Genomic DNA, 102,309 nt, shown 5'->3' with positions numbered 1-102,309 from the left:
AGAAAGAAATGGTGGACCTAGGGAAGGAAGGGAGGCAGGCAAGGGGAGAGATGGGATGGGGGCAGTTGGGAAAAGAAAGGGAGAGAAGTTGGATCTGGGGATGGGAGGGAGGGAGAAATAGGCCTGTGGATGGAAGGAAGAGAGATGCAGCATCTCTTTTTTTTTCTCTCCATTTCATTGTTCAGCATCAAAGGGGGAGAGAAGAAGAAAAACAGAAAAGAGAGGGAGCAAAATGTTGGACCATGGAGATAAAGGAGGAGAGATGGAACCATGGAAGGGCAGGAGGGAAGAGAGCTGGGATAAGATGATGCTAGGGCAGGGGTGGGGAACTCCGGTCCTTGAGGGCCGTAATCCAGTCGGATTTTCAGGATTTCCCCAATGAATATGCATGAGATCTATTTGCATACACTGCTTTCAATGCATATTCACTGGGAGAAATCCTGAAAACCTGACTGGATTACGGCCCTCGAGGACCGGAGTTTCCTACTCCTGTGCTAGGGGATGGAAAGAAAGGGACAGGGAATTATAGCCTGACCAGTGGAAAGAGGGAGGGGGATTCTGAAAGTGGTGAGCCATGTGGATGAGGTCAAAAGGGAGATGACGAGTGAGAGAGTAGTGAGTACAGTGGTAGAAATGTGGTAATGGGGAGTAGATAAAAGGGAATAGGAGGCTGGGAAAGGAGTGAGATTGGAAATGGGAGAGCTAGGGACTGAGAGAAGATGGAGAACTGAGAGGTAGCTGAACATTTAAAAAGAAGAAGGGTGAGAAAGGAAGGTAAGATTTGAGTGGGAAAGGAGTGAGATGGGAAATGGGAGAGCTAGGGACTGAGAGAAGATGGAGAATTGAGAGGTAGCTGAACATTTAAAAAGAAGAAGGGTGAGAAAGGAAGGTAAGATTTGAGTGGGAAAGGAGTGAGATTGGAAATGGGAGAGCTAGGGACTGAGAGAAGATGGGGAATTGAGAGGTAGCTGAACATTTAACAAGAAGAAGGGTGAGAAAGAAGGCAAGATTTGAGCTGTTATAGAAGTGAATGGGAGAACCAGGAAAAGCATCCTTGCTCATCAGAATGGGGATGCGGAAGCCTGTGGCTGCTCCCGCTGTCAGCGGTGCACGTGGAGGATCACTCAGTCAGGGTAAGCATTATGCTTTTTTGGGTTCCTCTCCACAGTGTCTCTTTAATGAAGGTTTATTATTAGATATATACATCTTCTATATTAGTGATTACAGATTTGGGACCTGCTCAACCTTTTATTTGCTATTTTGCTAGTGTTAGTGTTTGTGCGGCCCCAGAAAAAGTTTTTTCAGCCAATGCGGCACAAGGAAGCCAAAAGATTGGACACCCCTGCTCTAGTCACTTCCAAATTAGACTATTGCAATATTGTTTATGTTGGATTGCCATCAGTTTCGATTAAGAAACTGCAAACTATCCAAAATACTGCCATCAGAGTCCTTGTTAATGCTCAAAGATATGATCACATGTCTCCTTTTTTAAAGGAATATCACTGGCTACCCGTTAAATTTCGCCTTATGAGTATAAAGCAACCGGACTATTTAGGAAAAATATTAATTCCCTATAAGCCTTCTCGTAGTCACCAAGCTGTTCATTTGGTACGTCTAGCATCAACGCAGAAGTCTGCCTTTTTTGCAGCAGTTCCTCGACTTCCTCGAATTCCCTCCTAGTCATAATTCGTTCTGAGTTATCCTGTGTAAAATTCAGATCAACGGTTAAAGATGCATCTTTTTGGTTTAACATTTTTATGAGATGATTGGTGACTTAGGATCCTGTTTCTTTTTGGCAACTATTTAAACAAGATTTAAACCAAAACCAAAATTTTTATTTTTTTGCTTTCTTTTCTTTGCTTTCCTATTTTAAATAGCGTTCTTTACGTTTTTTTGTTTTTTTATATTATGTACACCAGTGGCTCCCAAACCTGTCCTGGGGGACCCCCAGCCAGTCAGGTTTTCAAGATATCCCTAATGAAATATGCATGAGAGAGATTTGCATACCTGTCACTTCTATTATATGCAAATCTCTCTCATGCATATTCATTAGGGATATCTTGAAAACCTGACTGGCTGGGGGTCCCCTAGGACAGGTTTGGGAACCACTGATGTACACCGTGCAGTTGAAAAATCGAAGTGTGGCTAAAACTTTTTAATAAACATAAGCATAATAAACCACAGTGTCAGACTCATGGCACAACTTGGAATAGCATGCCCGAGCCATGAAGAAGAGGCTGATGCCGTCTGAACATCAGCAGCCATCAAATCAAACAGACGCTTAAGGACAAAATCCACACTGGGGAGAGAAATGCGCTTGGTGACCTGCATCATCAAGGAATCCACCTTCAGTGAATAAAGCCATGCCACGACACAAGCACAGCACAAGGGACCCTCAGGAGTCTCTTCATTGTCCATAAGAATCCAAACGAGGTCAGGATGATCAGGAAAAGAGGCGGATTGTGGCCGCCAGTCACTCATAAGGGAACATTCTACAGCCACAGCAGCTCAGACTGCAGCTTAAATGCATGTAGAGATTCAGAGATCAAATCCACAATAAGTGCGTGCTTGAAAAATTTGCGCACAGAAGGATCCTCCCCCAAATCATGGGCTCCGCAGTGATTGGGATCCTGGAGAACCGCCAGATCAGCCATAGCGGCTGCCACGGTGCCCTCCTGCAAAACGAATGGAAAACGAATCTGGCATAACCGCAGCCACTACCTGCATACCTGCCAGCACCCGCAGGAGAGGCAAGGGAAAAGACCCTTGGCCTCAGTCACATGGAGGCCAGCAGAAGGGAGACAGGCCTGATAAAGCATATTAACATAATCTGGAGAAAACCCATCCTCCGTAGTTGGGAACTGTTTGGAATATTTACCAGGTTTATCTGCCAAGAAGTGCTTGTGTTTCAAAGTGGCATCTTCTGCACTCTCCCCAGGGCTTCCCAATGCCATTTTTGAGGAAGTTGGGACAGAAGGTGCTAAAAGACCCTCCATGGAGGTCGAAGGCACCAAATCCGGGCAAGCCTCTCATCCCTCGCGGGCCACAGTGCATGTGTAATATGGCTGCACATCCAACAGCCATCTACCACAAATGAGGCGAGGAGGTTATCCTCCCGCTGTATAGGGCGATAGTGCGACCGCGTTCAATACTGGTCGCCGTACCTTAAGAAGGATATGGCAATAATGGAGAGGGTCCAGAGAAGAGCAACAAAAATGAAAAAGGGCATGGAGAACCTTTCGTATGCTGAGAGACTGGACAGGCTGGGGCTCTTTTCCCTGAAGAAGCGAAGGCTTAGAGGGGATATGATAGAAACTTACAAGATCATGAAGGGTATAGAGAACGTAGAGAGGGACAGATTCTTCAGACTGGCAGGGGCAACAAAAACTAGAGGGCATTTGGAAAAATTGAAGGGCGACAGAACAAATGCCAGGAAGTTCTTCTTCACTCAGAGGGTGGTGGACACCTGGAATGCACTTCCGGAGGAGGTAGTAAAGCACAGTACGATTTTGGGTTTCAAAATGGGACTGGACAAATTCCTGAAGGAAAAGGGGATTGAAGGGTATAATTAAAGGGGTACTATACAGAACAATGGTTTAGAGTAATAGATCACTTACAGGTCATTGACCTGGGGGAGCGGACTGCTGGGCATGATGGACCTACGGTCTGACTCAGTAGAGGCGATTCTTATGTTCTTATGAGTCCATGACATCCTGCCCTGGGGAGGTAATCTAGGTGGTTTTCTCTCAAAAATAGGCTGGCAAATAAAAAAAATAACTTTAAGATCAAATCTGGAAAAATCCAAGATGGCCACTGAGGTAGGGTTACCAGATGCCCAGGGCTCCAGACGGCTTTTCAAAACCCGGCACTTTGTCCAGGTTTTGAAAAGCTTCCTCTTGAAATCGCATCAGGAAGGGGCATCTGCGCACACACCGTGGTGACATCACATGCATGCGTGCGTGTGTGCATGTGATGTCATTGAGTCACATCTGCACATGCGCATATGCCTTCCTACCCAACGAGAACAGATGGTGGGGCCAGGGATGGGTGGAACTGGGCGGGTCTGGTAACCCTACACTGAGGGCCTGTTTTGACTACAAATAGCCCGGGAAAACTACAGAGGGTTGGGGGTAAGGCATGCAGGAAACCCACCTATAACCTCCTTTTTAAAGACCTCACAAAATCTCTGACAGGAAAACACTGCCGATAGAGCTGAAACAGCTCACTGCAAGATCCTCTGCCTCAATTTGCTGGAAAGCTGAACTTTGAATCTTCTGACTTCCCCACCAGCTTGACGTCCACAGACAGTCACCTCCACCACCCTCGGACATACTGCGCAGTAGAGAATGACACAAGGACAAATGTTTCCCATCCTGTCTCTGTGAGTTCCTGCAAGCTCCGTCCTCATCTGCAGAAGCCTCAAACACTTTAAAATCATAACTATTCAAGGCTTGTGCGGTTATGACAGAGTTTACAGGAATTGGGCAGGGATAGTGACAAAACTCACGGGGACAGGATTGGGAAATTGAGTTCCTGCAGGGAAGGGGACAATTTGGCAATGGGTCATTATCTACTGCACCGTTTGACTCAGATCTTGGGCACATTTCCATGGAACCAAGCAGCCTGTGCTCGACCCACTAGCAGACGAACCTGGGGTGAGCTAGCTCCCAAGGGAACATAAGAACTGCCATCTCCGGATCAGACCTTCGGTCCATCAAATCCGGCGATCTGTACACCTGGCGTAATTTTAGTCACCCATATCCCTCTATGCCTCTCGTAAGGAGATGTGCATCTAGAATGGTGGATTCCGCAATAACCTCCTCTGGGAGAGCATTCCAGGTGTCCACCATTCGCTGCGTGAAGCAGAACTTCCTGATATTTGTCCTGGACTTGTTCCCCCTTAGCTTCAGTCCATGTCCTCTTGTCCGTGTCACAATCTCAGCTCTGAAATGTTGCTACTCTTTGAGATTCTGCCTGGAATCTTGATACTGTTTGGGGTTCTAGAATCTTTTGTTACTCTTTGGGATTCTGGAATGTTGCTACTCCATTGGAACATCACTGATGAGGTTGGCTCTGAGGCACTGTGGAATGAGGCATTATAAGAACATAAGAACTGCCATCTCCGGATCAGACCTTCGATCCATTGAGTCCGGCGATCCACACACGCGGAAGCCCAGCCAGGTGTACACCTGGTGTAATTTTAGTCACCCATATCCCTCTATGCCTCTCGTAAGGAGATGTGCATCTAGTTTGCTTTTAAATCCTAGAACGGTGGATTCCGCAATAACCTCCTCTGGGAGAGCATTCCAGGTGTCCACCACTCGCTGCGTGAAGCAGAACTTCCTGAAATTTGTCCTGGACTTGTTCCCCTTTAGCTTCAGTCCATGTCCTCTTGTCCGTGTCACAATCTCAGCTCTGAAATGTTGCTACTCTTTGAGATTCTGCCTGGAATCTTGATACTGTTTGGGGTTCTAGAATCTTTTGTTACTCTTTGGGATTCTGGAATGTTGCTACTCCATTGGAACATCACTGATGAGGTTGGCTCTGAGGCACTGTGGAATGAGGCATTATAAGAACATAAGAACCGCCATCTCCGGATCAGACCTTTGGTCCATCAAATCCGGCGATCTGTACACCTGGCGTAATTTTAGTCACCCATAACCCTCTATGCCTCTCGTAAGGAGATGTGCATCTAGTTTGCTTTTAAATCCTAGAACGGTGGATTCCGCAATAACCTCCTCTGGGAGAGCATTCCAGGTGTCCACCACTCGCTGCGTGAAGCAGAACTTCCTGAAATTTGTCCTGGACTTGTTCCTCCTTAGCTTCAGTCCATGTCCTCTTGTCCGTGTCACAATCTCAGCTCTGAAATGTTGCTACTCTTTGAGATTCTGCCTGGAATCTTGATACTGTTTGGGGTTCTAGAATCTTTTGTTACTCTTTGGGATTCTGGAATGTTGCTACTCCATTGGAACATCACTGATGAGGTTGGCTCTGAGGCACTGTGGAATGAGGCATTATAAGAACATAAGAACCGCCATCTCCGGATCAGATCTTCGGTCCATCAAGTCCGGCGATCCGCACACGCGGAGGCCCAGCCAGGTGTACACATGGCGTCATTTTAGTCACCCATATCCCTCTATGCCTCTCGTAAGGAGATGTGCATCTAGAATGGTGGATTCCGCAATAACCTCCTCTGGAAGAGCATTCCAGGTGTCCACCACTCATTGCGTGAAGCAGAACTTCCTGATATTTGTCCTGGACTTGTTCCCCCTTAGCTTCAGTCCATGTCCTCTTGTCCGTGTCACAATCTCAGCTCTGAAATGTTGCTACTCTTTGAGATTCTGCCTGGAATCTTGATACTGTTTGGGGTTCTAGAATCTTTTGTTACTCTTTGGGATTCTGGAATGTTGCTACTCCATTGGAACATCACTGATGAGGTTGGCTCTGAGGCACTGTGGAATGAGGCATTATAAGAACATAAGAACCGCCATCTCCGGATCAGATCTTCGGTCCATCAAGTCCGGCGATCCGCACACGCGGAGGCCCAGCCAGGTGTACACATGGCGTCATTTTAGTCACCCATATCCCTCTATGCCTCTCGTAAGGAGATGTGCATCTAGAATGGTGGATTCCGCAATAACCTCCTCTGGGAGAGCATTCCAGGTGTCCACCACTCGCTGCGTGAAGCAGAACTTCCTGATATTTGTCCTGGACTTGTTCCCCCTTAGCTTCAGTCCATGTCCTCTTGTCCATGTCACAATCTCAGCTCTGAAATGTTGCTACTCTTTGAGATTCTGCCTGGAATCTTGATACTGTTTGGGGTTCTAGAATCTTTTGTTACTCTTTGGGATTCTGGAATGTTGCTACTCCATTGGAACATCACTGATGAGGTTGGCTCTGAGGCACTGTGGAATGAGGCATTATAAGAACATAAGAACTGCCATCTCCGGATCAGACCTTCGATCCATTGAGTCCGGCGATCCACACACGCGGAAGCCCAGCCAGGTGTACACCTGGTGTAATTTTAGTCACCCATATCCCTCTATGCCTCTAGTAAGGAGATGTGCATCTAGTTTGCTTTTAAATCCTAGAACGGTGATTTCCGCAATAACCTCCTCTGGGAGAGCATTCCAAGTGTCCACCACTCGTTGCGTGAAGAACTTCCTGATATTTGTCCTGAACTTGTCCCCCCTTAGCTTCAGTCCTTGTCCTCTTGTCCGTGTCACATTAGACATTGTAAATAATTTTTTTTCCTGCTCTATTTTGTCAATTCCTTTCAGTATTTTGAAAGTCTCGATCATATCCCCTCACAGTCTCCTTTTCTCAAGGGAGAACAATCCCAGTTTCTTAAGTCATTCCTCGTATTCCAAGTTCTCCATACCTTTTATTAGCTTCGTTGCTCATCTATGCATCCTCTCCAGCAGTTTTATATCCTTCTTTAGGTTGGGAGACCAATGTATTCCAAATGTGGTCTGACCATTGCCCTATAAAGTGGCATTATAACTTTCTCCGATCTACTTGTGATTCCTTTCTTTATCATGCCTAACATTCTATTTGCTTTCTTTGTCACTGCCGGACATTGTGCCCCAATCTGATGTTCAGGCTGTCCAGAGGGCTTACTGACAAACAGGGAACCCTCCAGAAGCAGACTTTTCCCAAAGGTCTATAATCTCCCTCAGTTGGAATTGTCCCCACAGGGAGCCTCTGCAGCACGAGGGTGAAAACCGCGAACGCAAAGACTGAAATTACATGAAATAAAACACGAGAAGAAAAGACTGGCTTGTAGGAAGAAAAACTGAGGAACTGAGGCACTGGTATAGTGATGAGGCATGAGGAGAAGGGGTTTAAGTCTCTAAAGTTTGAGGCTTCCTACACAGTCCTGGTGGTTGCACGGGAATAACACACTGGTCCCAGAATAAAGTGGGATTGTACAAGAACACTTTTAAAATAATTCCTAGCATCTTGTTTGCTTTTTTGTCCGCCATCACACATTGGGTGGAAGGTTTCAGGATTTTGTCTACAACAGTGGTACCCAACCCTGTCCTGGAGAAGTGCAAGACAGGTTTTCTGGATAGCTCTAATGAATATGCATGGGGCAGATTTGCATGTCTGTCACATCCATGATAAGCAAATTTCTCTCATGCATATTCAATAGGGCTATCCTGAAAACCTGACTAGCTGGTGGTCTTCCAGGACCGGGTTGGGATCCATAGGGCTACAATGACACCCAGATCTTTTTCTTGGGCGCTGATCCCCAAGATGAACCCTAGCATCCGGTAATGGTGATTTGGGTTATTCTCCCCAATGTGCATCAGTTTGCATTTGTCCACATTAAATTTCATCTGCCACTTGGACGCCCAGTCTTCCAATTTCCTAAGGTCTGCCTGCAATTTTAACAACTTTGAACAGTTTAGTGTCATCTGCAAATTTAATCACCTCACTTGTCGTTCCAATTTCCAGATCATTTATAAATAAGTCAAATAGCACCGGTCCCAGTACAGACCCCTGTGGCACTCCACTGTTTACTCTCCTCCATTGAGAAAAATGACCATTTAATTCTACCCTCTGTTTTCTATCCGATAACCAATTCCTAATCCACAACTGAACTTTGCCACCTATCCCATGACTCTTTAATTTTCTCAGGAGCTTCTCATGAGGAACTTTGTCAAAAGCTTTCTGAAAATCTAGATATACTATATCAACCAGCTCACCTTTATCCACATGTTTATTCACACCACTGCCACAACTGCTTTCACCTGAGTATATGGCAAAAGCACGCCAACAAAAATACCCCCATTACAATGTGAACACCTCTCTATTGGCTGACCTTATCTAACTGAATACCTCCAGGTCTTGTAATTATCAATCTATAACTTGTTCCAATCCAAACCTAAAGCCCAAGACTAGAGAGAATGTACCTTTGTAACCACATTCCTCCTCCCAATACACCCTGATGCTTTGCTCCAAGTTATTTTGACTGTTCCACCATCCCTTACCAAACTTCAGTGTACCCTTATACTGTACCTTCAAACACTGTGTATGTTTCGCTGTAACCCGTTCTGGGCTCCTGGGTAAGACGGGATATAAAACATCAAAGAAGTCAAGCAAATTGGTTTTTATTTATTTGGCTTGTTTTCTATCCCGTCTGCCCCAATTAGCTTAGAACAGGATACAAGGTTGACATACATGATGCAAAGACAAATGGGTTATGAATTTGCACGTGTACAGTGTAGTTTGATCGCCATAGGTTAATGTATACAGAGAGTCAAGTTTAGCGTACAATTTGGTCATCTTACATTAATATAAGTTTTATCATCCTAAGTTAACATACATAGAGTAGATCTAATTCAACGTACATTTAGTATACATCTAATTGGATAGAAGTGACTGTGCATAGTTGTTTAGACTGAAGAAGGTGGGATGAAGGATGTGATGATCCATTGGGTTCATCATAATGATGAGGACTAAAAAGGTGCTGGGGTTTAGGTATTATTCTTGGGTGTTCTATAAGGATATGAACAAAGCAAGGGATTTATGGAAAGAGGTAAGTTTTTATTGCTCTCCTAAAGTTCAGAAGCCCATTGAGGGATCTGATATGAGGAGGCAGCTAATTCCTGTAGCTTTGTAGGAAAAAAGGAATAGGTGTTGGAGGTCATGACCTGGGGTATATGCAGATGTGCTTCCTCCTGGGAGTGGGGTGGTCTGTTTGGGACGTATGGACGAAACTTGGTTGATATGTAGCTGGGCACCAAGTTGTGTAAGGACTTGTTTGCTATTACTAAGCCCTTAAATATACAACATTTGGCAATGGGTAGCCAGTGGGCTGATGACAGTGCAAGTGAGATGGAGTCATGGAGTCTAATTGCAATGCTATGTACACGTTGAAGGTGCTGGAGATTTTTGCTGTCAGTCCGTTGAATAGTGCATTACAGTAGTCCATGCAGGACAGGATGAAGGTATTGAGAAATTGGGTGAAGCTGGGTTCAGAGAAGTAGTTCCTTATTTTCCGGAGCTACCAGAGATAGTAGAATGAGGAGGAGACAATCTGAGAGATATGACCAGAGAGTGAAAGGTTTGTGTTGAGAAGTATCCCTAAGTTACGTGCTTGGTCTTTTGCAGTTATGGTAGTGGTGAGGCAAGACCTCCCTTGGCTGAACCCATGCGGACTCTGTCTCATTAAATCATGTTTGTTTACATGTTCCACAGTTTTATTATCTACAATTGTTTCTACTATTTTGCCTGGCACTGAAGTCAGGCTTACCGGTCTGTAATTTCCCGGATCTCCCCTGGAGCCCTGTTTAAAAATCAGCGTATTAAGCCAGGCAAAATGGTAGAAATGATTAAAAAAAATAAAATTGTGGAACACATAGACAAACATGATTTAAAGTGAAGGAGTCAGCAAGGGTTCAGCCGAGGCAGATCTTGCCTCAAAAATTTGCTTGATTTTGTTGAAGATGTGAATAAACATGTGGATGAAGGTGAGCCAATTGATTGATTGATTTTTATTTATTTAGTCATTTATTTAGCCCATCCTCCCAAAGGAGCCCAGAGAACAGGTTACAGGAGTACATTCATAGTATGGGTAGGACAAACTTTAGCGAGACATAGACTCTTCAGCATTTACAGCATGGACAAAAGGTGTTTAAATTACAGCAATTACAGTATAGACTTAATGGACATAAGGTGGTTTAAATTGCAGTATTTCCAGTATAGATATACAGTGGTGCCTCACACAATGAACTTAATTCGTTCCAGGAGCAAGTTTGTTATGCGAAAAGTTCATTATGTGAAACGCGTTAAGCGCAGTGACTAACGACTGCCTGCAGTGCCTGCGCGGAAGGATGCAATACATTGGCAGCGATCGTGGAAGCTCGGGCAACTTCGTTGTGTGAAACGAAGTTCGTTGTATGAATCATGACATGAAGTTCGTTGTGTGCAGCGTTCGCTGTGCTAGGCGTTCTTTATGCGAGGCACCACTGTACTAGGAAGTGAAATAGCTTTCTTTGCAGGTGGGTGCATCTTTGTTGTCAGAGAAAAGTGGTCGCAATTTGCGGTGGCATACGAGTTTTAGCGAGGTTCCGTTTGATATAGTATATCTAGATTTTCAGAAAGCTTTTGATAAAGTTCCTCACGAATGGCTCCTGAGAAAATTAAAGTGTCATGGGATAGGTGGCAAAGTTCAGCTGTGGATTAGGAATTGGTTATCAGATAGAAAACAGAGGGTAGGGTTAAATGGTCATTTTTCTCAATGAAGGAGAGTAAACAGTGGAGTGCCGCAAGGGTCGGTACTGGGACTGTATTTTGAATTAGTTGTATTTTGGGTTATTCCATGATAGAGAGAGTTACAGTAATCCATATTTGAAATGATCAGAGAGTGGATAAGGGTTTGAATAGAGGGGGTTCTAAAACTGAGATTATGGATCGAATTAGGCGGAGTTTATAAAAACAATTTTTGGTCATGGAGCTAATTTGATCATGATAAGTGAGATATTTATCATAAGAACATAAGAACATAAGAAGCGCCATCTCCGGATCAGACCTTCGGTCCATCTAGTCCGGTGATCCGCACACGCGGAGGCCCTGCCAGGTATACACCTGGCTTACCCTATAGCCAACCATATCTCTATATGCCTCTCTCAAGGAGATATGCATCTAGTTTGCCCTTGAAGCCTAGGGCTGTCGATTCTGCAATAATCTCCCCTGGGAGAGTATTCCAGATGTCAACCACTCAAAGGTGATTCTTAGGAGTTTGAGTTTGGACTCGATTTGTAAGGGAACAGAATGGATAGATATTTGTCCAACTAGGGAATCATTGTTTTTAATTGGAAATAAAATCCCTCTAGATTTACCTACATTTAATGAGAGTCTATTATTTCTAAGCCATGTGCTTATTTTATCCAATTTGAGATTAATTTCTAGAATGTTGTTGGGATTTGAAGGATTGATAGGGTAAAGAAGCTGAATATCTTGAATGGTTCGATCATGTCCCTTCTCAGTCTCCTCTCACTGTACGGTAGCTCCTCCAGCCACTTAACCATTTTAGTCGCTCTTCTCTGGACCCTTTTGAGTAATAGAAACATAGAAAGATGACGGCAGATAAGGGCTATAGCCCATCAAGTCTGCCCACACTATTTACCCACCCTCTTAAGTCTACTGACCCCCTAAAGTATAATTGTAATTATACTGTCACTCTACTGACCCGCTCATTCAAGTCCTAGTGACCCTATCCCTTAGCATGACCTCGTAGGGATCCCACATAGGTATCCCATTTGTTCTTGAAGTCTAGGATGCTGCGTGCCTCGACCACCTGCACTGGAAGCTTGTTCCAATGCTCAATCACTCTCTCCGTGAAGAAGTACTTCCTGGCGTCTCCACGAAATACTGTGTCCTTCATGTACGGCGACTAGTGTTGGACACAGTATTCCAGGTGGGGACGTACCATGGCCCAGTACAGTGGCATAATAACCTTCTCCGATTTGTTCGTGATCCCTTTCTTAATCACTCCTAGCATTCTGGGTATCACACTAGACACGCACTTGACCATGGCTGACCACACAAACTTAACAGTGAAGAAATGCTTTTATACACTATTAAAAAATACTTTGACACAACATCCTTCAGTGGTGCAATCACTGATCCTATCCACCTTGGACTACTGCAACATCGTCTACCTGGGTATCCCACAAAAAACAATAAAGAAGCTGAGATTAGTACAAAACACTGCAGTTCGCTTAATCTTTGGACTGAGAAAACAAGATCACATTAGCCCATATTACAAAAAACTGCACTGGCTACCAATGGAAGCGCGAATACAGTTCAAATTTGCATGCATCTGCTTCAAACAAATCTGGAGCCTAGCACCTTCCTACCTGCAAACACACTTCACTCTGCACAAGCCCACACGAACAACCAGAAACAAAAACATCTTTGCCTATCCTAAAATCACTGGCTGCAAATACAAATCCTTCCTTGAGAGAACCTTCATGTTCCAAGCTAACAGACAACAATCCTGGCTGGGAAACCACATAAATAAAACCAGACAGACCTAAAACGCATTCCGAAAATCTATCAAAACCACTCTGTTTGACAAATTCATCACCTAAACAGATCGATCTACGCTCACTATGCTTTTTCCCCCTACAATCTCTCATGCAATTCCCACCCCTCTCACTTTACCTCCCCTTACAACCCTTTTTCTTCTGTAACATTCCCCTCATGCATTTGTAATTTGCTGAATGTCCAGCCTTCTTCGATGTGAACCGCCTAGAAGTCGTCTGACTATGGCGGTATAGAAAAATAAACTTATTATTATTATTATTATTAAAACTACAAAAAGTCCCAATCTCTTTGCCTTTCCCTTTCCCTTATTCCAGGATAAGCAGCATAAAATCTGTTTTACTATTTGGGATCTAGCTAGTTACTTTGGACCTGGGTTGGCCACTGTGGGGAACAGGATACTAGGCTTGATGAACCTTCAGTCTGTCCTAATATGGCAACTCTTATGTTCATATATGAGCCATGTATAGGACAATGAAGACAAACTACTCACCCACTCCCCAAACACTTAACACTACATTATCCTGTGCATATATGAACATCAGATCAATAAGCACAAAAGCAGACCTTATTAAGGACTGGATAATTAAAAAACAACTAAGCTGCTTATTCCTATCCGAAACCTGGTTAACCTCAGAATCCGATCCCTCCATCACAGAACTCTGCCCAATGGGTTATAAAATTGAATTAATCTGCAGAAAAAAAAAAACGTGGTGGAGACCTAGCCATTATACTCAAAAACAACATCAATATAAAGACCCTAGACAAACACTCCACTCCCCATCTAGATCTCCTAGCCTGTCAACTATCCGATGATTCTCTCATAGAAACTCTAACATGCATCCTCTGTTACTCAACACCAAGAAAATGGAATGACAACAAACAAGTGCTTGAAGAATTTATTTACCAGAACTCCCTAACATCACCTCATAACTTTCTCCTAGGAGACATAAACCTCCATCTAGAAGATCACACCTCAAAACAAGTAATAAATTTACTCTCATACCTCAATGCACTAAACTACCAGATCCTCAATCCCCAATCCACACACGAAAAAGGACACCAATTAGATCTTGCTGCTTATATGACCCAACATCCTCACAAACCCAAAATCAATATCTCTAATGGGGCATGGCACCCCTCCCTTTGGTCAGATCACTATAAATACACCTTTGACATCAAATGGCCTCAAAGCATTAACAAACAACCTCCAATAAAAACCTCCTTCAAAACACGCCAAAAAATCGAACCCTCCATATTCTGGGATAAAGCAGACCACGCCACCACCAACATAGCTCCCAACGAATTTATATCCCAATGGACATCCATAAGTGAAACCATTCTAAATGAGCTAGCCCCAGAAAAACTAAAATTCAAAATATGCAGACCTTCTGATAAATGGTTCGACGCCGAACTTCTCCAATCTAAAAAGCTCTGCAGACAACTAGAAAGAGTCTGGAAAAAAAACAAGAGTTTAGAACACACTAAAACTGCATGGAGATACCAAATTAATCAATACAAAACCAAACTCAAGGAAAAACGAAAAGCCTACTACTCCAAAATGATAGGCAAAAAAACCCCAGACACAAAAAAGCTATTTAATCTAGTAAAGAACCTCACAGATACCAAACCTTACCTCTCCACCCAAGGTATCCACCCACCAACAGCCATCCACCTAGCAGACCATTTCAAAAACAAGATCACCAATATCAGATCTACATTCATCAACACACACCCCCATCTAGAAAAGATAACAACAAACCCATCAACTAGCGAAGCCATCGTAGCAGACAGAAGCTGGTCCGATTTCCCAATTCTAGTCTGGTCGGATATGAACCGACTCTACAATAAATACAGCCATGCTTCCAGTGACCTAAATAATTGCCCCACCTACATATTATCAAACGCCTCCACCACATTCAAAACCAACTTCATGCTATGGATTCAAACCACATTGACAGAAGGCCAATTCCCACAGGACCTAGGAGAGATCTTAATCACTCCAATCATAAAGGATCACAAAGGCCCAATAGATAGCCCCTCCAACTACAGACCTATCGCTTCAATACCATTGTACGTTAAAATAATAGAAGGCCTAGTGGCACAATACCTCACCGAATATCTGGAAAAACATAACCTACTCCACCCCTCACAATCAGGATTCCGAACTAACCATAGTACAGAAACACTACTTGTCACATTACTAGATACAGCCCGACAACACATCAGTAAAGGAAAAAAAATGATATTAATACAATTAGACCTCTCCGCAGCATTTGACCTAGTTGACCACACCTTATTACTACAAATTCTCGACACCATAGGAATCTCAGGTAAGGTCTACAAATGGTTTCAGGGGTTCCTCAAATCTAGAACCTACAGGGTAAAATACAATGATATCAAATCAGAACCATGGACAAATCCCTGCGGAGTTCCACAAGGATCACCTCTCTCACCTACGCTCTTCAACCTCTTTATCTCCTCCCTAGGAGCCACTTTAGATACCCTAGATGTCACATCTTTCAGCTATGCTGATGACATCACCATAATCCTCCCCTTCGACCCATCAGAGACCACCACCACAACAAAGCTAGAAACAACCTTAGACACAGTAGAAAAATGGATGATGGATCACAAACTAAAACTAAATTCTGAAAAAACAAAATTCCTTTTGCTCGAAAAAGCCCAAACTCCTACCATCACTGAACTGAAAATCAAAAATACCAAATACCCAATACAACCCGAACTAAAACTACTAGGAGTTACGATAGACAGATGTTGCACAATGCAGCCCCAGATCAACAAAACAACCCAGAAAGCTTTTCTAACCATGAGAAATCTCCGTAAAATCAGAAAATTCTTTGACCAAGCACAATTTAGACTAATCGTCCAATCCCTAGTCTTAGGTCTGCTGGATTATTGCAACTCCCTATATCTTCCTTGTCCAGCCACTATGATAAAACAACTCCAGACCATACAAAACACTGCCCTCAGATTGATCTACTCACTCAAAAAATATGATCACATAACAACTGCCTTCTTAGACTCTCACTGGTTACCCATACAAGCACGAATCCAATTCAAATTCCACTGCCTGATATTCAAAGCATTACACGGCTTTTCCCCCTCCTATCTAAACAACCGCTTAAACCAAATCTCCACCTCAAGACACAGAAGAACCTCGAACCCTTTCGCCTTCCCCCCACTCAAAGGCACACAACGTAAGAAAATGTTTGACAACCTTCTGGCAACACAAGCAGCAAAAATCAACCATTCCATCTCCAATCTTATGACAATATCAGACAACTTCAAAACATTCAGAAAAGAAATCAAAACCCTGCTTTTCAAAAAATTCATCCAAATATCTTAACCCCTCCTCTTTTACCTCCAGAAGATTCACCTACCTTCAGATAACCTTCCCCCAAATTACCCACCTTAACACCTTCCAATTAAACAAATACCATAAATAGATTGTAACCTACCCTCTCTAACTGCATTCCATATGTATTTTTCATACAGTTCTTCACTGTCAGTTTAATTTCCATCCTATAAGTTCACATAGAATTTTTCTTTTTTCAACCATCTTTATTTTCTCTTCTTTATTAATTTCCAGGTACTTTAGTTAGATTGTGAGCCTTCGGGACAGTAAGGGAATTTTTTAAGTACCTTCTTACTTCTCATTTATAATCTTAATGTATATTTTCTTCAAACCGCTTAGAACCTAACGGATGTAGCGGTATATAAGAAATAAATTACATTACATTGTGACATCACTGATGAGATTGGCTCTTAGGCATTGGCGGAATAAGGCATTATGACATCACAATCTCAGCTCTGGAATGTTGCTACTCTTTGGGTTTCTGTTAGTTACTCGGGATCTGGGTTGGCCACTGTTGGAACCAGAATACTGGACTTGATGGACCTTCGATCTATCCCAGTATGACAGTTCTTATGTTCTAATGTGAGCCAAGTGTAGGAGAATTGAGCCATTGTGACATCACTGATGAGGTTGGCTCTTAGGCATTGGCGGAATGAGGCATTATGACATCACAATCTCAGCTCTGGAATGTTGCTACTCTTTGGGTTTCTGTTAGTTACTCGGGATCTGGGTTGGCCACTGTTGGAACCAGAATACTGGACTTGATGGACCTTCGATCTATCCCAGTATGACAGTTCTTATGTTCTAATGTGAGCCAAGTGTAGGAGAATTGAGCCATTGTGACATCACTGATGAGGTTGGCTCTTAGGCATTGGCGGAATAAGGCATTATGACATCACAATATGAGCTCTGGAATGTTGCTACTCTTTGGGTTTCTGGCAGGTACTCGGGATCTGGGTTGGCCACTGTTGGAAACAGAATACTGGACTTGATGGATCTTCGGTTTGTCCCAGTATGGTAATTCTTATGTTCTTATCTCTTTGTGGCCTAGCAATCTTTCTGATGATTCTACCAGCTGATGGGGATTTTTGGCACATGTACTTTGCAGGTACCGCAATTTTACACGTGGCACTGGCAGATATGGGGTTTAGCAGTCTAGCATTTGGGGGATCCCAGTACGTGGAATCTCTGAGAGAGAGAAAGAGATAATGCTTACTGTGGACAGGCAGACTAGATAGGCCATTTGGTCTTTATCTGCCACCATGTTTCTATGAAATGCATTGATTGATTATGAGCAGACATCGTGGACTTATATTTTTTCTTTTCTTTTGGAGACTGCAAGTGATTTCAACAACAGCACTGGGTACTTTTGGGTGTTTGTGCAGTTATTTTGCCCTTTACCTTTTACTCTATTCTGTTTTGGGGGGAGGCGTCAGAGCCCAAGGAGGAAGTGATGCACTTTTCAGGTTTCAGGTTTATTAAAAATTTGGCTGTGGATGTGGGATTGGGTTGTTAGGAGGGGTGGGAGAGTTTGGGTTGGGGGGGGCGTTTGTGGTGGATTGGAGGGGTGGAATGGGATGAGAAGTGAGAGAAGAGCCAACAGGATGCTTGGCATCATAAAGAAGGGCATAACAACCAGAACACGGGAAGTCATCATGCCATTGTATCGAGCGATGGTGCGTCCACATCTGGAATACTGCGTTCAGTATTGGTCGCCGCACCTCAAGAAGGACATGGCGGTACTTGAGAGAGTCCAAAGGAGAGCAACGAAAATGGTAAAAGGGCTGGAACACTGCCCATACGCCGAGAGGTTGGATAGGCTGGGGCTCTTCTCTCTGGAAAAAAGGAGGCTCAGGGGAGATATGATAGAGACCTTCAAGATCATGAGGGGCATAGAGAGGGTGGATAGGGACAGATTCTTAAGACTGAAGGGGACAACAAGTACGAGGGGGCATTCGGAGAAACTGAAGGGAGATAGGTTCAAAACAAACGCAAGGAAGTTTTTTTTCATCCAAAGGGTCGTGGACACTTGGAATGCACTACCGGAGGAAGTGATCAGGCAGAGTACGGTACAGGGATTCAAACAGGGATTGGACGGATTCCTGAAGGATAAAGGGATCATGGGATACTGAGGGAGGAGCTGGGATGTAACACAAGTATAGAAAGCTAACCAGGTAATGAGTATAGAAACCAAACCAGGTCGTGCATGTGCAAGACCGGAGGGTTAGGACTTCGATGGGAAGATAGGACTTCAATGAGAAACCAAGGTGGCAAGGGAGCCCCTTCTGGTGATACAGACAGGTCGTGACCTGTTTGGGCCGCCGCGGGAGCGGACTGCTGGGCGGGATGGACCTGTGGTCTGACCCGGCGGAGGCACTGCTTATGTTCTTATGTTCTTAAGAGGACAGCATGAGTAGCGTGGATGAATGTATAAGCAGGTAGATTGATTATATAATATAGGCGGATATAAGAAAGAGGAATGATTATGAGAACCATAACATAACATAGAATCAGATTTCTAGACCAATAACCTTAAAGCTCAATGCGGTTTAGAAAAAATTATATTAATTAACATAATAAGAAAAATAAGGTAAATGGAGATCTAGTTACCTATAAATCTGAAGAAGAGGAAAGTTTTTAGTTGTGTTCTAAAGTTTAAATAGGAATAAGAAGTAAATACCAAGTGTCAAAGCTCCTTGGCCTAAAGAGCTGCCTGGAAGGAAAAGGTGCAATCGTGATTTTTTTTTAAATTTGCAATCCTTGGCAGATGGAAACACAAGAGCATGGTGGGTTTATTTTATAGCCTCTTCACCCTCTTTGCTCTCTCCTACCCACACTGGTCCTGTGGTGTAAACAAAATAAACAAACAAAAAAGACTTTTCCTCTGTTAAATCCTAGCTCACGTTTGCGGTCCAACACCAGCTCTGGAAGGATACACATTTCAAATCTGACATATAATCACAAAACAGAAAATAAAATTATTTTTCCTACCTTTTGTTGTCTGGTCATTTTTCAAATCTTGTTGGTCCCAGGCTCTGGTTGTCTTCTGATCAGGCTCTCCTTCTTTCTTCGTGCTAACCAAACATTCTGTTTCCCTTTCCTCCCCTGGAGGTCTGGCATCTTTCCTTTTTTTCATTTCCATTCCCCCGCAGCTGCAGCGATGGACCCCACCATCCACAGATCCACTATCTCTCCTTTTTTCATCTACCCTTTCATCCAGCATCTCTCTTCTGTGTCCCTATTCTCCTCTCCAGCTTCTTTTTTCTCTCTTCCTTACCTCCTGTATCCCCTTTCCCAGGTACAGGCTTTCTCCTACTATCTCTCCTGCCATCCTGCCCACCTACTTTGGAGCAGTATCTGTTCCTCTTGTACCCTTCCCCTTATGGTCTTTCATTTCTCTCTCCCTCCCCCTCTCTCCATTAGTCCAGCACCTCTCCTCTGCTTTCCTCCCCCTCTTTTTGGTTTGGTCTCTCTCTTCCCTTCACTTCACCCCAGGTCTGGCATCTCCCCTCCCCTCTCTTACTCCTTCCTCCTCCTCCCTCTGCCCAGGCCTGCCTCCCCACCGCAAAAGGAACTCTTCCTCCTCCTCCTCCCCCCTCTGCACAGGCCTGCCTACCTGCCCTGAAGGCCTGCTTCTCCCTGCCGCGAACGAATGCCTGCTTCCCCCGCAAGCCTGCACCTTCCCCGCTCTTACCTCCTTAACGCTAATAGGGCAGCTTGCAGGCTCGCTGGTGTTATAGCAATCCCTGCAGCTGCCCGTGGTCCTCAGCGGCATGTTCTCTCTGCTGCAATCCTGCCCCTGAAGTCAGAGCAGGGGCAGGACGTAGCAGGAAGAACGTGCCGCTGAGGACCACGAGCAGCTGCAGGGATCGCTATAACACCAGCAAGCCTGCAAGCTGCCCTATTAGCGTTAAGGAGGTAAGAGCGGGGAAGCTGGGGGAGGCAAGAGCGGGCAAACTGGGGGAGGCCTTACTGACCAACCCTTCCCCCTCAAGCAGGAGCAGCAGAGGACGGCCATCAAGAGGTAGCGCTGCAGCTCCTGCTTTAGGAAGGCATGGGGGAAGGGTCGGCCACTGAATAGGGAGGCTGATTTTTTTTTTTTAATTGAATTGATTTGAATCGATTCACCTGATTCGAATCGGTGAATGGATTCAAATCGTGAATCAGGCAGCACTAGTCTGTAGAGACTTCAACTAATACAGAATACTGCGGCTAAGAGTAAATTTGATCACGTATCTCAGAATTCAATTCAAGTGCATTGAAGATCTTATTCGGCATTTTCATCATTTTGATTCTTTTAGACTGGAATGTGCCAGAATTTCTCAAAAATTAAAACTTACATTTCCCTCTCTTCAGGAGATTTTGTCATTCTTTTGCTTTTAAATTAACCGAATTCTGAAATGCTTTACTGCTTACACGAAGACGTTTAGGTCCCTTTGCTCTGACAACCTTCTTGTTTACTAAACATTTTGGAAACTAACTACTCCAGTCTACTTTTCCTTGTTCAGTTTATGGATTTTACATTACATTAGAAAAGATTTCTGGAGAGAACTCTCTCTTTTCAAGCTGCCAAATTGAATGATTGGTTCGGTAAAATTATGCTAGGATCCTTTTCTTATCTTGATTTTAGAAAACTATTGAAGACCCAATGGTTTGAAAAATTTGTATCGTTTAATAATTCTACGCTTCCGTCATGCCATGTCTCTTCTTTTAAATTGTATTTTTACTGTATGGTCGGTTCTTATTTGTTGTAATCTACTTAGAACCATTCTTTTAAATTGCATTTTTCTTTTAAATCATATTTTCTACTGTAGGACCAATTCTTATTTATTATATTTTGTTTTGAATTGTTTTTTCCTTTTACAATTACTCTCCACTGTATTACTTGTGCTTATTTGTTGTAAACCGCCTGGAACCATTTTTTGGTTAGGCATTCTATTATTACTGTTAACCGAGTCGAGCTCCTTTTTGGTCTATAAAATTAAGTTTTAGTTTAGTTAGTTTATACAACCTATGAGAAGCTAGAAAACACTAACTCTGTATTGTTACACCTTTACAAAAGAACAAGAATTGATTAGAATATAATAATGTCCAGGAAATGCAAACACCATGACATCATATAAACTGCTCTGAATTGACTCCCCCAGTCATCAGCAGCAGAATAGAAGCTTTCAGGAAACAATGTTCTCTCTGCCCTGTTTTGCTGATATCTTTTATAGACATCTTGTCCTGAACCATGCTCTTTTGAGCGACTGTTGTCCTTCCCCCAGTTTGTAGTTTAAAAGCTGCTGTGTCTCCTTTTTAAATGTTGGCGCCAGCAGCCTAGTTCCATCCTGGTTAAGGTGGAATCCATCTTTATGGAATAGGCTCATAAGAACATAAGAATAGCCTTACTGGGTCTAATGATCCATCAAGACCAGTAGCCCGTTCTCACAGTGGCCAATCCAGCTCTAAAATATTCCATGCTACTAATCCAGGGCAAGTAGTGGCTTCCCCTGTGTCTTTCTCAATAACCGACTATGGACTTTTCCTCCAGGAATTTGTCCAAACTTTCTTAAAACCAGCTACACTATCCGCTCTTACCACAACCTCTGGCAACGCGTTCCAGAGCTTAACTATTCTCTGAGTGAAAAAAAAATTCCTCCTATTGGTTTTAAAAGTATTTCCCTGTAACTCCCCCTTCCCCAGAATGCCCAGTCCCTAACAAATCTAAAACTTTCCTATCTGCACCAGCATCTTATCCGTGCATTGAGGCTTGAGCTCTGCCTATCTCTCAAGTCCTGTGCGTGGAACTTGCAAAAATGCTATTCTGGAGGTTCTAGATTCCAGTTTCTACCTAAGAGCCTAAATTTGGCTTTGAGAAGCTCCCTTCTACATTTTCCTATGTCACTGGTTCCCACATGTACCAAGACAGCCAGCTCCTCCCTAGCACTGTCTAAAATTTTAATCTAGATGATGCTTGAGGTCTGTCACTTTCACACCAGGCAAACAAACAACCAAGTCCAGCAGTCCCTCAACTGTCTACATGCCTAATGCCTGAATCTCCAAGTACAACAGCCATCCTAACCCTTCCCTACTACGTCCTCGGTGCAAGAGGATATTGCAGGTCCTTGCTTCTCCACAGTGGTGGTCGCCCTTCAGGAGATCTTGCTCCTCTGTGACTGGAAGTGGGAGTTCTTGACTATGTCCCCGCAGGCCTCCTCTATAAAACTCTGCCTCAGCAACTCCGAGGATGCTGTTGTAGCCTCCAGAGATCCGACTCATTCCCTAAGTGCCAGGAGCTCTTTGCCCGGAGTTTTGAAAGTTGCAGAAGATACACTACTCACTGCTCTTAGTAATCGGGTCCTTTCTCTGACCCTAGTGGGCTCACAGTCTAAGTCTGGGACAATGGAGGGTTAAGTGACTTGCCCAAGGTCACAAGGAGCTGCTCATTCCTTCTCTCTTCTGGAAGCCATGGCAAATACCTGCACTTTTTCTAAATTGTGCCAATCCAGCTCTGTGGCTTATTTTCGATCAGGAATTCCTAGTATAAACCTCTTCCGTTCCTTCATTCTCCACCTTGGCTTGAGCAGTCTTGACCCATTTCCTTGAGAATTCAAGGCTTTGACGTGCTCTTGTCTTGTTCCACAGCATCATTTCTCCTCCCATCAGCCCTCTTGAAAAGGGTTTAACTTTCAGTTTGTGTGGATATCGATTTTAGATTTCACTAATCCAATGTAAAGTCCCACCGGGAAGCAATTTACATTCAGGTAAGGCACATAGCTATGATCTGTATATCTCGTTAATAGGATTAATACAACTCCATTGCTTTCAAACTCATTGTTACAAGTGAGTAAATGAACATGAGCATGGCTTGACTTGCCCACAGCTAGGAAGAGTGGTGGGATTTGAACCCAGGCTTTCCTGAGTCTCAGCTTGCTCTTCTGACCAGGACTCTGCTCCTCCACTTAAAATGTATAAATATGTCTTGACGTATGTAGTATTGGAGGTTGCAGAGCCTGAAGGAGGGAGAGCTCAGCAGACTGAGCCCAGGGAAGCAAGAGATCAAATTCTACCACTGCTCCATGTGATCTTGGGCAAGTCACTTAACCTTCCTCTGCCTCGGGTACAAACTTACCCCTCCCCCCTTTTACAAAACCACAAAAGCGTTTTTTAGCATGGGCCGGCGCTGTTTCTAACCCAGGCAGAAACCCAAAGAACAGCAACATTCCAGAGCTGAGATTGTGATGTCATAAAGCCTCATTCCACCAATGCCTAAGAGCCAACCTCAGCAGTGATGTCACAATGGCTTCATTGTCCTAGAGTTGGCTCACATAAGAACATAAGAATAGCCCTACTGGGTCCATCTAGCCCAGGATCCTGTTTCCAACAGTGGCCAACCCAGGTCCCAAGTACCAGACAGAAACCCAAAGAGTAGCAACATTCCATTGTAATGATCCCAGGGTAAGCAGTGGCTTCCCCCATGTCTCTCTCAACAGCAGACTATAGACTTTTCCTTCAGAAACTTGTCCAAACATTTTTTTTAACCCAGCTGGCTAACTGCTGTTACCACATCCTCCAGAAATGAGTTCCAGAGCTTAACTTTTCATTGGGTGGAAAAATGTGTTTCAAAGGTGTGGAAAAGGAGGTTTCCTATCTTCCTTTGTATGGTCTGTATTTTCATCCAGAGTGCGGTGCAGTCTCTGCTGAGAAGGAGGGAGTTTCTCTGGTTTACTTTGGTTTCTGTTTTCATCTGGGCTGCGGTGCAGTTTCAGGCTGAGTTCCAACGGGGGAAGGGGGATCCCCATCTTCCTTTGTGTGGTCTGTGTTTTCATCCGGGTTGCAGTGCAGTCTCAGGCTGAGAGTGCTGCCTGGGGGAGGGGGTTCCCTATCTTCCTTTGTGTGGTCTGTGCTTTCATCTGGGTTGCAGTGCAGTCTCAGGCTGAGAGTGCTGCCTGGGGGAAGGGGTTCCCTATCTTCCTTTGTGTGGTCTGTGTTTTCATCCGGGTTGCAGTGCAGTCTCAGGCTGAGAGTGCTGCCTGGGGGAGGGGGTTCCCTATCTTCCTTTGTGTGGTCTGTGCTTTCATCTGGGTTGCAGTGCAGTCTCAGGCTGAGAGTGCTGCCTGGGGGAAGGGGTTCCCTATCTTCCTTTGTGTGGTCTGTGTTTTCATCCGGGTTGCAGTGCAGTCTCAGGCTGAGAGTGCTGCCTGGGGGAGGGGGTTCCCTGTCTTCCTTTGTGTGGTCTGTGTTTCATCCGGGTTGCAGTGCAGTCTCAGGCTGAGAGTGCTGCCTGGGGGAGGGGGTTCCCTATCTTCCTTTGTGTGGTCTGTGTTTTCATCCGGGTTGCAGTGCAGTCTCAGGCTGAGAGTGCTGCCTGGGGGAGGGGGTTCCCTGTCTTCCTTTGTGTGGTCTGTATTTTCATCCGGGTTGCAGTGCAGTCTCAGGCTGAGAGTGCTGCCTGGGGGAGGGGGGTTCCCTATCTTCCTTTGTGTGGTTTGTGTTTTCATCCAGAATGCAGTGCAGTCTCAGGCTGAGAGTGCTGCCTGGGGGAGGGGGTTCCCTATCTTCCTTTGTGTGGTCTGTGCTTTCATCCAGTTTCAGTGCAGTCTCAGGCTGAGAGTGCTGCCGGGAAAAAGGGGTTCCCTATCTTCCTTTGTGTGGTCTGTGTTTTCATCTGGGTTGCCGTGCAATCTCAGGCTGAGAGTGCTGCCTGGGGGAGGGGGTTCCCTGTCTTCCTTTGTGTGGTCTGTGTTTTCATTCGGGTTGCAGTGCAGTCTCAGGCTGAGAGTGCTGCCTGGGGGAGGGGGTTCCCTATCTTCCTTTGTGTGGTCTGTGTTTTCATCCGGGTTGCAGTGCAGTCTCAGGCTGAGAGTGCTGCCTGGGGGAGGGGGTTCCCTGTCTTCCTTTGTGTGGTCTGTGTTTCATCCGGGTTGCAGTGCAGTCTCAGGCTGAGAGTGCTGCCTGGGGGAGGGGGTTCCCTATCTTCCTTTGTGTGGTCTGTGTTTTCATCCGGGTTGCAGTGCAGTCTCAGGCTGAGAGTGCTGCCTGGGGGAGGGGGTTCCCTGTCTTCCTTTGTGTGGTCTGTATTTTCATCCGGGTTGCAGTGCAGTCTCAGGCTGAGAGTGCTGCCTGGGGGAGGGGGGTTCCCTATCTTCCTTTGTGTGGTTTGTGTTTTCATCCAGAATGCAGTGCAGTCTCAGGCTGAGAGTGCTGCCTGGGGGAGGGGGTTCCCTATCTTCCTCTATGTGGTCTGAGTTTTCATCCGGGTTGCAGTGCAGTCTCGGGCTGAGAGTGCTGCCTGGGGGAGGGGGTTCCCTATCTTCCTTTGTGTGGTCTGTGCTTTCATCCAGTTTCAGTGCAGTCTCAGGCTGAGAGTGCTGCCGGGAAAAAGGGGTTCCCTATCTTCCTTTGTGTGGTCTGTGTTTTCATCTGGGTTGCCGTGCAATCTCAGGCTGAGAGTGCTGCCTGGGGGAGGGGGTTCCCTGTCTTCCTTTGTGTGGTCTGTGTTTTCATCCGGGTTGCAGTGCAGTCTCAGGCTGAGAGTGCTGCCTGGGGGAGGGGGTTCCCTGTCTTCCTTTGTGTGGTCTGTGCTTTCATCCGGGTTGCAGTGCATTCTCAGGCTGAGAGTGCTGCCTGGGGGAGGGGGTTCCCTGTCTACCTTTGTGTGGTCTGTGTTTTCATCCGGTTTGCAGTGCAGTCTCAGGCTGAGAGTGCTGCCGGGGGGAAGGGGTTCCCTATCTTCCTTTGTATGGTCTGTGTTTTCATCCGGGTTGCAGTGCATTCTCAGGCTGAGAGTGCTGCCGGGGGGAAGGGGTTCCCTATCTTCCTTTGTGTGGTCTGTGTTTTCATCCGGGTTGCAGTGCAGTCTCAGGCTGAGAGTGCTGCCTGGGGGAGGGGGTTCCCTATCTTCCTCTATGTGGTCTGTGTTTTCATCCGGGTTGCAGTGCAGTCTCAGGCTGAGAGTGCTGCCTGGGGGAGCGGTTTTTCTATCTTCCTTTGTGTGGTCTGTGTTTTCATCCGGGTTGCAGTGCATTCTCAGGCTGAGAGTGCTGCCGGGGGGAAGGGGTTCCCTATCTTCCTTTGTGTGGTCTGTGTTTTCATCCGGGTTGCAGTGCAGTCTCAGGCTGAGAGTGCTGCCTGGGGGAGGGGGTTCCCTATCTTCCTCTATGTGGTCTGTGTTTTCATCCGGGTTGCAGTGCAGTCTCAGGCTGAGAGTGCTGCCTGGGGGAGCGGTTTTTCTATCTTCCTTTGTGTGGTCTGTGCTTTCATCCGGGTTGCAGTGCAGTCTCAGGCTGAGAGTGCTGCCTGGGGGAGGGGGTTCCCTGTCTTCCTTTGTGTGGTCTGTGCTTTCATCCGGGTTGCAGTGCAGTCTCAGGCTGAGAGTGCTGCCTGGGGGAGGGGGTTCCCTGTCTTCCTTTGTGTGGTCTGTGCTTTCATCCAGTTTCAGTGCAGTCTCAGGCTGAGAGTGCTGCCGGGAAAAAGGGGTTCCCTATCTTCCTTTGTGTGGTCTGTGTTTTCATCTGGGTTGCCGTGCAATCTCAGGCTGAGAGTGCTGCCTGGGGGAGGGGGTTCCCTGTCTTCCTTTGTGTGGTCTGTGTTTTCATCCGGGTTGCAGTGCAGTCTCAGGCTGAGAGTGCTGCCTGGGGGCGGGGGTTCCCTGTCTTCCTTTGTGTGGTCTGTGCTTTCATCCGGGTTGCAGTGCAGTCTCAGGCTGAGAGTGCTGCCTGGGGGAGGGGGTTCCCTGTCTTCCTTTGTGTGGTCTGTGCTTTCATCCGGGTTGCAGTGCAGTCTCAGGCTGAGAGTGCTGCCTGGGGGAGGGGGTTCCCTATCTTCCTCTATGTGGTCTGTGTTTTCATCCGGGTTGCTGTGCAGTCTCAGGCTGAGAGTGCTGCCTGGGGGAGGGGGTTCCCTGTCTACCTTTGTGTGGTCTGTGTTTTCATCCGGATTGCAGTGCAGTCTCAGGCTGAGAGTGCTGCCGGGGGGAAGGGGTTCCCTATCTTCCTTTGTGTGGTCTGTGTTTTCATCCGGGTTGCAGTGCATTCTCAGGCTGAGAGTGCTGCCGGGGGGAAGGGGTTCCCTATCTTCCTTTGTGTGGTCTGTGTTTTCATCCGGGTTGCAGTGCAGTCTCAGGCTGAGAGTGCTGCCTGGGGGAGGGGGTTCCCTATCTTCCTCTATGTGGTCTGTGTTTTCATCCGGGTTGCAGTGCAGTCTCAGGCTGAGAGTGCTGCCTGGGGGAGCGGTTTTTTCTATCTTCCTTTGTGTGGTCTGTGCTTTCATCCGGGTTGCAGTGCAGTCTCAGGCTCAGAGTGCTGCCTGGGGGAGGGGGTTCCCTGTCTTCCTTTGTGTGGTCTGTGTTTTCATCCAGGTTGCAGTGCAGTCTCAGGCTGAGAGTGCTGCCTGGAGGAGAGGGTTCCCTGTCTTCCTTTGTATGGTCTGTGTTTTCATCCGGGTTGCAGTGCAGTCTCAGGCTGAGAGTGCTGCCTGGGGGAGGGGGTTCCCTATCTTCCTCTATGTGGTCTGTGTTTTCATCCGGGTTGCAGTGCAGTCTCAGGATGAGAGTGCTGCCTGGGGGAGCAGTTTTCCTATCTTCCTTTGTGTGGTCTGTGCTTTCATCCAGGTTGCATTGCAGTCTCAGGCTCAGAGTGCTGCCTGGGGGAGGGGGTTCCCTGTCTTCCTTTGTATGGTCTGTGTTTTCATCCGGGTTGCAGTGCAGTCTCAGGCTAAGAGTGCTGCCTGGGGGAGGGGGTTCCCTATCTTCCTTTGTGTGGTCTGTGTTTTCATCCCGGTTGCAGTGCAGTCTCAGGCTTAGAGTGCTGCCTGGGGGAGGGGGTTCCCTATCTTCCTTTGTGTGGTTTGTGTTTTCATCCGGGTTGCAGTGCAGTCTCAGGCTGAGAGTGCTGCCTGGGGGAGGGGATTCCCTAGCTTCCTCTATGTGGTCTGTGTTTTCATCCGGGTTGCAGTGCAGTCTCAGGCTGAGAGTGCTGCCTGGGGGAGCGGTTTTCCTATCTTCCTTTGTGTGGTCTGTGCTTTCATCCGGGTTGCAGTGCAGTCTCAGGCTCAGAGTGCTGCCTGGGGGAGGGGGTTCCCTGTCTTCCTTTGTATAGTCTGTGTTTTCATCCGGGTTGCAGTGCAGTCTCAGGCTAAGAGTGCTGCCTGGGGGAGGGGGTTCCCTGTCTTCCTTTGTGTGGTCTGTGTTTTCATCCGGGTTGCAGTGCAGTCTCAGGCTGAGAGTGCTGCCTGGGGGAGAGGGTTCCCTGTCTTCCTTTGTATGGTCTGTGTTTTCATCCGGGTTGCAGTGCAGTCTCAGGCTAAGAGTGCTGCCTGGGGGAGGGGGTTCCCTATCTTCCTTTGTATGGTCTGTGTTTTCATCCGGGTTGCAGTGCAGTCTCAGGCTTAGAGTGCTGCCTGGGGGAGGGGGTTCTCTATCTTCCTTTGTGTGGTTTGTGTTTTCATCCTGGTTGCAGTGCAGTCTCAGGCTGAGAGTGCTGCCTGGGGGAGGGGGTTCCCTATCTTCCTCTATGTGGTCTGTGTTTTCATCCGGGTTGCAGTGCAGTCTCAGGCTGAGAGTGCTGCCTGGGGGAGGGGGGTTCCCTATCTTCCTCTATGTGGTCTGTGTTTTCATCCGGGTTGCTGTGCAGTCTCAGGCTGAGAGTGCTGCCTGGGGGAGGGGGTTCCCTGTCTACCTTTGTGTGGTCTGTGTTTTCATCCGGTTTGCAGTGCATTCTCAGGCTGAGAGTGCTGCCGGGGGGGAAGGGGTTCCCTATCTTCCTTTGTGTGGTCTGTGTTTTCATCCGGGTTGCAGTGCAGTCTCAGGCTGAGAGTGCTGCCTGGGGGAGGGGGTTCCCTATCTTCCTCTATGTGGTCTGTGTTTTCATCCGGGTTGCAGTGCAGTCTCAGGCTGAGAGTGCTGCCTGGGGGAGCGGTTTTTCTATCTTCCTTTGTGTGGTCTGTGCTTTCATCCGGGTTGCAGTGCATTCTCAGGCTGAGAGTGCTGCCGGGGGGAAGGGGTTCCCTATCTTCCTTTGTGTGGTCTGTGTTTTCATCCGGGTTGCAGTGCAGTCTCAGGCTGAGAGTGCTGCCTGGGGGAGGGGGTTCCCTATCTTCCTCTGTGTGGTCTGTGTTTTCATCCGGGTTGCAGTGCAGTCTCAGGCTGAGAGTGCTGCCTGGGGGAGCGGTTTTTCTATCTTCCTTTGTGTGGTCTGTGCTTTCATCCGGGTTGCAGTGCAGTCTCAGGCTCAGATTGCTGCCTGGGGGAGGGGGTTCCCTGTCTTCCTTTGTGTGGTCTGTGTTTTCATCCAGGTTGCAGTGCAGTCTCAGGCTGAGAGTGCTGCCTGGAGGAGAGGGTTCCCTGTCTTCCTTTGTATGGTCTGTGTTTTCATCCGGGTTGCAGTGCAGTCTCAGGCTGAGAGTGCTGCCTGGGGGAGGGGGTTCCCTATCTTCCTCTATGTGGTCTGTGTTTTCATCCGGGTTGCAGTGCAGTCTCAGGCTGAGAGTGCTGCCTGGGGGAGCAGTTTTCCTATCTTCCTTTGTGTGGTCTGTGCTTTCATCCGGGTTGCAGTGCAGTCTCAGGCTCAGAGTGCTGCCTGGGGGAGGGGGTTCCCTGTCTTCCTTTGTATGGTCTGTGTTTTCATCCGGGTTGCAGTGCAGTCTCAGGCTAAGAGTGCTGCCTGGGGGAGGGGGTTCCCTATCTTCCTTTGTGTGGTCTGTGTTTTCATCCCGGTTGCAGTGCAGTCTCAGGCTTAGAGTGCTGCCTGGGGGAGGGGGTTCCCTATCTTCCTTTGTGTGGTTTGTGTTTTCATCCGGGTTGCAGTGCAGTCTCAGGCTAAGAGTGCTGCCTGGGGGAGGGGGTTCCCTATCTTCCTCTATGTGGTCTGTGTTTTCATCCGGGTTGCAGTGCAGTCTTAGGTTGAGAGTGCTGCCTGGGGGAGGGGGTTCCCTATCTTCCTTTGTGTAGTCTGTGCTTTCATCCGGGTTGCAGTGCAGTCTCAGGCTCAGAGTGCTGCCTGGGGGAGGGGGTTCCCTGTCTTCCTTTGTGTGGTCTGTGCTTTCATCCGGGTTGCAGTGCATTCTCAGGCTGAGAGTGCTGCCTGGGGGAGGGGGTTCCCTGTCTACCTTTGTGTGGTCTGTGTTTTCATCCGGTTTGCAGTGCAGTCTCAGGCTGAGAGTGCTGCCGGGGGGAAGGGGTTCCCTATCTTCCTTTGTATGGTCTGTGTTTTCATCCGGGTTGCAGTGCATTCTCAGGCTGAGAGTGCTGCCGGGGGGAAGGGGTTCCCTATCTTCCTTTGTGTGGTCTGTGTTTTCATCCGGGTTGCAGTGCAGTCTCAGGCTGAGAGTGCTGCCTGGGGGAGGGGGTTCCCTATCTTCCTCTATGTGGTCTGTGTTTTCATCCGGGTTGCAGTGCAGTCTCAGGCTGAGAGTGCTGCCTGGGGGAGCGGTTTTTCTATCTTCCTTTGTGTGGTCTGTGTTTTCATCCGGGTTGCAGTGCATTCTCAGGCTGAGAGTGCTGCCGGGGGGAAGGGGTTCCCTATCTTCCTTTGTGTGGTCTGTGTTTTCATCCGGGTTGCAGTGCAGTCTCAGGCTGAGAGTGCTGCCTGGGGGAGGGGGTTCCCTATCTTCCTCTATGTGGTCTGTGTTTTCATCCGGGTTGCAGTGCAGTCTCAGGCTGAGAGTGCTGCCTGGGGGAGCGGTTTTTCTATCTTCCTTTGTGTGGTCTGTGCTTTCATCCGGGTTGCAGTGCAGTCTCAGGCTGAGAGTGCTGCCTGGGGGAGGGGGTTCCCTGTCTTCCTTTGTGTGGTCTGTGCTTTCATCCGGGTTGCAGTGCAGTCTCAGGCTGAGAGTGCTGCCTGGGGGAGGGGGTTCCCTGTCTTCCTTTGTGTGGTCTGTGCTTTCATCCAGTTTCAGTGCAGTCTCAGGCTGAGAGTGCTGCCGGGAAAAAGGGGTTCCCTATCTTCCTTTGTGTGGTCTGTGTTTTCATCTGGGTTGCCGTGCAATCTCAGGCTGAGAGTGCTGCCTGGGGGAGGGGGTTCCCTGTCTTCCTTTGTGTGGTCTGTGTTTTCATCCGGGTTGCAGTGCAGTCTCAGGCTGAGAGTGCTGCCTGGGGGAGGGGGTTCCCTGTCTTCCTTTGTGTGGTCTGTGCTTTCATCCGGGTTGCAGTGCAGTCTCAGGCTGAGAGTGCTGCCTGGGGGAGGGGGTTCCCTGTCTTCCTTTGTGTGGTCTGTGCTTTCATCCGGGTTGCAGTGCAGTCTCAGGCTGAGAGTGCTGCCTGGGGGAGGGGGTTCCCTATCTTCCTCTATGTGGTCTGTGTTTTCATCCGGGTTGCTGTGCAGTCTCAGGCTGAGAGTGCTGCCTGGGGGAGGGGGTTCCCTGTCTACCTTTGTGTGGTCTGTGTTTTCATCCGGATTGCAGTGCAGTCTCAGGCTGAGAGTGCTGCCGGGGGGAAGGGGTTCCCTATCTTCCTTTGTATGGTCTGTGTTTTCATCCGGGTTGCAGTGCATTCTCAGGCTGAGAGTGCTGCCGGGGGGAGGGGGTTCCCTATCTTCCTTTGTGTGGTCTGTGTTTTCATCCGGGTTGCAGTGCAGTCTCAGGCTGAGAGTGCTGCCTGGGGGAGGGGGTTCCCTATCTTCCTCTATGTGGTCTGTGTTTTCATCCGGGTTGCAGTGCAGTCTCAGGCTGAGAGTGCTGCCTGGGGGAGCGGTTTTTCTATCTTCCTTTGTGTGGTCTGTGCTTTCATCCGGGTTGCAGTGCAGTCTCAGGCTCAGAGTGCTGCCTGGGGGAGGGGGTTCCCTGTCTTCCTTTGTGTGGTCTGTGTTTTCATCCAGGTTGCAGTGCAGTCTCAGGCTGAGAGTGCTGCCTGGAGGAGAGGGTTCCCTGTCTTCCTTTGTATGGTCTGTGTTTTCATCCGGGTTGCAGTGCAGTCTCAGGCTGAGAGTGCTGCCTGGGGGAGGGGGTTCCCTATCTTCCTCTATGTGGTCTGTGTTTTCATCCGGGTTGCAGTGCAGTCTCAGGATGAGAGTGCTGCCTGGGGGAGCAGTTTTCCTATCTTCCTTTGTGTGGTCTGTGCTTTCATCCAGGTTGCATTGCAGTCTCAGGCTCAGAGTGCTGCCTGGGGGAGGGGGTTCCCTGTCTTCCTTTGTATGGTCTGTGTTTTCATCCGGGTTGCAGTGCAGTCTCAGGCTAAGAGTGCTGCCTGGGGGAGGGGGTTCCCTATCTTCCTTTGTGTGGTCTGTGTTTTCATCCCGGTTGCAGTGCAGTCTCAGGCTTAGAGTGCTGCCTGGGGGAGGGGGTTCCCTATCTTCCTTTGTGTGGTTTGTGTTTTCATCCGGGTTGCAGTGCAGTCTCAGGCTGAGAGTGCTGCCTGGGGGAGGGGATTCCCTAGCTTCCTCTATGTGGTCTGTGTTTTCATCCGGGTTGCAGTGCAGTCTCAGGCTGAGAGTGCTGCCTGGGGGAGCAGTTTTCCTATCTTCCTTTGTGTGGTCTGTGCTTTCATCCGGGTTGCAGTGCAGTCTCAGGCTCAGAGTGCTGCCTGGGGGAGGGGGTTCCCTGTCTTCCTTTGTATAGTCTGTGTTTTCATCCGGGTTGCAGTGCAGTCTCAGGCTAAGAGTGCTGCCTGGGGGAGGGGGTTCCCTGTCTTCCTTTGTGTGGTCTGTGTTTTCATCCAGGTTGCAGTGCAGTCTCAGGCTGAGAGTGCTGCCTGGAGGAGAGGGTTCCCTGTCTTCCTTTGTATGGTCTGTGTTTTCATCCGGGTTGCAGTGCAGTCTCAGGCTAAGAGTGCTGCCTGGGGGAGGGGGTTCCCTATCTTCCTTTGTATGGTCTGTGTTTTCATCCGGGTTGCAGTGCAGTCTCAGGCTTAGAGTGCTGCCTGGGGGAGGGGGTTCTCTATCTTCCTTTGTGTGGTTTGTGTTTTCATCCTGGTTGCAGTGCAGTCTCAGGCTGAGAGTGCTGCCTGGGGGAGGGGGTTCCCTATGTTCCTCTATGTGGTCTGTGTTTTCATCCGGGTTGCAGTGCAGTCTCAGGCTGAGAGTGCTGCCTGGGGGAGGGGGGTTCCCTATCTTCCTCTATGTGGTCTGTGTTTTCATCCGGGTTGCTGTGCAGTCTCAGGCTGAGAGTGCTGCCTGGGGGAGGGGGTTCCCTGTCTACCTTTGTGTGGTCTGTGTTTTCATCCGGTTTGCAGTGCATTCTCAGGCTGAGAGTGCTGCCGGGGGGAGGGGGTTCCCTATCTTCCTTTGTGTGGTCTGTGTTTTCATCCGGGTTGCAGTGCAGTCTCAGGCTGAGAGTGCTGCCTGGGGGAGGGGGTTCCCTATCTTCCTCTATGTGGTCTGTGTTTTCATCCGGGTTGCAGTGCAGTCTCAGGCTGAGAGTGCTGCCTGGGGGAGAGGTTTTTCTATCTTCCTTTGTGTGGTCTGTGCTTTCATCCGGGTTGCAGTGCATTCTCAGGCTGAGAGTGCTGCCGGGGGGAAGGGGTTCCCTATCTTCCTTTGTGTGGTCTGTGTTTTCATCCGGGTTGCAGTGCAGTCTCAGGCTGAGAGTGCTGCCTGGGGGAGGGGGTTCCCTATCTTCCTCTATGTGGTCTGTGTTTTCATCCGGGTTGCAGTGCAGTCTCAGGCTGAGAGTGCTGCCTGGGGGAGCGGTTTTTTCTATCTTCCTTTGTGTGGTCTGTGCTTTCATCCGGGTTGCAGTGCAGTCTCAGGCTCAGATTGCTGCCTGGGGGAGGGGGTTCCCTGTCTTCCTTTGTGTGGTCTGTGTTTTCATCCGGGTTGCAGTGCAGTCTCAGGCTGAGAGTGCTGCCTGGAGGAGAGGGTTCCCTGTCTTCCTTTGTATGGTCTGTGTTTTCATCCGGGTTGCAGTGCAGTCTCAGGCTGAGAGTGCTGCCTGGGGGAGGGGGTTCCCTATCTTCCTCTATGTGGTCTGTGTTTTCATCCGGGTTGCAGTGCAGTCTCAGGCTGAGAGTGCTGCCTGGGGGAGCAGTTTTCCTATCTTCCTTTGTGTGGTCTGTGCTTTCATCCGGGTTGCAGTGCAGTCTCAGGCTCAGAGTGCTGCCTGGGGGAGGGGGTTCCCTGTCTTCCTTTGTATGGTCTGTGTTTTCATCCGGGTTGCAGTGCAGTCTCAGGCTAAGAGTGCTGCCTGGGGGAGGGGGTTCCCTATCTTCCTTTGTGTGGTCTGTGTTTTCATCCGGGTTGCAGTGCAGTCTCAGGCTTAGAGTGCTGCCTGGGGGAGGGGGTTCCCTATCTTCCTTTGTGTGGTTTGTGTTTTCATCCGGGTTGCAGTGCAGTCTCAGGCTAAGAGTGCTGCCTGGGGGAGGGGGTTCCCTATCTTCCTCTATGTGGTCTGTGTTTTCATCCGGGTTGCAGTGCAGTCTTAGGTTGAGAGTGCTGCCTGGGGGAGGGGGTTCCCTATCTTCCTTTGTGTAGTCTGTGCTTTCATCCGGGTTGCAGTGCAGTCTCAGGCTCAGAGTGCTGCCTGGGGGAGGGGGTTCCCTGTCTTCCTTTGTATGGTCTGTGTTTTCATCCGGGTTGCAGTGCAGTCTCAGGCTAAGAGTGCTGCCTGGGGGAGGGGGTTCCCTATCTTCCTTTGTGTGGTCTGTGTTTTCATCCCGGTTGCAGTGCAGTCTCAGGCTTAGAGTGCTGCCTGGGGGAGGGTGTTCCCTATCTTCCTTTGTGTGGTTTGTGTTTTCATCCGGGTTGCAGTGCAGTCTCAGGCTGAGAGTGCTGCCTGGGGGAGGGGATTCCCTAGCTTCCTCTATGTGGTCTGTGTTTTCATCCGGGTTGCAGTGCAGTCTCAGGCTGAGAGTGCTGCCTGGGGGAGCAGTTTTCCTATCTTCCTTTGTGTGGTCTGTGCTTTCATCCGGGTTGCAGTGCAGTCTCAGGCTCAGAGTGCTGCCTGGGGGAGGGGGTTCCCTGTCTTCCTTTGTATAGTCTGTGTTTTCATCCGGGTTGCAGTGCAGTCTCAGGCTAAGAGTGCTGCCTGGGGGAGGGGGTTCCCTGTCTTCCTTTGTGTGGTCTGTGTTTTCATCCAGGTTGCAGTGCAGTCTCAGGCTGAGAGTGCTGCCTGGAGGAGAGGGTTCCCTGTCTTCCTTTGTCAGGCTTAGAGTGCTGCCTGGGGGAGGGGGTTCTCTTTCTTCCTTTGTGTGGTTTGTGTTTTCATCCTGGTTGCAGTGCAGTCTCAGGCTGAGAGTGCTGCCTGGGGGAGGGGGTTCCCTATGTTCCTCTATGTGGTCTGTGTTTTCATCCGGGTTGCAGTGCAGTCTCAGGCTGAGAGTGCTGCCTGGGGGAGGGGGGTTCCCTATCTTCCTCTATGTGGTCTGTGTTTTCATCCGGGTTGCTGTGCAGTCTCAGGCTGAGAGTGCTGCCTGGGGGAGGGGGTTCCCTGTCTACCTTTGTGTGGTCTGTGTTTTCATCCGGTTTGCAGTGCATTCTCAGGCTGAGAGTGCTGCCGGGGGGAAGGGGTTCCCTATCTTCCTTTGTGTGGTCTGTGTTTTCATCCGGGTTGCAGTGCAGTCTCAGGCTGAGAGTGCTGCCTGGGGGAGGGGGTTCCCTATCTTCCTCTATGTGGTCTGTGTTTTCATCCGGGTTGCAGTGCAGTCTCAGGCTGAGAGTGCTGCCTGGGGGAGCGGTTTTTCTATCTTCCTTTGTGTGGTCTGTGCTTTCATCCGGGTTGCAGTGCATTCTCAGGCTGAGAGTGCTGCCGGGGGGAGGGGGTTCCCTATCTTCCTTTGTGTGGTCTGTGTTTTCATCCGGGTTGCAGTGCAGTCTCAGGCTGAGAGTGCTGCCTGGGGGAGGGGGTTCCCTATCTTCCTCTATGTGGTCTGTGTTTTCATCCGGGTTGCAGTGCAGTCTCAGGCTGAGAGTGCTGCCTGGGGGAGCGGTTTTTCTATCTTCCTTTGTGTGGTCTGTGCTTTCATCCGGGTTGCAGTGCAGTCTCAGGCTCAGATTGCTGCCTGGGGGAGGGGGTTCCCTGTCTTCCTTTGTGTGGTCTGTGTTTTCATCCAGGTTGCAGTGCAGTCTCAGGCTGAGAGTGCTGCCTGGAGGAGAGGGTTCCCTGTCTTCCTTTGTATGGTCTGTGTTTTCATCCGGGTTGCAGTGCAGTCTCAGGCTGAGAGTGCTGCCTGGGGGAGGGGGTTCCCTATCTTCCTCTATGTGGTCTGTGTTTTCATCCGGGTTGCAGTGCAGTCTCAGGCTGAGAGTGCTGCCTGGGGGAGCAGTTTTCCTATCTTCCTTTGTGTGGTCTGTGCTTTCATCCGGGTTGCAGTGCAGTCTCAGGCTCAGAGTGCTGCCTGGGGGAGGGGGTTCCCTGTCTTCCTTTGTATGGTCTGTGTTTTCATCCGGGTTGCAGTGCAGTCTCAGGCTAAAAGTGCTGCCTGGGGGAGGGGGTTCCCTATCTTCCTTTGTGTGGTCTGTGTTTTCATCCCGGTTGCAGTGCAGTCTCAGGCTTAGAGTGCTGCCTGGGGGAGGGGGTTCCCTATCTTCCTTTGTGTGGTTTGTGTTTTCATCCGGGTTGCAGTGCAGTCTCAGGCTAAGAGTGCTGCCTGGGGGAGGGGGTTCCCTATCTTCCTCTATGTGGTCTGTGTTTTCATCCGGGTTGCAGTGCAGTCTTAGGTTGAGAGTGCTGCCTGGGGGAGGGGGTTCCCTATCTTCCTTTGTGTAGTCTGTGCTTTCATCCGGGTTGCAGTGCAGTCTCAGGCTCAGAGTGCTGCCTGGGTGAGGGGGTTCCCTATCTTCCTTTGTGTGGTCTGTGTTTTCATCCAGGTTGCAGTACATTCTCAGGCTAAGAGTGCTGCCTGGGGGAGGGGGTTCTCTATCTTCCTTTGTGTGGTCTGTGTTTTCATCCCGGTTGCAGTGCAGTCTCAGGCTTAGAGTGCTGCCTGGGGGAGGGGGTTCCCTATCTTCCTTTGTGTGGTTTGTGTTTTCATCCGGGTTGCAGTGCAGTCTCAGGCTAAGAGTGCTGCCTGGGGGAGGGGGTTCCCTATCTTCCTCTATGTGGTCTGTGTTTTCATCCGGGTTGCAGTGCAGTCTTAGGCTGAGAGTGCTGCCTGGGGGAGGGGGTTCCCTATCTTCCTTTGTGTAGTCTGTGCTTTCATCCGGGTTGCAGTGCAGTCTCAGGCTAAGAGTGCTGCCTGGGGGAGGGGGTTCCCTATCTTCCTTTGTGTGGTCTGTGTTTTCATCCCGGTTGCAGTGCAGTCTCAGGCTTAGAGTGCTGCCTGGGGGAGGGGGTTCCCTATCTTCCTTTGTGTGGTTTGTGTTTTCATCCGGGTTGCAGTGCAGTCTTAGGCTGAGAGTGCTGCCTGGGGGAGGGGGTTCCCTATCTTCCTTTGTGTGGTTTGTGTTTTCATCCGGGTTGCAGTGCAGTCTTAGGCTGAGAGTGCTGCCTGGGGGAGGGGGTTCCCTATCTTCCTCTATGTGGTCTGTGTTTTCATCCGGGTTGCAGTGCAGTCTTAGGCTGAGAGTGCTGACTGGGGGAGGGGGTTCCCTATCTTCCTTTGTGTGGTCTGTGTTTTCATCCGGGTTGCAGTGCAGTCTCAGGCTGAGAGCTCTGTATGGATGAGGTGGTTTGTGCTTTCTTCTGGGCTGCAGTGCAGCGAGAGTCTCCTCTTGCAGAGGGAGTTTCTTTAGTTTACTTTTCTTTGTGCTTTCATCCGGGCTGAGGTGCAGTCTCAGGCTAGGAGTCCCATCTGGGGGAGTTTCTCTGGTTTGTGCTTTCATCCGGGCTGAGGGTGCTGTGAGGGGGGAGTTGTCCCTGCCTTCCTTTCTTTGTGTGGTCTGTGCTTTCATCCGGGCTGCAGTGCAGTCAAGCAGTTAAGGTGATTGGAGCTGTCCCTCCTCCTCCTCCTCCAGCCCGGCTGCGATCCTTTCCCTACAAGGTGCAGTCAGAGGGTGGGGGAGGGACCGAGCCGGGCTCCGGACCCTCCCTGCTTTATAGGGTGCTGCCAGGGTCTCCGGGGCAGTGGCACAGCCTCTGATCGGTCTCTCCTGTCCTCTCCTGTCCCTCCGGTGCCCGGGCACAGCCGCAGCCATGGAAGCCATCAAGAAGAAGATGCAGATGCTGAAGCTGGACAAGGAAAATGCCATCGACCGAGCTGAGCAAGCAGAGGGGGACAAGAAGCAGGCGGAGGACCGCTGCAAGCAGGTAACCCCATAATGCGGACATAGGGAGAGCTCCTTCCCCCCCCCCACCTCCACCCCCTGATCCTGCATTACAAGAGCCCTGAAATCAGTACTGAACCGGGAACACCCCCACTCCCACCCCTCAAAACAGCACTGATTCCTTCTCTCAATCACTACAGACAGGGAAACACTCCCTCCCCCCCCCTTAGAGCCAAGATGGTCATGGATCAATTTAGCACTCCCCTCCCCCCATACGAAATCACTGGAACTCTCTCTCCCCATACAGGGCACTCCCTCCCCTGCGACCAATTCAGCAGCAGCTCCACCTCCCGTACCCCAATCCAGCAGTAAAAGTATCCAGGACCACCCACCAACCACACAAGCAGTGACTGCCCCCTCCCTTCACCAGGCCACAAGCCTTGAGATCATCCCAAGCCCCCTCCCCTCCCTTCAAAGCAACCCAGCACCGGGATAGTCAAACACTATGACTGCCCCTTCCTTATCCAACATAGCAATTGCCATCCTGGGACAGACCGACTGTTTCCAACAGTGGCCCACCCAGGTCCCAAGTACCTGGCAAGATCCCAAGTAGCGAAATGGATTTTATGTTGCTTATCCTAGGAATAAGCGGTGGATTTCCCAATGTTCATCTCAATAAGGGCCTGTGGACTTCTCTTTTAGGAAATTATCCAAGCCTTTTTAAAACCCTGTTAAGCTAACTGATTTCACCACATTCTCTAGCAACAAATTCCAGAGTTGAATTCCACGTTGTGTGAAGAAATACCTGGTTTGTTTGAAATCTACTCCTTAGTAGCTTCATCGCGTGTCCCCTAGTCCTAGTATTTTTGGAAAGAGTGAACAAGCGATTCACCTCTACCCTTTCCACGCCACCTCTATCATATCACCCCTGAGCTGTCTCTTCTCCAAGCTGAAGAGCCCCAGCTGCTTTAGTCTCTCCTCTTTTTTGAGATATGGCGACCAGAACTGGTGCGGCTGTACCATAGAGTGATACAAGGGCATTATAACAATTTCATCTTTGCTTTCTTAGCTGCCGCTGCACATTGAGCTGAGGGTTTCAACGTAGCTTCAACAATGACACCTAGATCCTTTTCCTGGGCATTGACTCCGAACACAGAACCCAGCATCTCATAGGTATAGTTCAAGTTTCTCTTTCCCACGTGCATCACTTTGCACTTGCTCACATCAAACGTCATCTGCCATTTTGAAGCCCAGAATCCCAGTCTCACAAGGTCCTCTTGCAATTTAACAATTTTGAACAACTTTTGTGTCATCAGAAAATTTAATTATCTCACTAATTAATCCCATCTCTAGGTCATATGTTAACAAGCGTTGGTCCCAGCACAGACCCCGGGGAACCCCACTATTTACCCTTCTCCATTGAGAATATTGACCATTTAAACCTACTCTCTGTTTTCTGTCTTTCAACCAGTTCTTAATCCATTATAGGACATTCCCTCATATCCCTTGAATCTCTAATTGCCTCGGAAGTCTTCCATGAGGTACTTTGTCAAATGCCTTTTGGAAATCCAAATATACAATATCAACTGCCTCACCTTTATCCGCAAAAATTATCCTTGATCTCTTTAACAATGTTCCTCCATCCTGGACCTGGGACTGAAAACCCAGGATCAGCTCACCTGTGCTGCCTAGGCTTTCTGCCCCAGACGCCCCCCCCTCCCCCCACCCCTGGCCTGGGCACCCCAAATTATTTTCCTTTAGGATCCGCTGACTTATGTTTCCCAAGATCTCAGCCCCAGGACCTTTTCACTTGTGCTTCCTAGGCTCAAAGGCCTCTGAACCCTGAACCTGTGCTTTTTGACCCCCAATCCAAGTCCCAGGATCTTGCTATATAACTACAGGGGCATGAATGGTTTAGGGATAATAGTTTATTGTTTCCATAGTGCTACTAGATAAAGATGTGACACTAAACACAGAGACGGAATAAAGAAATCCCTACTGCACAGAGCTTACGATTTGTTCAAGACAGACAAAGAAAGAAGATAATTTAAATGATTCTTCCCTGGAGTCCAAGCTCAAATTCTTAATTTGTAAACACAAAGCCAGCGCCTAGGCACTTCAGCCAGTTAGATGAAATATAATTACTGCAACCTGAATTGCTAAGGTGAAAAAGCAATGGTTTCTGGCACTCCACCCCAGCCCATTCGGTCTGGGGAAACAGGGCTCAGGAGAGGCCTGAGCTATCAAAGTTTTTCTTGGGGTAACCTCTCCCAGTGCACCTCACTCCTGGGCCAGAGGTGATCTGGTGGCTCAGGATCACTACTAATGCGTGTCTCTTGGGCCAGAGCGCCTTCTTTCAGAGTTTGTAACGTGCAGATTCTTTTTCTCCACCTTTTCTCAGTCTCTGATGGCTTTTTTGGTACTTGCGGATCTTTTCTTCCCCCACACTGCGACAGACACGACACTTGGATTAATGATACCTGGGCTTCATCTTTCTCCTTTACTGAGCTTTTTAGATTTGTGGGAAGAGGAGTGTCTCAGGTAAGCGCAGCTTCTCCACTCCTGGTGGATTTCTCACTCAGCAGTGTTCATCTCTCTCCAGCAGATGAGTTTTTCTTTTGTGTAACACAGTTCTTTTGCCATGAGCACCTCGCATCCAGCGACAACTGCAGAACAGGACAGTACAAAATGCTTCACAGCCAGTCGCTGTGATTACCTGGGACACTCCTGCTCAATGCAAGAAAATCAGATCAAGTTAAAGGAGAAAACCCTTAAACAATATTGGTGATGTGTGAAGAAGAACTTACTGTACCTAAATTCAAAGTAAATAGAAAACAAATCTGTCACCCTTAGGTTTAAAGTCAGCCCTGTACTAGTTTAAAACATCTTCCATTGTAACTATACTGTAATCTCATAAACCACTAAATACATTGGTCCTAGCGGTCTATCAAGTCCAGTCCAATCCATAACGGTTCTGTATCGGGTTTTGATGCACTGCTCAGCCCGGTCCTTTCTTCCCTTCATGTCCCGGTGGATTCTCATCCATCCCAGATTTGCACCTTTACTATCAATAGGAATGCCTCTATATAATCTGTTTCTATAAGGGGTATGTTAGCTTCAGCTGTGCAGTTTAGAAACTTCTGGAATGCAGGGGACAGGGCAGAGGGGTCACCACGTCAGGAAAATGGATTCTGCCAACAGTCCAGCCTTCTTTTACTGAGACGTGGTCCCTAGTTTTCAAGCCCTGCCCCCCAGCACTGGAGATACAGGGCCCCTCACTCAGGCTTTATTTACAGACATGAAATCAGTCAGTAAAAAGAGCGCTGTAATGTCACCCGAAAGTAATGCAGACTCCAGCAGTAAATGCGCCAAACAGCTGTGAGGAAGAAGAAAATGTCAGCAACAAAGAACAGTCCCTCCTGTGAGGTGACAGTGTCCTGGAGAAGCAGTCTCTTCATGTAAGGTTGCAGCACCTCAGTGAAGCAGCCCCTTCCCGGGATGTAAGAATGCCCCAGAAATATAGAGAAGCAGTCTCTTCCTATCACACAAGACCTCCCCAGAGATCCAATCTCTTTCTGTGAGGCAAAAGGCCCTAGAGATGCAGTCTCTTCCTGAGAGATGAGAGTGTCTCTGTGAGGCAAAAGGCCCTAGTGATGCAGTCTTTTCCTGTCATGCAAGAATGCCCCAGAGATGCAGTCTCTTTCTATAACATGAGACCTCTCCAGAGATCCAACAATGCAGTCTTTTTCTTTGAGGTGAAAGGTCCTAAAGGTGCAGTCTCTTCCTGTGAGATGAGAGTGCCCCAAAGGTCTAGATATGCAGTCTCTTCCTGAAAGATGAGTGCCCCAGAGATGCAGTTTCTGTGAGGTGAAAGGCCCTAGAGATACAGTCTCTTCCTGTGAGATTTGAGTGCCCGAGATATGCAGTCTTTGTGAGGTGAAAGACCTTAGATATGTAGTCTCTTCCTCTGAAATGAGAGTGCTCCAGAGATGCAGTCTCTGAGATGAGAGTGCCCCAGAGGTCTAGATATGCAGTCTCTTCCTGATGTGAGAATGTCCCAGAGATGCTGAGAAGCAGTCTCATCCTATAATATGAGACCTCTCCAGAGATCCAAAGATGCAATCTCTTTCTATGAGACAAAAGACCCCAGAGATGCAGTCTCTTTCCATAACATGAGACCTCTCCAGAGATCCAACAATGCAGTCTCTTTCTGTGAGGAAAAAGGCCCTAGGGATGCAGTATCTTTCTGTGAGATGAGAGTGCCCAGTGATGAAGTCTCTGTGAGGTGAAAGGCCCTAGAGATGCAATCTCTTCCTGTGAGATGAGAGTACTCCAGAGATCTAGAGATGCAGTCTTTTCCTGTGATGTGAGAATGCCCCAGAGATGCAGAGAAGCAGTCGCTTCCTATTACACAAGACCTCTCCAGAGAGCCAAAGTTGCAATCTCTATGATGCAAAAGGCCCTAGAGACACAATCTCTTCCTGTGAGATGAGAGTGCCCCAGAGATGAAGTCTCTGTGAAGTGAAAGGCCCTAGAGATGGAGTCTCTTCCTGTAAGATGAGAGTGCTCCAGAGATCTAGAAAAGCAGTCTCTTCTTGTGATGTGAGAATGTCCCAGAGATGCAGAGAAGCAGTCACTTCCTATTACATAGGACCTCTCCAGAGATCCAAAGTTGCAGTCTCTTTCTATGAGGTGAAAGGCCTTAGATATGTAGTCTCTTCCTGTGATATGCAAGTGCCCTAGAGATGCATTCTTTGTGAAGTGAAAGACCTTAGGAATGCAGTCTCTTCCTGTGATGTGAGACATGAGACCTCCCTAGAGATCCAGAGTTGCAGTTTCTTTCTGTGAGGCAAAAAGGCCAAGAGATGCAGTCTTTGTGAGAAGAAAGGCTTTAGAGATGCAGTCTCTTCATGTGAGATGAGAGTGCTCCAGAGATCAAGAGATGCAATCTCTCTCTGTGATGTGAGACATGAGTCCTCCCCAGAAATCCAGAGATTCAATCTCTTTCTGATTCAATCTCTCTCTATGAGGCAAAAGGCTCTAGAGATGCAGTCTCTTCCTGTGAGATGAGAGTGCCCCAGAGATGCAGTCTATATAAGTTGAAAGGCTTCAGAGGTGCAGTCTCTTTATGTGGTGTGAGAGTGCTCCTGAGATTCAGAGAAAGTCTCTTCCTGTGATATGAGACAGTCCCAGTGATTCATAGAGGCAGTCTCTTTCTACAACATGAGTGCCCTAGAGGTTAACAAAAAGTCTCTTCCTGTAACATCAGACCTCCCCATTGATCTCAAGAGGCAGTCTCTTCCTATGACATGAGAGTACCCAGAGATTCAGAGAAACAGATCGTCCTATCATACGAGACCTCCCTTGAGATCCACAATTGCAATCTCTTTCAGTGAGGTGAAAGTCTCAGAGATGGTCTCTTTCTGTGATGTGAGTGCCCTGGAGATGCAAAGAATCAGTCACTTCCTATCACAAGAGACCTCTCCAGAGAGACAGAGATGCAGTCTCTTTCCGTGAAGTTCGAGCTTTGAAGAGATTCACTTTCTTTGTGTGAGAGGCCTCAGAGAAGCAGTCTCTTCCTATGTAGTGAGAGTGCCCCAGAGATTCAGCAAAACAATTTGTTCTTGTGTCATGAAACCTCTGCAGTGATTCAGAGGCTGTCTCTTCCTATGACATGACAGTGCCCCAGAGATCTTTCTGTGACATGAGACCTCCTAGACATTGAGAGAGGCAGTCTCTTTCTGTGATATGAAACCTCTCCAAGTGATGTGAGGGGCTCCAGAGATACAATCTCTGACTCTCCGCAGAGGTCTCATATCACAGAAAGTCTCTGCTGTGCTGAGCAGAGACAGTTCTGTCTCCCCTCAGCCCTCCTGGAATAGGGTCACCCTCCTAAACTCTGCTATATATGGGCCTTCATTCTCATCTTGCAGCTTGCTGGCTCCTTGCCAAACCTGGCTATTAAAATAAAGGCCACCCTGAAATTTCCAGCCCTCTCCAGGAAACATTTATGGTAAAAGAACTCAAAATGTGGGGGTAGGACTGATCAGGGAGGGGGAATGTGGCTGAGCTGCTTCTGTGCCCACCATAGACAGGAATTCTTGTCTCGTTTCCAAACAGCTGAAGGGATTTGAGCTGCTGAGTAACTAATCCACTAGTAACCTCTTACAGGAGACAGAGAGAGGAGGGAAGGTGGTCAGAGACACCCTGACAAGGTCACTGACCTCTGACTATGAAAGTCAAAGACCCCTGGCCACAGCTGAAAAGAGGCAGGTTAGGGATCCGAGAACCCAAACTCTCCAACTTGAAGCAATGAGAGAAAGGTAAAGCCCGCCATAGGAAGACACAGAGAAGTCCAAGATCCCAGCACACAGCAAGAGAGAGACAGAGGGAAGGGATTTAGCTCACACCTTTGGTCAGGAACAGAAGGGAGTTCCCTGCCCCAGAGGACTCACAATCTACGTTTGTAATTGAGACAATGGAGGCTTAAGTGACTTACCCAAAATCACAGGGGGGGATTTGAACCCTGGTTTCCATGGTTTTCACCCTGCTTAGTAGGCGACTCCTCTACTCTCCACTGGTCTGAAAATGCATTTAACTTCTTTGCCCCTGTCTATCTACTGGAGGAGCATAATTTTTTTTTTTTTGGGGGGGGAGGAGGGAAGTGAGGGAAGGAACCTGTATCTATCTGTATAGCAAAGGGCAAGGCTGAGTGGCTTATCTAGTCTGTCCATCCATGACATCGACTATCCCTTCCTCTCCCTGAGAGATTCAATATGCTTGTCCCAAGCTTTTTTGAGTTCAGCTACAGTTTTCTTCTCCACCTCCGGGAGACTATTTTATGAATTCACCATTCTCTGAGGAAGTATTTCCTCAGGTTACTTCCGAATCTGTCCCCTTTAAACTTCATGCTGTGCCCTCTCATTCCAGAACTGCTTTTCAATTGAAAGACACTCGCTTCCTGTGCATTTAAGCCACTTAGTTATTTAGAGTCAAATTCTATAAACGACCTCCCGATTGTAGGCAGCCAACTGCTACCTAACCAGCCAACAAACCCTCCCGAGGCAGGCCGCCTACATTGGAGGCACCTCCAGGAGCCTAGGGAGGCACGCAAGCCTGCCTAAGGCTAGGCATGGGCGTGGCTTGGCCTGGAAGTAGTCTTAGGCGGACCTAGACAGCTGTACGCGCCTCCTTAGGCCCGCAGTAGACACGTACAATGTTAGCCAGCAAAATGCAAAGGATCTCCCTACCGAGATAATAATAATAATAATAACTTTATTCTTGTATACCACCATACCACATAGTTCTAGGTGGTTCACATCAAAGAGGACTGTACAATCGGTGAAAATACAAATATCATGGAAATTCAACAATTGAAAAGGATTATCAGGTTACAAATTTATCAAACAGGTAATTTTTTAGCAACTTTCTGAAAGAATAATAAGACTGAGCTTGAGGAATAATAGAACTCAACCAGGTATTCATTTTACCTGCCTGGAATGCAAATGTTTTTTCTAAAAATCTCTTAAAACGACAAGATTTTAGTGTCGGATAAGCAAACAGATAATTTTTTGAGTAAAATTCAAAATGAGAGAAAAGGTAAACTGGGTCCAAACCGAATAATGCTTTAAAGCAAATGCAACCAAACTTAAACAGCAACCAATGTAGCTGTTGATAATAAGGGCTAACATGGTTATAAGAACATAAGAATTGCCGCTGCTGGATCAGACCAGTGGTCCATCGTGCCCAGCTCCCACGGCGGCCCTTAGGTCAAAGATCAGTGCCCTAACTGAGTCTAACCTTACCTGTGTACGTTCCAGTTTAGCAGGAACTTGTCCAGCTTAGTCTTGAAACCCTGGAGGGTGTTTTCCCCTACAACAGACTCCGGAAGCTCTCCACCACTCTCTGGGTGAAGAAGAACTTCCTTACGTTCGACCGAAGATCAGACGGACCGATGTGTTTTGTATTATTCTTAATCTTTTGGATATATTTTTATGGGATCCCAAGTTACAGTAGCCAAGGGCAGCCCATCCCCCCATACATCACCGACAGGAGGGATGCCCAGTCCCTCCTGCAGGAACATAAGAATAGCCTTAAAGGGTCAGACTAATGGTCCATCAAACCCAGTATCCCGTTCTTATGTTCACGACAGAAGAGCGGGACTTGGGTGTGATTGTAGGTGATGATCTTAAGGTTGAAAAGGTGACAGCAAAAGCTAGAAGGATGCTGGGTTGCATAGGGAGAGGTATGGCCAGTAGGAAAAAGGAGGTATTAATGTCCCTGTATAAGGCTTTGATGAGACCTCATTTAGAATATTGTGTACAATTCTGGAGGCCGCTCCTTCAAAAAGATATAAAAAGGATGGAGTTGGTCCAGAGGAAGGCTACTAAAATGGTGTGTGGTCTTCGTGGTAAGGCGTATGGGAACAGACTTAAAGATCTCAATCTGTATACTTTGAAGGAAAGGTGGGAGAGGGGAGATATGATAGAGACGTTTAAATACCTACATGATGTAATGCACATGATTCGAGTCACTTTCAGTTGGAAGGAAACTGCAATGAGAGGACATAGGATGAAGTTAAGCTCCAGAGTAATCTAAGGAAATACTATTTTACAGAAAGGGTGGTAGATGCATGGAACAGTCTCCGAGAAGAAGTGGTGGAGACAGAGACTGTGTCTGAATTCAAAAGAGCCTGGGATAGGCACGTAGGATCTCTTGGAGAGAGAAGAAATAATGGTTACTGCGGATGGGCCATTTGGATGACAATCCAGATCACTGGTTCCTGGCAAAAACCCAAGGAGTAGCAATATTCCATGCTACTGATCCAGGGCAAACAGTAGCTTCCCCCATGTCTTTCTCAATAACAGACTATGGACTTTTCCTCCAGGAAACTTTCTTAAAACCAGCCCCGCTATCTGCTCTTACCACAGCCTCTGGCAACGCGTTCTCTGGCAACTATCTGCTCTTACCACAACCACAAGTTCTCTGGTAACTATTCTCTGAGTGAAAAAAATTTCCTCTTATTGGTTTTAAAAGTATTTCCTTATAACTTCATCAAGTGTCCCCTAGTCTTTGTAATTTTTGATGGAGTGAAAAATCGATCCACTTGTACCAGTTCTACTCCACTCAGGATTTTGTAGACTTCAATCATATCTCCCCTCAGCCGTCTCTTTTCCAAGCTGAAGAGCCCTAACCTTTTTAATATTTCCTCATACGAGAGGAGTTCCATCCTCTTTAACATCTTGGTTGCTCTTCTTTGAATCTTTTCTAGCGCTGCTATATCTTTCTTGAGATAAGGAGACCAGAATTAAACGCAATACTCCACATGAGGTCACACCATTGAGCGATACAGGGGCATTATAACATTCTTAGTCTTGGTAACCATCCCTTTTTTAATAATTCCTAGTATCCTGTTTGCATTTTTGGCCACCTCCGCACATTGGGCAGAAGGTTTCATTGTATTGTCTATGATGACACCCATAAGAACATAAGCAATGCCTCTGCTGGGTCAGACCTGAGGTCCATCATGCCCAGCAGTCTGCTCTCGTGGTGGCTCAACAGGTCCAGAACCTGTGCAGTAATCCTCTATCTATACCCCTCTATCCCCTTTTCCAGTAGGTAATTGTCCAATCCTTTCTTAAACCCTATTACCGTACTCTGCCCTATTATGTCCTCTGGAAGCGCATTCCAGGTGTCCACCACACGTTGGGTAAAGAAGAACTTCCTAGCATTCATTTTGAATCTGTTCCCTTTCAACTTTTCCGAGTGCCCTCTTGTTCTTTTATTTTTTGAAAGTTTGAAGAATCTGTCCCTCTCCACTCTCTCTATGCCCTTCATGATCTTGTAAGTCTCTATCATATCCCCTCTAAGTCTCCTCTTCTCCAGGGAAAAGAGTCCCAGTTTCTCCAATCTCTCAGCATATGAAAGGTTTTCCATACCTTTTATCAGACATGTCGCTCTCCTCTGAACCCTTTCGAGTAACGCCATATCCCTCTTAAGGTACGGCGACCAAAATTGGACGCAGTACTCCAGATGCGGACGCACCATCGCCCGATACAACGGCAGGATAACTTCTTTCGTTCTGGTCGCAATACCCTTCTTGATTATACCAAGCATTCTATTCGCTCTCTTAGCGGCCGCTGCGCACTGTGCCATCGGCTTCATTGTCATGTCCACTATTACCCCCAAGTCCCTTTCCTGTGTACTCTCATTCAATAATATCCCTCCCATCGTATAGTTGTACCTCAAGTTTCTGCTTCCCATATGTAATACTTTACATTTCTCAACGTTGAACTTCATCTGCCACCTCGTCGCCCATTCCCCTAGCTTGTTCAAGTCCCTTTGCAATTCTTCGCAGTCCTCTATAGTCCGAGCACCACTAAATAGTTTGGTGTCGTCTGCAAATTTTATTATCTCACACTTTGTCCCTGTTTCTAGATCATTTATGAATATATTAAATATCAGCGGCCCGAGCACCGAGCCTTGCGGTACACCACTCGTGACCCTCCTCCAGTCCGAGTAGTGGCCTTTCACTCCTACCCTCTGCTTCCTAGCTTCCAACCAGTTTCTGATCCATCTATGTACATCTCCTTCCAGCCCATGGTTCTTCAGTTTCCGGAGTAGACGTTCATGGGGTACCTTGTCAAAGGCTTTTTGGAAATCTAGATATATGATGTCTATGGGGTCTCCTCTGTCCATTTGTTTGTTAACTCCCTCGAAGAAGTGCAATAAGTTCGTTAGGCACGATTTCCCCTTGCAGAAACCATGTTGGCTGGTTATCAGAAGTTCGTTCCTTTCGAAATGTTCATCGATGTTTTCTTTTATCAGAGCTTCCGCCATTTTTCCCGGAACCGAGGTCAGACTCACCGGTCTGTAGTTTCCAGGGTCACCTCTTGATCCCTTTTTAAAGATGGGCGTAACGTTGGCTATCTTCCAATCCTCCGGGATCACGCCTGTTTTCAGGGATAGGTTGCAAATTTGCTGTAGTAGTTCCGCTATCTCCTCCTTTAATTCCTTCAGAACCCTTGGATGTATTCCGTCCGAACCCGGGGATTTGTCAGTTTTTAGTTTTTCTATCTGCCTGCGTACGTCTTCAAGGTTCACTTTTATGGATGTTAATTTTTCTGCTTGACTTCCATGAAAGAATTGCTCAGGTTCCGGTATGTTTGATGTGTCCTCATTTGTAAATACAGACGAAAAGAACATGTTAAGCCTTTCTGCCACTTCTTTCTCCTCCTTCACCACTCCCTTCCTGTCTCCGTCGTCCAGTGGTCCTACCTCCTCCCTAGCTGGCTCCTTCCCTTTAACATATTTAAAGAACGGTTTGAAGTTTCATGCTTCCCTGGCTAGCCTCTCTTCGTACTCTCTTTTGGCTTTTCGAACCACACGGTGACATTCTTTTTGATTTTTCCTGTGCTCTTTCCAGTTCCCCTCAGTTTTGTCCTTTTTCCACTTCCTGAATGAATTTTTCTTATTGCCTATTGCTTCCTTCACTATTTTGGTTATCCACGCTGGGTCTTTTGTTCGACTCTTTTTGCACCCCTTTCTGAACCTGGGGATATATATATTTTGTGCCTCGCTCACCATGCCCTTGAAAAAGGACCAGGCATGTTGTACAGTTTGCCATTTGGACAGTGTAGTGCCATCTCTAAATTTGACGTTCAAATTTCCAGATCATTTATAATTAAGTTGAATAGCACTCGTTGTTCCAGTTTCCAGATCGTTTATAAATAAGTCAAATAACACCGGTCCCAGTACAGACCCCTGTGGCACTCCACTGTTTACTCTCCTCCATTGAGAAAATGACCATTTAACCCTACCCTCTGTTTTCTATTTGATAACCAATTCCTAATCCACAACTGAACTTTGCCACCTATCCCATGACTCTTTAATTTTCTCCAAAGAGCTTACAATCTAGTCAGGACAAACTGGACAAGAAGGGGCATCAATACAAAGTGCTCAGGTAGGGGAACTACAGAGGGAATGATAAGACAGCTATTGGTGCTGGAGTTTGGAATTGATGCAGTTTCAAAGAAGTGGGCTTTGTGTCTGGATTTGAAGACTGCTAGAGATGGAGCTTAACGTACCGAGTCAGACAGTTTGTTCCAGGCATGCGGTGCAGCAGGGTTGAAGGGACGGAGTCTGGAGATAGCTATAGAGGAGAAGGGTACAGATAAGAGAGACTTATCTGATGAGTGGTGTGCTCAAGGGGGAGTGTGGGGAGAGGGGAGAGATGTGAAAGGAAAGAGACTGACGAGCTCTGGAGCGAATACTCATGTAGGACAGTTAGAGGCGAATGTGGAAAAGGATAGGGAGTCAATGAAGTGTAGTGTGGTGGAATATGAGGCATGCAGCAGATTGAAGGAGAGAGAGATGGTTTAGTGGAAGGCCAGTGAAAAACAGATTGCAGTAGTCTAGGCGAGAGGTGATGAGGCTATGGATGAGGGTCTTGGCAGTGAGCTCAGAAAGGAAGGGGCTGATTATAGCGATTATTGTAGAGAAATAAACAACAGGTTTTGGCAGATGTGAAGAGAAGGAGATGAATCATAGATTACCCCAAGGTTGCGAGCCGACGAGACTGGCAGGATGAGGGCGTTGTTCACACAAATAGAGACAGGGGGAAGAGGAAAGACGGCTTTAGGTGGAAAGATAAGGAGCTTGGTCTCAGCCATGGTGGCAAGACATCACACCCTCCAGTCCTAATATAACACATATCACACCTCCAGCCCTAGAAACATGACGGCAGATAAAGTCCAAATGGCCCATCCAGTCTGCCCATCCGCAGTAACCATGATCTCTTTCTCTCTCCGAGAGATCCCAGGCCCTCTTGAATTCAGACACAGTCTCTGTTTCCACCACCTCTTCCAGGAGATTGTTCTATGCATCTACCACCCTTTCCTCAGATTACTCTGGAGCCTACCAACTCTTAACTTCATCTTATGCCCTATCATTGTAGAGTTTCCTTTCAAATGAAAGAGACTCGACTAGTAGCACATTCTGTTGCTGATTTCATGTTCCTTATCTTAGGGCTAGATTCACTAACAATAGTGACTCAATCTCTGTTGGCCAATTTTCCAACAGCGATTGATTCACTATTAAGTTTGCCCGCAAATCCCCCGACTCAGTCGCTCAGTGAGCTATTGAGACATGCGCAGAGCCTTACCAGTAGTGACAGGGAAAGCAGCTTTTTTTAAATGGAACAGATGTTGGAACGTCAAAATACATTCACATTACACCTTATCTCCAACATTCAGAATTCAGTATAAAGTAGTGATGATTTGTCACCAATTCTTGTACAGTACGATACCTGAATTATTTAAGAGCAAGATGACTGACTATCTACCAAATCGATCCCTACGCTCTGAGAATTCAGCCTTATTAAAGGCAAATGTTAACCCTAAATATGCTGAGACCAGCGCAATGACTTTCAGTTGTGCCGGGGTTAAACTGTGGAACTCACTCGTGAGTCAAATTCGGATATGTGGTGAAAAAGGCAAATAGTAAATGCCTCATAATTGCTGGCTTTTGAGAACCTCTTTAACACTTGTCTGTACAGGCCTTTTGGGCTTTGATTTTTTTATTGCTGATTTCCCTAGAATTCGCTTATTTATGTTTACCCATTTTATTTTATTTTTTTACAGTAATATATATGTAACACTATGTAAACCGTTTAGGCCTTAAACAGTATAGAAATTCTTAAAATAAAATAAATAAGACTTAAACACACACCATCTATCTCATTAACATAGTAACATAGTAGATGACGGCAGATAACGACCTGAATGGTCCATCCAGTCTGCCCAACCTGATTCAATTTAAATTTTTAAATTTTTTCTTCTTAGCTATTTCTGGGCAAGAATCCAAAGCTTTACCCTGTACTGTGCTTGGGTTCCAACTGCCGAAATCTCTGTTAAGACTTACTCCAGCCCATCTACACCCTCCCAGCCATTGAAGCCCTCCCCAGCCCATCCTCCACCAAACGGCCATACACAGACACAGACTGTGCAAGTCTGCCCAGTACCGGCCCCCCTCTGAGCTAGCACCCTCGAGCTACTGTCCCATCTCCCAAACCCCCAAAAAATGGCAGGAAGGATGCGCTCTCCCTCCTGCCTGGAAAGACCTCCCCCAAAGAAAAAGGCAGGAGGGATGCTCACTCTCCTTCCACAAAGGTGCCCGGATCGATTGCTAAACCTGTTATTTAGTGAATCTAGGGCTTAGTTTTTCTTTCTTTCTTACCATTGTGCCTGTAGAAAGGAATGTCCTCCTTTAGTCAAGAAAAAGGTTCCTATTTTTATACTGTATCTTTGGTAAAACCCCTTTGATTCGGATCCCTCCAGCAGGAGATTATGGCAGCTCCCCTTCGCTTGCTGAGAGATCTCAGTTTTGAGGCAGGACACAGAATGAGGTTCTTGCAAGATTTCTCTTGAATTTCAGTCTCATTTTGTTTCTCTTTTCCTTCTTCAGCTCGAAGAGGAGGTCATGGATTTGCAGAAGAAAATGAAGGGAACAGAAGATGAGGTGGAGAAGTATTCAGAGGCTGTCAAGGATGCCCAAGAGAAGCTGGAGCAGGCGGAGAAAAAGGCAACTGACGTGAGTAACTCTTATGTTGCCCTAGCACTTACCGTTGAGTGTGAGGCCTACTTGGTATCAGCTCAGGAGCCTGAGACTCCAGCCCCACTTTGGCAATAAAGCCATCCATCAGTGTTGCCACTTTCAAAGATTTCCTCAGCTTGCCATCTCTGATTTAGATTTTCACGCTGAAGTAGGGATAGTTCCAACTAGCAAAACTTAGGTCCAAAATTGACCCTGTTGGGCAAATGAAGTGACATTGATTCCTCATGCCAGTGTGGGTTGATTTTTCTACCACAGGCCTCTCCCTCCAATTGAAGATTTCCTGTACATCTTTGCAGATTCGGAGATTTAACTGAGTTTTCAGAGTTTCAGGTTTGTTGAGGCTTAGTACTGACTGTCATGAGAAAATGCCATTTCTTCACAGAAGAGGCTGGAGAAGGTTTATTAAAACCACAGGAACCTTTACTGTTTACCCATCCTAAACCCATGAAATGAGGCCCCTGGGACAGTATAATAAATGATGGCAGATAAAGACCTGTATGGTTCATCCAGTCTGCCATAGCTTTAGAACTTAAGAACAGCCCTACTGGGTCAGATCAATGGTCCATCTTAGCCCAGTATCCTGTTTTCGACAGTGGACAATCCAAGTCGCAGGTACCTAGCAGAAACCCAAAGAGCAGCAACATTGCATGCCTCTGATGCCAGAGCAAGCAGTGGCTTCTCCCATGGGGAGAGTGTGGTGCAGTGCTTAAAACTACAGCCTCAGCACCCTGAGGTGGTGGGTTCAAACCCACGCTGCTCCTTGTGACCCTGGGCAAGTCACTTAATCCCTCCATTGTCCCAGATACATTAAATTGATTGTGAGCCCACCGGGACAGACAGGGAAAAATGCTTGAGTACCTGAATACATTTATGTAAACCATTCTGAGCTCCTCTGGGAGAATGAATAAATGTCTGTTTCAGTAGCAGACTATGGACTTTTCCTCCAGGAACTTGTCCAATCCATTTTTAAAACCAGCTACGTTAACTGCTCTTACCACATCCTCTGGCAACATGTTCCAAAGCTTAATTATTTTCTGAGTGAAAAAAGATGAGTATTTCCTCCTATTTGTTTGAAAAGTATTCGCACGTAATTTCATTGGGTGTCCCCTGGTTTTTGTACTTTGAAAGGATTAAAAATCGATTCACTCTTATCCGTTCTACCCCACTCAGGATTTTGTAGACCTCAATCATACAGTGTTATATGAAGTCAACATGTAAAGCAATGTTTTGTTAAATTAATTCCTGTAATTAACCTCAGGGTCACACAGTAACAATGCCTGAAAGTTGCTAATTTTCAGATTCTTTTGTATGGACTACAGAATTCTCTATACGATGCTGTATTTTGCTTAACCGAGGCTGCCACTGAAGTCTCACAGTTGAACCCACTTTTCCAAGTCTTTGACTGTGCGCACCTCCGTTCTGCCCAAGTCTGGGGCCTACTAGATCGTTTATAAAAGATGTCCATCCAGTCTGCCTCACAGTCACATGCATTATTGATTCATGATTAAATTGTCTTTCTTTGACATTTTTGGGTCGTAGACCGTAAAAGTCTGCCCATCAGTATCCTCACGTTCCAAATGATTGGAGTTTCTGTCAGTGCCAATCCCCAGCCCATCTTAAACTGAATTACCATGTACAGGATGCAAACTGTGCAAGTCTGGCCAGTACTAGCCTTCGTTTGTCAGTTTCTATATTCATTTTCGAATTAGAGAAAATAAGTGGACTGACTATTCCACCAGCGGACTGTGAAAAATTGCAGGCAGACCTTAGGAAATTGGAAGACGGCGGATGAAATTTAATGTGGACAAATGCAAAGTAATGCACTTTGGGAAGAACCCAAATCACAGTTACCAGGGTCCACCTTGGTCAGCGCCCAAGAAAAAGATCTGGTGTCATTGCACACAATATGCTGAAACTTTCCGTCCAATGTGTCGCAGCGGCAAATAAAGCAAACAAGAAGCTAGGTATTATTAAATAAGGGATGGTAAACAAGACTAAGAATGTTATAATCCTCTGTATCGCTCCATGGTACAACCTCACCTTGCTTGCTGTATCTCAAAAAAATTATAGCAGAATTAGAAAAGGTTCAAAGAAGAGCAACCAAGATAAAAGGGGATGGAACTCCTCTCATATGGGGTTGGTAGCATGGAGTGTTGCTACTACCGTATATACTCGAATATAAACCAGGTCAAAATGGGGGTCCCTGTTTATATTCAGGTCAATGCCCTCTTCCAGAATTTTTTTAAGGCCGCCGCGGCCACTGCCCCTCTCCTCCTCCCTGCCCTATCTTCCTACCTCTGCCAACCTGGTGGAGGTGCAGTGGGTCCTCTGCCGATCATTGATGGAGGTGCAGCAGGCAGGAGCAAGCTTTCTGAACTCCTGCCCCGCTGCTAACCGGCTGTGCGGATCCACTTAGTCCATCTCAGCAGCATGAGCAGCAGCGAAATTTGGCACTGCTTCTTGGCGCTGAGCGGCTTCCTTACTGGCTCCCGCAAATTCTCACAGAGAACCTGCTACATCTCCACCAGATCAGCAGAGGTAGGAAGATAGGGCAGGGATGAGGGACAGAGGGAGAGTGCAGAGCCTGACAGGGGAGGGGAGGAAGGAAGGGGGCTGGATGCAGAGCCTGACGTGGCAGGACACTTGAATATTAAGCTGCCCAACTTAAATTCGAGTCAACCATTTTTCCTGCTTTTTGGGGGGGAAAAGGGGGTCTCGACTTATATTTGGATCGACTTATATTCGAGTATATACAGTATTTGGGTTTCTGCCAGGTACTTGAGACCTGGATTGGCCACTGTGGAAACAGGAGACTGGGTTAGACGGACCGTTGGTCTGACCCAGTAAGGCGGTTCTTATGTTTCTTCAACTTTGTTGGATCAACCTCTAGATAAGTGGAATTCACATTCTGTGCCGTCAGAGACCTACCTGCAGATCTGAGCAGCTTTCCCTCTACATGCCTTGTTTAAAGTGTGACGGTCGTTTAATTCTAATTTCATTCCACATGTACAAAATAAGTACCTGCGTATAATAGGTAAACGACTTTGATTGTAAGCACAGAAAGGTGGTCTATCAAGCCCCACCCCAATCCCTTTCTTTTACAGGGATGCTCTGTGATTATTCCACAATGTTTTTGAATTCAGTCACCGTTTCTGTTCCCAGCACCTCCACTAGAGGGTGTTCCAGTTACTCTAGTTGGGAGTTGACTGAAGACTGTGTAAATTAGACCGAGCTGAATAACGAGTTCATTATGGATAATGAAAAAAGCAAGCTGTTATATTCATTTCTTTTATCTTTTTATTTGTCAAGCTTGATTTACCATTTTTGAATGAATAGACTTCAAGTTTAAAAGAGGCAACTGGTGTGTGATCTCTGCAAAAGCTGTCTAGGGGGGGGGGGGGTTCCACCCTACCCCTCACCATGCCACACCCTTCTCTGCTCTTATTGTATCATTTGCTCCTGGAGGCTAATTCATTGCTTGTCTTTACAGTTTTTAGCATTAAATCTTAGCTGCCAAATCTGGACCAAGCTTCACTAGGTCCTTCCTCATGTTATTCACAGCATCAGGGGTGTGTACCCTATCGCAGATTTTGGTATCATCCGCAGAGAGGCAAATATTACCCAACAGCCCTTCAGCAATATCAATTATAAAAATGTTAAAAAGAACAGGCCCAAGAACAGAACCTTGAGGCACACCACTGGTAACATCCCTTTGCTCAGAGCGATCTCCATTGATCAATACCCTCTCTCACCTTCTACTCAACCAGTTCCTGACCCAGCCTGTCACTTTGGGGCCCATCCCGAGGGCACTCAGTTTATTTATTAGTCATTATGTTATATTATATGCTAGCTTCTATCCTGCCAAATCCTCACAGTTGGCGTTCTAGGCAGTTTACAAACAGTGATTTCGCTACATGGAAATAAACAATGTACATTGGAATAGAGTTTTCCAAGGCTATGAATTACGCATCGTGTTGACGTTCCATAGAAGTGGACAATCGATGTATCGGTTTCTGAAACAGCCATGTTTAAGATTTTTGCAAAATAGGGTATATGTTGAAGTAGCATGACTCTCTCTTGGGAGTGAGTTCCAAACTTTTGCTATGTGATTGAATGATTTACATTTGTCTACATGGAACCGTGTCAAAGGCTTTGCTAAAGCTTGAAGTGGCAATAAACAGCGCCAGAGAGAAGAGAAGCACAGTGCAGCCTTCCAGCCCATGGGTTCATGAAGGTCCTGCAGGTGGTGTCATGCATCGGAGGGTGTGCAAGCAACACTGCTTTGCTGGTCCTTGTGAGTGAATGCGCCTGAGGAAGGGGTGGCAACTGGGTGGCTGGGCTCTCTTTATGTTGAGCATGGGTGCAGTTGCTCCTTTTGCTCTGGACAGGGGATGATCTTCAATCTCTATTCTGCCTGCAATTCTCTTAAAGGCACCTGGCTTACTGTTGCCTTTGGTGTCCTTCAAAGATACCTCACTCTGAACCAGGGTCTCTGGAGTGACTGATTCTAGTTTAAAAGCTGCTGTATCTGGAGGAGACTCAATGGCAAAACTCCAATTCCTATCTACTAATATATAAATTATGGACCATCAGAGGTGACCTTTCTTAATGAGCTCAAATCACGACACATTGTCATCAGTCCTTTAATATCGCTTCAAATATAAAAACTCCAATAGTTAACATTTGTATTTGTTTTTCTGCATTAGAAACTTGTCTTTTAGGAGAGCAGCTACTGACATGAATTATGCTTTGCTGGTACTGCAACAGGGAGGTTGGTCAGCTGCAGAACAGAAACTTACCTTCAGCATTCAAAAAGTCTTTCTCTCTCCCCTTTATTAATCCAGCTTGACTGACTGCCTGTGGAGGCCAGAATCATTTTTAAAATATCTTGTTTACTTTAAAGATTGCTTTAGGGATTTCCTCCGGTACGTCAATGAATCAAAGTCTTTTCTGTTTTCTGTCAGTCTCAGGTCTAAGAGTAAAATTCATTCTGTTTTCAGTCTGTTAAAATTTAGAACTCGCTTCCTCCTACTTTCTGGTTAACCCTTTCAGGACCATAAGGATCGTAGGCCAATTTTTGTGGTTTTGACGACATTTTTATGGTAAAAAGGGCTTGCAGATGCCAAAAAATTGATTTTTTTTGTGAAATATCATTATTTTTATTTAAAAAAAATCACACTTCTGGCTTATGGACAGTGTGGCAAGTGAATCTTCTCGTCAATCTAGCAACGACGCTAATGAATGAATGTCGGAACCAGTTTGTTTACATAAAGGCAGTATCATATGGAATCCGTACATATCAAATTTAGAACTGTAGACTATCCCAATCAAAATTTATAGGATTTTAAAGTTATGGGACAAATATGTCCCTTGGTCCTGAAAGGGTTAATAGCTTATTCTTTTTTGGAAGACAATTGAAGACGTCTCTTTTCATAAATATTTAATCTAAAACTTGTAATACTAACTTTCTTTTTATGTAATAGTCCTAGTGCTCCCTTTTATTAAGGCAGTACGAGCTAATTGCCGACCTGCCCATTCTAATCCTATGGGTGGCTCGGCATTTAGCTTGGGGGAGGGGTTTAGATTGGACCTTATTAGGAGAACGTGGGTTATACAACATAACAAAGCCTTCTAAACACTGTTTTTAGACTTCTAAAAATGGTAAAAGTCCTAGGAGATGAGCATTTAATATGGAGAAATACGCTCTTTCAGAGGCTGTTATAGGGGAAAGCACCCTCCAGGGATTCAAGACAAGGTTAGACAAGTTCCTGCTGAACCAGAACGTACGCAGGTACGGCTAGTCTCAGTTAGGGCACTGGTCTTTGACCTAAGGGACTTCTGGGCACGATGTACCACTGGTCTGACCCAGCAACAGCAATTCTTATGTGATGCAGATTGGAAAAATAATCCTAAGTGCAGGTAGAGAATGATCGATTCTGAGTCAGTCGTCACCACCCAAGAAAAAGATCCTGGGGCCACTCTGGATAATACATTGAAAGTTTCATCCCAGTGTGCCATAGTAGGGATTATCTGGCAAAGGATGGAGAACAAAAATTAGCATATCGTCCTTGCTGTGTACTATGTGCAATATAGTGCAATATAGTGCAATATAGTGCAACTAGGAAAGGCTCAGAGAAAGATGTTCAAAAGGATAAAAGGATAAAAGGGATACCCGGAAGGGGGTGGGGGGGGGGGTTAGTGAATGGCTGTTTAACCTTTCAGACAAGACAAAAACAGGAGGAGGCTCCTTGAAACTAAAAGGCCAGGTAGACTTTGCTGAAGCACTGCCCATCCCTGGAGATGAACTCTGGGCTCAATGGATCTTGGTCTGACTTCGCCTGGCTGTACTTACGCTCGTATGCAGATCTGGGCAGGCTTTTGTATTGTGCAATTCAGTGTAATGTCCTGCAGAGGGCAGCCAGGAGCCATCACTGTAGCCTGCTCCTGCCTCTGCCGCTTTCTGCACACCGCAGGCCAGAGAGAAATTTGCATTTAAACAGGAGATGGCTCAGCGTTCAGGGGCTGCCAGTGCTGAGGACCTGAGTCCTGTCCCTACGCAGATCCACTCTTACCCTGTGCTGAGCCTGGGGGGGTCACCTACAGAGAATTGTCCCTCCGCTGTGTTGAGGGGGTGTTGTGGGGAGGTCACAGGCAGAGCCTGACACCGATTTAGACATTAGAACAATTGGCAAACATCAGCCTGGTACCATGGCACTAGGGGCCACTACATCATGGCAGCGATCCATCCAGGCTGCCCTATAATTACATGGATTACAATGTCATGATTCAAGTAAACTGTCTGTCTTCTTTAATATTTCTGGGCCACCTGGAACCGTCCTTAGGTTCCAACTACTAGAGTTGCCGTTGACGCTCACTCAGCCTATCCAAACCATCTCGTCATTTGCAGGATACATGCCGTAAAGTCGTCCTCATGTTCCAAATTACTGGAATTCCCACTGAAACCCTCCCCAGCCCATCCTAAATCAAATTGCCATATACTGACTGTGCAAGTCTACCCAGTTCTTCAATTTATACCATATATTTTCTATTTAGAGATCCTCTGTGTTCATCCCATGCTTTTTTGAATTCTGTCACTATTTTCCTCTCCGTGAAGAAGAATTTCCTAATATTGCTCCTGAGTCTTCTTCCTTGCAACCTCAAATTATGCCCTTTAGTTTTACCATTTTCTCTTGTCTGGTAAAGATTTGGTTCTATATTAATACCTTTCAAGTATTTAAATGTCAGTATCATATCTCCCCTGTCCTTCCTCTCCTCCAGAGTAGACATACTTGGATCTTCCAGTCATCTTTTGGCGCAAGCCTCTTACCATCTTTGTTGCTTTTCTCTGGACCGCTTCAAGTCTTTTGACATCCTTAGCCAGATACAGCCTCCAAAAGTGAACACAATACTCCAGGTGGGGCTTCGCCCCTGGCCTATACAGAGTCATCAACACTAACGTGACCATATGTCCCATTTTTAGACAGCCTGTCCCGTTGTCCCCAAGCATAGCTTCAGGAAGCCGAAATGTCCCGTTTTCAGGGGCCCGCTGAAGAAACAAGTGCTGTACCGTAATGAATACAGCCCACCCTCCCAGCCCACCCTTGGCAGTCCTGTCAGAACTGATGGAAGCCATTCAGTGAGCGGCACAGGACCAGGTAGGTGGGCGAAAAGCTCGCGCCTGCCTTGTGCGCCACTCTGTTGCTGCCGGAAGACATCAGGACAGGTGGCAGCTGCGGGATTTTAAAAAAAGGTACTGGGAGGAAGGGGGGGCTCCTGTCCCGTTTTGAGGGGAAAAAAATAAATGGAAATGTTAATCAACACCTCTTTTCTTCTGCTGCTTATGTCTCTTTCTGGCTACCCCCCATTTCCTTCTTTTCAAACTTTCCTGTTGCAGCTATCTGTTCTTGGCCAATAAGCACCGAAATGTGTTACGGAGCCTCTTGCTGTAACATGTTGCGAGTCGCAGAAAGTGTGCATCAAAGGGGTGGGAGCCAGCAGGAACTCGCATTGCAGCGGAGCAGAGGCCCTGCAGAGCTTTGCTGTGCTTCTGGGATTAGGGGTGGGGGAGGGAGAGGTTGAGGCAAGGAGGCACTCCGTGTTGCGGCGTTTGGAAGGGCAAAGCTCCCCTGAACCAATTCCACGCACTCCCACCTCCATTGGACCCCGGCTGCCATACCTTGACATTTCTGCCCCACTCCTCACATCTTATGGATTCACCAGTCTACTGAAGCGCAAGCTGGCAAGGACCAGAGTTGTCATCGTGAACTTCACTTCGTGCACCTGACCAAGTGACTCTGGTCCTCCAAAGCTCGGGCCTCATGCTATAAGCTGCCACCTGCCTCTGACAGTTTTCTTACTGCAGATTAACCTGGGAGTCCAATTAAATGATTTTACTCCTCCCATGGGTTCCATGTTGAAATGAAGTTTATGTGGCAGCCCCACCCTGTGCAGTGGTTTCCATGGTAACGGGGAGGAGTCTGAAAGGCAGAGGGCACTGCCAGGGGTTTCCAGGACCCTCATGCAAGAGGGAAGGGGGTAGCTCCCAGTTCCCTGCTTGTATTTTCCACTTTTTGTTAATGGGTAGGGGGGGAGATGGGGGGAGGACTTGGAAGTGGCATGGACAAAGTTCATGGACCAAACATCTGGGAGAGGGACAATTTGGGAAGGGAGCAGGAGAGGAGGTTGCAGGGAACTCAGGAAGCTTAAAGTCTTTGGACTGGTGGGAGGGGGGGAGCAGAGATGAAGTATTTCTGGGGTGAGGTGGAAGGGCTTCAAGGGCAAGTAAGCATGGCCCATGGCTTCATGGGGAGGGGGAGCACAAAAGAAACATGGGACCTGTTCACCTTTGCTGTTATTAGTGCTGTGTGCCCCATCCCTGCAGCTCAGCCTCCCACCTTCATTTCTAAGTGGTTTTACTTTCAGGTCCTCAAGCATTTTTCCCACAGGTTGGGATGGGTTTCTTCCTCCTCCCCCTCTTCCCAAACCCCTGTGCCCTGATCGCTGAGAGCTGCTGGCTCTCCCTGGTGCACTGGCTCTTTAAGAGGAGAGGGGAGGGACAGGACAGGGTGGGCCAGGCTCCCTGCCAGCTCCCTGCTTCCAGCCAGCCCTTTATCCCGAGCTTCACAGAGCTGGCAGCCTGCACGTCCAGCCATGTCCGGGGGAACGTCCATCGATGCTGTGAAAAAGAAGATCCAGAGCCTGCAGCAGGTGGCTGATGAGGCGGAGGAGAGGGCTGAGCTCCTGCAGAGGGAGGTGGACGTCGAGAGGCAAGCCAGGGAGAGGGTAAGAGAGCCCGGACCCCCGCCTGTGCCCATCCCTTTGCCACCTCAGTCCTCCTCCATCCCTCCTGCACCCCTTCTCCATGCATTTGGGGCCACTGCTGCACTCTCTTCGGGTATCAGTGCCAGGGTCAGATGGGATGGTCAACGCTGGCTTCACTTCTGCACCTCTTCTCTGCTTTATTCTGCCCATCTCTTTAGACACAAAGGTGCGAAAAGAATCGCATGATGGAGAAGTGAGATAACAGACGGATCTCTGCTTCTGGCCCTGCTCAGCTCACATTTCGGTACAACATATTTTTCCTGCTCTTTCCTGCACATTTTTGGATTTTCTTCCCTCATTTCTGGGAAGGGTGCATCCCTGATCTCTCTCTGTTTGCAAATGCATTTCTCTTTCCCCAGGATTTTACAGAGTTTTTCCTGTTCATTCCTTGATTTCTCTCTCTGCTACAGTATCTTTTCATTTTACACAATACAGAAGGAATTTCATGTCTTCCAGTCTGGCTTCCTGGGGTTTTGTCTGCATTTTTCTCTCTCTCCCTTGTGGTCATTTATTTTCGGTTTGTTGAATCTCTCCTCTTCTCCAGAAGGCGTGGTTGATCGACTCAGTTCTCCCAGGCAGGGCAGGAGGGAGGGAGGACATGGCCTTTGTTCCGCTATTTAAAAGTGTCTGATTAGATTCAGCTGCAGGAACCAAGTCGACCTGGGCTGCCAAAAGAAGACATACAGGGGGTAATATTCAAGGAGTGGGTGTGGTAGGAAAGTGTTGACCAGGACCAGTCCTACCGGTAGGGCAGCAGGGGACGGGGGGAGGTGAGGGGGGGAGGAAGGGGGGTTTGCAGCCCAGTGCCAACACAGACAGCAGCAGGGAAGCCCTTTAAAAGCCACTGGTAGCACTGGGCCTTTGCACACGCTCGGAGCCTGTCACAGACCGCTCCTTTCTTCCGAGCTGGTGCACACACAGGCCCACCCCTCTACCATGCTCAGATCTAAGAGTGACACTGTAGCCTTCACCCTCCACCAGGGTGCCCTTGCCCTGCACCTGAAACAAAGCAAGCGCGGCCGGTGCGTGCTCAAGACCTGCCCTGCCTCCGCCAAAGAAAGTTCAGCCAGCCTTGAAGGTGTTTTGTCTGCTTAAGGGCATGCACCAGCTGTCCTGGTGGAAGGCAGGAGCAGCAGTGAAAGCACTTCTGACCCTCCTGGAAGGGGAAGAGGGAGCAATATAGGACTCTTGGGGAAGAGGGTGGCGATGTGTTAGTGCTGGACTTTGGAGGAATAGAGAAAGGGAGATGTTGATCGCAGTGAGGGCATAAGAGAGGGAAGGGGATATGTTGGACTGTATTGAGCTCAAGGTAAAGTCTTGAGCTGCCTTGAAGGGGTGCACGATTGGGCAGATGTTTCATGGCACATGACACTGCCAGCCTGAAGCCTGTATTTCCTTTGGGTTCCCACCGATTGGTTGGCGGGATTGTCAGCAGTAGTGGCAAGGAGAAGGAAAGGAGGGAGATGCTGGACATCTTGTGGGAGGGGGAAGGAAGGATAGAGATGCTGGAGACTTTGAGTGGGGCGGGAGGGGCATGGGTGATGATTCTCCCAGGGTGTCATATACCCCTGGGCTGGTTCTGGGTTTAGCTAAAAGCACTTAAGGCATTTCACATCTGCATTAGTGTGGCAGCCAAGAACAGTAAAATAACTAAAAACACTAACCCCCCCCCCCCCACCTGCAGCCCAACATGCCCATGGGATAAACATCGTTTGGGAAAAGAGAAGCTGGACTTCAGCACCTCCTTGTTCAGAAACTGTCTAATCTAATGTAATTCTTAGTCTCATATATACCAAATCATCTCCTAAAAATTGGAGCTCGATTCGGTTTACATAGATAGTAACATAGTAACATAGTAACATAGTAGATGACGGCAGATAAAGACCCGAATGGTCCATCCAGTCTGCCCAACCTGATTCAATTTAAAAATTTTTTTTTTTTTTTTCTTCTTAGCTATTTCTGGGCGAGAATCCAAAGCTTTACCCGGTACTGTGCTTGGGTTCCAACTGCCGAAATCTCTGTTAAGACTTACTCCAGCCCATCTACACCCTCCCAGCCATTGAAGCCCTCCCCTGCCCATCCTCCTCCAAACGGCCATGCACAGACACAGACCGTACAAGTCTGCCCAGTAACTGGCCTAGTTCAATCTTTAATATTATTTTCTGATTCTAAATCACAAAGATTTAGAATCACAAAGAAAGATCCATTAACATTCATTGGAGCTATAGCCTAAAAAGCAATGAAGCCTAGTGGTTTTTAAGGTTTTGCGAAAGATCTGAAGAGATAAACACCATCTAATTTGAGGAGGTCGTCCATTCCATATCGCAGCCAGGCAAGAATAAGGAAGCACAATGCAGAAGCCGGACTTTGCCTTCAGTGCAACTCCGAGGGAATAGAAAGCAAATAGCATGCCCTGTGTAAAATGAGAGAAAATCAGAACTTTGTACAAGGAATCTGCTACTACTATTTCTTGTTTCTAAAGCGCTACCAGATGCACACATGCGAGACAGTCCCTGCTCGAAAGAGCTTACACTCTAAGTTATGACAGACACACAGGACATAGGGTGGATCAACATATGGTGTTCACGAAGGGACAAACATGGGACAGGGAAGGAGCTACAGAGGGAATGTAAGAGATAAGACCTAAACGCAGCTTTGAAAAAAGTGGCCTTTGAGCCTGGATTTGAATACAACGAGATCAGAGATGCACATTTCCCAATATTAACAGAGATTGAGCAGGAAAAAGAGAAATGGAGCAGCAGAGTCTGTTGTGTTGACTTGTGAAGGGACTTTGCTGCATTTTTCCTTCCGCTGCTTCTGACACCTCAAGAGTTTCTGGCTTCCATTCTCTCCATTGATCAGAGACGAGCCTTGCCAAAACGATATCATGGCCGAGACCATGGGGGGCTGGATGGAGTTCAGGGTTGGGGGGGGGGGTGTACTTTCTCTTTTGTTTTCCTTTCTGGATCGTATTTCATAGAATGGAGCTGCCTCAGGAGCTTGGTCATTCTGCTTGACCTAGCTCTTGCCTTCAGCACCTTTGATCACTTGACATACTGTCCTCACTTGGTTCTTCTTCGTTCTTTTCCTAGGTGGCTTTTCACCCTCTTTTGGTGGATCCTTTTCTAGCACTATCCGGGTGCCTCAGGGCTCTGTCCGGGGATTTCTTTGCCCTCTATGTCCATTCTCATCCCCCCCCCCCACTTCATTCATCACCATCTTTTTGCTCTTCACGTAGGGTTTTATGAAAGGTTTGGACAATTTCCTGGAGGGGAAAGTCCATGGTCTGTTATTGAGAAAGACATGGGGGAAGCCACTGCTTGATCTGGATCGGTGGCATGGAATATTGCTACACCTTGTTTTTTGGCTAGGTACTAGTGACCTGGATTGGCAACCGTGAGAACGGGCTACTGGGCTTGATGGATCATTGGTCTGACCCAGTAAGGCTAGTCTTAGGTTCTAACTCTTTGCATCAAAATTTTCACCCCAAATGATTTCTGCCTACACCCCACTGGCCTCTTTAAACTTAATCCATCCACTATTCGGTGCTATTTGACCAACCAGGAATGACTCCTGGCCAGTTAAATAGTGTTTGGTCAGCTGAATATTAGCAGTCAGTGGCTAAAATGTTGCAGAATGGCCGCTGATAGAAAGCGCTGACCAGCCATGTTTAAAGGCCAAATTAGGCCATGCAAAAAGCAGGTTTTTCTTTGGCTGCTATAACAGATGGCCAGTGCTTCAAATCAACTTAGCTGGCTAAGTTTGAATCAGCCCAAAATAGACCAGATTTTCAATGCCAGTCACCAGAAACAGCCAGGCACTGACCACAGGAGTTAGTCAGCAGCCTCTCTCCCATGGCCTCAATATCGATCCCAGTGTGGCCAAGAGAGGAGCGTCTTCACTTGCTCACTTCCTCCTTTCTATTTCCTTATCCTATTCCCCTCTGCCAGCATCCTTGAGTTCATCTTTGACTTCTCTCTCTCCACTGACTCCTTAGATGTTCTCTTTTTCCATCTCCCTGCAATGCCTAAAGCTCTTCTGCCTATTGACTACCCACCTGAGTACCCATCCCCTACCTGCTACCATCCCCCGGATTTCCCCTTCACTACCCACTCCCCCTCTCCCATGTTCCCTTTCCTTGCCCTTCATATCGGCACAGTTTGTTGGGCAGCAATCAGCTTCTTATACAAAGACTCGGTGCAGCTGGCATAAAGCCTGGAGTATCCAGGCACACCCAAGGCTTCTGTGTCCTACTTCTGGATATGACAGGCCTTGAGCCAGGCAGGTGATCAAAGACCCACACTGCTCACACACATTAGAGATGCCAACTTCTGTGCTGGTTCCAGCCCCCAGACATCTCATGCAGCTAATGATCAAGCCAGCCCTGCCCAAACCCATCCCTTCCTTCCTGAGTGTGTGACATCTCCACAAATCTTCCACTATTATCATCTATATTCTCTGCAGTCTCTTCAGAATTAAGCAGCTTGATTCATTCCTCTCTAACATCGTTACAACCGTTCAATCTCTCAGGTGCCCACATTGGCTCCTCATGCAGTTCAAGCACCTTGCATCTCCCTCCACACCACTCGTAACATCCAGAAATCTCCTCACGTCCGTGAACATGTCGACAAAGTGTGTTAAAAGGAGTTTGTTTCACTGGCGCACAATAGGCTCTGTGTTAAAGAATCTAACGTAGGCCATAGTGAGTCACACCAAGGCCCGTTGAGCTCAGTATCCTCTCTCTGGTGACCCCGAAAGAGACCCCGTTCCCATTCTTCATTTCCTATTGACCACTTCATCTCTCAACAAATTTCACAGCTCAGCTGTGCATTGAATGAAAAAATATTTTCTACAATTGATTTTCAGTCTCCTGGTTCTTAGTTTCTTAAAGTGTCATCTTGTTTCAGTGTTATTGGAAAGGTTAAACAGTTCAAAATTGAATTAAGTATAAGCTCTGACTGTTATAGCAAAAGCCAAAATAGTTCCATTGCCAAACAGTGCCTTAACCTAACCCCTAATAAGTTAAATCGATGTAGCAGGCTGTCAAGATATGTTTTGCTATGCAGCTGCAGGAAGAATATTCCGGGCCCTGCTTCAGAAAGTGCCAGACAGATCCAAACAGAGCTGCTGCATTGCAGGAAAGCCCAGCAGGAATGAAGTTTTGGAGGGAAATATGAAAGTAAGTTTGGGGAGGAGCCAGAGGTGCTCCAGTAAAGAGGCCTGTAGACCCAAGCCTTGGCTCCCTGCTCTAGGGGTGTAAAGGAAAGGAAAAAGCAGAGGAAGTGGGGAAGATGCTCATTCTCTGAAGGAGAGAGACAGGGTGAAGCTGTTGCTGACGACCTAAGAGGGACTGGACAATGGGGATGGAGCTGCTGAGTTGCTGAGACCCTGAAACAGGCCCAAGCTGTGGGTGTTTTCCGCCTTACCTGATCCAGGGAACGCAGAGCGAGGTGTGATTGAAGCACAGAAGAGCTACATGGAAGTGCAGGGATTAATCCGAGCCCAGGAGAGAAGTGAAAGAGGCTGCTGACTACTCTAGAAGACACAACTAGTGAGATGTAATGGATGAGCAAGAGAGCGCTGCCCAGCATTTAAGTCCTGTGAAACTCTGATACTTTCTGCAACTAGCTTGCTTTGCTCTTTTGGACTTTAGCTTAATTTTTCTCCATCCTTTTTTGGGGATTAAAAAAATGGGAATTGTATTATAATTCCAAACAGCCTCTCTGTGACTCTCCTGTGCCTAACTAGCGCTACCTTTTCTATTAAAGTAACATAGTAACACATCAGATGACGGCAGATAAAGACCTGAATGGTCCATCCAGTCTGCCCAACCTAATTCAATTTAATTTTTTTTTCTTCTTAGCTATTTCTGGGTACTGTGCTTGGGTTCCAACTGCCAAAGCTACCATGAGGGTCCCTAATTTGGGGGGGGGGGGGGGGGAGCATTATAATTGGGCCACAGAGCCTACTGAAATTGTGCACTGACCCCAGGAAATCCCTCAGCCCCACTGCTCTGTTGCATGTACCATGTTAAATTGTGTGACTTCTAAAAATTCATAATTAAAACGGTAAAAAGTGGAGGCTTGCCTCATCATACTAACCGTTGAGTCAAGGAGCAAGAGTTATACAGTCCAGCTGCTTTGCTTTCTTATTCTGAATTACTTTTTGAATACTTCTAGAATTATTCTTTCAGCCCCAACTTCCTGTAGCACTATATAGCTTGGTTTGCCCTCCTGAGCTCATATTCCAGTCCTGTCTAGAATTCCTAAATCCTGGCTTGTTGATTTAAACACAATTCCTTTAATAAAATAATAATAATAATAATAATAACTTTATTTTTCTATACCGCCATAGTCAGGCGACTTCTAGGCGGTTTACATTGTAAGAAGGCTGGACATTCAGCGAATAACAAGTACAGTACAATACTAATACAATACAATAAATCCACATATAATACAGTAGAGTGAGTCTATATACAATACCATACAATAAGTTTAAATACAGTACCGAATAAAGAGTCTAGATGCAGTACAATAGTCTAAATGGTAAACTTACATACTAATTGGAGATCTAAGGGTAATGAGTGTCTGAAAGATTTAGAACCTCCGTGAGGGGTCTTAGTGGGGGAGGGGACCGTTTTAGTCAATGAGTTTAGCGAATAGGGTGGTTTTGATCGATTTGCGGAAAGTATTATAAGTCATATTTGGTTCGTTTATGTGGTTTTTCAGCCAGGTTTGCTGTCTGTTCGCTTGGAACTGAAAGGTTCTGTCCAAGAAGGATTTGTATCTCCAGCCTGTAATCTTTGGGTATGCAAAGATGTTTTTGTTTCTGGTCGTTCTTGTGGGGTTGTGTAGGGTGAAGTGAGTTTGTAGGTATGAAGGTGCTAGTCCCCAGGCTTGTTTGAAACAGGTGCAAGCAAATTTGAATAGAATTCGCGCTTCTATTGGAAGCCAGTGCAGCTTTTTGTAGTAGGGGCTGATGTGGCCGTTTTTTCTTAGTCCGAAAATTAGGCGAACGGCGGTGTTTTGTATTAATCTCAGTTTTTTTATTGTTTTTTGTGGGATGCCTAGGTAGATGATGTTGCAGTAGTCAAGAATGGATAGGATCAGTGCCTGTACCAGCAACCTGAATGATGAAGGGTCAAAGAATTTTTTTATGGTTCTTAGTTTCCATAGCGTGTAAAAGCATTTTTTCACTAGTGAGTTTGTGTGGTCAGTCATAGTTAGGTGAGTGTCAAGAGTGATACCCAGTATTTTTATGTTTTTGGAAATTGGGTATTCGTGGTTGTTTATTTTTATCGATGTTCTCGTAATTTTGTCATTGGGACTAGCCAGAAAGACTTTTGTTTTCTCTGCGTTTAGTTTTAGTTTGAAATTTGTGGTCCATTTATCGATTTCGGTCATTGTGTTTGAGAGATTATCTACAATTTCTTTTGTGATGTCGTTTAAGGGTATAAGGATGGATATGTCGTCCGCATAAATGTAGTATATTAAATTTAGTTTTTGTAGTAGGTGACCTAAGGAGGCGATATAGATATTGAAAAGTGTGGGGGATAGGGGGGAACCTTGAGGTACGCCTGAAGGGTTTTTCCATGGTTTGGAGTAGTTTCCATTGCTGATTACTCGGTAGGATCTGTTTGTTAGGAACTCTTGGAACCATTTCTTTGCCTTTCCCGAGATTCCCATTGCTTCAAGGCACAGTAGCATGATTTCGTGGTCTACCAGGTCGAACGCGCTGCTGAGATCTAATTGTAGGATCAGTGCGCTTTTGCCTATCCAGCCAAAGTCTGGCTTTCAAACGCTGGAAGTCTGAAGCCCCCTCCCCAGACATTTGTGCTTCTGGTGATTTTTCAAGCAAAGTAGTATTTGCCTGACCCTGGTTAAAACCGTCCCAGGGCACGTCCTCACAAGTCAAGGGGCTAACATTTCAGACAACTGATTTGCACAAGTGACTTGCTTTAAAAATTGTTCTGTTTTAGGGAGTCATGTACATAATACCCTGTCTGTGCAGCTTTGGGTGGGAGATGACAGTAGCAAGAACTTAGTTTATATTTCATTCATAGCGCTGTACAATTGCAAATTAAATATAATCAAATATAAAGGAACACCGATGAAAGAAAGGGCAGATATCGCTCACTCTCTTAAGGAAGGAATGAGGAAAGGATGGGACGAGTTAGGGGGTTTGACGTGGAATCTGCAACTGCAAAAGCAAGTTGTGGCAGCTCATAGGGAAGTCCCATAGGCCAGATGAAAAGGTGGGTCTTTAGGAGGGACTTGAATTTAGTAAAAAGAAAGCTCAGATCTAATCATAGGTGCCATGTCAAAAAGGCTGAATTTCTGGTGGACTCATAATGAGCCATTTGGGGAGGGGGTAATATGAGATGGTTAAAGAGGATCGATGAAGCGGGTGCCTGTGAAGTTTGGCTAGTAATTGGGAAGCTCAATTGAGCTTCTGAGCCCTACATACGGTAGTCATTGGGCCACTGAGTATTGCAAGGTCTGAAGTCTTAAGAGTTGGGATTTCAAAATTCCAGAGTAGATGATGCTACAGTTGTCAAGCCTACAGATGAAAAACGCCTGAATTAAGTCTGAGACGCTCCAGATGGAGCAGAGTCTTCGCAGGGAATTTAGAATAAAAAATAATGCCCAGCTACTGAAAAGAGTCCGCTATGGGCAGTGGCATATTAGAGAGGTGGAAGTACTGGTCTTTGCTCCATTTAACATTTGCGTATGGGACACTAACCAGTCGGCAAGGGCATTTAAGTAATTCTACATCAGTGATGCCCAACCCTGTCCTGGAGGACCACCAGGCCAATCAGGTTTTCTGGATAGCCCTAATGAATATGCATGGAGCAGATTTGCATGCCTGTCACTATCATTATATGCAAATCTCTCTCATGCATATTCATTAGGGCTAGCCTGAAAATCCGATTGGCCTGGTGGTCCTCCAGGACAGGGACGGGGACCACTGATCTACATAGGAGACAAATCCTGTAAATGTAGCTTGAACGACCTCCACTGAATGCAAATCTCTCTCATGCATATTCATTCTGGATATCCTGAAAAGCCAACTAGCTAGTTGTGTCCTAAGGACTGGGAGTGGACTGGTAGCATCTCCAGAAGTCGGGAAATCTTGATTTCTCTTCTATATTGTTAATTCATATTTTTCTTGATACCACTCAGAGTATTGACCAATTGTCAAACCAAGAAAGTTTGTCAAATCTGAACCTGAGATGATGGAATAGGACTGTGGAGGATCTTTTGCACTGTATACGATGAGGGCAGTGGGACAATGGGAGGACTGTATTCTGAAGATTAGGGAGAATGCTTTATACTACAGTGAATGGGTGTGGTGAGCTGGGGGGATCCTCTGTGCTGCAGGAGAAGAGGGGGACCTCTATATTGGAGATAGTGGGAGAAGGGCTGAAGGGTATCTAGGGTAATATTCCAGGCAGAAAAGAGAGGAGAGTTGTGGGAGAGGTTGGCTTGACCTTAAGACTTTGTTTGAAAATAGATAATTAAAATTTAAATGGATAAACTTCCCCCCTAGTAGAAAATCCCAGCATTGAAGCTTATGGAAAGGGAAGGGAGGCGTGAGTCCAGATAGCTTGGGAGGGAGGAGATGAGATGAGGCTTAGCCACGGTCTCCCTGGCACTTGTACAGCTACCATGAATTATTCAAACCTCTCTGCTGTCTCGTGCCATAGCGCTGTGTAATCCTCTTCCCCTTCATCCTGCCCTTCTCTTGCTCTCTCCCCCTGCTGCCCTGTTCCTTTTTTCTCTCCTCTTAGATTTCAATGTAAGAAACTTCTTGGCCTGACAATTTATCCACTTGTTACTAAAGTCATGCAAAAGTAGTAAAAAAGACATTTCTGGTGTTGGTTGTATCATTCTGGTCAGGATCCAAAGGTCTTTCAGCTGTAAGGGTCATTTTGCCAATTCTGCATTGTTTTCCTGGCTCTTTCTTTGCTTTTCTCTGCTGTAGGAAACATGCATCTCTGATCTTTTTGCATTTACTGGGTAAATGCATTTCTCTGGCCAGTATTCAGCCGGCGGCCGTCAGTATTTTTATGTTCTGTCTGGATATTGAATGCTGGGTTGCGTCTAGACCCCAGCATTGAATATCTGGTTGTATGTTGGCCACTAAAACATATGTGGTTGAGTGCAATATTCAGACCTTAATCGTGTAAGACAGGGGCGTCCAACCTTGGCCCTCACCAGCTCAGGTTTTCAGGATTTCCCCAATGAATATACATGAGATCTATTTGCATACAATGGAAGCAAATTCATTGGGGAAATCCTGAAAACCCGACTGGATTGTGACCCTCGAGGACCAACGCTGGCAACTCTGGCGTAAGATGAACTGCATAAGATAGGCTCCCCAGCTTACGCGGTTATCTTCTGTGGTTGAGGGCTGATCAAGTGGAGTGCCACTGAACCTCTCTGGGCTGTTTCTATTTCTCCTCTTTCCCCAAGATTCTACAGACTTTCTCCTCCTCCTTTGTTGATTTTCTCTTTGGGAAATGTATATCTCTGATCCCTTTATTCTCCACAGTGCAGCAGGAAATGCATTCTGTTTCTCTTTCCCCTCAGGATTCTATAGAGCGTTTCCTGCTTATTTTTTTTATTTTCTCTCTCAGTTGTGGGAAAAGCGCAGCTCTGATCTCATATGTTGCATAGCACAGGAGAAAATGCATTTTTAAACCTACTCCTTCCCTCTTGCCCTTCATGTTGGCTTCCTTCCCAGATGTGTGCGCACAGCAGCCGAGGAAACGGTCAGGAATTTTTCACAAGGGGGGTGGGGAGGTCTGGGGCCTCCGCAGGGAGACACAGGGTTTTTCCTTCTCAGCAGAAGTGCTCGATCAGATCCAGCAGCAGGGAAACTGGGTCCTCCTGAAGCCCAGAAAGCAGGAAGTGAGCCCTTGCCACAGGGATGTCATCTGGGCTGTTCAGAAATACTAGGGCCTCGTTCTGCATAGCTGAGGTCCAATATCCGTTAGCCTAGAACCAGCACAATGACTGGCAGCGAAAGTTCAGGTGCAGAAGAGCCGAGTCATGCCTTCAAGGTACAGAAATGAAGGAGTCATGTGACCAGCGTGATACAGGAGTGGCCAGTGCTAGAAGTCTGGCAAAGGGAATTCGGATCGGACTTCACCTGGAGAGCTATGTCCAAGACCTCTGAGAGAAATAGAGGCTAGCTGGATATAGTGCTGAAAGAGGCACAACAGAAAAGAGAGGGCAGAGATCTGATCCAAAATCCACATAAATCGGGCATAAGAGAAAAAGTTCCCTTCAGAGGAGACACCGCCAGGAAAAGGATCTAGGTGGCATTGTTAAGGATACGTTGAAACCCTTACCTCAGTCTGCGGTGGCAACTAAGAAAGCAAATAAAATGTTAGGAATTATCAGGAAAAGATTGGAAAACAAAGTATGGGGCAGTGGTTAAAGCTACAGCCTCAGCACCCGGAGGTTGTGGGTTCAAACCCATACTGCTCCTTGTGACCCTAGGCAAGTCACTTAGGCCCGGACTCTGTATAGGACGCCCAGTTTCAGAAGCCACCTAAGCGGCTTTTAAGAATCACAGATGGGCGTCCTATAGAGAACCACGCCTAAGCCCGCCTAATAACCCGATTCTGTAATCGACGTCCATGTCACAGGTGCCGATTAGAGAATCGGGTTGCCGCTGAGTTTATCATAGCGAGGGATCTCCCTGCAGTGATAGGTTTAGTGGCAACCAGTCTTCCCCCCCTATCCAAAGACTACCCGGCAGGAGGGATGCCCAGTCCCTCCTGTTGGAACTCCCCACCACTGCCTACCTACATCGGAACACACGGACCCAATAATTCCCCTACTACTCCCAGTTATGTAAGAACACACAGACCTAGTAAATTCCCCTACTCCCAGTTATGACGGAACACAAGGACCCAGTAATTCCCCTACTACTCCCAGTTATGACGGAACACATGCACCCAGTAATTCCCCTACTACTACTCCCAGTTTTGATGGAACACACGGACCCAGTAATTTCCCTACTACACCCAGTTATGACGGAACACATGGACCCAGTAATTTCCCTACTACTCCCAGTTATGATGGAACACATGGACCCAGTAATTCACCTACTACTCCCAGTTATGATGGAACATACAGACCCAGTAATTTCCCTACTACACCCAGTTATGACGGAAGACATGGACCCAGTAATTCCCCTACTACGCCCAGTTATTTCAGAACACACGGACCCAGTAACTCCCCTACTATTCCCAGTTATATCAGAACACACAGTCCCAGTAACTGCCGTACTACTCCCAGTTATGTCAGAACAGACGGACCTAGTAACTGCCCTATTCCTCCCAGTTAAGTCAGAGCATGCAACCTGCCCCTTAAACCCAGTAACTCCGCTCTGACTCCCAGTTAATACATTCTATGTTTCCTGTCACCCAGGCCCCCAAACTGCCCAGTTCTCCCAGTTCTACACATCACAGCAGGTCATCGATTGCTCCATCACTCACCTCGTGATCCCTCATTCCTACACTTTTCATCCTCATCAGCTCATTGAGTCATTTTGTGATGTTTGTCTTTTGTAAACTGCCTATATCAAATTTTAAAAAGAAAGAAATACACCCTTGCATTCCTAGACCCAGTTTGCTTTTTTCTCTTGCAGGCTGAAGCCGATGTAGCTTCTCTGAACCGCCGCATCCAGCTAGTGGAAGAAGAGTTGGACCGAGCTCAAGAGCGTCTTGCCACCGCTCTGCAAAAACTGGAGGAGGCAGAAAAGGCTGCTGATGAAAGCGAGAGGTGAGCAGGGAGCTTCTTATACCTTTCTGTGGCCCAATCAAAGCAGCTTCACTTTGCATTCAGGATCTCACCTGGGGATCCTACATTACAGAGCAGTGATTACTTAAGGACCCTACTGGGACAGACTAAAGATCTATCAATCCTGATTTCAATCCAGGTCACAAGTACCTAGCGATATCCCAAAGCATAAACAGATTTTATGCTGCTTATCCTAGGAATAAGAGTGGATTTCTCCAGGCCATCTCAATAATGGCCTATGGACTTCTCTTTTAGGAAATTATTCAAACCTGTTTTAAACACTGGAAAAAGGGAATAAGCTTGAGTGATAACATTCGCCTGGATTTAGTAACATCTTTAAAAATACTGGGTGCCATCATCAATGATACATTTTCTTATCATGAACACATAAGTAATAATGTCAAATCTTGCTGCAAATAGGCAGCAAATGATTCGCTCGATTTCTAAGTTTCTGGAGCCAAAATTGCTAAATATATTAATTCACTCTTTAATCACTGCTTAACTTGATTACTGTATTTCTTTATTAATATCACACGAAAAGAAGTGCTTTCAGATAATCCAGAATACTGCCGTTAAACTCATCCATAACGGTAAAAAATATGATCATGTTACTCCTTTTCTGATTAAATCTCATTGGCTCCCAATTAACCACCGTATTACTTTTAAAATTCTACTCTTAGTATTTAAAACCCTTTCCACTAATTAACTTCAAGTCATTAATAAATTACTTCTCCCTTAAAGTACGTCGCGCTCTCTCCGGTCCACTAATCAAAAGCTCATAGTAGTCCCCTCTTTGAAAGTTATCAGAACTCGATGACATGATTTGTTTTCAGTGATGGCTCCGCAACTTTGGATCACTTTGCCTCAGCATGTAAGAGAGGAAAATGATTGAGTCGTTCTAAAAGTAACTTAAAAGAGTTTCCTTTTTAAAGATGCTTTTAATCTTTAAATTATGTTCCAATTTTATATTAGTTTCCTTCCAGGGTTCCACTTTTCCCTCCCTTCCAGAGAGTAAATAAACCCTTTCTGACTAGGGAGCTCACTTGGTCTTTCATGGTTAGGCCTTGGTCCAGTATTATCCCCAGAACCTTCATTGTAGGTTGAATAGGGTAGCTGAGTTTGTTGATGCATAGTGATGTTGTGGTGACAAATGGGTGTGGCGAGGCCTTGAAGAATTTAGTTTTTCCTGGATTAAGCTTCAGTCTGAATTCTGTTGTCCATTGTTCCATCAAGTTTAGTACCCCATGGCAACAGAAGTACGCACCCGAAGTTCACCTCCCCACCGGTTAGAGGATGTAAATTTAAAAGACACCATCAACATCTTCTCTCTTACCAGGCAGCATCATGGGGCAAAGACCTGGAAAAACTAATTATAAACGCAAATAACTATGGTGAATTTAGGAAACACCTAAAGACATACCTGTTCTTGAAATACATAGGTAGCGGATCTGCACAATCTCTCCCATCACAATCTCCCATCTCAATCCCCCCCATTACAACTGTTCCCTTAAACAGTTAGCCACTATTCTTCAACTATGTAAGTTCTACTCAAGTTGTAGCATCTTTCTAATCATTGTAAACCGCATAGAACTTCACGGTCCTGCGGTATATAAACTGTTATTATTATTATTAATGTTCTTTCCTTCTATGTTCTCCTCTGTACTTTAAAGCATTGAATTGTAGTTCTGTCCCTTTTTACCTCGTGTATTGATTAGTCTGTTGGTCTAACCCATCATTTTTAAATTTTAAATGGTATTGAACTAAGGCCAGTACTGGGCAGACTTCCACGGTCTGTGTCTGTGTATGGCCTTTTGGTGGGGGATGGGCTGGAGTAGGTTTTGACGGAGATTTCGGCAGTTGGAACCCAAGCACAGTACCAGGTAGAACTTTGGATTCTCGCCCAGAAATAGCTAAGAAGAAAAAATTAAAAAATTTAAATTGAATCAGGTTGGGCAGACTGGATGGACCATTCGGGTCTTTATCTGCCGTCATCTACTATGTTACTATGTCTAAATATATGCTTATATTTTTTATTAATGTTGTATTTCGCTAAGTAAATGTAAATAAGCGATTCATCAAATTAAAATGTAACTTGAACTTGAAGCCAACTGATTTTACCACATTCTCCGGCAACAAATTCCAGAGTTTAATTACAAATTGTGAGATGAAATATTTTCCCGGTTTGTTTGAAATCTACTCCTTAGTAGCTTCATCGCATGTCCCCTAGTCCTAGCATTTTTGGAAAGAGTGAACAAGTGATTCACCTCTATCCTTTCCCCTCCACTCATTATTTTATCATCTCTTCTCCAGTCGTTTTAGCCTTTTCTCATAGGGAAGTCGTCCCATCCTTTTTATCATATTTGTCACTTTGTCATTCATTCAATTCTCCCATGAGTTTATTCAGGTCCTCAAGCATTTTTCCCTGTCTGTCCCAGCGGGTTCACCTGGAGCAATGGGGGGATTATGTGACTTGCCCAGGGTCACAAAGAGCAGCGTGGATTTGAACCCACAACCCCAGGCTGTAGCTTTAACCACTGCGCCACACTCTTCCCTTCTCTGTACCTTATCTAATTCCACTGTACCTTTTATGAGATATGGTAACCAGAACTGCACATTGCAAGATCAGATTTGCCGCTCTCACAGTGGTCCTTCCATAAGGGACCGGATATAACACCTTCCATACTACAAGGCAAATGACCAGGGGATGCATGCTCCAAAGTGGACGCCATGGTTACCTTCCAGAGTTATTTTAATTTGCAGCACTGGCGTAAAGTCTTGGGTTTCTATTTCCTGTGCAGAGGTATGAAGGTTATCGAGAACCGAGCCACTAAGGATGAAGAAAAGATGGAAATTCAAGAGATGCAGCTGAAAGAAGCCAAGCACATAGCTGAGGAGGCAGACCGGAAATACGAGGAGGTGAGTCCAACAGCCGTCTAGGCTCTGGCTAGTGGCTGTGGAAACAGGCTGTGTTCTGACGCTTCGTATCGCTTTGGCTTGACAGGTGGCCCGTAAGCTGGTCATTCTGGAAGGAGAGCTCGAGCGCTCTGAAGAGAGGGCTGAGGTAGCTGAAAGGTGAGACCCTTCTGGGAGAGCGTAGCACGAGGCATCTCTCCTGACTCTTCGCAGGTCACAGTAGAGAATGACACGGTGACAAAATTCATCACCGTGCCCGTCCCCGCGGATAACCGCGGGAAACCATCTTCATGTCATTCTTTAAGGAGAGAGGGAAGAATCAGAGTATGAATGGCCACAACCACTGACCCGCAAGCTTTGTTTTGAAGAATGCTGGTGTAGAAGGACCGAGGTTGAAACAGACACTACAGAATGACATGGGATTATTTCCCGTGTTTATCCATGGGGATGGGAACGGTGATGAATTTTGTCACCGTGTCATTCTCTACTCTGCAGCCGTGTGTGTGCATGCATTTACCCTGTGTGGGAGAGAGGGTGTCAGTCCCGAAACTCTCACTCACTGTAACTGCATGGTGAATGCTGCTTCTCGGATCCTGTGCATGTGACCATTATTATCCCGCCTGACAATTTGTTCATGAGGTGTATGTGTTCATGACCCTGTGTAACCTAGTGTGAGAACAGTGCGATTTTCCATTTATACCAGAGTGTTCTTGCTCTTTGTTTGAATTGAATTACTTACCTTTCAAATCTGAGCTCAAGCTGAGTTACATTCAGGTGTTTCCCTGCCCCAGAGAGCAGGAAACATTGACCTGGTTCAGGTCAGGAAGCTTCAACTCACACATTGTCAGCGGTGCAGTTAAGAGCTGGAGCAACCTGTCAGACCTTCTCTTGAATTATCCGGGGGAGGGGGAGGAACCTGAGCCCTATTTGCAGTCTTCTGGGAAGCATATCGAAGCCCATATACAATCCGCTGAATCCCAGCCATTTTCACAAGCCATGGTGGTTGCAAAGGGATTATTTATTTTGTGGCAGTAGTTTGAATGTTTGACCTTTTTTCTCTCCCGCTTGGCGATACCTCTTTGACTGTGTCCCTCTTGGCAATCCTCCCGCTTCCTCTTAGCCGTGTCAGGCAGCTGGAGGAGGAGCTGCGCACCATGGATCAGAGCCTGAAATCCTTGATGGCGTCTGAGGAAGAGGTACTGGGAAAGTCAGATTTGCAGCTACCTCCCTCTCTCTTTCCTGTCACAGGAAGTTCCATTCTGAAGAATCGTCTTTCCTCCCTCTCTCCCTCACTCTCCTGACGCTCGCTCCTGCCTCACAGCTGCTTTTGGTATGGAGACTGGATTTCCACAGTGTGGGAATAAGGGGCAGCTCCGAACACAGTTTCTATTCATAATGGATGGGGAATTTACTCCATTCCTGGCCTGACTCCATCTGAAAGAGGATTAGAGCCTAGGGACAGACAGAAAGCCTGGCCTCTGTGGACTGAACTGTAGTGGCCTTACCACTATCTTAATTTCTCTCTCTCTCTCTCTCTCTCTCTCTGCTTTTCTCCTGCCTCTGTCTATTGTAGCTCACTGACAATGGTCAGCCCATCTCTTTTGTAAACCACTTAGAACCGAAAGGCTTTTGTGGTATATAAATAAAAAATTATGTTATGTTAAGTTTCTGCGTTTCTCTTGCTTTCCTCTTTCTCCTTCTCTCTTTCTGCTTTTCTCCTGCCTGTCTCTCTTTCTCTCCCCCTCTCCCTCTGCTTTTCTCTTGAACGTCTCTCTTTCCTTGTCTGCTTTTCTCCTGCCTCACTCCCTGTCCCTCTCTGCTTTTCTCCTACATGACTCCCTCTTTGCCACTCTCACCCTCTTTCTATCTCTCATCTTCCTCTCAATCTCTGCTTTTCTCCTACATGACTCCCTCTTTGCCACTCTCACCCTCTTTCTACCTTTCATCTTCCTCTCAATCTCTGCTTTTCTCCTACATGACTCCCTCTTTGCCACTCTCACCCTCTTTCTACCTCTCATCTTCCTCTCAATCTCTGCTTTTCTCCTACATGACTCCCTCTTTGCCACTCTCACCCTATTTCTATCTCTCATCTTTCTCTCAATCTCTGCTTTTCTCCTACATGACTCCCTCTTTGCCACTCTCACCCTCTTTCTACCTTTCATCTTCCTCTCAATCTCTGCTTTTCTCCTACATGACTCCCTCTTTGCCACTCTCACCCTATTTCTATCTCTCATCTTTCTCTCAATCTCTGCTTTTCTCCTACATGACTCCCTCTTTGCCACTCTCACCCTCTTTCTACCTCTCATCTTCCTCTCAATCTCTGCTTTTCTCCTACATGACTCCCTCTTTGCCACTCTCACCCTATTTCTATCTCTCATCTTTCTCTCAATCTCTGCTTTTCTCCTACATGACTCCCTCTTTGCCACTCTCACCCTCTTTCTACCTTTCATCTTCCTCTCAATCTCTGCTTTTTTCCCCACCTGTATCTTTCTCTGCTTTTCTCCTGCATGACTCCCTCTTTGCCACTCTCACCCTCTTTCTATCTCTCATCTTCCTCTCAATCTCTGCTTTTCTCCTACATGACTCCCTCTTTGCCACTCTCACCCTATTTCTATCTCTCATCTTTCTCTCAATCTCTGCTTTTCTCCTACATGACTCCCTCTTTGCCACTCTCACCCTATTTCTATCTCTCATCTTCCTCTCAATCTCTGCTTTTCTCCTACATGACTCCCTCTTTGCCACTCTCACCCTCTTTCTACCTTTCATCTTCCTCTCAATCTCTGCTTTTCTCCTACATGACTCCCTCTTTGCCACTCTCACCCTCTTTCTACCTTTCATCTTCCTCTCAATCTCTGCTTTTCTCCTACATGACTCCCTCTTTGCCACTCTCACCCTCTTTCTACCTCTCATCTTCCTCTCAATCTCTGCTTTTCTCCTACATGACTCCCTCTTTGCCACTCTCACCCTCTTTCTACCTCTCATCTTCCTCTCAATCTCTGCTTTTCTCCTACATGACTCCCTCTTTGCCACTCTCACCCTCTTTCTACCTCTCATCTTCCTCTCAATCTCTGCTTTTCTCCTACATGACTCCCTCTTTGCCACTCTCACCCTATTTCTATCTCTCATCTTTCTCTCAATCTCTGCTTTTCTCCTACATGACTCCCTCTTTGCCACTCTCACCCTCTTTCTACCTCTCATCTTCCTCTCAATCTCTGCTTTTCTCCTACATGACTCCCTCTTTGCCACTCTCACCCTATTTCTATCTCTCATCTTTCTCTCAATCTCTGCTTTTCTCCTACATGACTCCCTCTTTGCCACTCTCACCCTCTTTCTACCTCTCATCTTCCTCTCAATCTCTGCTTTTCTCCTACATGACTCCCTCTTTGCCACTCTCACCCTCTTTCTACCTTTCATCTTCCTCTCAATCTCTGCTTTTCTCCTACATGACTCCCTCTTTGCCACTCTCACCCTATTTCTATCTCTCATCTTTCTCTCAATCTCTGCTTTTCTCCTACATGACTCCCTCTTTGCCACTCTCACCCTATTTCTATCTCTCATCTTCCTCTCAATCTCTGCTTTTCTCCTACATGACTCCCTCTTTGCCACTCTCACCCTCTTTCTACCTTTCATCTTCCTCTCAATCTCTGCTTTTCTCCTACATGACTCCCTCTTTGCCACTCTCACCCTCTTTCTACCTTTCATCTTCCTCTCAATCTCTGCTTTTCTCCTACATGACTCCCTCTTTGCCACTCTCACCCTCTTTCTACCTCTCATCTTCCTCTCAATCTCTGCTTTTCTCCTACATGACTCCCTCTTTGCCACTCTCACCCTCTTTCTACCTCTCATCTTCCTCTCAATCTCTGCTTTTCTCCTACATGACTCCCTCTTTGCCACTCTCACCCTCTTTCTACCTCTCATCTTCCTCTCAATCTCTGCTTTTCTCCTACATGACTCCCTCTTTGCCACTCTCACCCTATTTCTATCTCTCATCTTTCTCTCAATCTCTGCTTTTCTCCTACATGACTCCCTCTTTGCCACTCTCACCCTCTTTCTACCTTTCATCTTCCTCTCAATCTCTGCTTTTTTCCCCACCTGTATCTTTCTCTGCTTTTCTCCTGCATGACTCCCTCTTTGCCACTCTCACCCTCTTTCTATCTCTCATCTTCCTCTCAATCTCTGCTTTTCTCCTACATGACTCCCTCTTTGCCACTCTCACCCTCTTTCTACCTTTCATCTTCCTCTCAATCTCTGCTTTTCTCCTACATGACTCCCTCTTTGCCACTCTCACCCTATTTCTATCTCTCATCTTTCTCTCAATCTCTGCTTTTCTCCTACATGACTCCCTCTTTGCCACTCTCACCCTATTTCTATCTCTCATCTTCCTCTCAATCTCTGCTTTTCTCCTACATGACTCCCTCTTTGCCACTCTCACCCTCTTTCTACCTTTCATCTTCCTCTCAATCTCTGCTTTTCTCCTACATGACTCCCTCTTTGCCACTCTCACCCTCTTTCTACCTTTCATCTTCCTCTCAATCTCTGCTTTTCTCCTACATGACTCCCTCTTTGCCACTCTCACCCTCTTTCTACCTCTCATCTTCCTCTCAATCTCTGCTTTTCTCCTACATGACTCCCTCTTTGCCACTCTCACCCTCTTTCTATCTCTCATCTTTCTCTCAATCTCTGCTTTTCTCCTACATGACTCCCTCTTTGCCACTCTCACCCTCTTTCTACCTTTCATCTTCCTCTCAATCTCTGCTTTTCTCCTACATGACTCCCTCTTTGCCACTCTCACCCTATTTCTATCTCTCATCTTTCTCTCAATCTCTGCTTTTCTCCTACATGACTCCCTCTTTGCCACTCTCACCCTCTTTCTACCTCTCATCTTCCTCTCAATCTCTGCTTTTCTCCTACATGACTCCCTCTTTGCCACTCTCACCCTATTTCTATCTCTCATCTTTCTCTCAATCTCTGCTTTTCTCCTACATGACTCCCTCTTTGCCACTCTCACCCTCTTTCTACCTTTCATCTTCCTCTCAATCTCTGCTTTTCTCCTACATGACTCCCTCTTTGCCACTCTCACCCTATTTCTATCTCTCATCTTTCTCTCAATCTCTGCTTTTCTCCTACATGACTCCCTCTTTGCCACTCTCACCCTCTTTCTACCTTTCATCTTCCTCTCAATCTCTGCTTTTCTCCTACATGACTCCCTCTTTGCCACTCTCACCCTCTTTCTACCTCTCATCTTCCTCTCAATCTCTGCTTTTCTCCTACATGACTCCCTCTTTGCCACTCTCACCCTCTTTCTATCTCTCATCTTTCTCGCAATCTCTGCTTTTTTCCCCACCTGTATCTTTCTCTGCTTTTCTCCTGCATGACTCCCTCTTTGCCACTCTCACCCTCTTTCTATCTCTCATCTTCCTCTCAATCTCTGCTTTTCTCCTACATGACTCCCTCTTTGCCACTCTCACCCTCTTTCTACCTTTCATCTTCCTCTCAATCTCTGCTTTTCTCCTACATGACTCCCTCTTTGCCACTCTCACCCTCTTTCTACCTCTCATCTTCCTCTCAATCTCTGCTTTTCTCCTACATGACTCCCTCTTTGCCACTCTCACCCTCTTTCTATCTCTCATCTTTCTCGCAATCTCTGCTTTTTTTCCCCACCTGTATCTTTCTCTGCTTTTCTCCTGCATGACTCCCTCTTTGCCACTCTCACCCTCTTTCTATCTCTCTTCTTCCTCTCAATCTCTGCTTTTTCTTACCTGTATCTCTCTATCCATCTCTGCTTTTCTCCTGCCTGTTTCTCTCTCTGCTTTTTTTCCTGCCTCTCTCTGTCCTTCTCTACTTTTCTCCCTGTGCCTCATTCCTTCCCCTTTCTTTCCTCCCTGGCTCTGTTCTTCTCTTGCTCTCATTCCCGCCGTGGCATTCTTTCTGTACTGGATACATTGATGGGTCAGTTGCTGTTTTCCTGCTGATATCTTTCTAGCTAATAACACCTCCCAAATGTAGCTTCCCATTTTGATCCTCATTGGCTTGTGTTAAGAGCTAAGGCCATTCCAAGGTCAGAATCCTTTGTTACTCTTAGTATCTCTGGTCTTCCTCTGGTGAATTTTGGACACTTTTTGCACCATCGACTGATCAAGTCCCAAGCGTCCTAAGAAGAGATGCTGATGCACTAGACTGTGCATGTGCGCTTGTGAGCTGATAGGTCAAAGATGGGCAGGCGTGGAGGTCATAGGTGAAGCCCACCTGAGCTCATATTTAAAAGTGTAACTGAGGTAGCCAGTCCAATGTAGGTCTCATACCAAGACAGCTATTTATTCCTCTCAATCTCTGTTTTCTAAAGGTTTTCTCTTTTTTTTCTCTTCCTGCTACCCATGGAACCTTTTCTGCATTTGTGTTTGTCTCACACCTCCTCAATCCTTTTTTCATTCCTGTATTCTGGCAAATCTTTCCTTTTGTGTCTGTCCGTCTTGCCCCACTTCTCCTTTTCTCATTCTTTCAATCTGGCGCATCTGTCCTGTGGGAAAACAGTAAATGTGGTGACCTGGAAGAGGAGCTGAAAAATGTCACCAACAACCTGAAGTCTATAGAAGCCCAGGCAGATAAGGTACGAGGAGTGACGGGGTAAAGAGAAGATGAGGAGGGATGGGGTACATGACAGGTGAGATAGGAGGAAGGTCAGGGTACAGGGCAGATTAGGTAGAAGGAGGGACGAGGTACAGGGCAGATTAAGTAGAAGGAGGGACAGGGTATAGGGCAGATGAGGTAGAAGGACAGATGGGGTAAGGGGCAAATGAGGAGGATGAGTGATAGATGGGAGGGGCAGATCAGATGCTGGCTAGATCGAGGTAGGTAATGTAGGTGGATTGACAGAAGGCTTATAAAGTGGTTGGGGCAAGATAATGTAGGAAGAGTGATATGGATAGGGCAGAGTGACAGGTGGGAGGGTGCAGATAAGGTAGGCAGAGTGAAAGGTAAGGGGACAGATTGGAAGAGCAGAACAATGGGTGAGGTGGTGGATAAGTTAAGAGATGTGAGTAAAATGAGAATGGTAAGGTAAGAATGGACACAAGGGTTGCTGGGGGTATGGAACAGAGGTGTGTGGATGGATGATGAAGAAGAAGGAGAGATTAAGGGGTGAGGGAAGGAGAGGAATGAAGAAGGGAAGGGAGATATAGAGAAGGGGGAGAGAGGTGGACAGAAGTGTTGGGATGGAGAAGTATGAAGAAGGAGGGGGACAGAGGGATGGATAGATATGGGGGACAAGAAAGCTTGTGACAGGCATGTGGGATCTCTTAGGGAAAGGAGGAAAGAGTGGATGGTCAGACTGGATGGATCTTTTATCTGTCATCATGTTTCTATGAGGATGGAAGGGGCTGAGGGGTAGAGAGGTGATGATTAAGGATGAGGGATGGAGAGGTGTGGGATATGCTTTGATATAACACCTATGTGAAGAAAGGGTGGATGGGGGAGAGATATATAGTGGGATAGAGAGGAAGAGGAGGAATGAGATTTGAGAAGCTTGTAGAGGAGGCTGAAGAGCAGAGCCTGATAGCTGACCTGAGTCTTTCTTTGTACAGTATTCTTCAAAGGAGGATAAATACGAAGAAGAAATTAAACTGCTTGGGGACAAGCTGAAGGAGGTAAGATTTCTCCTGGGTTTGGGCCCTAAAGAATGAATTGTCAAAGAGTTTAATGAGCTAATTGTAGGAGTGCTCTTGCTACCCTCTACTGTTAAAAGAAATCCTCCTCCCTACTGCCAAGAAGGTAAATTAGGCCACTGAAACACTGCAGCTCTTCTAGGGAGGACAGGCCACCAATGCTTTTGCTGCCCAATGAGATTGCATAAATGGTAAGTAGGCTCTTTACATTGACTCGTCTCCCCCCATCACCACCACCACTCAACATTGCCCTCTCTCTCTTCCCTTATGCCCCAGTCATCTAGCTTTGCCCCATCGCTCCCTCCCACCCCACATCCCAACCATCCAGCATGGTCCTATCTCTCCTCCCCAGCAGCACCATCGGTCTCTCCTCTCCCCCTTGTTCACTTATTTGCTCACCAGGTCCACTGCTTCTTCTAGCCTGCAAGTTGGTGAGGCGATACCAGCACCACCAATAGCTCAGCCGGTCCAAGAAACAGGAAATTAAATCAAGTTTTAATGTAACTTCCTGTTTCTGGGTCCGGGGCAGTCAGCAGCAGTATGTTCGAGGCAATATCCCTCCGTGCCTGCCTTCTGTTAGCTATTGTTGCTGCCGTGACCACCTTGCAGATTGGGAGACACAAAATGTATAGATTTACTATGTATGTTTACAGATGTACTTTAATAAACCTGGCATGTACACTGCAACTGTGCCCCAGGGATGCCCTAAGAAGGCCCGTAAAACAAATTGTGTAAAAGTGGGTGTAGTCTTGTGAGATATCAGCTTTCTGATCGTGAATATCCCTGCACCATTTGTATGAGATTCTTTCTACATATGAAATATGCTTTCTTCATGGAAACCCATATATAAATTACCCGCACGGTAAATTTGAGTATTTGGGGGTCAGATTGGCTGATATTCAGCCTGCAATATTCAGTGGTTTTTAAGCTACTGACCACTTCAGGATGAATTAAACCTGTATATTCAGTGCTGGACCATGTCTGGTTACTGGCACTGAATATTTGAGTCACTGTGGATACCCATATGTTACACTAGGCACTGAGCGATATTCAGACTGGTGTCCATGTAGCTCAGTGGATAAAGTTAGGGCAGCCTTTTTGCTTTCCTAAATATATTCATTTACTTACCATGTTAGCAGACTGAATGTCACCACTTACTAGGATATCTATGCTCTGCTTTTAACTCCCTCCTGGTGGGTAGAGGACCACTGTCCAGTTGAGTGCCATTGACTATTCCCTCCCTCCCTCCCCCCCCCCCCCATCTCTTCTTATCCTACTCAGTGAGAGCCTCTCTTGGCTAGTTAAACCCTTTTGAATATTAGGCCCTATGAAGAAGCTATTTCGGGGAGGGGGGATTAAAAGATGAGATGACAGTATGGGATTTCAGAGTGTTTGTAGGATCTCTGGCAATGGATACTTCTGAATTTGGTGAATAATTAATCCCACGTCACACAGTGAGAATTCTGAAGCAGATAATACTGCAGGGTGGGGAATGGTATCCCATTGCCCAGATATTTCTAAGAATGATCTTGTAAGACCCTTGACACTCACAATACCCCCTTCTTTCCATTCCTCTAGGCATTACACTGTGGGGGAGGGGGGGGCAATAATCAAAAGATATCTTTAGATAACTTGGGAATTACACAGAGATTTTAGCTTTTAAAAATTCCCCCACCCCCACCCTCACATTTGCAATATTTAAATTTTAGCCAGTGAACTTATAGACCAGATAAAATGAATACCATAAAAAAGTGATGCGATTTGAGTTTAGCCAGACAAGTATCCTTATCTGGGTATATTTAGTGAACTTTGCCATTCAGTCTCAGCATGTGTGTGAAGCTCCTGGTATTGATGGTTTCTCAGTGTATTACTGGCACTTGTCACATTGGTGGTTTATCAGGCAGACTCTCTTCTGTGATTTGATCTTCAGTTTTTGTCTTTTACAGGCTGAGACCCGTGCTGAGTTTGCTGAGAGATCCGTAGCAAAATTGGAAAAAACCATTGATGACTTAGAAGGTAAATGGCAATCTCCCCTGCTTAACCTCTCTAATGCTCACTGTTGCTGTAGTTCAGTCAGTCAGTGCATGTAATGCTCCACCCGGGCAGTAACAGCCATCACTTCCTTTTTCATTCTTCCCTTCTCCTCTCCCCTCCCCTCTTTTTCTCTTTCCTTTGTAGCATCGTTCTTTTCTTTTATTTCTCTTATGTTTAATTTTTCCTTCTTTTTCTCATTCAACCCCACCTCACCACCTCTTCTCTTCCTGTGGCTGCTGTCACGCTTCTCACCGCTCCTCTCACTCTGGGCCCTGGCTGCTGTCACGCTCCTGTTGCTCCTCTTGACTCCGGGCTGTGATGTGTCCTCCTTCAGACGAGGTTTACGCCCAGAAGATGAAGTACAAAGCTATCAGTGAGGAGCTGGATAATGCCCTTAATGACATCACCTCTCTCTAAAGCCTCTTCTTTCCATCTGTTTGTCTGTCTCTCCATGACATGGCCCCGCTTTCTCTTTCACTGGACATGAGCTCGGGTGTACTGAGGCCCTGCCTTTGGGAGTGGTCCTGTGTTTCTCTTTGTGTATTTGGGGGGGGAGGGGGGCGAGTGTCTTATCTCAGGTCGGGTAGGGGACTTTGATATGTTCTTTACTTGCAGATAGCGGAAATATATTTTGTGACTTTGAAGAATTATTTTGCTGGTTGGATAGCAGACAAGCCTCTGTCCACACCTGAATTTTGCTTTTGTGGGAAGATCCAAAACCTAGCCCAGGTGGCTCACATGTAGGGTCCTTTTCTGGGTCTTCCAGCAGACTAAAATGTGGCTTTGCTTTTCTGCTGTTTGAAATGGGAAAGGATCCTACAAGGTGGAACCAGGGTAGGGAGGGTGCTGATTTTAAGGTTCTCTTCCTCCTGCTTCATCTGGGAGAGGCTGAGGTACTCGGGATAGGTCCTGTGTTTATTAGGAGGGAGAAGGAAAGGTTTAACTCGCTAAGGAGCTCTTCCTGGAAAAAGCAGTAACTAGCAGAGAAAACAGTGAGGGCAAGAGAGGCCCCTGCAAGTGCTGGAAATCGTCAAGGCCTTAGCTGGGCTCCTAATAAGTGGCAGTGCTTTTTGCAATTCTGAACATAGATCTTCAGCCCTAACCTTGACCGACCTTCAGGCTTGGTACAGATCTATCCTCAGTCCTAATTCTGATGGACCCTTAGCACTCAATGACTGACCCTCAGCCTGGACAGACCTTGAGGCCCTCTTTCCAGATTCCATGAGATAATTTGGAAAGAATTGGCAGAAGGGAGGGGCTCAGGCACATGTTTTAGTGTGAGGGGGAGGGGGAGGGAGGCTTTCTCATTAGAATTGGATTTAGCTCACATCTTTCTCAGTCCTAGTTTAAGGTCAGTTACATTCAGGTATTTCCCTGTCCCTGGAGGACTTACAATTGAAGGCTGTACCTGAGGCAATAGGAGGTTACGTGACTTGCCCAAGATCTCAAGGGGCTGCTCTGGGGTGCCCCCTTTTGTCTAGCTCTCGAGGCTCTCCTGAGATGGGGCACATAGTCTCCCCAGAACTGAAGTGTGTTGTCCTCTGTGTTCTCCCTCCCAGAATAGCTGCCTCTCTCCCCCAGTCTGTACTGAGGTATATTGGTTCTATGCTGTCCTGGAAGGGGGTACAGTGCCCCCCCAGTACTGAGATGTGTCCATTCTGTGCTGTGCTGTCCTCTTCTGTTTCATTGGTAAATAAAATTTGCTCTCCATGGAATAAACGTTTCCTCTGTTTCTCATTCTTGGTTTGCATGTGGTCTTTCTTTTGGGGGGGTGTTTTTTTTGCATGTTATTTATATTCATTGAGTCATGTGGTTTCCTGCAACCAATCAGATATTGGCATCCATGAACATTCCACTACCTCTTATTATATATACAGTTGTCTCCTGCATGCCCTCTCACTGTATCCGGCCTGGCTGTAAACACTCCCCCCCCCACACACCACCATATCAAGCCTGGGTGCTCTCCTTTCAGTACAGTATATCCTGCATGGCTGCCCTCCTCCCCACTAGATCCAGCCTGGTTACTTCTGACTCTGTATCCAGCCTAGCTTGTTCTCCTTACTACATCTGGCCTGGGTACTCTTCTCTCACATTAGTGTATCCAGTCTGGCTGTCCCTTATCCCCCCCGGGCAGCCTGGGTTGTCCCCCTCACTATATGTAGCCCGCCACTGTCGCTCTGTGCAGCCTGGCTCTTCTATTTCCTGCTCTGTGGACACAGATCTTTATTAAGAGATTTGGGCTGGTATTTAAAAATACTAATGTGGACAGCTTAGATAAACATTTTTTAAAGAGCCCTTGTACAGACCCGTTGACTAAATTCTGGTTGGACATCTGCTAATATTTACACATTTTACATTTAGAAGGAGCCATGAGAAAGTGGAAATATTCAGTTGCTTTGCAGATAAATGTATTTGTTTATGTGGACTGGGTAATTCACAGTTCTACCTTTAAAGGGGTAACTGATTTCTCATTAATGGATCAGGCTGCTGAGTGGCTGAGTGAATAAAGGTTCTCCTCTCCCTCTCTGGTGACCCTGTCAGTCCTCAGCGTGTGAAGAGATATGAAAGGAGAAAGAGAGACATACAAGACCCGTCTTCCCAATAATCAGTTCCAACTTATGAGACGTATTTAGGCAGTGAAGGTGCAGGGCTGCTGCTTGTTCTCCGGGTGGAGAACTGCTGTCCAGTCACCCTCAGGCCCCGATGCAGTCAACTTTCAGCATGATGGTTCATTCACAATTTCCTACGATAGTCTTACTCCCTATACAGTAAGGGAAAAGAAGCAGTAAAATCACTGCAATGAAAGGTTGCACAGTGAGCATGCAAAACACTGAATAGCAGACCAATGGTCCATCAAGCCCAGTAGCCCATTCTCACGGTGGCCAATCCAGGTCACTACCCAAGGTGTAGCAATATTCCATGCTACCAAAACAGGGCAAGCATTGCATGATTTTGGACTGTGGTAGTGCTGAATCTTCACACCAGCTCAGAGCTGGGTTAAATATGTAGCAAGGGAACAAAAGCCTATGTTTTGTCCTCCCCATCTCTCCTGACATCATGAAGTGCTCTGCTTTTCTCTTACCCCTTCCCCAGACACTCCCACCCCCTGGCAGCCTCCATAGTGGTGGACTGAACTCCCCAGGGCCAATTCTACTTACCTGGTCTGGAGAGGTGCTCAGTGGTGTCCATCCTCCCTCACCATTGCCATCTAAAGTTATTATTATTATTATTATCTTAGAACAGGGGTAGGGAACTCCGGTCCTTGAGAGCCATATTCCAGTCAGCTTTTCAGGATTTCCCCAATGAATATGCATTGAAAGCAGTGCATGCAAATAGATCTCATGCATATTCATTGGGGAAATCCTGAAAACCCGACTGGAATACGGCTCTCGAGGACCGGAGTTCCCTACCCCTGTCTTAGAAAATGGCGACACTTGACCCGTATTCTGCACTGGATGGACCACACTACCAGGATCAGTCTGTCAAATAATTTAAAAGCTCCTTTGTTGGGAAACTTGGCCTTATTAAACATAGTAGAGAATATCAGCAAAATACATTTGATATTGTGAAATAGCAAAAATGAATTCAAACACACAGCCTAAAAAACTTCACAAGCGATTCAAATAACCCATTCATGCAGATCCAATGTAATGGACCATCAAACTGCTAATGTTCCATCATCAGTGGTCCAACTTCTTGACATAGTTCCATCTTTTCCACAGATGGGGAAATGGTAAGACTGGAGGACATGAACAGATTGTTGGATGGTAGATTTAGGAGTAATGTCCAGAAATTATTTTTTAATGATGCCTGAAACGCCCTCACAAGAGAGATGGTGGAGGCAAAAATGGTGAACACAGAAGATCTCTAATCAGAAAATAATGGTATACTGTATATTGAAGAACTAAGGCCAGTACTGGGCAGACTTCCATGGTCTGTGTCTCGTATATAGCCATTCATATGGCCATTCAGTAAAGGATGGGATGGGGAGGGCTTTGACGGCTAGGATGGTTTAGATGGGCTGGAGTGAGCTTTGACAGAGACTTCAGTAGATGGAACTTAAGCACAGTACCGGCCAGAGCTCTGGGTTTCTGGCCCAGAAATATCTAGGAAAAAGGACAATTTAAATCGTTAATTTATATAGCGAGTGTATGGTTGGGCAGATTGGATGTACCGTTCAGGTCTTTATCTGCCATCATTTACTATGTTGATATAATGTATTGAGTGATGCTTAGACAGTGACTCTGACTGTGAGGAACTAGGGTCAGTGCCGGGCAGACTTCTGTGGTCTGTGTCCTGGAAATGACAAGGATCAAGTATTTTCATACCACATTCATTGCTGGTTTAATCTTGAATGGATAATGAGTTTGACTGTTGGGTTGACTGGATGGACCGTTTATCTGCTGTCATCTACTGCGTGATCAACCACTCTGCAACAAACAGCCATATGAGCATCATCTGTTCAAAATCCTCATTTAAATCCTTAGGGTGAACAACAGATGCACAAATGCTCCCAAGCATTCAAAAAATGATCAGAATCACCTCCCATCACACAGCGCCACCAATCTTCAACAGCCTTGATCGCTGTCCTTCCAGTGGGCAACTGGTGGAGCTGTCATAGTTCCAGTGTGGAGATGGGTTCTGTGTCCTGTATCCGTAGCTGCGATATCTGCAATCAATGGGTTGTTTGAATAGCTTGTGAAGTTGCATAATATAGTAACCGCCTAATCCCTCCTAATGTACTGCTAGGGTTGAGGTGCCATCATTTTCCAATGGCACTGGTGGGAGAAGGAAGGTGCTGGATGCCTCCTCCAGTATAAAATTGCTCTGGTCTAGATAGCCCATGGGTTGGGACCATACAGGGAAACTTTGCAGGGTAGGGTAGTGGACAGGAATTTATTCATGATGTGGTGAACGGCAGCATATTTCTGTGCTGGTAGCACCCAATTTCTATCATTGTTGTAAGTATTAACATAATAAATAAAATACAGTAGGGGCTGAGGTAGACAAGAAAAAAAGACCAGAACTCAGTAGGACAACCAATAAACCTACAATTCACAAAAAGGGAAAAGGGGAGGGAAAATACAATTACCAAAGAGGAAATCCAGGGGAGGAGACAACATGAATGGGCAGATGAAAATACGTAATCATTTCAGATTGATGTAGAAAGGCAAGAGAAAAATATGCTTTAAACTGAGATTTCAACTTGGCAAGTGAGGTTTTGATCCTGAGGTAAAGGGGAAGATTGTTCCAGAGAGTTGATGCCATCACACTGAAGCAGGAAGGAACTGATAGAAGATGTTGTTGCGATGATCAGAGAACTCTTTTCATTGAGGAAGGCAGCCATGCAAGAGGGACAATCTGGGGATTGTATCTGATGAGTGATGGACAAGAATCTTGAAGGGGATCCAGGATGGAACTGGAAGCTGCTGTTCAGTAACGAGAAGCAGAGTAACACGATCAAATGTCTTCTTTGTAGAGAAGACGATTTAAATCATTCCGGTGACATTATGAATGGATTAATAGAATTCATTGACCAAAAACTATAAACGTTGTCTGAATATACAGCCTCATGCTACATAATTAAAAGCTAATCTTTATTTCTTGATGAATAACTTTTGGACTATACTATATGAAGAATCTTCAAAAGGTTTTATTTTTTTAAACACTATTTATTAAATATCTCAAAAGTAAATTACATCACTACCTGCAAGGTGAGCCAGCTTGCTTGACTGACTGGTCACATAACATTCTACGACATGCCCTCTTGCCACTTCTCCCGCCCCAACCACAGTGCAGGAATGTTTTGAAGAACCCTCATATCTTAAATAGAAAACTATCTTTAGTTAAATTTTCCCTCAAAAAAGCCCAATTTATTAAATAAAAAAAAAAGAAATCAATTTTTAAAAAATCAATCCATCCTGGTTGTGATTTTGGGAGACTAGCCAAGAGGGAATTGCAATAATCTAATTTAGATAAGACCAGGGCAAGTAGAAGGATCCGTGGAGAAGAGGGTTTTTAAATGGAATGGATGGAAAGCATCTAAGGTGAAGAAACTTAAGGAAACCACCTTATGTTATGTGTAATCTTAAATCCTGCCAAATCCTTACCAAGTAGAGTTCGAGGCAAGTTACAATCGGCATACAATGCAAAATCAAAAACAGTCTAAATTCTAAAAGAGTGGGTTACGAGAAATAAACTTACAGGCCCGGATTCTGGAACCGCCTCTGGCAAAGGTAGGTGCAGGTTTTTTCTGGCCTACATTTCCAGCACCTACTTTGATGTGAATCGCGCATCCCTAGGCGCTTTAGGCTGCCTAACGCCACGTCTGGTGTAAGCTACGCCCAAAGCACCTTCTGAGGTGTGATACAAGTAGGCGCCCAAATGCAATAAAAATGCCATTGAAACAACCTACCGGCACCTAAAAAACCCAGCGCCATTTAGAGAATCTGGATTGGCCACAGTACAGAGTCACGGTCAGACTAAACCACTTAACAAAGACTTTTTGAAAAAGACATGTTTTCAGATTTATGCAAAACAGAGCTTATATAGGAGTAATAAGAATCTTATATGTTTTCTGAAGCATAATTTAGCAGCAAAATTCAATTAACATTATGGAATTTTCTGTCAATTGTTAGAGGCTATCATAAGAACATAAGAATTGCTGCTGCTGGGTCAGACCAGTGGTCCACATACCCAGCAGTCTGCTCCTGTGGCGGCCCTTAGATCAAAGACCGGTGCCCTAATTGAGTCTAGCCTTATCTGCGTACATTCTGGTTCCGCAGGAACTTGTCTAACTTTGTGTTTTCCCCTATGACAGACTCCAGAAGAGCATTCCAGTTTTCTACCACTCTCTGGGTGAAGAAAAACTTCCTTACGTTTGTACGGAATCTATCCCCTTTTAACTTTAGAGAGTGCCCTCTCGTTCTCTCTACCTTGGAGAGGGTGAACAACCTGTCTTTATCTACTAAGTCTATTCCCTTCATTATCTTGAATGTTTCAATTATGTCCCCTCTCAGTCTCCTCTTTTCAAGGGAGAAGAGGCCCAGTTTCTCTAATCTCTCACTGTATGCTAACTCCTCCAGCCCCTTAACCATTTTAGTCGCTCTTCTCTGGACCCTCTCGAGTAGTACCGTGTCCTTCATGTACGGAGACCAGTGCTGGACGCAGTATTCCAGGTGGGAGCGTAACATAGTCCAGTACAGCGGCATGATAACCTTCTCCGATCTGTTTGTGATCCCCTTTTTAATCATTCCTAGCATTCTGTGTTATCTGCTGAGAATTTTATTCTGAAATAAGCGGAATATAAGCCTGTTTGTACTATAATATATAGTTTAGATATGAGTGTGAAAAGATAGGTTACTGTCTGGGATACCGGGAATCGTAGTGGATGACTGGTATGGGAAAAGTGTACCTTTAATAGTAAAAGCAGGAGAAGAGGGGTTCAGATGGTATGTGATGATCCTAATGTGGTCAAACATATTTTTTAAATAGGCGACAGTGAAAGCTAGAAGGATGCTTGAGTGTATTGGGAGCGGTATGGACAGTAGGAAAAAGGAGGTATTGATGCCCCTGTATAAGACTCTGGTGAGACCTCATTTAGAATATTGTCTACAATTCTGGAGGCCGCACCTTCAAAAAGATATAAAAAGGATGGTGTCGCTCTAGAGGAAGGCTACTAAAATGGTCAGTGGTCTTCGTCATAAGGTGTTTGGGGACAGACTTAAAGATCTCAATCTGTATTCTTTGGAGGAAAGGTGGGAGAGGGGAGATATATGATAGAGACGTTTAAATACCTACGTGACATAAGGCGATAAGCAGGTACATAAACACATAAGAAATGCTGCTTCTGGGTCAGACCAGTGGTCCACTCCCGCGGCAGCCTTTAGGTCAAAGACCAGTGCTCTAGCTGATCTCTTAGGGAAAGGAGGAGATAGTGGATGGGCAGACTGGATGGGCCATTTGGCCTTTTTCTGTCCTCATGTTTCTATAACCATAAAGCTCTATGACCTCACAATGCAAGTGTAAAGAGCTTTAGCCTATAAGGAGAGGAGAGGAGTAGATACTGCAGATGGGCCATTTGGGCTTTATCTGCCATCATGTTTCCAGATGTAATTTGTTTTCAGAGAGACAGTCAAGTTTCATGGAGACAGAGCTGAAACTAGAAGAAGGTGACTCAAGATGCCTAAGAAGCTGAATCTCATTTGCATAAATGAAGATGGAAAGTCAAAGGGACCAAAAATGTAGAAATACAAAAAAAGATACTATTTTGATTGGACTAACTTAATTCCTCACTAGCTTTCAAAGACAATACCTTCTTCAGGTCAGAATTTTGTTCCATTTATTACCTTAAATTTTGGAAAGAAAGGTTTTTTTAGCACATGGATTAGAAGGCACCAGTGTAACACACTATTAGCTGCTTGAATAAATTAACATCTGGTCTAGCCGCATGGTGGAGACACGTGAGTTGAGGGCAGATAGGAAACCCTTATGATTACCAGCCGGTGAGCCCGTTCCAGACAGTTGCACCAGCTGAGCCCCCCAAACAAGAACCAGCATCACCCAGTGCTGCAAGAAGGATTACAGCAAGGTCCTAGCACACGCAGTGTCAACCACTGACTTAAGAAGGGTAGCCTCTGATGTAGGGAAAACTCTACAGCCTGGGTGTTGTTCACAGTGCAGCAACTCCCCCCAGCTCTACCCAACTTCCTCGGGATGCTTCAGTGGACCCAACCCTCTGAGCCATCATTTGTACCCTTCACGGAGGGACTTTGGATGTGGGCCAATGATTCTGTCTATTCAGTAGCCCATGAAGGTAGGACCCCCCCCCCCCTTCCCCTCGCTCTACAGATCAGCCAGAGACAGCTGGAGCATTATTTATTTATTTACTGGGATTTAACCACTTTTGAAGAGATTCACCCAAGGCAGTGTACAGGAGGTGCAGTTGACAATTTTCTTAACAACAATAGTATAATAACCAAAGTAACATAGTAAATGACAGCAGATAAAGACCCAAATGGTCCATCCAGTCTGCCCATTAGTTGCATGCATTATAAATTCATGCTTAAATTAAATTGTCCTTTTTCTTTGATATTTCTGGGCCATAGATCATAAAATCCACCTGGTACTGTTCTTAGGTTCCAACTACTGGAGTTGCCATCAAAGCTACCTCCAGGCCATCCAACCATTTCTTCATTTGCGGATACATACCATAAAGTATGTCTTCATGTTCCAAGTTACTGGCGTTCCCATCAATGTCCTCTGTAGCCCATCCAGATACGAGCAACAAATTGAATCCTAGTATTAGGACTGACATGATATAGTATCAAAACTATCAACATTTAACAGAAGTCATAAAAGAGATAATATAAGTATCAGCAAAATATGGATGATACCATAATACTCGTGGCTAGTATGGAAAACATTCAAGTAACACATACATTATCCTCACAATGTCTCTGCAGTACAAATGAATCACATTAATATACACATTCGAATAGTCAGATAAGAAAGCTATGATGCTGTTTGTATAATCCAATACAATGAAACATCTTAATAAACACACACGAGAACATTCAAAAAACAAAGATGAGAAAATTAAAGAGTCATGGGACAGGTGGCAAAGTTCAGTTGTGGATTAGGAATTGGTTATCGGATAGAAAACAGAGGGTAGGGTTAAATGGTCATTTTTCTCAATGGAGGAGAGTAAACAGTGGAGTGCCACAGGGGTCTGTACTGGGTCTGGTGCTATTTAACTTATTTATAAATGATCTGGAAATTGGAACAATGAGTGAGGTGATGAAATATGCAGATGACACTAAACTGTTCAAAGTTGTTAAAAAGCGGATTGTGAAAAATTGCAGGTGGATCTTAGGAAATTGGAAGACTGGGCGTACAAGTGGCAGATGAAATTTAATGTGGACCACTGTAAAGTGATGCACATTGGGAAGAATAACCCAAATCACTGTTACCAGATGCTAGGGTCTACCTTGGGGGTTAACGCCCAAGAAAAAGACAATACGATGAAACCTTCTGCGACGGCAGCCAAAGAAGCAAAACAAGATGCTAGGAATTATTAAAAAGGGGATGGTTATCAAGACTAAGAATGCTATAATGCCTCTGTATCGCTCTATGGAGTATTGTGTTTAGTTCTGGTCTCTTTTTCTCAAGAAATATATAACAGCACTAGAAAAGGTTCAAGGAAGAGCAACCAAGACGACAGAGGGGATGGAACACCTCTCATATGAGGAATGGCTAAAGAGGTTAGCACTCATTGCATGAGGATGTGGTAACCAGTTAATGTAGCAGGGTTTATGAAAGGTTTGGACAAGTTCCTGGAGGAAAAGTCCATAGTCTGTTATTGAGATGGACATGGGGGAAGCCTTGGATCAGTAGCATGGAATGTTGCTACTCTTTGGGTTTCTGCCAGGTACTTGTGACCTGGATTGGCCACTGTGAAAACAGGATATCGGGCTTGGTCTGACCCAGTAAGGCTATTCTTATGTAACGTATGATGCTCACACTGTTCACATAATCCAAATCAATGAAACATTTTCAGTGCAGCTGAGATATACTGTATAGACAGGACGAGATGGGCAACAGCTGCAAAGCTGAACCGAGGCATATTATATGTAGAGCTGAATAAGATATGAGATAGTGCATCTGTTCTTATACTAGAGCAGGGGTTGGCAATTGTGGTCCTTGAGAGCCGGAGCCAGGTCAGGTTTTCAGGATATCCACAATGAATATATATGAGATAGATTTGCATACACTGCCTCCTTGAGATGAAAATCTATCTCCTGTATATTTATTGTGGATATCATTAAAACCTGACCTGGCTCCGGCTCTCGAGGACTGGAATTACCTACTTCTGTACTAGAGCATCTCAGACCCTTGAGCCCTTCCTGCTTGCCAAAGGGGAGAGAGTAAAGATTGCAGTGTGAATGAAACAGTAGTTCTGGCTTGCTGAAGGGCTTATCCACCTGGCTCACATTGCTCCTTCTCAGTGCAGTTAATGGAAAGCTATAACTGATTTGTCTCTCATGCTCTGAAGGCTGTCTCTTACAGTCTAAAAGATGCATGCCTTGTAGAAATCCAGAGTCTGGCTTTCCAGGCCTCAAGCTTTTTACTGCACTATCAGAATGATGATCTGCACTGCTCCTCTTCATGTGTATTTGGCGTTGAGAAGTGCAGACAGTGACATCCACATCTACAAAAAGGAACAGCTCTCATAGAGAAGTCTTCTTTCTACTTCTATAGCGGTTTACTATGTGTTACAAGAAAATTTATCCAAAATGTTTCAGAGAAATAATTATTCCAAAGAAGTCAGACCAGAGAAAGACAAAATTGTCCGGGTCTCTTCCCTGGTCATTGTGTCTCAGGGTTTCTCTGCTGGTCTGTGGGTTTCAAGGTATCTCAGGGCACCTCAGTTGAACCATGAGTTTCTGGGCCACCTGGCTGTTTGGGGATCTTATAGAATCTTAGGGCTCTTTGTCCAGTCTCTGGTTGTCATAAGATCTGGAGAACCTCAGATGGACTGGGAACCTCTGGATTCTGTGGTGAACATTAGTAAGACCCAGGAGGGTTAGTTGACATGGGTAGAAGACAATGAATTATTAAAACAAGATGACTGACATTATGAGCTACGGTAATAATGAGCACATTTGATGGTTATGCAGCTCCTTTTATGCAGACAGCATTCTAGCTCCAGCACTTTGGAGATCTGTGGGTGCATGAGAGGAGGAGCTTTTCTGGTTATTGGTTGGGAGGTGGTGGTGTCTCAGGGTTGGGGTTGGGGCCTGCTTTCTCTCTAATCATTTCTGTGCACTAATGTTCTCCTCTTTTTACTCTCTCCTCACTGGCTGCTTGGATGTCTGCGGTTTACTCTAGAGCGCTTCCAGCAGGCGACAGACAAAAACCGTGTCCTTGCTAATGAACTACGAGTCATCCTTAATGAGCTTAACGACTGAGCTTTGGATCCTTGGTACAAATCCCCTTTAAAAATATCAGATCTCAGGTGGTAGAATCTGGAGAGTCAGGAAGAAGGAACCCTTCATGTCGCTTTCACTCACTCCAAGAAAAAAAGACACTCAATGCTACTCCTTCCCATTCCAAAGACTCTCCATTCCATAGAATTCAGATCCTCCATACCATTCTTTCCCATATAGAAACAGAAAATGCTGGAACCTACAGACCATACAGCATATCCAGTCTATCCATCCATTACCTCTACTATCCTTTCCTCTCCCCATCTCCTCCAAGCCACTGTTCCCATTCAAGAAACAAAGAGCCTGCATATCATTCCCTCATCGTCAATGTCTGCAGACCTCTATTTCACTTTTTCCCATCATGGGGTTCAGACCTTCCATGCCATTCATTCCCATTCCACAGAGCTCAGACCCTCTGTGTAACTCCCTCCTATTCATGGAACTCAGATTTCTATGACACGTCTATGTGGCACAGGGGTTAGAGCTACAGCCTCAGCACCCTGAGGTTGTGGGTTCAAATCCCTCGCTGCTCCTTATGACCCTGGGCAAGTCACTTAATGCCTTCTTTGCCCCAGGTACACTAGATAGAGTTTGAGCCCACTGGGACGGATAGGGAAATATGATAAAGTACCTGAATGTAAACCACTCAGGACAGAAGTGGTATATAAGTAAATAAATTCCATGGAACACAAACTCTTCATGTCACTGCTTCCCACTCCAATGGATTCAGACCTCCATGCCTCACTCCTATCCCATGGGACTCAGATCTTCCATGGTACTCCCTAGCCTTCTATTGGACTCAGTCCATCACTGAAGAACCCTTCTGCATATTTCAAGATTTGGCTCATCCATGACCTCTCCCATTATCTCTGGGTCTGAGTCTTTTCCTGATAGCCCCTTTGGGTCTCAGCTTCTCCCTGAAAGTGTGCACGAGGGTCAGCCTCTCTATAAAATCCACTTCCCTCTGTCTATGTGTTTCATTTGATCCCTTAATAGCCAAGAAAGATTCATCTCCTTATGACCTGGACCAGGAGACTAGCTATTGTACATGATAATCATAGAGCTCTCAATGTTCCCAAACCAACAGGACCATACCCACGGATTTCTGAAACATGGTATGAATATATTCACAGAGATCTCTAGGATCCCAGACCCCATCCTGTCATTCTCAAAGTTGAAAGGACCATAACTATGGAGATTTCCTGGATTCTTTAAACCTGGTATAAATATATCCACAGTGATCTCTAGGATCCCAAACCCCATCCTGCCATTCCCATTCCTGATAGGACCATGTCCACAGACACCTCTGGAAGCCCTGGTTTGAGTGTATGTATATATAAGTGTATGCTTCCAATCAGTCCGCATTGATGTGCATTTGCTTCTGATGAATACATCTGAAACACGTCTCTGGGAACAGACTCAGGACTTGACTGTATGTCATATGTCTGGGTATAGCTGGGTTTCATCTCCTTCAGTTCTTTTCCTGTCTCTCTTCCATCTTCCCTGTTCTGAGCTTATTTCTCAGATACTCTGATTCCAGCTAATTATTATTATTATAATTTTTTTTTTTTGGGGGGGGGAGCTGGGGAAAAACAAATCTGTTAGATATGTCTAGTATACTGACACATTTGTGTGTGTTTGTGTGTGTTTGTCTGTGTGCATGTGTGCGTGTGTCCTTTGTATTCACAGAGAACTTGGCCAGTGCCAAAGAGGAAAATGTGGGGATCCATCAAACCCTGGATCAGACTCTGCTGGAACTCAACAACCTGTGAAAGCCCCCAGGCTTCATCCCCTCCCTGCAGGCTCCGCCCACTGCATCATCTTACCATGTCACTCCCCACCCTTTTCCTCTACACCCCTCCTCTTGGAGGTAATGCACTAACTTGTATTGTGGCTGGACATTTCAAGGATGTTCCCCTCCCTGCCACCCCTTATGCAGGCTGCATCACTACCAAGGCTCGAGACTGTTGAACTATCCCTTCGGTCATCCATCAGTGAATGAGAAACGTTCTGGTATAAAAGCTATCACTAATAAACAGGACACATTGTTTACTAAAGAACAGCGTGAGTGTCATCCTTTCTAATTCTCTTTGTGAGTGCTGTTACTAAGTGCAATACAAATGAGAGATTTTGCTTTCTATAAGAGTGTATAACTATTTGTCATTACTACAATTAAGGTTATTTTATTTGATATATCGCCATTTTTAACAAAAAAAGTCAAATCAAAGCAGTTTACAATAAATAAATAATTTAAAATCAATAAAATAAGAACATAACAAGGGAAATGTGCACAGACCAATTAATCAAACTAGACACAAGAGAACAATAAAGGGCAGGAAGGGGAGAAAGGAAGGGGAGAAGAGAAAGACCTGTACAGGTATGAACAAGTGAAGATTTGAAGTCCTCTATGACACTAGAGGTGAAGATAAAGCCCCCCCTGAAATCTCCAGAATAATAGAAATAAGCCAACACTAT

The 102,309-nt window shown here is 46.2% G+C and overlaps 1 protein-coding gene across 8 annotated transcripts; it reads left to right on the top strand.

Annotated features, from left to right (window-relative positions):
• The first annotated feature begins 38,318 nt into the window (after positions 1–38,318).
• Positions 38,319–101,894, top strand: LOC117357113 (tropomyosin beta chain). Of its 8 annotated transcripts, none has more exons than XM_033937408.1 (9): positions 38,319–38,533; positions 52,954–53,079; positions 75,088–75,221; positions 78,038–78,155; positions 78,241–78,311; positions 84,684–84,759; positions 85,733–85,795; positions 87,760–87,829; positions 101,524–101,894. In XM_033937408.1, the coding sequence occupies exons 1-9, from the start codon at positions 38,420–38,422 to the stop codon at positions 101,604–101,606; spliced, it is 855 nt and encodes a 284-aa protein (XP_033793299.1). In that variant the 5' UTR covers positions 38,319–38,419; the 3' UTR covers positions 101,607–101,894. The 8 variants fall into 8 exon arrangements, with proteins under 8 accessions (XP_033793299.1, XP_033793318.1, XP_033793326.1 ...); XM_033937427.1 differs by lacking the exon at positions 84,684–84,759 and adding an exon at positions 79,273–79,348; XM_033937435.1 differs by lacking the exons at positions 84,684–84,759; positions 101,524–101,894 and adding exons at positions 79,273–79,348; positions 88,182–89,584.
• The last annotated feature ends 415 nt before the right edge of the window (positions 101,895–102,309 follow it).

This window comes from Geotrypetes seraphini, chromosome 1 (assembly GCF_902459505.1).
Source record: "Geotrypetes seraphini chromosome 1, aGeoSer1.1, whole genome shotgun sequence".
Lineage (NCBI taxonomy): Eukaryota > Metazoa > Chordata > Amphibia > Gymnophiona > Dermophiidae > Geotrypetes > Geotrypetes seraphini.
This window is presented reverse-complemented; position numbering and strand designations above follow the sequence as displayed.

Bases quoted from the DNA above. Each gene is read 5' to 3' on its own strand.
- LOC117357113 (XM_033937408.1), top strand. From the start codon at position 38,420: ATGGAAGCCATCAAGAAGAAGATGCAGATGCTGAAGCTGGACAAGGAA. The intron at 75,222-78,037 runs GTGAGCAGGGAG...TTTCCTGTGCAG, and splicing joins GCTGCTGATGAAAGCGAGAG to AGGTATGAAGGTTATCGAGA. The intron at 78,312-84,683 runs GTGAGACCCTTC...GTGGGAAAACAG, and splicing joins AGGGCTGAGGTAGCTGAAAG to TAAATGTGGTGACCTGGAAG.